Source organism: Carcharhinus amblyrhynchos, chromosome 7 (assembly GCF_965287045.1).
Source record: "Carcharhinus amblyrhynchos chromosome 7, sCarAmb.v2.hapA, whole genome shotgun sequence".
NCBI lineage: Eukaryota > Metazoa > Chordata > Chondrichthyes > Carcharhiniformes > Carcharhinidae > Carcharhinus > Carcharhinus amblyrhynchos.
In genome coordinates, this window is record NC_137330.1 from 64,171,070 (window position 1) to 64,315,248 (window position 144,179).

General features: G+C 41.1%; 1 protein-coding gene across 1 annotated transcript; it reads right to left on the reverse strand.

Annotated features, from left to right (window-relative positions):
* Positions 1–5,204: 5,204 nt before the first annotated feature.
* rspo3 (R-spondin 3) lies at positions 5,205–84,225 on the reverse strand. Its single transcript, XM_080193303.1, has 5 exons — positions 84,077–84,225; positions 64,309–64,500; positions 60,883–61,032; positions 56,169–56,366; positions 5,205–6,423 (listed from the first exon to the last, which is right to left on the reverse strand). Exons 1-5 carry the CDS (start codon positions 84,171–84,173, stop codon positions 6,224–6,226), a joined length of 837 nt encoding a protein of 278 aa, XP_080049429.1. The 5' UTR covers positions 84,174–84,225; the 3' UTR covers positions 5,205–6,223.
* Positions 84,226–144,179: the final 59,954 nt, after the last annotated feature.

Genomic DNA, 144,179 nt, shown 5'->3' on the forward strand with positions numbered 1-144,179 from the left:
CAGTGGTGCTTAGTCCCAAATCCCTGATTTTTGTCCATAATCTTGTAAATTCCTTACCATCAGGTACCTTTTTAAAATTACCATCGAATAAGCTTCTACCAGTTTTCCAGGAATCACATTCCAGATCTCAAAGCTTTTGAGTCAAAGTATTTCTCCTCATCTGTCCTCTAAATACTTGGATGATAAGTTTGAATCCACTCATCAGAAGAAATAAGCTAGTTTATCAAAAACTTTTCGTCATGTAGAAAATCCATATTAGATCACCTCTTAATTTTCTCCATTTCAAGAAGGTAGTCCTATCTTACTCTAGCACTCCTCATAATTGAAGTTCCGGGTAATGTCAACATAAACTTCCTCAATATAATTTCTAAGGTCTTTTTATTTTTCCTGAAGTCTGATGCCCAGAATTGTCTAAAATACATCACCTAATGTTAACCATGATTTCTAATGCTTCAGAATAATTTCTTTTTATTTATATTTTAATCTTCTATTTATAAACCCAAGTACCAGTTTGCTTTTTTTCAAGCACTTTATCAACTTTGTCACCTTTGTCTATCTGGACATCAAGATATCTCTGCTCACCTACACTTTCCAAAACTGTGCCTTTTATAGATATTAACTTTCCAAAGCGTTTCACATCATCTTTATCTGCAGTGAACTCAATTGCTCCCTGACAGTTTTTGTTTCAATTTAGCTTTTATTTTGTATGCCATCTAGGATACATTAACTTTTTATGGTTGCTTTTCATATTTATTATACATTGCTTTCCCTACTTTTCTACATGTTCCGCAATTAGTTTTATATATTTTGTAATCTTACTGTATTTCTTAATAACTATTAAATACATTTGTGTTCATAGAATCCTTACAGTGCAGGAGAAGGCCTTTTGGCCCATCAACCGTGGACAGCAATTCCCACTGTATCCCCGTAACCTCACATATTTATCTGCTAATCCCCCTGACCTAAGGGGCAATTTAGCCTGGCCAATCAACCTAACCTGCACATCTGTGGAGTATGGGAAGGAAACCAGTGAATCTGGAGGAAACCCATGCAGACACAGGGAGAAGGTGCAAACTCTGCAAAGACAGTGACATTAGCTGGGAATCGAATCCTGGTCCCTAGCACTATGAGACAACAGTGCTAATCACTGTGCTGCCCACCATGTTAGCTTTATATATCTTATATGGCTGTGTTAGTGGCTCATATGTTAATATCAGTTAGATTTAATGTTTTTATATAGTCATTTAGTTTATTTTCCTTTCTCTATACCTTTTATTCTTACAAATCTACTTGCAAATATACTTGTTATAACCCAAAAGTAAACTTTCATCTTCTTCACTCCTATCCTTGTCATTTTGGAAGTAATTGAAAAAAAATGAGCTTTGATTAAATAAAATTCAGTCTCAGACGACGTTTTTAAACTAATTAAAAGAGAGAGTTGAGAAGACGTAACCGGGTAACTTCTGTTCTTGCACATCAAAGTTGATATACGAATTTGCCAAAAGAGAAAGTGCTGGAAAATCTCAGCGATTTGGCGGCATCTGTGAGGAGATAAAAGAGCTGACCTTTCGAGTCCAGACGATCCTTTTTCAAAGCTTTGACAAAGGATCATCTGGATTCGAAACGTCAGCTCTTTTCTCGCCTTACAAATGCTGCCAGAGCTGTTGAGATTTTCTAGCACTTTCTCTTTTGGTTTCAGATTTCAGCATCTATCTGCAGTAATTTGCTTTTATCCATATAAATTTGACTGTTGACTGTATACAGAGAGTGGTTGAACAAAAAAACTGATGAGCTGTGTGTTCAGGATAGAATCACTACAAGAAATGGTGGTAAATACCATCTGTGATCTGTGTAGAATCCAGACAAGGAAAATTTCATGCCTTTTTGTGGCTTTTTTCAAATATGCTTAGACTTAATACAGGGTGTCACTATGGGCTAATTTTTGCAGAGTTGGGGGAGGAAGATTAGACAGCTTTAAAATGGTGGCTGGACCTGTTTATAGAAGTCCTACCCACATTTCCAATAGATTCAATTTTTGCAGGTGGGTATGGGCATGATTCACATGAGGGGGAAATTTGAACTCAGCAGAGCTAACTGAACTCAGTGCTGAATTCAAGCAGACCAGTTTTGGCTGTTACAAGAGCCTTGCACTGTGGTGTAAGAGTTACAAATTGATGGGGTAAATGTAAATGCTCTTAAAGAGCAGATATGGTCTGTATAACCTTCATATCTGAAGTTATTTAAATACCCTACTCTTAAAAAAATAAATACAGCTGTTTGTAAAAAGCTAATACAAAAAAACCTCTGCTGGACTGCTGTGACTGATAGGCATAACTTCGAAAATGAATCCAAAGTAATCAAAGTAATCCAAATAAGACTTGACTCAGTGAAATGTGAAAGAAACATAGGTTCCATTTTGTCTTGTAATTTATACGCCTCATTGAATTAATCACTAAACTTTACAATAGAACAGGAAATGCAATGTTCAGTCAAACAGCCTGCCCCTTTAATCCTGGCCTCTTGAGCATCCCAGTTTTAATTGCTTCACCATTGCATTCACCATTGGTGGCTGGACCCCCAGCCGCCGAGGCCCTAAGTTCTAGAATTCCCTCTCAAAATCTCTCTGCTCTTTATCCGCCTTTAAGAAGCTTCATAAAATCTCCGTCTTTACCAAGGTTTAAAGGGTCATTTGCTCTAATGTCTCCACATAGGATCATAGAATCGTACAGTGCAGAATGATGCCATTCAGCCCATCAAGTCTGCACTGACCACAATCCCACCCAGGCCCTATCCCCGTAACCCCACATATTTACCCAGCTAATCTCCCTGACACTAAGGGGCAATTTACCATGGCCAATCAACCTAACCCGCACATCTTTGAACTGTGGGAGAAAACCAGAGCACCCGGAGGAAACCCACGCAGGGAGAACGTGAAGATTCCACATGGACAGTGACCCAAGGGGAATCAAACCCGGGTCCTAGGCATTGTGAGGCAGAAGTGCTAACAACTGTGCCACTGTGCCACCCTTAACATGTGGCCAAATGTTAGATTTTGAAGGGGCAAGTACATTTGTGAAATTATTGTAGGACTAAACATAAGGGGATTCAGAAGGAGACCCTAATTGAATTTGGTAGGTTGATAAGTTTTCAAAGTAGACTTATACATAATCAGAATTGGTGTCAATCATTGTATTGAATATTAAAGTCGATACAAATCACTGGGAACTTGAAGAACATGAGAAATTACACTAATATCAATCTGAGAACAGATTAGGGAAATTAGCAGTGGAGAAAAGATAAAACTTCCTTGAAAATCAAATGCTTTTAAAGCGATGTCTTGACAAAAATGTTTGGGAGCCTTTCCATTATTTATGAACAAATGTTGCAATAAGTAACACAAACCATGTCAAAACACAGTTGGATCATTTCATTTGACTTTAGAATGATGAAAATAATATACATTTTTCCTAACTCTTATCCTATTCCAAAATATTAAAAATGTTTAATGAAAATTATGCCACTTTAAACATATGAGAATTGTACAAAAAAGTCCCAAATAGAGGTTGGAAGGCTACTGTCAAAAACTAAACTTAAATAATTAAAAGAAGTTAAGTTTCAAATACTATAATGAAAAGGCACAAATATTTATTCATAGATTTAAGGAAACAAAACAGGAAAATAAAAGTGTAAATGAAATATAAGCTTAAACTTATTAGTATTATAATATGTAACAATATTGCTAGCCATTGTGTGGAAAGATGTGATGGCATATTAATCATGCCATTAATCAAGCAATTTTGATACCTGATAAACGAAATGCTCAGTGCAGAACTAAGCCTTGGGAAGATCTCAAATATAATCTGATCTAAAGACAGCATGGTGGCACAATAGTTAGCGCTGCTGTTATAGCGCATCAGAGACCTGGGTTTGATTCCTAGTTTGAAGGACTGCCTGTGTAGTCTGCATGTTCTGCTTGTGTCGCATGGGTTTCCTCCGGGTGCTCTGGTTTCCTCCCACAGTCCGAAAGATGTGCTAGTTAGGTGCATTGGCCATGCTAAATTTTCCCTCTGTGTACCCAAACAGGTGCCGGACTGTGGCAACTGGGGGATTTTCACTGGAGGATTTTCATTGCAGAGTTAATGCAAGCCAACTTGTGACACTAATAAATAAACTTTAAACTAGCTGAGTAGCTACATGGGTGTTAATTTTTACCTCAAAAACTTCAGGGAAGAGGAAAATTAGCTAGGAACTCAAAATTACAATTTGGTGCCCTTTGCTGGGAGATATAGATATATATATTTAAAATACATATTTATAGAAACATTTATATATTTTAGAAATATATATATTATGTTACATGTGAGTGTGTTAAATAATGATAAGCATTGTCTGATAGTTCTTGTAGAATTGCATAACTTGCTGTCACTCACTGCTCAGCCTTCGATATGGAAGGATGCGAGAGATTTACAGAAAGATTTTTGCCATTACAACCAAGTCAGTGCCACAAGGGGATTGGAGAATTAAATTTAAAAAAATCACAAAAACAAGAAGAAAACACAATAAGCTAGCTTTTATTAGTGAAGAAATTCATCGCTGAGCAATATGCCTCAGGAAAAGCCCCAGGATTTGGAGTAATTTCTTACAGCTTTGATCTCTTCACCAAGTCACAATGGTAAATACAGAACTGGCCCATTTAGTTCTGCCTAACATAGAAATGTACGGCTCCCCTCATCTCAGCAATGGTAATTCTTCCAGTGTTTCTTTCACTTCACTCATTTGCGTGACTCCACTACCATTTAAGTCTTTGTTCTCATTTTTAGTAAGTATACAGGCAAACTACAAGATTTTAAAAACATTCTTGGGCCTTTTTTTATAGTGTTTGTTTCTCAACCTATTCACCTTGCTGATTTCCCAGAATCTTGCCTTTTATAACATTCACAAAACATTTTTGACTGCACATGGTAAGATGCAATCTTTTCATTGCCTCTCCAGCACACCAGTAGAAAATGAGAATTATTTATATGGTAAGCATGAAATTATACTGTGGGATATTAGTGATAAATGTATTCATAGATTCATAAATAATGTTTCTGATGGCATTTAAAACATCTTCACTTAAAGGAGTTTACAAAAGAATTTCAATTTTTGGTTATATCACACAATGTGATTTCAACTCAAAAATAAATAATGACAAATATTTTTCTTCAGTGTTTCAGATTTTCCTCTGTCACCTTGATATTTGTAGTGGTTATTTTTTCTAATTAATTGTTCCATAAAAACTGTAAATCAAGAGAAAAATGAAACAAATCTACCAGTATTATGCCACTGACAAGTACACCTGTTCTATTTGGACATCACTGAGTTCTTGTAAGGAATGTTTTACAAAAGAAAGGGTCAGATTGTGTATTAGGCTTTTTTTTACCATTCCAGTCAATCAAAATATTTCCTAATGAACATGCAATAAAATACTACATAACTAACAATTCTCCAAACTACATACTGTAATGATACATATCAAAGGATAGTCATGTCATAAACATATACTCGTGAGAACTTAGTAAAGGAAATATATTTATTTATTTGAAATACAGGTGCTTTTAAGCAGTTTAGTGGCATCTGTTGACAACAATGACACTAGCTTGGGTGTGTGCACTGTTTCTTACAGAGGTCATAAACAGAAACTTAAAAACAATACTTTAAGAGAAAGGTAACAGTTGGTTCTCCAGGCTTTGAATGACATTTATTACATTCCTGTATATTACAAGGCAGCAATCTGTTAATAATTAAAAAGAAATAAAGGGAAAAAAAGATCCTATTGTCATTTTATACAGAAACCAGAACATGCACAAATGCATATCACATTTGATAAGGAATCTCCAGCATCGGCGCTAAAGACTTCCCTTAAAATGGAAGAGTTTTTCTCAGCGCAGTTGGCTCTTTTTGAACCTTTAAAGGGGCTAGCCACAATACTTGGGCTAACCATCTGGCATTCTAATTTATTCGGTGGGGCAGGGGTTAATTGTGCCTAATGTTGTATAAACTTAGGTATATCTACACTTTCCGCTTCAACTGCAGTCCTTGAAATGATTAGCAGTGTCCATGAAGATCAGGAATAAGGATTAGATGTAAGAACCCAGCACTGGATCCATTATACAGTGCACCTCTATAGGTTAGCTTGTTAATATATAGCAGCATCAGAAATCTCAGCAACCAAGTGAGGCTTTTAGTGAACAGTGCTCACTGTTGTGGGTATCAGTTTCTTATTCTGCCCTCTTCGTTTCTTGTTTTCAGGCTTTTCTTTCCTTATTCCTTCTCTGTTTTTATTTTCTTTGCCCCTGTTATTATTTTTAGCTTGTCTGCCTTGCTTTGCTTCTTTGTTGCCTTCTTTTCTTGATTTCTTATTCTTATCTTTGCCCTTGTTGCCTAAAATGAAAGTGCACAGATTAATTATCAATAAAATAATTAAATGTTGAAGACACAAAAAACATAATGAAAAAATATAATTTGTCGACGAATCTGCTCTAATGGGAACGCTGCATAACATATTTTTCTAACCTGAAGAAAGTAAATAAGTATGTAAATAAATGCAAATCAAGTAAAACTTCAGAATGCCTAGCAACTATTAAATCCTACACCACATATCCTCATGCAAAATACTGCTGATGCTGGAAATCTGAAACAAAATAAATAGAAAATTCTGGAAATACTCAACAGAGCAGGCAGTATCTGTGGAGAGAAACAAGTTAATTTTTCAGGTCAATGAACTTCCACCAGAACTGAAATAAAATATTGCAAATACTCAACATATCTGACAGCATCTGTGGAGAGAGAAACAAAAAAAAATGAGCAGAATCTTCCATTCTAAATTCAGTGGCAGGCATGAAGTGGGAGCTATTCCCACTTGTGATGGGGGAGGGGTGACGTTGTGATTTTGCACTTGTCAGCTTATTAATTGTGCACCTGTGCAGAGCACGTTAAATCTTGTTGTGAACACGGTCTTACTGCATTCAGACATTAACTACTTCAGCATCTGAGGAGTCACGAATTGTGCTGGATATTGTGCAGTCTTCAGCGAACATCCGCACTTTTGATCATATGGTGGAAGGAAGGTAATTGATGAAGCAGCTGAAAATGGTGGGCTTAGACCACTACCAGAGGAACTCCTACAATGATGTCATGGAGCTGAGATTATTGACCTCCAACCATCGCAATCATCTTTCTTTGTGCTAGGTACAACTAAGTGAGTCCGACCAGTGTAGAAATTTCCCCTGATTCTCATTGACTTCAGTTTTACTAGGGCTCCTTCATGCCACAATCAGTCAAATGCCACAGTAATGTCAAGTGCAGTCACTCTCACCTTATCTCAGGAGTTCAGTTCTTTTGTCCATGTTTGAACTAAGTCTTAATGAAGTCAGAAGCCCTGGCAGAACCCAAACTGAGCAAGTTATTTGCTAAGCAAGTGCTACATGTTAGCACTGTTAATGACCTCTTTTATCGCTTTACTAAGATCGAGAATAGCCTGATGGAGTAGTAATTGGCTGGGTTGGATTTTTTCCTGCTTTTTGTGTAAGGACATACCTGGGCAATTTTTCACATTACCTGGTAGATGCCAGTATTGTAACTGTACTGGGAGAGCTTGGTTAGGGTTGTTCTGGAGGATAAGTTTTAACCTCTCCCTGTCTTTCTTACTTCTCCCAGGCTTTGGTGCCCTTTATTCAGTTCCACTTTTTGTGGAGGCACATGGGACCTTTGTCTTCAGCACCAAATCCCATTGGTCATGTGCATGAGCCTGACCAGCACAAAAAATCTAAACCACATATGTATGGCTCTTTCTCAGCTGGCGCGTGCACAAGAAGGCCAAAATTCATTGGGTCTTGAAGATGCCAACCTCAGAGTTGAAGGCAAAAGTTAGTTTTAGTTTTGTCACATGAACTTTGAATCATTTTGAATCTATTTGCGGCACGCTTGGGAGGTCTTCACAATACACCGGTTGGGAACATTTGATGCACGGCATCTCTGGCATTGCCTTTCAGTCATTTCTAGATTACTAAGCTGCCTGCAATACACCCACAGTCAGGTCAATGTTCATCCTTGCAATGAATTTGTTTGCCAGCGTCCTGACCTTCTTGAGGCCACACTGCTTCTTGCTGCTCAAACTGTTGCTCTTCTTGGTCCTGTGCCAACCTGTGATATACCCTCTTTCTCATCTGGGTGAGAGCCAGAGTTGCCTGGAGCCTGCATCATTGACATGTCAGTGGATTTGTAAACTTATTACTTCAATCCATTCAGTGACCATTTCCTTTACTGGTTTCCCTCCACCACAAAGTCAGCAAGCCAGTGCTAAGTGGGTGCTTGGTCTCCATCAAGTCCCTCCAGGTGATGGATATCCTGGAGGACCATACATGACTGTGTTCATACATGTTGTTCATACATGACTGTGCATAGAGAAATTGTTCTTTGACTAGAGTCATGAGACCCATGTTCGAGAAGCCTCCATCTGAGAGATTCCCACTTTCTTTCACTACCATTGAGATCCTACACAGAAAAACTAACCATGAGTGTCAAGCATGACCACTCTGCTATGAAAATGGAGATTAGAGTCATGTGTTGGCTTGGCTCCACCAATTGTTCCACTTTGAGGCACTCAACTTCCTTCCTTCATCCTTGCCTTTGACAGCAACAAATAGCAAATCACACAGAATGAATGGCAGCTTTGTAGCTTGGTGGCATCTCGATATTATGAGACCCATGAGTTAGGATCAATCCTGCTGCCATGTGGGTTTCACCATGAAGAGGAGAGCAAAATGTTGCCTCATGATTATTAGGGTGTCCCTTAGTCCATCCTTGTGCTGACCTTCAACTCCCCCACTCAAAAAGACCTTCCTCCCTCTTTGAGGGATCGTACTCACTGACTAACTGTATTCTCCAGATCAGAATAAAAAATTGTGTGTAATTGCTTTCAAACTAACTCCACCACCTTCTACCTTTGATTGAGTCGCTGTGGGTGGAGTTGAGGAATAAAAAGGGAGAGATCACATTGCTAGAGGTGTACTATAGACCACCCAACAGCCTGAGGTCGGTGGAGGAAGGCATTTGCAGGGGCATTTTGGACAGGTGCAGGAAGAATAGAGTGGTTGTAGTGGGTGACTTTAATCTTCCAGGAGTGAATTGGAGGGGGCCTAGAGCGGGGTACGGAGGGAGAGGAGTTTGTGAAATGCATTTTGGAAGGGTCGCTGGAGCAGTATGTAACTAGCCCGACTAGGGGAGGGGCTATACTTGATTTAGTGTTGGGTAATGAGCCGGGGCAGGTGGGTGAGGTAGAGGTAGGCGAACATGTGGCTAACAGTGACCACAAGTCCGTCTACTTTAGGTTAAAAATGGAACGGGACGAGTGCCGGCCGAATGGGAGTGTGCTGAACTGGGGAAAGGCGAGCTATAGCAGGATTAGGAGGGAGCTGCAGGACACTGATTGGGAGGGACTGTTAGCTGGAAAGTCCACGGTTGGCAAGTGGGAAGCTTTTAAGGGCAAAACGAAATGGTTGCAGGGGAGGTATGTTCCGGTTAAGCGGAAGGATGGGAAAGGTAGGATTAGAGAGCCGTGGATTACAGGGGGTATTGAAGACTTGGTCAGGAAGAAGAGGGAGGCGTATGTTAGGTCGAAACGACTGGGTACAGAAAGTGCGCTGGAGGAATATAGAGAGAGTAGGAGGGAGCTAAAAAGGGGAATTAGAAGGGCGAAGAGAGGGCATGAAATGGCTTTGGCTGGTAGGATTAAGGAAAATCCAAAGGCATTTTATTCCTATATTAGAGGCAAGAGAGTAGTTAGAGGGAAAATTGGTCCTCTTAGGGACAAGAGTGGAGAGTTATGTATTGAGTCGGAGGGAATGGGGGAGCTCCTGAATGAATACTTTGCGTCGGTATTCACGAAGGAGAGGGGTTCGGAATCGTGCAGTCTCTTGGAGGGAGCGGAGGATCAGTTGCAGGAGATATCTATTACGAGGGAGGAAGTGCTAGGGCTTTTAGGTAGCGTAAGGACGGATAAAGCTCCGGGGCCTGATGGTATTTATCCCAGGCTGCTTAGGGAGGTGAAAGATGAAATTGCTGGGCCTCTGGCGCAAATCTTTGTCTCTTCTTTGGACACAGGTGAGGTCCCAGAGGACTGGAGGGTAGCTAATGTGGTACCGCTGTTCAAAAAAGGTAGTAGGGATAACCCTGGAAATTATAGACCGGTGAGTCTGACATCAGTGGTAGGGAAATTGATGGAAAAAATACTTAGGGGTAGGATGTATGAGCATTTGGAGCATTGCGATCTGATTAGGGATACGCAACATGGCTTTGTTAGAGGGAGGTCTTGCCTTACGAATCTGGAATTCTTTGAGGAGGTGACAAAAACGGTTGACAATGGGAGAGCCGTTGATGTCATCTATATGGATTTCAGTAAGGCGTTTGATAAAGTCCCTCATGGTAGGCTGGTAGAAAAGGTTAAGGCGCATGGGATACGAGGCCAAGTAGCTAGGTGGATTGAGAACTGGCTGGGTAATAGGAGACAGAGGGTAGTTGTGGAGGGGACCTTGTCGGGCTGGAGGACAGTGACCAGTGGTGTGCCGCAGGGCTCAGTACTGGGACCTCTCCTCTTTGTAGTATACATAAATGACTTGGAAGAGAGTGTAGGTGGTGTGATCAGCAAGTTTGCTGATGACACCAAGATGGCAGGGTTGGCGGGTACTGAACTGGATTGTCAGGTGATACAACAGGATATAGATAGGTTGGTGCATTGGGCAGATAGGTGGCAGATGGAATTTAATCCTGACAAATGCGAGGTGATGCATTTTGGAAGGAATAATGCAGAGAGGAGCTATGTGATAAAAGGTAGACAGATTAGGAGTATAGACATACAGAGGGACCTGGGAGTGCAGGTTCACAAATCCATGAAGGTTGCGTCACAAGTGGAGAAGGTTGTTAGGAAGGCGTATGGAATGTTAGCCTTTATAGGAAGGGGTATAGAGTATAAAAGCTGCCGTCTAATGCTTCAGTTGTACAGAACGTTGGTTAGACCGCATTTGGAGTACTGCGTCCAGTTCTGGTCACCTTACTACCGGAAGGACGTGGAGTCTCTGGAAAGGGTGCAGAGGAGGTTTACCAGGATGTTGCCTGGCATGGAGGGGCTGGGGTACGAGGAAAGGTTAGAGAAACTGGGACTTTTCTCCTTGGAAAGACGGAAATTGAGGGGGGACATGATAGAGGTATATAAGATACTGAAGGGAATAGATAGAGTTAATAGTGAGAGACTGCTCCCTAGACTGGGCACAAACACGAGAGGTCATGATTTAAGGGTGAGGGGGGAGAGGTATAATTTGGAAGTGAGAGGAAGGTTCTTTACGCAGAGAGTTGTGGGGGTGTGGAACGCGCTACCGAGTAGGGTGGTGGAGGCAGGAACATTGGACTCGTTTAAGGTACAGTTAGATAAACACATGAGTGAAACGAGGATGGAGGGTTATGGTAGGGGCTATTAAATAAGGTTAGAACCTCGGGAGACACTGGAAAAGCAGGCTTGTAAGATTAACGTTTTTGTCTTTTTATTCCGCAGGTGGAGGTCCACCTCGTGTCAAACGAGGGGCATGCACACGGTGGGTCGTGCGTGGGCTGCTCTTGGAGGTTCCGGGAGTGGCCTAGTACTTCGTGTCGGTGTGTGTGCTTGATCCTGGACCGGTAGACAGGCGCCGCAACAGCTCGGTGACTAGCACTGCTAGCTGTGCAGATACATGGATTTGGGCCTGTGTCTGTGGGAGTTTGCGCATTCTCCCTGTGGTTGAGTGGGTTTCCTCCGGGCGCTCCGGTTTCCTCCCACACCCCAAAGATGTGCTCTTAGGCTGATTGGTTTTACCAAATTGACACTATTCTCCCCTGAATCTGGCTAAGTTAGGGGTTCCATTCGTAGACATGCAGGGTAGAATAGGTGTAGGGTGATGCAGCGGCGCGGGCTCGTTGGGCTGAAGGGCCTGTTTCCCGTGCTGGGTTGTTCTTTGTTTTTTCTTTGTTTACCCCCCCCACCGTCACCCATCAACTTCTCCCCATCACGCTTGACCCTACCTATGCCACCATTCCTCACCCCTCTGCCCCCATTTTCCTGGGTCCTATTATTAGCCACTTTCAGATACCTTTCCTCCCCTCAGAGCCAACACCCGTTACCATCACAATGCCCATTCTAACCCCCCATTATCTTGATGCTCCTGTGATGAATCTTTACCTAGCAGACTATCACCTTGAATCTGCTAACTCACTGCATCCCACTCCCCATTCTGACTGTGATAGTTCCCTCCTCTGTTCAGTACCTGAGTTCAGTCCTCAGGATCCTATTATCTATAGCACCAAATTCGCCCTCCAGGGCGCACTCTCCCCGACCATACTTGCCCATTAAATCCCCTTCCTCCAGACCCAAGAAGAAAGATTCTTCCTTCCATCTAATGTCACTGCACCCTCACATCTTGCTGCATTCACCTTCACCTTGGATACTCTCTCCATCTCTCTCCATTCCTTCCCCAGAGACTCTCACCACTTCCCTGGACACTCGCCACACTTCTCTCTCGCTTCCATGGACAGTCTGGAAGTCTCCACCCCCCTCAACTTCCTCAGACAGTCTCCACCCACTTTCCCCAGACACTCTCCCCGCCCCTCCTCCCCCATCCCCACCTCCAACTATTGCCTATGACCAATCCATCCTCTGCTCCACTCTGACACCCTTCAACTGCCTCCCATTTCCAGCCTTCATGCAACCTTTTGCTTCTGGTACCCAAATATGAATCAAGTTACGGGAAGTTCCCGAAGAAGGTGAATGCAATGTCTACTGACCTCAAAGTCTTGAAAGAAGTGAAGTGCTCCAGCTGCAGGCCACTTATACAGAATGGTAAAATTTCTAATTTCTGATTAGGGAACTTAATCTGGTGGGGGAACTGCATTCTGGCGAGGTGATCTTTTAATCATTTGCTTATGGATGCTAAAGGGCTGCCTGACATAGTCCTTTGGGAAGCCTGACGTACTTTTAACCCGCTTTTAAAATCCTGAAAACAATGTTCCTAAAGTTCATTCTGACGTTGGGAAATAGAATTTTTGGCCTCACGCCAAATTAAGTTGCTCCTCCTGCCAAGCTTCCTGTTTCAGGTCATTAAATTTCAGAACTATTTTGATGGCAGCAGAATAATTAAGTTAACATATGAGCAGTATAACATTACTCCTGGCATCCCCCGGTTGGTAACCTATAATAATAGCCCCAGCAGCAGTTGTCACTATTTATAATATACTTGTCTTCTGCTGGCTGGATTAAGAGCTATACCAGAAGTGGTTTTGGGCTAGATTGCCTCGCCCTCATGTTCCTTCTAGCTGGGAAATGTGCATAGGCAGAGAATATGAGTAAAATGCCTCATTCCTGTGCTGAGTAAAATTGAAGGCACAAAAATGGCAGTTAATACTACTTGTAGCTTGAAACAATTGTTTGTAAATAAACCTTGAATCACGTAGTGCGGAACAACTTTGGTGAACAGCTGTCAGATCATTTTGAAAGAAAAGTTGAAAAAAGACCCACATCCATTGGAAAGAGAACCCAAATACCTTGATCAGTAATCAACACAAAACCTGAAACTTAGACATAGCCACTGAGTTATTGTTTGACATTTTCTTATAATGATGATATTACATTTCACAGCTGCACTACAGAAAAGGGAAAAAAAAGGATGTCAACACAATGAATGGCACATCCTGAGGCCCCCGGGTGCATTTCAGCATTTCTTAGTCATTGATGATAAAAGGACCCTGAGATCATTGCACTTCTAACTTTTAGTACGTTGCAAACTATTTAGAGCAGTCGAGATAAAGGAAGAGGGTTTTTGTCATAACCGATATGTCTTTGTCCTCCATCGGAATCTTATCAGCCAGGGAATGCTTGCTTCCTTCATCTTTCTTCTTTTCCATTTCCATTCTGACTACTCAAACTAACTCTATCTCTATTACAGTCATTGTGAAACAGCTTTGAACTCCTGTGTTGCTTCCATTTCATTTCTTACACATAAGGCTCAAAATTCATGGTAGCTGTGAACGGTGCTTTGCAAGCACGATTGACTCAAGACATTGACAGTGAAAGCATAATTTCAGCACATGTTATATCTAAGCATTCTTTTAGAAGTCAGGGTTCTATGCACGCCCAACCCAAATTTTCCCCTCTATTCTTGCTCTCTGTACCTCACACAAGGGGCCAATACCAATGTATGACTACTTCCTCATATGAGAAATTTGAAACTGCAATAGCATAGTATGGAAGGTATGGAAGCATACAGTCTGTGACAGTCTTAAGTTCAATCCTTGGGCTGGAACATAGCAACAGAGCAAACCACTTAACCCTTCAAGCCGTATCTGTCATTTTATTAGATCATGGCTAGAACATGCCCTATTCCATAACCCTTAACATTCTCCCCTAATAAAAACATATCAGTCTAAGTTTTGAACTTTTCAATTGACCTAGCTGCAGTAATTGTTTGGAAGAGGCGGTTCCAGATCTCCCCTTCCGTATTCTGTGCTGAGATAGGTACTAGGGCATTGGAATTGACCTCAATGCCTGTAGATTAGATAGAAGGAGAAACAAATCAGCCAAAGTTCAATGAAATAACATCATGCCCAATTCTCCTTCCCCACCTGGCTAAATTATGTTGCCTTGTTGATACAACCTTAGTGGAGATATCATATTTCTCTTTATAGAATAGCTTTGAGACACTCAGTTGTGACCAGAAACACCCCAGAGCTGCTGAGCCATCACATTTCACATTAATGATCACTGCTTTTTGCTACCTGATCCCACTGAATAGTGAGCATGGTACTGAATCTAGATTTCACAATTCCCTAATACGTGTTATGAGGATGTGCTTTTCAAAGATACAATTTTTGCTTTTTATTTTTCTGGCTGGATTTTAAAACAACTAGATACACTCTACAGGCCATAGCAAAACTGCCCAGACTAATACAACACACACAATTTTACGTTCAAGCCAAATGGGATGAAAACAGACACTCAATCCCCTTGGGAGCATGAAACACTCATCACCTGTCAATTCACATCATCCTCAGGCTTTTCCAGTGTTTCTTGAGATGGGACATCAAAATGCAATTATCTGTTCTGAAACAATGACTGCAGCAGACAGAAACTAATAACATTTCTCTGCAATATAGACCCAGAAAAGTACTTTCAGCACACATTGCCAAGCAGCAAGCAAAGAATAAGAAGCAATGTTATACTGAACATAGGAACATAATAACACAGACTGCTGATGTTGTGTGCTCTCTTCTATCTCTTGTTCCTGAAGTGCTGCATGGTTTACAAAAGTAACCACCCTGTGAAGAGAAACCAACTGTGAAACATGATATTTACCTCCTTCAGTGTTCTTTTCATCATTTCTATTATTCCTTCTGTACTCCCTATTCTAATTTCTTTCATCTCTTGTCCCACAGTCCTTGTATCTTCTAGCACTTCAATCTTCCTCATCCTGTCTTCAATTCTTTTAATTTCCTCGTTCTCCCTTTCAGTTTCCTATCCTGATCTCTCTTACTTGTTCTGCAATGCATGAGGGAGATGTTCTTCATCTCCCTCATGCCATTTGCAAACCCCTATCCTTCCTTGCTCTTGACAACAAAGCAGAATACAACTGAATGTAGAACCAAGGAACCCTAGTAAACCTGAGGGCAATTGGGATTAGGGGAAAATTCTCCATTTCTTGCAGTCATACCTAATACAAATGATGGTTGCGGTACCAGCCCTGGGACAGTGCTGCAGGCATTTCTCACAACCATGTCCAAGATCCAACTAACTTCAGCTGCTTCCCCAATCATTTTCCCTCTACCATAAAGTCAGAAGAAGCAGGCTGTTCAATGATTAATGGAGCTTCTAGCTTCATTAATAACCTTTCCGATACTGAAGCAGTTCATGCCCGAATATTTAAGACCTGAATAACATCCAGTTGGAAAACAATAATATTCATGCCACATAATAATGATCTTCAACAAGAGACAGTTTAATCAACTCTCCTTCACTTTCAATAGCAGTATCATTATGTAGTTCCCAGCATCTACATCCTGTGTTGTGTGTGTGCGTGTGTGTGTGTGTTTGTGTGGTTGGGGGAGGGGGGGGGTGGGGGTTGCCATTTATCAGAAATTCATCTCGATCGTCCATATGTTTGCCACAATCACTGGAGCAGGTTAGTGGTGCATGGCTCACTTCCTGACTTTACAATGCCTCTCCACCACCAGTCAGGAATGCGATGGAATGTCTGAACATGACATGGGTTTTAAAGCCCCAGAAGAATCAATGGGATAGGCAAAATGAAAACTCCTTAGAAAAACATAATGGCTGGAATTTTACTGCCCTGCCCATCACGGGAATCGGAGAGGTCAAGGGGTGGACAATGAGAAGGTCCATTGGTCTCGGGTGGGATTTTACAGTTTCAGGGCAAGCGAGGCCCTAAAATCCCACCCAAGATGTTGTTGCAGATAATTGGGTAATGTACACTTTCTGCTGAAGAATAGTGATTTAGTAAAAAATGTATTTGTTTGGGAAGCTATGAATTGCCTGCCGGTTGTCTTCACCTTTTCTTAAAATTTGTGTCATTTGCTAATCAGCAGTTCAGGTGCACCATAATCTTCCTTGGAGGGGGCTGGCAAGAGGGTGGCACTGTAGTACTAACATAGGGACATAGGAAATTGGAGCAGAAGTAGACAAATTCAGTCCTTTGAGCCTGCTCACCTTTCAATCAGATCACGGCTAGTGGAGAAACAGGGAGAATATTTGGGTATGAAAATAGATGTTGCTGGATGAGGAAAGTGGCACCATATTGACTTTAAGGTTTCACTTTTTATTCTAATCGACATGGAGCAAGAAGGATCTTAACTATGCAACAGATAAACAGATAGTTATGGCTCAGGAAAAGTTGACGGGAAGTACTGCAAAAAGCTGTAAAAAGGGATTTTGATTGTTTATCATCATTTGTCTTCAAATTAGCAATTGTCACAAAAGGCTGAGAGTTTGGGGAATGGTATAGTACCATTCCCCAAACTATACCACGGTATAGTATCATTGAGTGCAAAAGACAAACAGCATTCTGCAAAAAGGCAGAAGCACCAGAAACATATTTTGTTCAAAATATCAAAATTAAAGTGGCATGGTGGCATAATGGTTAGCATGGCTGCCTCACAGTGACTCGGGTTCGATTCCGGCATCGGGTCACTGGCTGTGTGGAGTTTGTACGTTCGCTCCTTGTCTGCGTGGGTTTCCTCCAGGTGCTCCGGTTTCTTCCCATAGTCAGAAGATGGGTGAGTCTGGTTGATTGGCCATGCTGAAATGCCCTTTAGTGTCAGGGGGACCAGCTAGGGTAAATACATGGGATTGTGGGGATAGAGTCTGAGTGGGATTGTGGTCGGTGCAGACTGGATATGCAAAATGGCCTCCTTCTGCACTGTAGAGTTCAATGGTTCTAAAGTCCTGACTTGGCAATATTGATCCATCCTTTAAGACAAATAGCACTAAAACAGTGTATCTAGAATCGGTCATGCCAGTTTTTTGTCCTTGAATTGCAGTTGGTGCTATTGTATGTGCAGAGGCCTCTGACATGCATTTACATTAATTTACATTTCAGGTGCAGTCAGATGGCAGACACCAGAAAACACCTTAAAGTTCATGTGTGATGCTATTTTGGAGCAAAATCAGAGAACATTCAAATGCATGCCAGCTACCTGATGCCCAAGAGAGCCCCACCTAAATCATCTGGCGGGCAGAGCACATGAATGCTGCCATTTTGCTCCAGGATAGTCCTACACATGAACTTCCTCCATAGTTTCTCTGGAATATACCATCTGACTGTACCTCCTGTAATGGCCTGTATTTCTCAATACAGATTATTATTATGCTCAGGTGGTTGGAAATTTGTCCCAAGAAGTCTCGATAAAAGAAATACATAGAACAGTTATTGACTGTAGAAAGTTTGAATCCTGTGCAGATCAGAAAGTGAAAAATAAGTAATCAATGATGCACATTCAATTGACATTATGAAGATTCAAATGCCTCTGATCTTCTTTGCAACTTCAGGCATACTAATGTTGGAAGAAAGGGGGAAGTAATCTTATTGATTACTTCATATTTAGACATTTGAGCTCAGTTGCACGCAAACTTGCTGACAAATACACTTTTGGACTGTTTGCACCAAGCTGCAATCAGTTTATCCCAGTTTCTCCCTGACTTTAGGTAATTGCGTCATGTTTAGAACTCCTTTCTCATTTTTGTGTCTGCACTTCTATCCATGCATTCTTGCATGTTAACATTTCTGCCAGGTTTTGAAGAACACACTAGTTTCAGCACGTTAAGATACCCGCACCAAATAACTTGGCTGTATTCCTCATTGCTTCAGCCATGAGTGACTCTAGTTTAATGGTTCACTTGCATCCATTTTGCAATTTGGAGCTGCCAATGCTCTTCATGGATTTTCAGCATTTGTGATCAGTATACTGCAGCTACAAGATCTTAAAATCATTCTCAAAATCAGGACACATTGGGGCTGATTTTCCTCCACCCTCATTTAAGATGTTAACAGGATGGAAGTGGTTGGGAAATCAGTTCCACTTGGCTACTGTAAAGTCTGGACTAAACAAGTCATAAAGTTCGTGTTTGAACATTAACAAATGAGCATTATTTGAAATTGGTGAGGGAAGGATGCTGCTCCATTTTTCAAACGGTAAACATGCTGGGTATTGAGTACCTGATATGCCAATAAAATCTTGTGGAAAGTATTCAGCTGGGACTCTGCTATCATATTCTCACTCATAATAAGGGGCGACACAGTGGTTGGCACTGCTGCTCCACAGTGCAAGGGACCCGGGTTCAATTCCAGCCTCGGGTCACTGTCTGTGTGGAGTTGGCACAATCGCCCTGTGTCTGCTTAGGTTTCCTCCGGGTGCTCCGGTTTCCTCCCATACTCCAAAGATGTGTGGGTTAGGTTGATTGGCCGTGTGGAATTGACCCTTAGCGTCAGGGGGAATTAGCAGGGTAAATGTGCAGGGATATAGGGATGGAGCCTGGACAGGATTGTGGTCGGTGCAGGCTTGATGAGCCATTGGCCTCCTTCTGTACAGTAAGCATTCTATGACATCTACATAACTGAATTTGAAATTATGCATATTAGTTACAATACATACCATGATGCATCGCAGATGCAGAGGCTGATATGAAGGATAAAAACATTTCAAAGCATTACAAATTTCCTATAGTGGAGAATTTAGTGTTCAGCCAATTCAATGCAGCAGGACGGGAGAATCCCAGCCAAGGGAATTCCAACCTTTGTGTCATCCACACCACTTGTCTTTCCACCTATTTTTGTGTCATTTGCAAACTTGGCAACATTACATTCACTTCCCTTCTCCAAGTTATTTTGTAAATAATTGTGGCCCCAGCACTGAGCATTATGGTACTCCACTAGTTATAGGCTGTTAACCTGAAAATGTCCCTCATCACAGCTCTTGTTTTCCATCAGTTAGCCAATACTGTGGGCTCTGACCTCATTAAGTAACCTTTTGTGCAGTACCTTATCAAATGCTTTTTGGAAATCAACGTATATTACACCTACTGGTTCTTCTTTATTTATATTGCTTGGTACCACCTCAAAGAATTTTAATAATTTGTCAGGCATGATTTCCCCTTCATGAAGCCATGTTGACTCTGCTTGATTATATTCTGTGTTTCTAAATGCTCTGTTATTATTACATCCTTTATAGTGGACTCTAACATTTTCCCAATGCCAGATGTTAAACTAACTGGTCTATAGTTACCCATTTTTTTTGTATCCCTCACAATAACCTTTCACTCCTACTCCACCTCCCAATTCTACCCAGCAAAGTGGAAGAGAAGTATCAGCCCATCTCCATTGCCAATTGAACTCACCCAGCAAGCTCCAAATAACCTCCCTGCTTCTACTAAGATTTTGACCAGAATTTTACCATCCCGCCCACCATGGGAATTGTGGTGGGCAGGACAGGGACCATGCAAAGATCGTTGACCTCGGGTGGAATCTTCTTAACTTGGGGCGAGCGCGGCCAGAAACTCTCACCCTTTGACTCTTTTTGCTGCAGCAGCCACTAAGTCACTTTAACTTTACTGCAAGATCTAAGTCTATGCAGTTATTTATACACCCTATCTCCAAAATTAACAATAGCAATCAGAAATTATTTGGGTATTGTTCAGATGTTTTGTGTTGATTTTTCCCAGCCTCTTGGAGCTGAGGTTGGACATGTTATGCTCCCCCACACCCTCCATGCCTGTGTCCCACCCCTCCACCACTACTAAATGTGAAGTTGAGGTGATTAAAGATTGTAGCCTTGTTTGTCACTGCCTTGGAAGGGTTTCCCCTCAACCTAAATGAGCTTTGGGCTTTATTAGTTAATTACTGTAATGCAGGCAACCAAGAGTTCCTCCAATTACAGCTCCCCAAGACAGCCCTTCCCCCTAACCCCAGAGTGCATGTAGATGACGTAAATGAACATAGGCCTAATATTGGGTCTTGCTAACGGGCAGAAAATCCAGCCCTTTCGTTCCTAGATAGCAATAGTAACACTATGTAAATTATTACCCCAGTTTCTGAGTGTTCCACTAGATAGCGCACTTGCAACACAAGAGACATTGTCCAGATCCACAGCCAGAATAAGATCAAACTCCGATCACTTAACCGTCTAGACAGACACCAGGTCTTGACATATTTTGTTTTATTCATTAATGGGATGAGGATGTTGCTGACAGGGCCAGAATTTATTTAACTGTCCCTAATTGCTCTTGAGAAGGTGCTGCTGAGCCACTTGTTGCACTGCTGCGGTCCATGTATTGTAGGAAGACCCACAGTGCTCTAGGGAAGGGAGGTCCATGATTTTGACCAGTGAAGTGAAGGAGTGGTGATATAATCTCAGGTCAGGATGGCGTGTGATTTGAAGGGAAACTTGCAGGTTTTGGTGTTCCCACGCATTTGATGCCTTTGTCCTTCTAAATGGTGGAGATTGCAGGTGTGGAAGGTGCTGTTGAAGGAGCCTTCATTAGTAGCTACAATGCATGTTGTAGATGGTACACACCGCTGTCACTGTGCATCAGTGGTGGAGGAAATGAATGTTTAATGTAGTAGAAGGGGTGCAACCAAGTCCATTACTTTGTTCTGGATGCTGTCAAGCTTCTTGAAATGTTGTTGGAATTGCACTCAGACAGGCAAGTAGGGAGTATTCCATCACACTCTTGTGACTTGTGCCTTGTATTTGGTAGACAGGCTTTGGGGTGTCAGGAGGTGAGTAATTCTTCACAGATTTCCTAGCCTCTGACCTGGTCTTGTAGCCACAGTATTTATATGGTAACCCCCAGGATGTTGATAATGGAGTCATTCAGCGATGAAAATGCAATTGAATATCAGGCAATGCAAATGACCATTGACTTTAGTATCTTTGGAAGATCCCACTGGAGGAAAATGCCAAATCATGGCCTCAGTCTCTTTTTAAGTATGATGAATGGATGGCTGCCAACTCAGTTCTTCGACTATCATTGTCTGGTAATACTCAAGCAACATTTGTTGTCTCAAAACAGTTAATCATCCTGTAGCTACTGTTCAGCTTAAGTGTTCACCCATTTATGCAGATCACTGCTGAATTGAAACTTTGAAATTATTATTCAGAAGTAGCTCTGTGCATTATTACAGTGTTTTACATTTTAATTAACCACAGTAGTAATTGCATGTTCTGGAAACGAAAGTTAAGCTTAGTTGATGCAATACTTCCCACAGCCTCAGCCTTTACAATATAACATTGATATTTTCATAACAGGAGTCCAGAAATAAAGAACTCAAGCTATTGTTACTAATGAAACTACTTGATTGTTGTAAAACCCCATCCAGTTCACTCATGTCCTTTAGTGAGGGAAATTGAAAATTTTTACCTGGTTTGGTCTACATATGACTTCTAATGCACATTATTGTGATTGACTCTTAAATAGTCCAGCAAGTTTCTCAGTCATATCAAACAGCTACAAGAAACTCAAAAAAGAATATAACAGATGGCCCAACCAGTATCAACCTCGACACCAAAAGCAGAAAGCATACTCTGCCGAGTCAACTTTGTGAAACCCCCCTCTTTAACATTTGCGGCTTGTGCCAAAATTGGGAGAGTTGGCTTAATAGACTGGTCAAACAACAACCTGACATGATTTTACTCTCCAAATCATACCTTACAGACAATAAATATTCCAAACTCCTCCATCACAATTCCAGGGTATATTTTATCCACTGGGAGGACAGATCCATAAAGGTGGCAACACAATAGATTACAATCAAGAAGGAGCTGCCCTGCGAGTCCTCAACATTGACTCTGGATCACATGAAGTCTCATGACATCAGGTCAAACATGGACAAGGAAGCCTCCTGCTGAGTAATACCAATTGCTCACCTTCAGATAATGAAGTTTTTCTCCTCCATTTTTAACAAAACTTGCAAGAAGCACTGGGAGTAGCAAGGATACAGAATGCACTGTGGTTTGGGAACTTCAATGTGCATCAACAAAAGTGGCTTGGTAGCACCACTACTGACCAAACTTGCTGAGACCTAAAGACTGATGAGAAAACCAATAAGAGGGAAAAACCTACTTATTTTCCTATCTGCCTGAGATGCTGTTATTGATGATAGTCAGAGTTTGAGTGGCCACCGCATAGTCCTTGTGGGGACAAAATCCCATGATCACACTGATCCCTCCATCATATTATATGGCATTACAACTATGCCAAATGGTATAGATTAAGGACAGTTCTAACGACACAATGCCCATAAGGCATTGTGAGTCACGACCACCAGCATCAGAATTGTATTCAACCAAAATCTGTAACCTCGTAGTCTTGGATATCGCTCACTCTACAATTACTTTCATGCCAAGGAATCAACCCTGGTGGACAGCATTGCCAGGAAAAGCACAAATACGCCTAATAACATAAGGAACCAACCTGAGGAAACTACAAAAGAGGCCGACACATATGCTCAACAGCAGATGCAGCATGCAATAGACAGAGCAAAGTGATCCCACACCAGCAGATCAGATCAAAGCTCTTTAGCCATGATACATTCAGTTGTGAATGGAGGGGTGGACAATTAAACAACTCATTGGAGGGGACTCCACAAACACCCATTCCCTTCACCACCGATGCTCAGTTGCAACAGTGTGTGCTATCTACAGTATTCGCTGCAGAAAATTCACCAAAGAGCCTTAGATAGCACCTTCCAAACCCATGACCACTTCCATTTAGAAGGACATAGGCAGCAGGTACATGGGGACACCACTACCTGCAAGTTCCCTTCCAAGCCACTCACCATCCTGACTTGGAAATATATTGCTGTTTCCACATAGTAGTTGGCTCAAAATCCTGGAATTTCATTGCATTGTGGGTTAACCCACAGCACATGGACTGCAGCATTTCAAGAAGACAGCTCACCACCACCTTCTCAAGGGCAACTAGGAATGGGCAATAAATGCTGTCCCATGAATAAAAAAAATCATTAATGGGGGAGGCCAATATGTGTGTGAATACAAGACACAAGACTGAAGCATTTGTAGCCATCTTCAGCCAGAAGTGCCGAATAGATGATCCATAATGGTCTTGTCCTGAGGTCCTCAGCATCACAAATTCCAGTCTTCAGTTAATTTGATACAGCAAATACAATTGGTCCTGACAAAATCCTGGCCATAGTACTCAACATTTGTCCTTTAAAACCAGCTTCTTCCCTAATAAATTGATCCAGTACAACACTGGCATCTAACCTGCAATGTGAAAAGTGCCCCAGGCATGTCCTGTCCACAAAAATGCAGGATAAATCCAATCCAGCCGATTCCAGCTCCTTTCAATCATCAGCAAAGTCACGAAAGGTGTCATCAGCAGTGTTATCAAATGGCACTTCATTCAAGAAGTGTCAAGAGTGATTGCTTTGACATCAAGGCTGCATTTGACCGTATGTGACATCAAGGTACTCTAGCAAAACTGGAATCAGTGGGATCAAGGGGAAAACTCTCCGCTGGTTAGAGTCATGCCTAGCACAAGGAAGATGATTGTTGCTGAGGTTAATCATCTCAGTCCCAGATTTTAGAGAAATTTCAAATACAGTAAAAAGTCTGACAATACCAGTTTTCAGTCCAACCGATTTATTTGATAGTAAATTCACTAGCTTTTGGGTTAGCCCCTTCGTCAGGTGAATGGAGAGTTCTGGCCTCAGACAGAGTATATAAAGCACAGACAGTTCACAGATTACTGATTAGAATGTGAATCTTTACACCTAACCTGCTGTTCAAGTCTTAAAGTGGCTAACAATGTGTGTGGAAGGAGCACTGATCACAGGTTAAAGAGATGTGTATTGTCTCCAGACAGTATAGTGAGTGAGGTTTTGCAAACCCAGGCAAGTCACGGGGGTTACAGATAGTGCGACATGAACCCAAATTTCAAACAATCAGGGATTAAAGACACTGATAAAATTACTAGCACCAAGTGAAATGTTAGAATCCGTCATCAAGGAGGAAATAGCGAGGCAACTTGAGGGGAATTGCTTGATAAAGCAGACGCAGCACGGTTTCGTTAAAGGGAAGTCGTGTCTGACAAATTTACTGGAGTTCTATGAGGATGTGTCTAGGGCGGTGGATAAAGGAGAGCCGGTGGATGTGGTCTTTCTTGATTTTCAGAAGGCGTTTGACAAGGTACCTCACAAGAGGTTATTGCAGAAGGTAAGGGGACATGGAGTTAGGGGTAGGGTGTTAGCGTGGATAGAGGATTGGTTGTCAAATAGGAGGCAGAGAGTGGGGGTCAATGGGTGCTATTCGGATTGGCAGTTGGTGACTAGTGGAGTGCCCCAGGGGTCGGTGCTGGGGCCTCAGCTATTTACCATTTATATAGATGATCTGGAGGAGGGAACCGAGTGTATGGTGTCAAAATTTGCTGATGACACCAAGATTGGTGGAACGGCAAATTGTGCGGAGGGTGTGGAGAGTCTGCAGAAGGATCTAGATAGGCTGGGCGAATGGGCCAGGAACTGGCAAATGGAATTTAATGTTGGCAAGTGTGAGGTGGTCCACTTTGGTAGGAATAATGGTAGGAAGGATTATTACTTACGTGGTGAAAAACTGCAGCAGGCGATGGTGCAGAGGGACCTCGGGGTCCTTGTGCATGAGTTGCAAAAACCCAGCCTGCAGGTGCAGCAGGTGGTCAGGGAGGCAGATGGGATGGTGGCCTTCATAGCGAGGGGGATTGAATATAAAAGTAGGGAGGTCTTGCTGCGGCTGTATAGGGCATTGGTGAGGCCACAGCTGGAGTACTGTGTGCCGTTTTGGGCGCCGTACTTACACAAGGATATTTTGGCCTTGGAGGGAGTGCAGAGGAGGTTTACTAGGCTGATGCCGGAGTTGAGGGGGTTGAGCTATGAGGAGAGGCTGAATAAACTAGGCTTGTACTCATTAGAGTTTAGAAGAATGAGGGGAGATCTCATTGAGACGTATAAGATAATGAATGGGATGGATAGGATAGAGGTGGAGAGACTCTTCCCGCTCAGAAAGGACAGTAGGACTAGGGGGCACAGCCTCAAGATAAAGGGGGGGCGGTTTAGAACGGAGTTGAGGAAGAACTTCTTCACTCAAAGGGTGGTGAATCTCTGGAATTCTCTGCCCGTTGAAGTGGTGGAGGCTACCTCGCTAAATATTTTTAAGATGCGGGTTGATGGGTTTTTGATAAGAGAGGGGATTAAGGGTTATGGGGAGAGGGTGGGAATGTGGAACTGAGCCACGACAGATCAGCCATGATCTTATTGAATGGCGGGGCAGGCTTGAAGGGCTAGATGGCCTACTCCTGCTCCTATTTCTTATGTTCTTATGTTCTTATGAAATGACTCCAGATCAGACTTACAGACTAATGGGCTACTGTCTGCATAAAGACACATACAATCACAGTAAAAGATTTAAACAAATAAGAGGGTTGCACAAGTATTCCTGATTTAAACATATATTTTGGATTTTAAAATATATTTTTAAAGTAATCTGTACACTTTAGTCAAAGGCAGGCTGCTCCAGAGCATGATGGGATGAAGACTGAGTGAGACGAACTAAATTCTGTGGAACAATGGAACCACAGAATGTGTACATCCTTATCAGCATAAGTTATGGACAATATGGGTTCCCAAAAGAGTTGTTCAATTATACTAATAAGACAGTGCTTCTCAGACATGGGAATATCAACAGTCTGACTCAACCATTGACATAATTGAGAGTTGGTGATACCAGTACCTTTGAACTCTGTAGCTAAGCATCAGGGATTGCTAAGCAACAGGGGAAGAAGCATCCTGATTCTATGGAACAATGAAATCCCATGATTCAGAGGTTAAAATGTAATTGGCTAAGGTGTATGACAATTGTTAACAATGATTGATTTGTACAAATGATGACTGATTCATAACTAACGGGAAGGCTGGAAAAGTGAACTTGAAAATGTATAATTGTCCTTTCTGATGTACTGTAACTTCAGAATGGTATTAGAATGCTCAGAGCTTTCTCTTCAAAGAGGTGTCAGACTGCCCAATGCCCAATCCATCATGCAAACCAGCCTTCCATCCATTGACTCTGACTACACTTCCCACTGCCTCGGCAAAGCAGCCAGCATAATTAAGGACCCCACGCACTCCGGACATTCTCTCTTCCACCTTCTCCCATCGGGAAAAAGATACAAAAGTCTGAGGTATTGTACCAACTGACTCAAGAACAGCTTCTTCCCTGCTGCCATCAGACTTTTGAATGGACCTGCCTTGCATTAAGTTGATCTTTCTCTACACCGTGGCTATGATTGTGACACTACATTCTGCACTCTCTCATTTCCTTCTCTATGAATGATATGCTCTGTCTGTATAGCATGCAAGAAACAATACTTTTCACTGTATACTAGTACATGTGACAATAATAAATCAAACATGAGGAAAACATTTTTTATACAGCAAGTGTACTGCCTGAGCTGAGAATCCAATGGACCTTTCAAAAAAAAAGGAGCTTTCAGAATAGAACTGAATAGTTGTCTGAAGAGAAAATATTTGCAGCACTTGGGAAAAGGTATGGGAATGGAACTAGCTGAGTTGCTCTTACAGAGAGCAGCCACAAACATGGTGGGCTGAATAGCTTTCTTCTATGCTGTAACCATTCAATGATTCTATATTGTAAACACTGTGACTATAAGAACAAGTCAAAGGTTGGAAAATTCTGTGGCAAGTAACTGATGTTGACCCTCACAAAACCAGTCCACCATCTACAAGGTGCAAGTCAGGAGTGTGATGGAATTTCTAAATGAATTCATCCCCAACAACACTGAAGGTCAATACTATCCAGGAAAATGTAGCCCATTTGATCATGAACCCCACCACTGCTTTAATCATTAATTTCCTCCACCACTGGTGCACAGTAGCAACAGTGTGTACCACTCACAAGATGCACTGCAGCAACTTTGCATGCCCCCTTCAACAGCAAGTTCCAAACCTGTGACCTCTACTGCCTCTAAAAGGACAGGGGCAGCTAACATAAATAGAGTCATAGAGGCTTACAGCATAGAAACAGGCCCTTTGGCCCAACTTGTCCATGCCACCCCTTTTCTTAACTACTAGTTTAGTCCCAATTGCCCGCTTTTGACCCACGTCCTCTCTACCCACCTTAACCATGTAACTGTCCATATGCTTTTTAAAAGACAAAATTGTACCTGCCTCTACTACTACCTCTGGCAGCTTGTTTCAGATACTTACGACCCTCTCTGTGAAAAAAACTGCCCCTTTGGACACTTTTGTATCTCTCTCCTCTCACCTTAAACTATGCCTCTAGTTTTAGGCTCTGCTACCTTTGGGAAAAGATATTGACTATCTAGATGATCTGTGCCCCTCATTATTTTATAGATCTCTGTAAGATCACTCCTCATCCTCCTACAGTCCAGGGGGAAAAAACCATCAAGTCTGGTAGCATCCTAGTAAATCTTTTCTGTACTTTTTTTAGTTTAATATCCTTTCTACAATAGGATGACCACCACGTGAGCACCACCACCTGCAAATTCCTTCCATTCACACACCATCCTGACTTAGAACTATCTTGTAATCTTGGAACTCCCTTCTTAATAAAAAAGTCCACAAGGAATATTGGGGTGATCTTAAGTGCCGGCTAGGCTCATACACATGAAAGAATATGAATGCAGTAAGGTCACAATTTTCCAGTTGTTCACTCCCCGCCACTACTGCCAGCAAGAACGGAAAATTTGGCAATCAGCCAAATCTCAACGGAAGGGGAGAATCCCGGCTGCAGGTGAGGTTGGAGAGTTTAGCCCTAAATCACAGTTATAAATTTCAATATAATGATGTGCCAAACATTTATTTTACTTGTAACAAATACATCTGCAACTTGTGAAATTTCTCTATGAACTACTTCAATGTATTTGTTAATTTCTTATTACAAATACCAGGGAGAAAAATTTCAATCTTTATATTACTAGAATGTGTTGTAAGGCACTAACGTATCCTGACAAATTATTAATTGTACACTTTCACGATTTATGGCAATGGGGCAGAGACTCAGGAATTTCACTACAGAAAGCTCTTCATGTGTCTTGAGCGTGGACAATTTTACCACAAGTGTTTACTGAAACTGTAACATCATTTGAAATGGAATTGGATACACGTAAGCAACAAAAGAATGGTAAACTTGTGTCAGGGTTTTGCATGGCTTGGCAACAAACTGACAAGTTCATGAACCTTACTTTAGGGCAAGTATACTTGAAAATTGCTGTGAAATACAAACTAGAGTACCTTACATTCTCAACTCAGGAAGCAGGCCTTCATTTCACTCATCAAAGTTCAGATTTTGTGCTGCTTCTTCACCTGTCTAAAGATTCCATTTCCCACCTCCACAATTCATTCAACAGCATTTACTTTTCCCAAAACCATTTATAGCATAAGCATAGGGTAGATTATCTATACATTATATATTATCTATATTAAGTATTATCTATATATTATATGTTGATTTGAGCTACACCAATATTTACGCTCTAAGTATTTTTATCCCTCTAACATCTAGCCCTTAAGGCCTGCTAACATATTACTATCTTCTCTTTTCTATGACTGATCACTATCACTAGTGCCCTACAGCTATGAGCTCACAATGAAAATTTTAAGTCCTGGGAGCTGGATCTGGCTGATAGTCAACTGTTGTCATGCTTTACAATTTTCTACTTTACCCAAGGTCAGAGACTGTCTGGTCTCCTCTCGGCATTTTCCTTGCTGATGGGAGCGACGCGCCGTTTACTGGTGGTGGGATCTTCTGTTCCTGCCATTGTCAATAGGAATTCCCACTGAAGCCATCCATCGCCACTGGGAAACCTGAGGCAAGGGATGCACCACCAGCATGACCTGAGAATCCTGCTGACGTGAACGGCTGGAGAATTCCAGCTATACTGTGCCTCAGATTGCAAAAATGCTCAGGTTTATGCAGGAGTGCAGCTTCTGCACAGAACTATACTTCTACCCAACAGTGGAAACAAAATAAATGAAGGCCCTAAATTTTACAGTGCACTCAACAATGGGAGAATCACAGGACCAAAGCAAAGCCCCAAAGTCCTACTTGTCAGAAGCCACATCATAAATCATTTCAGTCATCAACAATTCTGAAAATCGTTCTTTAGCTTTTCAGTTTTAGAATTATTCATTAAGAAAGAGATGCATTAAGCTTTACTTAAGATTTAAGAAAGAAATACATTAAGTTTTACTTTACACTGGGTGGCACAGTGGTTAGCACTGCTACTTCACAGCATCAGGGTCCCGTGCTCAATTCCAGCCTTGGGTGATAGTGTGGAATTTGCATGTTCTCCCCCTGTCTGTGTGGGTTCCCTCTGGATACTGCGGTTTCCTCTCAGTCCAAAAATGTGCAGGTTAGGTGGACTGGCAATTCTAACTTGCCCTTTAGTGTCCAGAGATGTGTAGCTTAGGTGGATTAGCTATGGTAGATGCACAGAGCTGTGGGTTTAGAGCTGTGTTACTCTCTCAGAGAGTTGGTGTAGACCCAATGGGTCGAATGGCCTCTTTGTGCACTGTACGGATTCTATGGATTCATCAATGTAAATCATTCCCAGTCCAGAGCATCATTAAAAAGTAACTGCACAGTATCTTTGTGACCCTCTACAAGGTATTTCAAATTAATTTAGACCCTCTTCAGTAAAAACTTCATCGTTTATTGTTTTGCCACCTTGGATTCCTGAGGATTGCTGTCCTTGGCAAGTATTTTGTACTATTATAAATAAGGGATCATTATGTCTTACACTGGAGATGGCATTATATCAAGAGCTTGATGCCTGTCATTATTTATTTGAAGTAAATGTCAATTGGGCTCTGCACAGCTGTTTCATGACATAAATAAAGTTTATGAATAATAATTTCTAAACGGGCAGCTATGATACTTCAGAATTTAAACTGTTTATATATTTTTAAGAGCACTGTACAGTTTTTAAGCAATTTATTCACTTATATTCAAAGGACTGCACTCTCGTGTATATGACACACCTGGACAATTTTCCACATTGTCGGGTGGATGACAGTGTTGTAACCATACTGGAACAGCTTGGTTAGGGATGCAGCACAAGTCTTCAGCACCATTGCCGCAATATTATCAGGGCCCATTGTTTTTTGAATTATCCAGAGCCTTCAGCTGTTGATTGGTACCTCGTGGAATGAATCAAATTGGCTGAAGACTGACATCTGTTGTACTGTGAACCACTGGAGGAGGCCGACATGAATCATCAGCACTACCGACTGAAGGTTGCTACGAATGCTTCAGCTGTATTTTTTGCATTGATGTGCTGGGCTCCTCCATATTGAGGATGGGGATGTGTGTGGAGCCTTCTCCTCCAGTGAGCTGTTTAATTGTCCACCACCATTCAAGGCTGAATGTGGCAGAATTGCACAGGTTAGATCTGATCTATTGGTTGTGGAATCGCTTAGCTCCACATTTATTTGCTGCTTATGCTGATTGGTCTGCAGGCAGTCCTGTGTTGTAGCTTCACCAGTTGACATCTAATTTTGGGTATGCCTGGTGTTGCTGCTGGCACACCCTCCACTCCACTCTGGCAAAGTGTAGAAAATGCAGACAACCTATTACCTGCGTCTGTGTCTAACCAAATATGTAATAATAGAGCTATCCTTTTCTATAGTTGATTTAATTTCTTTGCCTTTGGGAGCAGCATCTGTTCTCATTTGCTGGGACAAATAGTAAAGTGGTTATGTTGTTGGATGAGTAATCCAAAGGCCTGTTGTAATGAGCTGAAGACAAGAGTTCAAATCCCACGATAGTAGGTGGGGAATTTAAGTTGTTAATTAAATAAATCTGGAATTAAAAACTAGTGTGAGTATTCGTAATAATATGGTATCAGGATTATCATAAAAATACATCTGGTTTTTCAACGTACTTCAAAAGAAGGAAATCAGCTCCCATGTACGTTCAGACCAAACCCTCAGAAATGTGGTTGACCTTTATCTGTTTCCTGATGCAGCTTAGAAAGCCTTTCAGTTAGGCCTTTCATAGGCAGGAAGCTCCACCCTTGAGAGCTGCCAGCCAATTGGATTGGCAGTAGCCATTACTGTGCTCTGGAGCTGCTGGGGCTACCAAGGTACCAGGGGATTAATGCATCACATCCTGTCCAGGAGGTAATGACTGACAACAGTTTAAGATACAGCCCTGAAGGGACTTGTCATCATATCATAACATCCCCTTTTCTTTTCACTGAAGCTTTATTCTTAAAGAATCAAACTATTTATATGAAAGCAAAAGAAAATAACAATGCATCTGAATATATTTTAACAGAGAGCAATGAATTTACAAGTCTCTGAAATGTATTGGTGGTTTGTTTATTTATTCTGCGAGACACTTTGGGCTTTTGACTCTCCCATGCTTGTCGTTTGATTGATAATTTGAAGGTTACATCTCTCCACTAAAAATTGTTCTCCAGCATTGAACTAACCGGGCGGCACGGTAGCACAGTGGTTAGCACTGCTGCTTCACAGCTCCAGGGTCCTGGCTTTGATTCCCGGCTCGGGTCACTGTACCTCCGGGTACTCCGGTTTCCTCCCACAGTCCAAAGATGTGCGGGTTAGGTGGATTGGCCATGCTAAAAAATTGCCCCTTAGTGTCCAGGGATGCATAGGTTAGAGGGGATTAGTAGGTGTAATATGTAGGGATATGGGGGTGGGGCCTGGGTGGGATTGTGTTTGGTGCAGACTCGATAGGCCAAAGGGCCTCTTTCTGCATTGTAGGATTCTATGATTCTAATCTAGGTGGCCAGAGTGTGATATGTAAAATAGAGCTTCCTCCAATTGGGTTGAGCGAATTTCTCTCAAATTGATCAATTCACAGAGAAAATAATGAACGTTTTGGCATTCATGATGATTGCATAGCTGCACCACATCGACTGCAGCAGTTCAAGAAGGCAACTCACATATAACTTCTTAAGGGGAATGAGGGATGGGCAATGATAACTTCTTGGGCTCAGTAATTATTTTCAAATTATATTACAATTCAATTTAAATATTTTATTCAACCTCGTGCCAGAAATGGGCGCGAGACTGATCTCGCTGGATATCTGGTGCCGCTAAGATTGTGAGAGGCGAGAAATCAGGCATGAACCTGATTTCCCGACTCTCACGCGATATTACTGGCTCACCCTGCCCATCAGCCGGCAGGGCACAAAGGTGAGATCACCTCCAAGAGTCAGCTATTTAGGACTGAAATGAGGAGAAATTTCTTCAGCCCATGAATTGTAAAGCTTTGGAGGTATCTATCCCAAAGTGCTGCAGATGCTCAATCATTGAGTTCATTCAAGGCAGAGATCAATAAATCCCTTTGTATCCAAAGGTTAAGAGACTGAGGGATACTGTGGTATGGATGAGTTGAGGTGGATCATCTGTGATCTTATTAAATAGTGGAACAGGCTTGAAGGGCCAAATTGCACCTATTTCTTCTGGGGTGAAAGCAAATATGTCACAAAAACTAATATTGTACCTATATACGGAATGTAACCCCAATTCTTAAGGATGTTCAAGAACACTAGTAATCCTGTGTTTTATATATAAAATGAACTGGCTAATCCTCCTAAAGTATTTTTGCTTGCAAGTTAGAGTTGTGTTATGCACTTTTTTGCTGCCTTTTACCAAAATGTTCCCTTCAATATTGTTGGACAATTGCGAAAACGTTCCAAATTTAATTGGGGAGTCAGGTACATAGTTTAAAAATAACATCGACATGGAAGCCTGAGGAACTATTGTCATTGTTTAAATAATGAAAAATGGGAATGCTCATTGCCACAATAAAAATCGTTGGACTCAAGCAAATTATTGCCAATAGGCTATGTGGGATCATATACTTTTGTAAACCTCATCAGTAATTCTTCTTCCTACAGCTTCAAATATTTTAGTTTGAAACTTACAAAGGATAATGTATGTGGTTCAGTAGAAAACATTGTTTGCCAACCTTTTCTGAATCTTAGTCAAGTACATTCTAACTTCCATCCAGCTAAATTCGAATCAATCTTAATTGTAGTTACATCATGCACATGTGGAAATTATGCAAGTTTATTCAGAGCAGAAAGAGGGCATTTTGGACATAAGGAGTGTGTCAAACCTTCAGTTTTTTTCTCAGTATTTATTCAATGTTCAGTCTTGGACAGACAAGAGATTTGGAAATTGTACATGAAGAATAAGGGACTTGTCAACAACATCCATCTGCTCAATTATATGTAAGGCATTACAGCATTAACTGCCCTGCTGTTCAATGTAGAGGTGAGCTTAAACCAGTTTAAAGCCTGTGTTTCTTTAACTTGTCAACACAATAAGATTCTGTTGAGGAAACTGTTTTCCTGATGAATTAGATAATAATCCAGATGACACTTTATCAAAATACAAACATCCTGTTATGCACAAAGGGCCCTATCCTCCTAAAGTATTTCTGCTGGCAAGTTAGAGTTGTGTTATGCACTTTTTTGCTGCCTTTTACCAAAATGTTCCCTTCAATATTGTTGGACAATTGCAAAAAACGTCCCAAATTTAATTGGGGAATCAAGTACATACTTTAAAAATAATATTGATGTGGAAGCCTGAGGAAATATTGTCATAGTCTAAATTATGAAAAATGGGAATGCTCATTGCCACAATAAAAATAAATATTAATATATAAAAAACTGACTCCTTTTACATACATCTGTAGCATGAAATGATACTCCAGCTCCCTCTAAATTTCTCATAGCTTTTGCTTGCGGAGTTGAGCTTGAGTCTATTCCAACCTAAAGTGGTGCAATAAAGCAATGTGAACTGGCTCACCCAATGACTCAATGGGTAATCATTGCATGATATAGCACTGAGGAATTTGAATTGAAAGGATTTCAGGTTAGATTCTGATCAATGCTGTGTTAGTCATCTGGCAATAGCAGTTGTCTCCAATGTTTCTGGTCTGATGAGAGAAATAAATTCCATTTCTGACCACTATCAGGGGAATTCCATAGCAAAGTATTTGTGTTTGGAGTTCAGAAGATTAACTTTTCAGGTACAGGTTAGTTTAGCTGTGACCTCCTGGCTGGTTAATAGCCTTATTATGGCATTTACTCTTCACACATGAAGAATGACCGTGAGAGTAAATTAGCAACGAGCTGCTGGTAGCTTTGCGAGATGAAGGAGGACTATTTGTATAATGTTTGAGAAGAGGAAGAATTTTTAGTCCAAAGTCCTATAAAGTTGAAAAATTCCCCAGTGTAGAGCTTTTAATCTTTTTCACAACTTACCCGATGCTTCTCAAAACTAGTTAAACACATCAACTTCAGGAAGCATAGTGAAGGGAATGTCCCCATCCATGTCAAAGGTGAAGAAGTGCAGATGTTTGAGAGCTTCAAGTTTCTAGATGTTCAGATCACCAACAGTTGGTCCTAGTCCCTCCATGACAATGTTATAGTTAAGAAAGCCTACCAATGCCTCTATCTTCTCAGGGGGGGCTAAGGAAATTTGGCATGCCTAGTACAGATGCACCACAAAAGGCATCCTTTGCAGTTGCATCATGGCTTGGTATGTCTCCTGCTCTAAGACCGCAAGAAACTACAAAGGATTGTGAATGTAGCCCAGTCCATCATGCAAACCAGCCTTAGGGACTGGTAAGTATCCAGAAAAGTACAGAGGTTCCAGGGAAAGAGGGTTGGAGTGGGTCCAGGGAAGGGGCAAGTATATCTTAGAGAGCATCTGTGGGGTCCTAGAGAGAAAATTCAAGGTACTGGTCATAAGAGGGAACAGAGTCAGAGAAAGGAGTGGGATGTGATAGGGTTGCAGGCCCAGGGTGCAAATTTAGTAGTTGAAAGTCTCATCGGGGATATGGGGGTGGTCACAGAGGGGGCCAAGACAGATGGCTTGGATAATGAGAGGGGAAGGGCTAAGGTCAGGAAGGACATAGATATGGTAACAAGTTTGAAGGGAGGGAAGGCATGTGGAGATGGATTGTTTTAGAGTTCAGGGTAATGAGGAGGGACCCAAGGTTGATAGGGGAGAAACAAGTGTTGAAATATGGATATATGGTGTTGGGAGAAGTTGGTGGGTGACAAGGGAATGGTAGAAGGTGGTGGAGTGAGCTTGAAATGTGGCATACACTATTTTTCCAAACTGACTAGATGACACTATTAGTCAGTGAAATCCCTTGAGGTGGAAGAGAGTGTTTTTGGGTGGGCGGAGTTTTAAATTACAACAAGTGGCTGATGAAAAGAGCACCCCAATAATTATGAGGTAACTCAATGTCAAAGATGCTCATTTGTATTCTCCTCTTTCTGATGAACCCACCTCGGAACAGATTTGTTCCCGACTTATGGGTCACACGATAGCAAGAACCCAGAAAGGTGTGGAGCTGCCATTTATTTTGTACCATGTGGCACCTGCTGCGATCAGAAGTACAGATGAATGGAGAACAGGAGGTGGATTCCTCCCAAGAGTCAACTGATGGAGCCAACGCATGATGACAAACCTTCATCCTCCCGGTGAATGGTCATGGCTGACAAGGGCTCATGTGATTAGTCTTTCCATGTTGCAGCAGTAATGGCCTCTCTTACAGAGTCTCAAGGATAGTGGAAACAAACGGAAAAGTGTCCACTTGAATCTTCTTGCACGTGGCTCTAACTCTGGTCAAGTATGAATAGGAGGAACACCCATGTCTGATCTTCCAGGATGTCCTTTACCTGGAAGGAGTGAAGTGGGAATGCCATGCCTAGATGATGGCCAGGCAAAGGACTTAGCACTGACTTGCTGGCTTTGAGATGGAGGGAAACTTAGGAAGAGATTACTGGAGCATTGATGATGGAGGTTGCAGACAACCCTGCTCTCATCCAGATGAGAAGAAGGAGGGTCCATTGCTGGTTGGCACAAAGCCATGAGGGTTAAGGGCTGAAAAGCAAGAGGCAGGACTCAAGAGGCTGGTGAACATGGACCACTGGAATGATGAACCTTGGCTTGACCATAATGTAGCGCTGGTGGTGCTTTTTTCTAGAGATGAGTGAAAGGTTTCTCCAGTATAAGCTGCAGCCACAGAAGATTCTAGTGTAGTGCACTTGTCTACATTAACTGACCAGTGTCTGCTTACTGTTTAAATTTGGTGCCAGAACATTTGACTGCGTGGCCTAATGGCGGGAGTTTGCGCACAAATTCCCATCCACCGTAAAATTCACTGGGCAGCTCAGAATTAACCAGTTCAAAAGTGGAAGACTGCCCATGTTCACCAGCCCCTGCCACTTAATGGAAATCATAACAACTATCATGTCCGCACCAGACTAATCTCCACAATAGGAAATTTTGCCCATAATCTAGATTTTCAAATTGGTGTTATTTTAATGCCAGTGTTAATCAACTTAAATAAATGCTGTACTGCCAACTGGAAAATCTAGGCTCCACTGTGGATACAAGATTGAACAAATCAGCTCACAATCACAATTTATAAGAATAATGCAAAATCTTTAGAATCTTTGGAAATTAGAACAAGGTATCAATAGAACAGAATGACTTTGCTATTCATCCTGCTTCTTTGTAACTTAAGTACCACGTTAAGATATGTATAGAGTCCAGAGTCGTCAACACACATAGTAGAGCAATTTGAAGTTAAGTTCCTTCAATATCTGCAGAATCACAGTATGTACAATTAGAAGTGTTTCTGTTGAAACATCCTGTTTGTTTTTCACAGAGATCCTGCCACACTTTCAATTATGACCTCCAGGTCCCAAAGCCTTGCCTTTTAACCCCAATTGCATTCTTGGTTAGATTTTGATGATACACTGCAGCAAATGCTTCATGTCATATTAATTATAGTCTAGCAAAAAGATACTTTGATTCTAGTGTTTGCATCAAATGAAGGTAACAAGAAGTCTGGATAATTGCAGCCTTAACACATGCACACATTGACAGTGCATAATTCTCATTTTCTGGTGTCTTATATTGGTCTTTAACAGAATAAAATTCCAAACCAAAGAATAGATCAACAAATGCACATTCTCATGAATAGCTTATAAGGTTAGTAAATCACTAAAGACACTGTACAAGGAGCAGGGGCCCAGATTTTCACCATGACAGAGAACCTCTCCAAAATGATGGAAGTGCCTGAAAAAAAGTGTGGCCTACCGAACATGGCACTTCCCATTTTTGTGGAGTGAGAATAGGAGGTCTTTGCATCTCATGCATACATGGCTCATGGAGGCAGCTGACTATATAAATCATTGGTTGCCTCCACTGAAGTCAGATCTTTGTATCCAAGCAGCATGCAACACAAATGAGTGGAGAGTAGACTTGGGAAGCGCAGGACTTCATTTTGTGTATTTCTTTGGATAGCCAAGATACCCTTTGGATCCGGTCCTCGAACATCATTGCAGAAAGGTAAGGTGTCCTTTGGAGAAGGTCAAGTGGCCTTTATAATTGTTAAAAGTAGACATAAATGTATGCTAAGGATGTACGAACTCATGGGAGCTATCAACAGACCTATCAGTATCAGCTGACAAAACAATCAAGAGGACCTGGCAAAAAGTGTTAAGAAATCCTGTCAAGAGAGTCCCTCAAAAACGTCTGTCGGAAATTCTAAGCACACCTCATAGACAAGTGTAGGCTCAGTGAAGGAAACTTCTGGAATTTGGAAGTTACTCTGCGCATTTGCGAGCTCCCAAAGTAGTTGTAGATTTCAATGGAGGAGTGATGTTGAATACTCAAGGGGTTGCTATCATTATCACGACAAAATCTGGGCCCATATTTTCCACACAATTTATAGCCTGGCATTGAGCATAAAATATAACAGGCTTAGTTCAGATAGACTAAAAATGTTATTTAATGTATAAAGGAAAATTGGTTCATCATGAAGGACTGGAAATTACTCATTTATTATTTCATGCAAAAGAGACTTATTTTTCTGATCCATTATAATATGAAGAAACCTTGGGAGCAAATGTTTTTGAAACTTACAATGCAGCATCAGGCATACCTAAAATGAGGTATCAGCCTGGTGACACGACAACATAGGACTACTTGCATGCCAAACAGCACAAGAGCAAGTGTTGCAACAAAGCTAAGTGATTCCACATATCTAAGCTCTGCAGTCCTGCCACACCCAGCCGTTAACGGTGATGGACAGTTAAGCAACTTGCTGTAGTAGAAGACTCCATGAATATTCCCATTCTCAATGATGGGAGAAACCAAGCACATCAAAAGATAAGGCTGAAGCATTTGCAATGATCTTCAGCCTGAAATACCAAGTGGATGATCCATCTTGGCCTCCTCCCAAAATCCGTAGCATCACAGATGCCAGTCTTCTGCCAATTTGATTTATTCTCAATGATGTCAAGAAAGGGCTGAAGACACAGGAAAAGACAGAGGCTATGGGACCTGATTATATTTCAACAGTAGTACTGAAGACTTGTGTTCCAGAAATTAATCTACTTACTGAAGCTCAGTTTGGGCTAACCCATCTCCTGAATTCATTCCAGACTTGATTCAGACATGCACAAAATAGCTGGGCGCCAGGGATGATGTGGAAGTGATTATCCTTAACATCAAAACTGTATTTGATTGAGTGTGGCATCAAGGAGTCCTAGCATAACTGGAGAAAATGGGAATCAGGGAGGAAACTCTCCATTGGTTGGAATCATACCTTGAATAAGGGAAGATGGTTGTGGTGATTGGAGGTCAATCATCTCAGCTCCAGGACATCACTGCAGGAGTTCCCAAGGTGGTGTCCTAGATCCAACCACCATCAGTTACTTCACAAATGACCTTCCTTCCATCATAAGGGCAGAAATGGGGTTGGGGATGTTTGTTAATGATAACAATATTCAGCACTGGTCACAACTCCTCAGATGTTGAAGCAAATGCAATGAGACCCAGACAATATCCTGGCTTGGCTTACAGGTGACAAGTTACATTACACAAGTGCCAGGCAATGACCATCTCTGACAAGAGAAGATCTAACCATCAGCCTTTGATATTCATTGGCATTACCGTAGTTGAATCCCCCGTTATCAACATACTGGGTGTTACCATTGACCAGAAACTGAACTGGACTAGTCAGTTATAGCCAGCTATATAAATACTGTAACTACAGGAGCAAGTGAAAGGCTAGGAATACTGCAGTGAGTAACTCACTTTCTGACCCTCCATAGCCTGTCCACCCTCTAAAAGGCACAGGTGAGGTGAGGAATATAATGGAATACTCTCTCATTGCTTGAATGTGTGCAGTTCCAACAACACGCAAAAAGCTTGACACCACCGGGGCAAAGCAGCTTGCTTGATTATGACCCCATCCACAAACATTCACTTCCTCCACCACTGATGCACAGTGGCAGCACTGTGTACCATTTACAACATACACTGTGGGAACTCACCAATGCTCCTTAAACAGCACCTTCCAAACCCACAACTACTATTATCGAGGGCAAAGATAGCAGACACATGGGAACACCACCATTTGGAAGTTCTCCTCCAAGCCACTCACCATCTTGACTTGAAAATATCCTTCACTGTCACTGGGTCAAAATCTAGGAATTGGCTCCCTAACAGCACTGTAGGTGTACCTACAACATATGGACTGCAGTAGTTCAGGAAGGCAGCTCACCACCACCTTCAAAGGTAATTACAGATGGGCAATAAATTTGGGTTTAGTCAACAAAGCCCACATCCCATGAATGAATAAACAAATTAAAAATATATCTTTTGTGATATTATCAGGCAATTATGACACATCAACAACAATGAGCATTTAAAAACTTCAGAAAAATCGCCAAGTAACAATTTGATCAGTTACAAATTTCCCAAACTTAGTTATGGTAGCTATGGATTAGTGACTTTGATAGAATGGGCAAGTAAAAATATATCTGGGATGATGTACTCATAAAGCCAGAATTTTACCAGTGTTCATGCCGGTGGGATTTTTCCATCCTGTTGCAGTGAACGGAGATTTGGTTGGGCACCAACTTGTCCGACCTTGGTACAGCAGGATCGTGATGTGAACGGCTGGTAAGATCCTGCCCTAAGTCTTTTGACTGGTTTAACATACCAAATTATAAAGACTAGCATTTATGTAGCACCTTTCACAAATTTAAGGTGCTCTAAAACACTTTACAGCAAATGCAGTAGTTTGGAAGTATAATTACTGTTGTAATGTTCTAATGTAGCAAATGTGACAGTCAATTGACACTCACAGAAAAGTTACAAAATGTGATAATAATCAGATGATCTGGTTAAATGATGTTGATAGATAAATATTGGCAATGACACAAGGAGAATTTTCTTGCCTTTCTTTAAAGTAAGTGCAACAACCTGACAGGTTCAATATTTTATTCAAAGAGGCAAGATAGGATTACCTGTCATGAATGTCCATCCATGGCAATTTTCTTAGTTACCTAAGTTACCTCAGTTATCTTCACTATTTTCCTCCCTCATCCTCTGCACTGAATGGCTTCTCATCAGAAGTGCTTTCAACTCTGTTTCAATTCATCATGTTCTCTCTCCTCTTGAGCCCACTGCCATGCTATTCTCCCTTAATCTTATCCCCATGTAAACTTTCCAACTCATATGCACAGCTAACCTCTTGACCTTTTTGGATTTGATTTATTATTATCATGTTTATTATATCATTGGGATACAGTTTAAGTTTATAAGTTCATTTATTAGTGTCACAAGTAGGCTCACATTAACATTACAGTGAAGTTAAGGTGAAAGTCCACTAGTCGCCACACTCCGGCACCTGTTCAGGTACACTGAGGGAGAATTTAGCATGGCCAATCTACCTGACTAGCATGTCTTCCGAACTGTAGTAGGAAACCAGAGCACCTGGAGGAAACCCATGCAGACATGGGGAGAACATACAAACTCTGCACAGACGGTGACCCGAGCTGGGAATCGAAGCTAGCCCTTGGTGTTGTGAGGCAGCAATGCTAATCTCTGTGCCACCATGTCACCCACAAGTATTGTTTCTTGTCATCTCATGCGGTCTTGCTCCAAAGGCAGACTCACCACCCACATCTTATTTCTGCCTCCAAATCCTATTTTTCCTGTTGCCTGGAAGGAAAAAATCTCCCTACTGATTCACTTGCAACTGTATTCTCAAAAAACCAACTTTGGCCTTTCATTCACCACAGCATGTCTGGAACTATTTCTTTGCTCAGTTGCAGCCTCATTTCCACCTGTGAGGCCTGAGTCACCTAATGGAACCATTACTCTCTGTTATCCTAATCATGCTCCCCTAAGTCAACAGTATGCAGACTAGAACAAATATGATGGAAAACTGATTTAACAATTCACTACTAAAACTGGAGCACATAAAGCACTATTGGGTCTCCTCTTCTAAAACTGCTCATTATTCCAGGATCCTCAACTGCAAAAGTAACGCTCATTTCATTTCTCCATGGTCAGCATCTTCTTAAATCCCCTTTCTCCTGTGTCCTCCACATCCGCCTTCAACAGTAAGGAACAGCTTTATTTGCCAAAAGATTGAGGCCATCCAATCAGCAGCCGCTCCTATTTTCTTCGCTTCACCTCATCTTCTGCACTGAACTTTGTGGAAGGCCTCCCTCCTGCCCTAGCACTAAATTTGTCCTCTTCTATCTCCCCTCATGTCATTTTCACACTCATCTTGCTATTAGACTGCTGCTCTCTCAGTCCAATTTCAACTAAACTAGTGAACTACCAACTTCTCTCCTGAGCTACCATTTTAACTTAGATATTGTTAAAAGTTCTTTATTTCTCAGGTTCTGTCTCTCTACCTTCTTCACATCTGCCATCGTGATAACCCCCAGGGGGTCCATCGAGAATCACTGACTGATCTCCCTATGAGGACTATTGAAGTTGAGTTCGCCTGGCAACAGGCAATGGCCTGCCCAGCAAGAACTCATTATCTGAGTCTTTTCTAAGACAAGCCCAGGATTAGTGTGTGCACAAAGTTTTGCATTCTGCAATAAATTATGTTCCTTTCTGGTCGTGCTTCCTGAGTTATTGCAGCCATCATCAACCCACCTTTCCCTGAACTTCAAATTTGAATCCCTCCAATCAGGTTTCCTCCTCTGCCACAGAACAAAACAGCTTTTATCAAAGTCACAAATGGTATCGTATAAGACTGGGATAATGGTAAACTATTCCTTCTCATTCTTCTTGATTTATCTGCAGCTTTTGACATAGTTGAACACACTGTCATCCAACACTCTCCAATGTCATCCTACTGAATGGAACTGCATTTATCTGTTCCATCCTTATTTATTTAATCATTGCTAGAGAATTGCTATCTCTTCCCATTCCCACATAGTCATTTGTAGTATCAAGGGTTTATCCTATTTTGTCATTTACATGCTGCCCTCAGTAACATTACTGGAAAGCAGGTCATTTCACATGCATGTCGACAACACCCGGCTTTATCTCACAACACTTCTCTCAACACATTCACTGTGTTTGATGCATCAGGCTATTTGTCTGATCAGCAGAATTTCTTCCAATTAAATATCGAAAAGACTGAAGCTACTCATTTTGGTCCTCATTACAAACTCTGCTCCCATACCCTGAACTCTACTCCTCTCCTCTCCTCGGCAACTTTCTAGAGTTGAAGCAGATTGTTCACAACCTTTGAATCATATCTGATCCCAGGTTGAGCTTTTACATATCTTTGCCATTAGTAAGACTGCCTCTGTCTCAGCTCATCTGCTACTGAAACTCTATTCATGCATTTACCTTTAGACTTGATTGTTCCGAAGTAATCCTGGCTGGTCTCCCACATTCTTCACTCTGCAAACTTGATCATCCAAACGTCTGCTGTCTGTAACTTGCAGGAAGACTCATTCCCCTATCATCGTTGTGTTCACTGACCTACATTGTCTCCTGGTTAAGTAACAGTGTGATTTTAAATTCTCATCCTTGTTTTCAAATCCCTTCACGGTCTCGCCCCTATATTCCTATAATCTCATCCAGTTCTACAACCCTTTAAGAAATCTGAACTCCTTTAATTCTAGCCTTGTGAACATCCCTGATTTTAATTGCTTCACCACTGATAACCATTCCTTCAGATGCCATGGCCCTAAGCTCTGAAATTCTCTCTGTAAGGCTCTCTGCTTCTCTACCTCTCTCTATCCTTTTAAGACATTCTGTAAAACTTACTGCTTAAAATAAACTTTTGGACATCTAATCTAATAGTTTCTCCTGCAGCTCAGTGTCTTATTTTGTTTTGTAACGTCTCTGTAAAGTGCCTTTGGATATTTTATAACACTATGTAAAGGCAAGTTATTGTTCTCATCGATGCTAAGTTCTTCCAAGGGCTAAATGTCTTCCAATAATGTTACCCAATGTATTTGCATAACATTTCTTTGTGCACTATTTGAACAGTTATAAACACACAAAGTAAATGGTTCAAATCAACAAGACGTACTGCACAAAGGAATACTGTGTGTTAAGCAATACATTCCCAAAGGAAATTAAACTCAAATAAACAGGCACAGCCAGTTTAACTCTTTTAGAGAATGGTTACAATCTCAAAATGCACTATGTTATATATGCAATGAGATCAATAAGAAACTTGAAGTGAAGCTGCCTGGCAGCAGGATATGTAAAGTTACAAAGCAACAGCTGGCATGCACCCATGTTAGTTAGTGTTTTGTGCTAATACATACCCATTTACAAATGACAGCAAGTGCCGGTAGAAAGCCTTCAGTTTCACAAATTCCAGTAAAGACCAACCTTAGGTCCAGCAGAATTAGTTATGTGCTTCTTTTTGACTCCCTAGTCAGCTATAGACTCAGTCACCCATTCTACTTCCTCAAGTAGGGAAGTATCTAGTAGCAGAACCAACAAAAACCAGCTTGCAAATGTTCACATGCACAAGGGCTAAGTTCATGCACAGATCATATTAAGCACATACATAGAAAATAGAATAAAATAATTCACTCTTTATGTTTTGCAAGCTAACTTCCTTTTGTTAAAAATTAAATATAATCCTGTGATTATATGTAATAGAATGTAATGGTGACAATTTCATAGCTAATTGGAAGAATTGACTAAATAGACCTTCTCACCCCTATTTCTTTTGCCACAGTGATGTCTGTTTTTGAAAAACACAGCTGCAATAACGGCTTAGATTTTCCAACCCCTCATGGCAGGGTCTGCTGTGGGAGTTGGTGACCCTGACAAAAGTTTATGGAATGCCAACATTTGTTTCCCATACCCAACTGCCCTTGACCTGAACATTGCTATTGGTCTGGAGTCATATATAGGCCAGACTAACTAAGAATGGCAGATTTTCTTCCCTAAAGGACATTAGTGGACCAGATGGGCCTTTATAACAATCTATAATAGGTTCATGGTCATTATTGGAACAGCTTTATATTCCATTGGCCATGATGAGATTTGAACCCGTGTCCTCAGAGTATTAGTCTGGATATTACCAATCTAGTGGCATTGCCACTGTGTCACTGTCTCTTCTGTCAATATGAATAGCAAGAAGTCTTCAACATACGCTACGATAAGTTTGCTGATCTGCTATAATCATATTTTCAGTCTCTTGTTTGAGGTCAGTCCAAACATCTGAAATAGAATCTGAGCAGCAGAAATGCCTAATCAGTGAGGGGTTTGACTATCTATGTGCATTGTATCTATACTGGAGTATGGAAGATGTGCAGATGCATTATCAACCATATTGCTGTACAATACATATATCACTAATAGGCAAACTTCTCTCTCCTCAAAAAAGTTATAGCATGTTTTCCATTAAGAACATAAGAACATAAGAAATAGGAGCAGGAGTAGGCCATCTGGCCCTTCGAGCCTGCCCCGCCATTCAATAAGATCATGGCTGATCTGTCGTGGCTCAGTTCCACTTTCCCGCCCTCTCCCCATAACCCTTAATCCCCTCTCTTATCAAAAACCCATCAACCCGCTTCTTAAAAATATTTAGCGAGGCAGCCTCCACCACTTCAACGGGCAGAGAATTCCAGAGATTCACCACCCTTTGAGTGAAGAAGTTCCTCCTCAACTCCGTTCTGAACTGCCCCCCCTTAGCTAACTTAACTTACAGGATTTCATGGCCCCCAGCCAGGCGTGTTTTTACCGGATGGAGCACATAAAATATTTGGATGCCCAGCCCACCTCCTTCCCACTCACCCTGGATCTGTTCCCACAATACAGAGGATGTACCCTACTAGGTTGCCCAATCTTAGGCACATTTACTCTCATAACTGCCCAATTAATGCAACTAAGGGCTTCCACTCACTCCACTTACATAAAACACTCACTCCACTAACATAAAACTCTGGGCTGTGCCAGGCAGGTTAAAGTAAGTGCAAAGGCTACTTTTGAAATGGCTTCTTTGAAAAGGGAGGAAGGAAGTGGATGGGCTCATTAATTGATAAGTGCCTTGTATGCACTGGTGACACCCCAAACCCCGAAGATGTCACTGCCTCATCCCCCACCCTTTGTTCCTCCCCACCTATTCATAGTACTGTATTGAATTTTTGTTGTAGATTATACGCAGTGGCACTTGAACTCATTACCTCCTGACTGATTGTAAGAGGTCAGTCAGTGCTGATTAAGTTTTTATTGCTTATGCCCTAACCACACCCAGAAAAATCCAGCAATTGCTACTGCATACTGTACCAATGTGGTAGGACAGAAAGTTCTTCTGTACGGCAGTGTGAATGAAATGGCAATCTTCAGTTGTCTCAAAGACTATGTTAAATATGCACTTGTCAAAAACCTGCGATGCACCATAATTAAGCATCATTGACCTTAATAAGAACAAAAATGCTTGAATCCGTCATCAAAGAAGAAATAGCGAGGCACCAACAGAAGAATTGTTTGATAGAGCAGACGCAGCATGGATTCGTTAAGGGGAAGTCGTGTTTGATAAATTTATTGGAATTCTATGAGGATGTGACTAGTGCGGTAGACAGAGGGGAACTGGTAGATGTGGTGTTTCTCGATTTTCAAAAGGCCTTTGATAAGATGCCGCACACAAGGTTGCTTCAGAAGGTTAGGGGGCATGGAGTTGGGGGTAAGGTGTTAGCGTGGATAGAGGATTGGTTGTCTAATAGGAGGCAGAGAGTTGGTATCAATGGGTGCCATTCTGATTGGCAGTTCGTAACTAGTGGAGTGCCGCAGGGATCAGTGCTGGGGCCTCAGCTATTTACCATTTATATAGACGATCTGGAGGAGGGGGCTGAGTGTAGGGTGTCGAAATTTGCTGATGACACGAAGATGAGTGGAAAAGCAAATTGTGCGGAGGGTGTGGAAAGTCTGCAGATGAATCTAGATAGGCTGAGCAAGTGGGCGAGGACCTGGCAGATGGAGTACAACGTTAGCAAGTGTGAGGTTATCCACTTTGGCAGGAATAATAGTAGGAGGGATTACTATTTAAAGGGCAAAAAGCTGCAGCATGCTACGGTGCAGAGGGACCTGGGGGTCCTTGTGCATGTGTCGCAAAAACCCAGTCTGCAGGTGCAGCAGGTGATCAAGAAGGCGAATGGGATGCTGGCCTTTATAGCGAGGGGGATAGAATATAAAAGCAGGGAGGTCTTGCTGCAACTGTACAGGGTACTGGTGAGGCCGCAGCTGGAGTACTGTGTGCAGTTTTGGTTGCCGCACTTGCGCAAGGATATTTTGGCCTTGGAGGGAGTGCAGAGGAGGTTTACTAGGCTGATACCGGAGATGAAGGGGTTGGACTATGAAGAGAGACTAAATAGACTGGGTCTGTACTTGGGAGTTTAGAAGGATGAGCGGGGATTTTATAGAGGCGTATAAGATAATGAAGGGAATGGATAGGGTAGAGGTAGAGAGATTCTTCCTGCTCAGAAAGGACAACAGGACTAGAGGGCACAGCCTCAAGATAAGAGGGGGGCAGTTTAGAACGGAGTTGAGGAGGAACTTCTTCACTCAAAGGGTGGTGAATCTCTGGAATTCCCTGCCCATTGAAGTGGTGGAGGCTACCTTGCTAAATATATCTAAGACACGGGTAGATAGGTTTTTGGTAGGCAAGGGAATTAAGGGTTATGGGGAGAAAGCGGGAATGTGGAACTGATCCACTTCAGATCAGCCATGATCCTACTGAATGGCGGGGCAGGCTTGAAGGGCTAGCTGGCCAACTCCTGCACCTACTTCTTATGTTCTTATAATGTTCTAACAACATTTTTTTTTGTTCCATTTCATTAACATTTCCTCAGTTGGGAATTCATAGGCAAACTCTGAACATGGTCAAAATGCTTTCTTTGAAAATTCTATTACCTTTTACCCATCTCTCCTTTTTCACTAAATTTAATGAAGGCAAAAACTTTGGTTCTGGTTCTGTACATGACCTTGTTATCCAGAGATTCCTAGGGTACAAGTATTCTGACTGCTGGTAGTATGGTTTAAATACGTATAAAAAAAAGTGATTTTTCCAATACAGAATGTTTTTCATGGTTTTGCACCACCCTTCTCAAGAAAACAAAATGTTAAACATCCTGCCATGTTTGTGACCTCGGCCCTTGCAATCTTAACACTATGAAAGAAATGTTTTACAAGCGTTAGGTCTCAACTTCCTTTCTGCCTGGTTTGCCAAGACGGAGAACACCAAAACTCATCATGTAGTGGATAACTTTATGGACCTTGGACATGTTCAACAGCGAAGGATTAAGAAGCACCCTGCATGATTATGGTTTGGAATATATATTGTGAAGGAAATGTAATTAGTACACTGACCTCTTCCTATTCCCCCCATCCAAACCCCACCATAAGAAGTACTCCAGTAAGATCTGTTCTGATCTAGTGGCTATTCAGATAATTAAATTCAATACTTAAAACAAAATGTTCCAGACCAAAATTAATAAAGCATATTCCTGACAAAAATAAGAGGTAAACAGCAGAACCCCGAGGACATGCTGAGTTGAAATTGTATGCAGTTCACTTTTGGTGAGTTCAGGCTTTGACCCCTCAGCGTATGTGAAATATAAACACTACAGCTCAAAGGATACAGTAATTAGTTTTGAGTTAATTTTAAAAGGCTGCAGCCTGCTGGATAATCATGAGAGAAAGGTCATTAACTACATTGGTGTCCATTACCTATACTTACAGCTGCGATACTGCACAGCGTTACCAACATACCCCAGCTCCAGCCTGCAAGCACTCTGACCTAGTCATAATTTGACTGGACGAGGGTCCCGCCTGGGAATTCAGATGTTTTTCTTTTATACTGAAGGGAAATTTAAGACAAGAACTGCACCACAGAAAGGTTAAATTACAGACATAAAACACCCTTTAGTATTTTTACAATTCATTGCCAATTATGCCATATAAAGTTAAACACTGGGCATTGCAGCTGCAAAATTTATTAACTTTCATTTGCACCTTTGGGAAATAACTCAACTGAACTCTGCCAGTGACTGTTTTTATTTGATTCATAATACTTCAAACCTGCACAATGAAATTGTAACTTCTTACCATTTTGATTTTATAGACTGCTATGTTGTATATTGCACACTTCTTTAATTGAATAAGATCTATTTTTATGTTTGACTTTTGAGGTTTGAGACCTCTTGGCTGCCTTCCCTGCCTTTTCCAGCAGTATTTGACACAATACTAGGAATATAAGCCAGGGACCTATTTGTCAAATCTTATTGTGGCAACAAATAATCTACAATCTTTATCAGAAAGTATTGGATTACTAAGCAGCAACTTGGCTCTGACCAGGCAAGCCCTTGTTTCTTTAGTTTCTTTGATAAGTTAGAACAAGGTCTGCAGTTTAAAAAAAAGGCATCATTAGTTCTGCTAGCCATGTTTACATCAAGTCATTTGATTATAGATCATTCTAACTTTGGAACCCACCACAATTAAAAGTGCTTGATGTGAAGTAGATTTAATGCACGCACCTTCACTTATTAACAGATTGTTAAAATGATTCCTGTCAAAACTTCTCTCTTCCAATAAGACTGTGAACTGGCAGCTTTATGAGTGTGCACATACTGGGGGTTACCAGAGTGTCTCTCCATGTACTAGACTTGAAACCATTTCAACTGGTTTTGGTTCAAAATCTCAGAGAAGGTCTCAAATGAACCACATAAATTATGCTGAGATTGCACGGAACTAGATTTATTGCAGATTAGCAACATTAGAATTCCAGGAAATAAAATGACTACAGCTTCCTATGTCAGCTCATCTTATACATAGCATTTTAAAAACATTCAGGCTCCAAAGGGGAAGATGCAATGAATGTTTTTTTTTAAATAAAGATCTTTAAGATTTATATCCTACACTACTGCCAAATAGATTCACTTGCTTAGGCTGGGATTCAGACAGTTTACTTCAGCAAAGATTCTCAATTCATTATCATGTTTACCAGCTTTTCTAGCAGTATCTCTTAAATGGCAGTAGTCATTACTGTGGATTGTGCTTGCGTAAATTGAATGGGAATTTATGAAATAAAGTTGGTTTACATGGTTGTACCATTACACTTTGAAAATTCAGGTCTCAATGTGGCTTTGTCGCCTTAGTTTGTTTTTGCTTTTGTTGCCTTCCACATAAAACAGTGCTAGCATCCATCTAACACTAATCCTTCTCAGCAATTAAGAACTTATTTGCAGATGTATCATACATAGTCTAGTTGTTGAATGGAATGATATGGTAAAACAGAAGATCTTTATGCCCAGATCCTAACTGGATTTTATTCCAGATATCAATAGGATCTATGAGATTAGAAGTATATTCCTCGCTGCCTATAGTAGAAAAGAAGAAAGCCTATCACTTAGACATACTAGATGGGTTTTTCTGGCCACAATCACCCAAAATCAGAAAATCTCACCCGAGGTCAATGGATCTTTGCATGATGCGCCCCTCTCCCTATGATTCTTGTGGCAGGCGGGATGAGAACATTCCCCCAACCTTTCAAAATCTCATGACCTCCCAAAGTGCTTTGCTTTCAATGAAGTACTTTTGAAGTGTATTGATTGTTGTAATGTAAGAAACACAGCAGTCATCAAGCCCTCACAGTATAAAGACCAGACTTCCTCTGTCTTTTTAATGCAGGTTAATGAAGATGAAAATTGGGCAGGTTAGAAGAAATAACTCTCAATTTCTTCTTTGAAGTAGTGTTTTGGGATATTTTCCATTCACCTGAGAGACCAGATTTAACATCTTGGTCTTGGTTTAACGTTTCATGCCAATTATATTTTTTCATTAATGCAGCACTTCCTCAGCACTGCATTGAAACCCTAAAATATATGAATGACAAGAACCGTTGGCCCCAAAATTCCTCAATAGTTACAGTAGTCTGAGGATATTATGGACCCACATATCAATCATGCACAAGGATTTGTGAATTAATAATGTGGGTTCTTTATTTGAAGACAAAGCTATGTACAGAAAATGTTCACTGTGGGGGGACGCTAATCTCTATCCTATTGCTTGCGGACTTCCTACAAATAATGGGGCTAACAAACCACATATTGTTGAGGTAATAATGATTGACAATACTTTAAGATTCACCTCTTCAAATATGCATGCATCTCATATAACATCCCTTTTTCTCCTAACTGAAGATTCACCCTTAAAGAATCAAACTATTTATATAAAAGCAAAAGATGATAACAGGTTGACTGCAATAAAGTCACAATTATGCCTTACCTCTATATCTACTTATACATTAGTCAATGGTTTTATTGGTTGTTGTCTAAAGGCAAGAATTCTAGATGATGTTTTCTGTGAAGCTTCAATCATAATTGATCTTTTGAGTGTTGACCATATTATCTAGATGTTACAGCTGCTCATTGGACAACCTGATGTGTTCAGTTTCTGGAAACTTTTATTGCTATAATTTTAATTTTAATAGCTTGTCTGGTTTGAAAATATTGATGTCCAGAAAACACAGCTTGATTTGTTGTTGAAACATTGTAAATGAAGATGGGAGATCTGTTGTTTTCCAACTAAGCATTGGAAATTTAGTGGTGATCTTTTGGACAAGTCAGATCCCAGGTTGGAACCTGGCTTGATTGATCCTAACTCACAAGTCTGCTATTGAACTCTTTAACAGAAGAATAAATCATTTACTAAACTAAGATAAAATTTTACAGTGCTCCTTCACCCACAATTATAGCTTTACAGATATACAGATTTGTAAGGATAATACAGGTTATAAATTATACCTTATGTACTAATGTTCACAGTAAATTCAGGTACTGTTAGGTAAACTATGGTCAGTCACACCACACTCTGAAATCAAGTGTCAGATGCCAACAAAGCAACTTCTGCGGCTCTCGCAACAACTGCCCTCAGGCACTCGTCACACTATGCCTATTGGTTTCATTGAAACTAATGTCTTTAACTCACTTTGAAATTTTCTCCCAAATAATGCTTTCGCTTGGACATATTCAAAAAGGACCCACCTCCAGAGTTTCAAACTCTCCTGCTGGTGTTCCTTTCCCCTGAATTGTCATGTGCATTCAAGCTTTGCCTTCCACACAATTTCTCAGATATCAGTTGTGCCAATAGAACACCGCTGCCTCATAAGCCCGTAGTAAGGAGTCATTGGTCTTTGGCTGTTTCCTTAGGTCTTCTGGCATCTTGTAAGCCTATTTTTGTTTTACATTGACTTCCTGCAGCTTTGTCTTTTTTAATTTGGAATCTTCTCTTCTCCGACTCTTGTCTCTTTAATTTAGAGTGTTTTCTTCTACGACCTTCTTCTGTCCCAATTTTTGGCCTTATAAGATACTTTTCCTTTTGCAAAATCTCCTCCCTTAACTCCCTCTCCTCTGTTTAGCTTCTTCAGCGCCCCTTGATATAATGGCACTTTCTTCTACCTCATCTGATCCTTCTTTTTACACTGTTTCACTTTATATTTTAGGGTTCCTGGCTGTGCAAGTGCAGGGCTCCCTTTAAACTGAAAAAAATGGAGAAGAACAATCTACACATGTGTGTTGGGCCATTTAACCTTTTTAAACGAGGATCATGACCAACTATGGATGTGCAACCAGGTTCCAGCCAGAACATGAACAGAACCATTGAATATCAGAAAAAAAAACAATTTGTGCATATGTGATTATTCCAGGGTAGGCGCACACACAGAAACCACTGATGTCTACTGGGAACTGTGGTCCCAGAAGGCCTAAACTTAATTTTTGTTTTAAATAGACAATTGTTCCTCTTCTTCTGGGGTCCATAATACTGGTTTAACTTTAAGTTCGACCCACAAAGCAATAATTTGGGTAGGAAAATGGCCGCAGGATCCCAGAAATGAAAACAAACAGTAAAAAGGTATGTTTTACTGGCTTCTTCGAGCTGTTAAAAGCTGTTACTGGATAGATTATTCTTTCCAGCCCAGTCGCCAATATTTAGCTTCAGCACTGATAAATGTCTTGGAGCTCTACTCAAAATGATGCCACCTGCAGTCAGCTGTATAATTTCTGTTCCCGTTTAAATTTCACAACAATTAGGCTTTTACTAATTAAGCTCTTCCAGATTTAAACGATCACAAACTGGTGCCTGCTACCTGGAGCAAGATGCAATCCCAGAACAAAAGTATGGTGTGTTAGAATATCCACAAAGCTGGAAAAACTTTATAAACAATGGGGGCAATCTTATTGGCTCATTAAGTATGTTGATCAGCATGGCGAGCCAGTAAGATCGGGCGAAAGGTAAAAAACCAGCATTGTGCTGGTTTCTTGCCTCTCATGATACTAGCGGCCACATTCTGCTGGCGTAGGGTGAGAGGCTGATTTAAATATTCACTACTTCACTTTAATATTATTAGTGAGCCCGGGACACAATTACCCAGACTCACTTGCCTTAACGACCTTGCCAGTGGAAATCCTCACCGGCAAGGATCACGTATGGTCTGCAGCAATGGGGACCTAATATGCTGGCCTTGCTGGTGGGACCAGAGGCCATTCAAGCCCATCCCCCCCATGCCTGAGGGTCCAGGGAAAGGCTGGACAGTGCCCTTGAGTGATCAGCCATGGGACAGAGGGAGAGGAATCGGGTCCAACATTGGAGCGAAGATGTGGTAAACAGGCAGAGGCGATGGTAATCGGATCCGGCAATCGGAGTCAGCAATCAGGTGGAGGCGCTGTGTTTGGGGGGGTGGAGATTGGGGCCAGCGATTGGGGTGGTGGCGGGGCGATGTCCAGGGGTCGATGTCCGAGGTGATCCGGGGGTTCATACAATATGCAGGGGAGTGGGTGAGTGAGAGATCTCTCAGTGTAGTGTGTACACTTGGGAGATTGGGCTGCATGTGCAAAAGCACCTCCACACTCAACAACCGCCTTCCTGAAGTCCACTCGTCCTACTGGTGAGAATCACATTTTGCCTCTTTTTTTCCTAAGTGCCATACAATTGCATCTGGAAGCTCATCCAAAAAACTGGTGGGATTCCTTGTTCAGCACTTAGGATTATTTTGGTAAGATTGTCCTCAGTGAGTCTTAATAGTTGTTTCATATTCATACTTTTTCCCTGATCAATGCTTAGGGTCAAAGATTGTGCATTTTGCAGTCAAATTTTCAAAACCATGCTGCCACTAACTGCCACCATTTTACATTTCTTTTTCTTCAATGTAACTGTACCAATCATACTCAAGGTTTGGTGAAATAATAATGTGGGTTCTTTATTTGATGATAAGACTGCATATAGATAATGTTCACTGAGAGCTAAGTATAGTGTACTTAATCTCTACTCTGCTGCTTGCAGACTGCCTACAAGTCATGGGACTAATATATCACACCGTGTTGAGGGAGTAATGGTTGATAGAAGCCTTAAGATATGCCTCCCTAAAGGTGCATGCAGGTCATATCACAAAACCTCCCTGTGATACTACAAATTCAGCAGTGCCAACAGTGAAAGTCACCATTATTATACCCATTAGGATCACCACCTGATCAATTTCAAATCCTATGGTTATCAGTCATTCACTTTGCAGTAATAAGGGAAAAACAATAATTTTAATAGCATCCTGATATTTTCAGGAAAACATAAGAGATATTCAAAGGACTTTCCTTTACAAGTAGAATTCACACAGGCAGGTATTGTAGTTTTCTACAATAATCTGAGCAGAAGAATTAAATTTGTCACCAAATCATGGAGTAATTGAATGATTACAGCACAGAAGGAGGCCATTCAGCCAGTCATGTTTGCGCCACTCTTTGCAGTAGCAATTCACTTTCAGCCACCCCATCTTTTTTTTCTGCAGCAAAAGCAATTTTTCTTCTTCAGATAATGATGCAAATTTCTTTTGTAAACCACAATTAAACCTGCCTCCACCACACTCTCAGGTAATACATTCCAGATCCAAACCACTCATTGTATAACAATGCTTTTCTTCATATTACCATTGTTTCTTTTGCTCGTAAATGTAAATTGGTACCCTCTGGTTCCTGGTCCTTCCACTAATAGGAACAATTTCTCCAGACTCCTCTATTCTACGCAGACCCCTCATGATTTTGAATATTGTTGTCAAGCTTCTCCTCAATCTTCTCAGAGGAGAACAGCCCCATAAAAAATATTTCTGGTGTTGTACAAGCAATCAATTGTGCTGGATATTTCATCTCCTCAAACACCGCCAACGCTGCACCTATTATATGTATTTAGCACTGTGTAAAAAAGGTATGAGTAAACTGTTTTAAATCAATTCCATGAGTTTCAATGAATTCCATTTTCAATGAGTTAGAAAAATAGGATTTACTGACTGATTTGTGTATTGTAGTACTATAAAATATGGGGATGAATACTTAGAATGGTGGAATCTCAACCTGCATCATCTGAAGATGCAGCAGGAAACACATCCCTGTTGATTCCGACAGGCCTGCTGTCATTTTACACTCTAATGAGTGTTGATTGGCAGCAGGTGGTCCTCACTTGGACAGAAGTCTCACCTTGTAGAGTGCTGACCAATCAGATTGGTTCTTGAAGAGAGAAGGGGGCTACCGATGGAGGTAACACCCACACTGTCCTACCCTAGTTTGAGGATTCAAACAGCCACTCCCACCCCCACTCCCTCTCTCGATCTATCCAGCACCTGATTGATAGTACATTTGTCATTGATCCCCAGATTATCTAAATAAAGCTAACAAAGTACATTCTGGTCATTCAAAGAAACATTATGCGATTAGACTGCTTTAACGAAACATATAACTTGTGTTACTGACTGCTAATAGCTAATAATTTATTGATTACTGCAGCTTTTTAGTCACTTCAGATCTTGTTCAGGATACTTGAACAGGATTCCTATCTTTTGTAACATTACTCACATGTTAGCCATTAACTTGAGATTGTATGGCATTTCACCAGCAAAAGTACAGAAAACATTGCAATTAAATATTAAAAGTGTAACAATTAACAAGTTATTCAAATGAAAATCTGACAGTTACTTTCCTAATTAACTATTACTAAATGCAACAAATAGTCCTGACAAAAATAACTGGTAACGGCATTGATAATGATGCATGTTTGACTCAGTTATTTGAGGCATTTATTGTTTTAATGTTCTAAGATTATGGAGTTATTTTGTTTAGGTAGCGCTCTATCCTTCCTGCAAAGCCAGGCTGACCCTTGTAGAAATCCTCTTACCTTTTTCTCCTGCTGGGCATCGTTTTTTCTGCACAGTACATTTTCTTGTCTCAGTGGTTTTTGGACAGGGGTTTCCATGTGCTGAAGGAACCTGCACAATGTCTCGTTTCCTGGACTCACTGCCTCTCCGGAATCCGCATGTCTTCCCTCGCTTTGTACAGGGACTCCATGCATTCCACTCGCTTACTTCACAGTGTACTGTAAAAGAACAAGCAAAATTGTTGAAGATTTTTTTCTTTCACATTTCTCAATTTAACTTTCCAACTCCCTCCTGTCTAGCAGATACTGATTTGCTGATTGATTTTTTGGGGCTTCATATACAGGTAAACTCAGGACAGCAGAGTTAGGAATATAGATTAGGATTCGCAGGACTTTACAGTTTCGTCCCGAAACCGTAAAATCTTGCACGAGGTCAATGGGTCTTCTCATTGTCTGCCCCTCATCCACTCCAATTCCTGTGGCAACTGGGGTGGAAAAATTCCAGCTAAGTCTGAAATCGTATGCTACAGACAATGAAAGGCAGTTTGATATTCCAGTGATAGTTGCAGTGTATGTAATGCTATTGCTCTGCCTTGCCATGAGTGGACCAACAATTTCATTATGGACAAAAACAGATCAGTTCTATTGTCAACCTCCATCTTGTGGGATAAAAATAAGTGTTACCCTCCATATTACATTGATGCAAATGATTTAAGAAATTTTAGAAAATTCTAAGGGATAAAGACCAAAGTTAATGCATTTGTTCAGAATTATAAATTCTTTTTATGGTAAGAAGTAGTATTTTAGTTGTAAAACATTTAGTCCTACTATATTTTATAATTGAAACATTGGGGACAATTCTCCTATCACGACCCATAACTTTTCTGGTGGGTCGGGCTGGGAGATGTACATCGTTGGCCTTTTTCCGGGATTTGCACATGCACCAGAGATGCATGTGCATTTCCCAGAGCCAGAGAACAGTCAGAGTCCAGACAACGCTGGAAACTAGTGGGAAGACAGGTATGAGATTTGAATTTTTTTTTAATATGTTTTGCATGTCACTATCAGGAAGTTGCCCAGGCCTGATTCTCCCACCAAATCGTTACACTTTAATATCAATAGAATACCAAACTTCATTATGGCAGAGTTTTGAGTAGTTCCCCATGTTCGGGGAACAAACGGGAGACCCCACTGGAATGAAGGGGGACAATCTGGGCCCCCAAGGGGGTTGGGTGGTGGGGGTATGGTGCCCCCAGGCATGAGTACTCGGGCAGTGCCAGCCTGTGCCCCCTGGACTAACCAATGGGCAAAGTGCCTGTGCCTAGGAGGCACCTGGGCACTGCCCATTGGGCAGTGCCAAGGGGCCAGGGCTTATTATGGGGGTGGGCAAATTTGAATGCAGATTACAGGGTCAACAGCAGGGTTCTGAGGAATGTTGAGGAACAGAGAGATCTTGGGGTTCATATCCGCAGATCTCTGAAGGTTGCTACTCAAGTGGATAAAGCCGTGAAGAAGGCTTATAGTGTGTTAGCGTTTATTAACAGAGGGTTTGAGTTTAAGAGCTGTGGGGTTATGCTGCAACTGTACAGAACTTTGGTGAGACCAAATTTGGAATACTGTGTGCAGCTCTGGTCACCTCACTATAAGAAGGACGTGGAAGCATTGGAGAGAATGCAAAGGAGATTTACCAGGATGCTGCCTGGTTTGGAGGGTAGGTCTTATAAGAAAAAGTTGAGGGAGCTAGGGCTTTTCTCTTTGGAGCGGAGAAGGATGAGGTGACTTAATAGAGGTTTATAAGATGATGAGGGGGATAGATAGTCTCTGCACATCCACTCTATCTCCTCGGATGGATGTAGCTGTTACTAGGGGGCATAATTATAAGGTTCATGGTGGGAGATATAGGATGGATGTCCGAGGTAGGTTCTTTATGCAGAGAGTGGTTGGGGTGTGGAATGGACTGCCTGCTGTGATAGTGGAGTTAGATACTTTAAGAACTTTCAAGCGGTTATTGGATAGGCACATGGAGCACACCAGAATGATAGGGAGTGGGATAGCTTGATCTTGGTTTCGGACAAAGCTCGGCACAACATCAAGGGCCGAAGGGCCTGTACTGTGCTGTACTGTTCTATGTACTGGAGGAGGGAACCGAGTGTATGGTGTCGAAATTTGCTGATGACACCAAGATTGGTGGAACGGCAAATTGCGCGGAGGGTGTGGAGAGTCTGCAGAAGGATCTAGATAGGCTGGGTGAATGGGCCAGGAACTGGCAAATGGAATTTAATGTTGGCAAGTGCGAGGTGGTCCACTTTGGTAGGAATAATGGTAGGAAGGACTATTACTTACGTGGAGAAAAACTGCAGCAGGCGACGGTGCAGAGGGACCTCGGGATCCTTGTGCATGAGTCGCAAAAACCCAGCCTGCAGGTGCAGCAGGTGGTCAGGAAGGCTAATGGGATGCTGGCCTTCATAGCGAGGGGGATTGAATATAAAAGTAGGGAGGTCTTGCTGCAGCTATATAGGGCATTGGTGAGGCCGCAGCTGGAGTACTGTGTGCAGTTTTGGTCGCCGCACTTACGCAAGGATATTTTGGCCTTGGAGGGAGTGCAGAGGAGGTTTACTAGGCTGATGCCGGAGTTGAGGGGGTTGAGCTATGAGGAGAGGCTGAATAAACTAGGCTTGTACTCGTTAGAGTTTAGAAGAATGAGGGGAGATCTCATTGAGACATATAAGATGATGAATGGGATGGACAGGATAGAGGTGGAGAGACTCTTCCCGCTCAGAAAGGACAGTAGGACTAGGGGGCACAGCCTCAAGATAAAGGGGGGGCGGTTTAGAATGGAGTTGAGGAAGAACTTCTTCACTCAAAGGGTGGTGAATCTCTGGAATTCTCTGCCCGTTGAAGTGGTGGAGGCTGCCTCGCTAAATATTTTTAAGACGCGGGTTGATGGGTTTTTGATAAGAGAGGGGATTAAGGGTTATGGGGAGAGGGCAGGAATGTGGAACTGAGCCATGACAGATCAGCCATGATCTTATTGAATGGTGGGGCAGGCTCGAAGGGCTAGATGGCCTACTCCTGCTCCTATTTCTTATGTTCTTATGTTCTAACAGTTTTCCCACCAATCTAGCACTTTTGGGCGAATCGCCCCCCCCCCCGCCCACCCACCACCACCACCACCACCACTGTGTGGTCTTTCAATTATGTAACTTTTTCCTTCATGAATCTTTTTGGACAGTTGCTGTATTGTGTACCAAGGTTAAGATGTGTCACTATATTCCTCTTCCAAAGCTTAAGTAGAAAATATTTCAACTGAGAAAAATAATACTTTAGAATATTCAGCATTAAAAACTTACATATGTCCAAATAGTCCAGGAAGAAAAGTGGTTCCTATTTTTAAAAGTATGTGTTTTGGCACACAAGTAATTTAATAGAATTACTTAATTCCCGCTGGAGTTACTTAATTCTCCGTTGACTTTGGGCAGAAATTCCCGCCCAAAGTCAATGGAGATTTCTGTTGTTGGACCCTCGACTGCAACAATTCCGTGGTAGACAAGATGGTAGAGTATTGGCCTCAGTCTTTTTATTCTAATGGCACCAGCTTCAGATGTAATGCATGCTTGGAAGGTCAAAGGTGACTTTGGACCTCTCGTTCCCAAAGCTTTCCACCACTAGGATTTTGGGATGGTGTCATTTCTGGGTGCACTGTAGACTAACCTGATAGAGATTGATTGCTATGATTACCAAGCAATTCTAATTTTCATTGCATTATCCAATTCCAAGATACTAGGAGGTTAACTCATTGGACACTGGCCTATTGTCATCTCACAGTTCATATGTTCCATCACCCCTTACACTGATCTTTGTTCCTGGTTCATTTTCTAGTTGATTTTAACCTTACATTTCTGTGACTTTCTCATTCCCTTCTTCAATTTGGATGTATTTATCCCTTCTTGTTCCTTACGCGTTACGAACTTTGGTATTTCATCATTATTTTGTTTTGCTACCCTTTACTCATTTATTTTCTCTTTTCCATTCACTAATAGACTAAAAGATATGCCACAATTTGCAATGCTCAATGTTGAAGGAAACTGTATAATATCTTACTTATTTCACTGGAAATCATCAGCCCAACAGCCATCGGTTTCTGATGAGACTGCTTATTCTTCGGATATTTTAAAATCTGAATATTTCTATCAATCTTTCATCAACAATTCTGTACTCTTTGGGAGTGTAGCACAATTTGAGATGCTGTCTTTCAGATTAAGTATAAAACTGAGGTCCCATCTACCCTCTCAGATGGATGTAAGAGATACCATAGCACAATTTTGGAGAAGACAGGGAAGTTAGTCAATGTTCTGGCCAATATTTATTCTATATCATCCATACTAAAACAAGTTATCAGGTCATTATTGCACTGCTGTCTGTGGAATAATGCTGTATGCAAATTGGCTGCTGCATTTCCTATATTACAATGGTGATTGCGCTTCGAAGTATTTAATTGGTTGTAAGACATTTGAAGACCTCTTGGGGGTGTGAGAATCATGATATGAAGATCAGTCATTTTCCTTTGGCTGGATTTTCTGGTTCCTCCCATCAGACCAGGCACCAGAGGTCCCCTCATGAGTTCAACAGACCTTGGGTTTTTCCATCACATTTACTGGCCCACGCATGATGATTCCCATGGCGAATGAGACAAAAAGATATAGGCCTTTGTGTTTAAGTTGAAGATGTTTCTTACCAGCAGTGGTACACTCCATTGTCTGATTATTTGGGATAAATTCTTCAGGGCAGGTATCAAAACATTTTCCTTTATGCAAGTGGAATCCTGGTTTGCATTTTGTACAGAAATTTTTGTCGAAGCAGGTATCACAGTTGTCAGCTCTGCATCCTGAAACAGATTAAAAAGCAACAGTTCAAACTTGAGATGTGATAAGTAGGCTTTCCTCACTGAGAAATTCATTTGGTGCAAAATTAAACACAGTAATGCACAATCTAAACTTAATAAACAGGACAGGTAAGGGGGATATCCATTGAATTAGATATAAACTGAACCTGGCAAGTTGCTTTAATGATGGTTAGAGTGAAACCAGTGCATGACCTGAAGGAATTTAATAGCATGTAAATGTGTAAAGATGGAATTTTATCGTGACCACTGTGACAGAGCCTGCAGTTGTAATGTGTGGTCTCTGTTTTCTTTACTGTGGGAAGCATATTTACTGGCGGCACATTCTAAGAGATTATTTTGTTCCAGCGTTTCACAAAGCCTGCAGATAATAAATAGTACAACTGGCAATGCACTTTAATCATAAAAATTTGTAAATATACAAAATGACCACAAAGTACACAGTTTTAAATGGACATCCAGCAAGTTCCATTTTTTGAAATGTGCTGTTGTATGTAAGTGATGTCTTGCCATCAACACCTTGAAATAGATGAGTCTGGGCTTCAAATATAAATTAATGGAATACAGAGGTGATGAACAGTGCTCAGGTCACATAAACTCTGTAGTTTACTTTTTATGATAAAGTGGTGTGCTTTTCATAGAAGTGATTCTACGTTATAGCTCAATTTAAATTTTTTGTCTTTCTGTTCAGATCTCTCCCTCTATGTCTTTGCCCCTCCTGACACATGTAACCTCCTATAGCCCTCCATTTTGTATCTCTCCAGAATCTCTAGCTCCTCCAATTCTGCCATTGTGCACACGCCTAATTTTCCTTGCTTTGTCATTGGTGGCAGGGCCTTCTGCTGCCTAGGCCCTAAGTTTCGGAATTCCCTCCCTACATCTCTTTGCCTTTCTAATTTTTTCCTCCTTTAAGTTACTGCTTAAAATCTATCTCCTTGACCAAGCTTTTGGTCATCTGTCTGAATATCATTTAGCATGGCTCAGTGTCAAATTTTGTCTGATAATACTCCTGTGAAGTGCTTTGGATGTTTTTACTATGTCAAAGGTCAACTATAAATGCGAGTTATTGTTTTTGTACATAAAATTATAATATAATTGTGGCTAGACTTTAGAAAAAAGTATCTAATTGGTTGTAGAGTGCTTGGGGTACCCTGAAGTCATGAATGGTGTTATATAACCCATTGTGTTCATCTATGACAAATTGATGACTAATATATGCTTATAGAATTTCACAGAAAGAAAATTGGAATATTTTCTGGAATTAGATAATAAATTCATGAAATAACATCTGTGCCACTTGCAGAAGTTTCAAGCCTTGAGACACATTGGGGCAGAAATTGAAGACAGGAAGCAGAATTCAATACTTAGACTAAATGATTGAAAAAGGGTAAAGTTAGTGTTTGGAATTATTTGTGTTCAGCGATGAACATTTTTCCTATTTGTGTGGAGCTGACCACATAAGTATTTGGTTTTGTTTGAAACAAACTGTTTACGTTCCCAGTCTTAACAGCACTATATAATATGTACAGATTATAGAAAATCCTGATGATTAATTACATATTATTTCTTGTTAATTTTATTAATCTTCCTGTGTAACCATAAAAATTATTTAATGTCCTAACAGTTGCCACTTACAACAAAAAAAGTCACATAATCTTTTTATTGAAAAAATACTGAGATTTGATTACAAAGTTTAATTTTGGAGTTCACAATCTAATTTTAAATTAGTTAGGTTTTTCTCTCACTATTAAACCTGCTACTTCAACTCCAGATTACTCTGTTGCAGCTGTTGTCAGATATTCTTAGTGTTATCTTGCACCACCTATAATGTGAACCCTAACATCTCAAAACTGGCAAAAATACTTTAAGATGGACAACATTCACCTTAATCAAAGAAATACATTTATGAATTTAATTAATATAAAGGACAAAGTGTGAAATCACATACAGGACCGTTGCATTGTGGAACAAAAACATTTGTGAAAGTAAAAGTCATGGTTCTTTCAATGGCTCAAAAAGTCATACAGTCTGGTAAACATAGGTCCCCAGCTTCAGTTTAAAGCACTACAGCAACACTTTTAATCAATTATGAGGGTATGTCATCATGCAGTGCAATGAGATTGAAATTGTGATATAGCAAATATGAGAGTGGGTAGCAGCGAGTATATCAGTTACTCATAATGTTCCAGAGCTCGGGAGAGGAAAATTAAAACAGGTTTCTTTGTTCAGATTGATGTCTATTAACCACTGCGAGAAAGAGTGCAAGTGTATGAATATCAACTGAAGACAAGGTCAGACTGCTAGTGTTCACTGCCTTGGGTGACACAAATTGTCCTTCAGCAAAGTGTAGGAGAGTGAATATGAAACCAATGGTCAGAAATGTCCAGTAGTTTCAGTAGACTTTAGGCTGTTGGTTGGCAAATGTGCTACTTGAAATCAGCCGTACCAACCAAGAAACTTCCTGGATGGATCCCTAGCTTGTTTGCCAATATCTCAGCCAGGTTAAATTAGTATCGTTATGCTAAGTAGGGAAATGCAGTTTTCAATCCTGATCACTATTGAATGTTTCTGTTGGAAAATGAATGTATGAACTTTGGATGAGAATATGAGTGAGCATGCCTGTGATTTGTTCAATGTAGTGTTGCCTGCCAGTATTCGTTTTGCTGGTTGCCTTATCAAAAATATTGGTGAGTTATGGAAATCTGCTGGTACCTGTTGCCAGTACTTTTAGTAGAAGATGAGAGAAAATTAAGAAAATTAAACTAAAAATTATTAAAATTAATAAAGTTGAATGCGTTGCTAACTAATTAAACTTCTTTGGTTTTAAAGTAATCTCCTTTAAGGGGATATTTTTGCTTTCACCAAGGTGACAAGTGACAGTGTTGGACATGGACAATTTAGAAATTTTTCAAGTGCTCATAATGTGGCGAGTGTGGCTTAGTGTCATTTTCTTATAAAACCTTTTCGCTTTCTGTATCTTCAACTTAAGATGCTTCTGCCGAGATTTTTTCAAGTATTTGTGTTGAGGGATGCTTATGGGAACCAAACTAAAATAATGTTAAAAATCCTGTTCAGTCATAGCATTTAATAAACTTCAGTGGTAGATAAGCCTTCTGCAGTTCCCTTAGGTTCAAACGTAAGTATAAAACCAGCATGTTTTCCTGTTTCCTTTAAAAAGGTTTTGCCTCTGGGAAATGAGCCGTTAAGATAACCAACACAACATTAACCTCCAGGTGGCACCCATATGTTTTGGACACTTACGTGTACATTTGTTCATTTCTGGTGTTCGGACTCCATAAAATCCACTCGGACAGGAGGAGAGACAGACACCGGTCTGTCTCATCCCATTTCTCTCCAGAGAGAAAAAGAGTCTGGGTTTACATGACAGGCATCCATTATACTCAGAACATCGATCACACCCTTTTGGGCAACTTTGGCTCACACTTGCGTTGGCTGGTAGGAAACAACAATAGTTATTATCTAACTGGCTATTAACAATATACAAAATTTAAAACACAATATTCATAATCAAAATTAATCTGAAACAAATTATATCAGGATAATAATAATTTTGGTAATGTGATGGACGGCTATGGTAAACATTTAATACTGCTACTTTGGCAGCAGTATTAAAATCTGTGGCTCTAGACTTCTGGTTAGGTTACACAATCACAAAAGAACTATAGATGAAGGAGGTCACTGGGGCCATTTTAATGCAGCCAACCAGAAGCACTTTATTGTCCCCCAGTGTAACATCCACTCATAACTTAATTTATTTTGTGGTTATCACGTCCTCTACATTCTTTGTTTTTATTCAAACATGGGATTTTGGCATCACTGGCAGTGCCAGCATTTAATTGTCCTTGAAAAGGTTTGAAAAATAGGGTGAGATTCTCTAGCTTCCCAGCTGCGTGCTTCCCATTGGCGGGAGGTGGCATGATGTTTGCTTGCGATGGGATTCTCTGGTCCCGCAGCTGTCAATGGAAATTCCCACTGGCATGAATGCTGGAGAATTCCAGCCATATATCAGCCTGAAATTTAGAATTTATTGGTTTGAATATTCTTCATGACATTTAACATAGGAGCATAGGAGTAGGAGTAGGCCATTCAGCCCCTTGAGACTGCCTTGCCATACATATAGATCATGGTTTCTCATCTACTTCAACATTTTTCCATGCTATCCTCATATCCCTTAATGTCACTTATATCTAGAAATATATCAATCCCTTTTTGAACACACTCAATGAGCTTCCACAGTCTCTGGGGTAGAGAATTCACCTTCAGAATTTTATGGGTTTCAATGAGATTGCTTCTTCTTGAAACTCTACAGAATAAAAACCCTGTGTCTACATAAGAAATAGGAGCAGGAGTAGGCCATCTAGCCCTTCAAGCCTGCCCCGCCATTCAATAAGATCATGGCTGATCTCAAGTGGATCAGTTCCACTTTCCCGCTTTCTCCCCATAACCCTTAATTCCCCTGTCTATCAGAAACCTATCTACCTTTGACGTAAATATATTCAGCGAGGTAACCTCCACCACTTCAACGGGCAGAGAATTCCAGAGATTCACCACCCTTTGAGTGAAGAAGTTCCTCCTCAACTCTGATCTAAACTATCCCCCGCCTTATCTTGAGGCTGTGCCCTCTAGTTCTGCTATCCTTTCTAAGCAGGAAGAAGCTCTCTACCTCTACCCTATCCATCCCCTTCATTATCTTATACGTCTCTATAAGATCCTCCTCATCCTTCTAAACTCCAACGAGTACAGACCCAGTCTATTTAGTCTCTCTTCATAGTCCAACCCCCTCATCTCCGTATCAGCCTAGTAAACTTCCTCTGCACTCCCTCCAAGGCCAATATATCCTTCCGCAAGTGCGGCGACCAAAACTGAACACAGTACTCCAGCTGCGGCCTCACCAGTACCCTGTACAGTTGCAGCAAGACCTCCCTACTTTTATATTCTATCCCCCTCGCTATAAAGGCCAACATTCCATTTGCCTTCTTGATCACCTGCTGCACCTGCAGACTGGGTTTTTGCGACTCGTGCACAAGGATCCCCAGGTCCCTTTGCACCGTAGCATACCGCAACTTTTCGCCTTTTAAATAATAATCCCTCCTACTATTATTTCTGCCAAAGTGGATAACCTCACACTTGCTAACATTATACTCTACCTGCTAGGTCTTCGCCCACTCACTCAGCCTATCCAGATCCCTCTGCAGACTTTCCACACCCTCCATGCAATTTACTTTTCCACTCATCTTCGTGTCATCAGCAAATTTTGTCACCCTACACTCAGCCCCCTCCTCCAGATCATCTATATAAATGGTAAATAGTTGAAGCCCCAGCACCGATTCCTGCGGCACTCCACTAGTTACCAACCACCAACCAGAATAGTACCCATTGATACCAACTCTCTGCCTCCTATTAGACAGCCAATCCTCTATCCACGCTAACACTTTACCTCCAACTCCGTGCACCCTAACCTTCTGTAGCAACCTTTTATGAGGCACCTTATCAAACGCCTTTTGGAAATCTAAAAGCACCACATCCACCGGTTCCCCTCTGTCTACCGCACTAGTCACATCCTCATAGAAATCCAATAAATTCGTCAAACACAACTTCCCCTTAACGAATCTGTGTTGCGTCTGCTCGATCAAACCATTCTTTTCTAGGTGCCTCGCTATTTCTTCTTTGATGAAGGATTCTAGCATTTTTCCAACTACAGATATTAATCTAACTGGCCTATAATTCCCTGCCTTTTGTCTGCTACCTTTTTTAAACAGCAGCATAACATTAGCCGTTTTCCAATCTTTTGGCACTTCCCCGGAATCCAGCGAATTTTGGTAAATAATTACTAAGGCACCCACTATCACCTCTGCCATTTCTTTCAGAACCCTGGGATGCATTCCATTCAGTCCTGGGGACTTGTCCACCTTCAGTCCCATTAGTCTATCAAGCACTACCTCTCTACTGACAGTAATCGCATTCAGGCCCTCAACTCCTACCATCCTTCTATCTTTAAGATCCGGCAAACTATCTGTATCCTCCTCCATGAAGACCGAGGCAAAAAACTTATTTAAGGCCTTAGCTATTTCCTCATCTCCCACCGCTAAGACCCCCTTCTCATCCTCTAAGGGTCCAACATTCACTCTAGCCAACCTTCTCCTCTTCACATATTTGTAAAAACTTTTACTGTTTTTTTTATATTTTGTGCTAGTTTAGCTTCATAGTCCATCTTTCCTTTCTTTATCACCTTCTTAGTCATTCTTTGTTGATTTTTAAATTTTTCCCAATCTTCTAACTGCCCACTACTTTTAGCCACTCTGAACGCATCAGCTTTTAACTTAATACTCTCCTTTATTTCCTTAGATAACCACGGCTGGTTATCCCTTCTCCTACATTCCTTCAGTACCATCGGAATATATTTCTGCTGATTACTGAAAAAGATCTCCTTAAAAATCCTCCACTGTTCCTCAGCTGTCCTACCAACCAATCTGCTCCCCCAATCTACATTCGCCAATTCTGCTCTCATCCTATCGTACTCCCCTCTGTTCAAACAGAGGACATGGGTTCGGGACCCTACTTTCTCATCCTCCATCTGCATCAAAAATTCAGCCATAACTCTCCTCATAGGACAATTCTGTCATCCCTGGAATTAGTCTGATGAATCTCCGCTGTGCTCTCTCCATGGCAAGGAGGTAATGGGACCAAACCATACACAATACTCTAGGTCCAGACTAACCAAGGTTCTACAAATTTAAAGCGAGGCATCTTTACTCCTGTCTTCAAGTCACCTTGCGATACAAGCCCAACATACCATTTGCCTTCCTAATTGTTTGCTGCACTTTCATGTTAGCTTTCTGTGACTTATGAACAGAACACCCAGATGCCTGTAGACTTCCCAATCTCTCATCATTTATCATCACCTTCATTCCTCCGACCAAAGTGGATAATCTCACTCTAATCCACATTCTATCCCACTTGCCCCATTCTTGCCCAGTCATTCAGCCTGTCCAATATGCCCTTTGAAGTCTCTTTGCATCATCCTCACAACATACATTCCCACCTAGCTTTGTGTCATCTGCAGACTTGGAAATATTACATTTGGTCTCCACATTCAAATCATTGATATGCATTGTGAAAAGTTAGGGCTCAAGTGCTGACTGTAAGGTACCTCACTACTCACAACCTGCCAACCTAAGAATAACTGTTTATTCCTACTCTGTTTTCTGTCTGTTAAACAATCCTCAATTCATGCCAGCATATTACACCCTATCCCATATGCTCTAATTTTGTTTACTAATCTCCCATCTGGGACCTTATCAAAAGCCTCCTGAAAATTCAAATACATGGTATCCACTGGTTCCCCCTTATCTATTCTGCTAGTAATATCACCAATAAGCTTCAACAGGTTTGTCAAATGTGATTTCCACTTCATATATTCATGGTGACTGCCCAATCAGATCATTATTTTCTAAGTCTCCAATTATCACATCCTTTATAATAGATTCTAGTATTTTCCCTAATACTGAAATCAAGTTAACAGATCTGTAGTCCTCTGTTTTCACTCTCAACTTCTTTCTTGAACGGTGAGGTTACATTTGCAATGTTCTAATCTGCAGGCACAATTCTGGCATGGTGGCGCAATGGTCAGCACTGCTGCTTCACAGACCTTCTTCAGGGACCTGGGATCGATTTCAGCCTTGTCTGTATGGTGTTTGCACATTCTCCCCGTGGTGGGGAGGACCTGGGTGGGGTGCATTTTTAGAGATTTGGTGCAGACTTTATAGACCAGACGGTGTCTTTCTGCATCTACAATGATCCCAGAATCTATAGAACTCTGAAAGGTGACCACCAATGTATCCACTATCTATATAGTCACCTCTTTCACCCCTCTGTGATGCTGATCATCAGGCTCTGGGAATGTATCACATTTCAGTCCTATTCATTTCTCCAGTGCTGCTGTACTAATTTCTTTCAGTTTCTCATTCCCATTAGCCCCTTGGTTCTTTTTTAAATTTGGAAGGGTATTTTTTGCATCTTTCACAATGAAGACACATGCACAAAATAATTATTTAGCATCTCTGCCATCTCCCTATTCCCATTACAAATTCTCCTGTCCTGTTGGTCCACCTTGTTGTCAAATGAGGGGCATGCACACAGAGGATCATGCGCGGGCTGCTCTTGGAGGTTTCGAGAGTGGCCTAGTACTTCGTATCGTTGTGTGTGCTTAATCCTGAACCAGCAGACGGGCACCACAACAGCTCAGTGACTATCACTGCTAGCTGTGCAGATACATGGATTTGGGCCTGTGTCTGTGGGAGTTTGCGCATTCTCCCTCTGCGTGGGTTTCCTCTGGGTGCTCCGGTTTCCTCCCACACCCCAAAGATGTGCTCTTAGGCTGATTGGTGTACCAAATTGACCCTACACTATTCTCCCCTGGATCTGGCTACATTAGGGGTACCATTCACATATACACGGAGCAGGGTAGGTGTAGGAAAATGCTTTGTTGAAGTGGTGGTGCGGGCTCATTGGGCCGAAGGGCCTGTTTCCCGTGCTGGGTTGTTCTTTGTTCTTGTTCCTGTAATAGACCCACATTTGTATTTGGTCAGCCTTTCCGTTTTGCATATCTCTGGCAACTTTTACAGTCTGTTTTTATGTGTCTTATTAGTTTATATTCATATACTATTCTCCCTTTCTTCATCAGTTTCTTAGTCCTTCTTTGTTGGTTTCTGAAGTGTTCCCACTCCTCAGGCTTACTACATCTGTTGGGCAACTTTGTAAGCCTCTCCCTTTGATCTAATATAATCTTTAACTTACTTTATTAGTTACAGTTCACACATTTTTCCTGATGTGGTTTTCTACTTTAAAGGAATGTATATTTGTTGTAAACCATGTATTAATTTCTTAAATGTTACTCACTGCCTGTCTAGCGTTATTCCCAATCTATATTAACTATATTTCCCAATCTATACTAACTATTGTATAGTTCCATTTGTTTGAATTAAAAACTCCAGTTTCAGAGTGAACTATATTATGTCAAACTTAGTGGAAAATTCTATCATATTATGGTCACCTTTTCCTAAAGGTTCTTTTACTAATTAGCCCTTTCTCATTGCATAATACATGATCTAAAGTAGTCTACTTGCTAGATGGTTCCTCAACCTGTTGCTCAAGAAAATAATTTTGTACACATTCCAGGAATTCATCCTCCATTGCATTAGTATTCAGATTTACTCAGGCTTTATGTAGATAGAAGCCACACATGATTACCCTTGTTGTATACTCCAATTTCCTGATCTACGCCATATCTACATCACCACTTTTGTTTAGTGACCTATAAACAACTCATGCTCCTTGCTGTTCCTTAGCTCCATCCAAGCTTATTTTACATCTTGTATTTTTCAATCTAATGTCCTCTCTCACTAACGTACTGACCTCATCCCTTATTATCATTGTATCCTTTTCTTTTTTGCTTGCTCTTCCTAAAAGTCAAATATTCTTAAATATTCAGTTCCCAGCCTTGGTCACCCCACACCCCAATCTTTGCAATGGCAATTAGATCATAATTATTTCTATTGTGGCATCAATTCATCTACTTTGCTGTGAATGCTATGTGCATTAGAGTGCCTTTAATTCTACCTATTTTAAATTGTCTCATAACTTGACTTTATTTGATGATTGCACTTGTTTCTCTTTCTGTCCACTTTTCTTGAATACTTTTCTACTTCCCATTGCCAGCTTTGTTTTTCTCCTATCTGAATTTCCTCTCAGGTTCCTATCCACCTGACAAGCTAGTTTAAACCCTCCCTAACAGCACGTGATAAGGTGTAACCCGCCCTCCAGGTCCCACAAACCCCAGAACCAGTCCCAATGCACCAAAAATCAAAAGCTCTCCCACCTCTACCATTTCTCCAGCCATGTGTTAATTTGTTCAATTCTCCTATTTCTATATTCACTAGGAAGTGAGACTGGGAGCAACCCTGAGATTACTACCTTAGAGATCGTGCTTTTCAATTGCTTTCCTAGCTCACCAAAATTTACTTTCAGGACCTCTTCTCTGTTTCTACCCTTGTCATTGGTACCTACCAATGTGAACCACAAACACTGGTTATTCATTCTCCCCCAGAAGAATATCATGCAGGCACTCAGTGACATCCTTGACCCTGGCACTGGGAGGCAACACACCGTTGTGGAGTCACTCCTACCTGTTCTCTTAATTATTGAATCTCTGACTACTATCGTTCTTCCACTCCTCTTTCTCCCCCACATGTGCAGCTAAGGTACTGATGGTACCATGAACTTGGCTCTTGCTATGGTATCCAAAGTGGAAAATTGGTTGGTGAATGAGAGAGACACAGGGGCTCCTGCAATACCTTCCTGATACTTCTAGACTACTGTGGTAGTCACCCACTCCCTCTTTGTCTGCGTGGTCCCAATCTGCCATATGGTCACCTCTTTAAATGTGCTATCCAAGTAATTCTCAGCTCTGCTGATGTATTACAGTGACTTCAGTCATTGCTTGAGTTTTGAAACCTAGAGCTCACGTTTCTGCACCTGATAATACTTCCTGTAAATGTGCTTGTCTAGAAGCTTCCACAGCTCCTCATATGCCATTGGAGGTGCATGCACTTTCCACATGGCTGAGCTGCCCTGCCAAATCTTAAGCTTACCTTTGGACTATTTACTATAAATTCCGGCTAGAAATTAGAAATACTCACCCTTACTCACCTGTCAGCTCCTCCTCCTTACCTATAAGTTATGTAGCTGAGGGTTATAAAAAAATTTTATGCTTTTCAAGAATCCAACCTTTCCTAAAATTGGTGAATTAACCTAGCTATTTGCCAGAGACATCCACTGTAAATACTCACTGACCACTTATGAGTTTGTTGTTATGTCACTCTTTTTTTACTCTCAGTACATGTTGATCCAAGCAGTTGACTGGTCCATTTTTTTGACTCCCAGGTACGTATAGGGCTTCAGCCTTGGCTCAATTTATATCCTCCTGCCCTGGACTAGTTCCTTGCAGGTCTGTCACTTCTCCTACTCCCAGATAAATCCCTCCTTTCGTCCATACATGCTTCAAGAACCCTGAATCAATCAACCACTTGTTTTCCTGTGATATCGCACTCTATTCTTCTCAGAATGTGGTTGGTCCACACACTGGACTGAACTGGACTGACTGCCTTTCTCAGGATCTTCCTCTTACCCAATCTCTAACATGCCTGTAAAATCTTGCATTTTAGGGCAGCACGGTGGCACAGTGGTTAGCACTGCTGCCTCACAGTGCCAGGAACCTGGGTTGGATTGCTGGCTTGGGTCACTGTCTGTGTGGAGTCTGCACGTTTTCCATGTGTCTGTGTAGGTTTCTTTCGGGTGCTCTGGTTTCGTCTCACAGTCCAAAGATGTGCCGGTTAGGTGCATTGGCCATGCTAAATTCTCCCTCAGTGTACCCGAAAAGGCATCAGAGTGTGACAACAAGGGGATTTTCACAGTGACTTAATTGCAGCGTTAATGTAAGCCTACTGATGACTAATAAATAAAACTTTTTTTAGAAAAGCTTTATTGAATAATCCTTCTGATGCTTCTTTGCCTGCTGAAAAGTCCAAATGACTCAGTTTTTTCTCATAACTCAAGCATCTAACACTGGATATCAGCATCACTGCTCTTTTCTACATTCCCTCCTGTACTTGAAAATTTTCCTTTGTCTTTTTGAACAGAATTGATTTTTTAAAGAAATAATTAACGGGATTTGGCAGTGCTGGCAAGGTCAGTGTTTACTGTCTATCTTTAAATTGCCCTTGAGATAATAATGGTGAACCACCTTCTTGAACTTCTGAAATCTATCTGTTGAAGTATAGCCTGAGTGCTGTTAGCAAAGGAGTTCCAAGATTTTGACACAGCAATGTTGAAAAAACGGTCCTGTAGTTCCAAGCCAAGATGGTGTGTGAGCTTCCAGGTGCTAATATTCTCATGAGTTGCTGTCCTTCTTCAGCTAGGTGGTCGATGTTGCAGTTTGCAGATAGTTCTGTTGAAAAACCCTTGCTGAGCTGCTGCAGTGCTTCTTAAGGTTATACACACTGCAATCAAGATGTGATGATGGTGAAAGGAATGAATGTTTAAGAGGTGAATGGGGCATCAATCACAGAGCTCCTTTTTCCTATATGGTGTCTTAAGTGTTGTTGGATTTGCAATTCAAGCAAGTGGAGAGTAATCAATCAACACCTAACCCGAACCTTGATAGATGGTGGAAAAACACTGGGGATTAGGAAGTGAGTTACTTAATAATGAATTTCCAGCATCTTGATTGCTCTCGTAGCCAAAATATTTACATGGCATGCTCAGTTAAGTTTCTAGTTCACACTGACATACAGGATGTTCATAGTGGGGGATTAAGTGATGGCAATTCCATAAAATGTCAAGGAAAGGTGGTTAGGCACTCTCTTGTTGGAGATGGTCATTGTGTGACACTTATCAGCCCAAGCCAGGTTGTCCGGGTTTTGTTGCATGTGGACATAGACTGCTACATTATCTGAGGAGTTGCAATCAAACTCAATAATGTTCCAATGAACATTTCAATTTCTGACCTTACAATGGAGGGAAGGTTCATGATGAAAATGTCTGGGATTCCTGCAGTGATATCTTAAGGCTGTGAAAAATTGTCTCCAATAACAACAACCAGGTTTCTTGTGCCAAGTATGACTTCAGCCATTGGAGAATTTCACCCTTCCCTTCTGCACACCACACCCTCAAATACACCCTCTGCCCCCTACCAAACTCCCTCATTCCCATTGATTAATTTAAATTTCACTGGGGCCTCCTTGAAGCCACATGCTGGCCTGATGTCAAAGGGAGTTACTCTTACCTCTGGAAATCAGCCTTTTTGTCTATGTTTGGAGGAAAATGATCTTGGCAAAACATATACTGAGCATTGTTAAGAAATTGGTAAGTGCTACCTGTTAACACAGTTGACTTTATTCAAGATTCAGAGTATTGATGGGACTGTATTTCACCAGGTTGACTCTTTGTGAACAGGTCATACCTGGGCAATTCTTCACTTTATCAGACTGATGCCAGTGTTGTAGTTGTGGTGGAACAGCTTAGCTCAAGGTGCAGCTAGTCTGGAGGACATATCTTTCGCACTATGACTGGGATGTTGTTAGGGCCCATAGCCTTTGTTGCAGCCAATACATTCTGCCACTTCAAGATGTTCTGTGCAACCAACTGAATTGGCAGAGAATGTCATTTATGATAGTGGAAATCCCAGGAACAGGCTGCGATAGAGCATCCAAATTTGCATTCTGGCTGAAGATGGTTTGCAAGCAGTTTAGCCTTGTCTTTTGCAAGCATATGCTGGATTCTATTATCATTAAGAATGAAGACGCTCACTGAGCCTGCTCCTCCTGTTAGCTGTTTAACTGCCACTACCGTTCACAACTAGATGTAGCAAGACGGCAGCTCTTTAACATGTTGCATTGGTTGTGGGATCACTAAACTCTGTTCAAAAAGTACAATCTGACCAAAGGTCTGTACAATATGATCCTGGCTTTAATTCTGCTGAATTGACTACAAAGTTTAACATTCCGTTGGTGTTGTTACTTACTGCTCAGCATTAAGGTTTGGCCCTGTTTACCACTGCATCTAAGATTTCCAGATCTCTTCCAAAACTTTTCCTTTGCAATTTCAACACCTTTAATTAAGTACTACACTCTCCTTCCAAGATGCAGTCTCGCTTTTGTAACAAATCATAATTTCCAAGTATCCAATCAGTGACATCAACAGCAACAGCAAGTTGAATTTACATAACACCTTTAATGTAGTAAAATGCACCAAAGTGCCTCAGAAGCGCAGTATTGAACAAATATCGACCCCCAATCACATAAGATATTAGGAGAAGTAACTAAAAATTTTGTCAAAAAATAAGTTTTAGAGGATATCCTAAAGGAGAGAGACATTAAAGAGGAGGAAAGCACTTCCAGACCTTAGCACTGTAGCAGCTGAAAACCCAGCCGTTGTTATCCCAGAGGGTTGTAGCAGGAGATTTAGAGAAGGGAGGCTATGGAGTAATTTGGAAATAAGAATTTTAAGATCAAAGCAAACACCAGGCTGATAGGCAAATAGGATTTGGGCAGCAGATTTTTTGATGAAGTCAAGTTTATAGAGGGTGCAAGGTGAGGGGCTTGCCAGGTCAGTATTAGAACAGTCCAGTCTCAGGGTAACAACAAATGGATGAAGGGTTGAGTAACAGATGAGAGCTGAGACAGGGAGAGATGGGTAATATTATGGAGGTAGAAGTAGGCACTCTTGGCGATGGGGAGGCATCAGAAGTTCACATGTCAGTGAAAAGAGTCAAGTTGCCAAATCAATATAGCGTTGATGATTAGTTCACTATTGACATAAGTCACTTGCTAAATACTAAATATTTATTTCCTGGAGAAAATTATTTATCTGTGTTGAGAAATATTGCCCCATTTAGGCCTCTAGATAACTAACATTTAGTACAGCAATCCTAATCCAAAACAAAAAGCTTTCAGTAAAAAGTTTGAAAATATGAGATGTCAACCATGATGGTTTATAGGAATCTCAGTGGCAACACCATCAACCATCTTTAACTATCTAAATGTTTCAGACCAGTTTGTGGTTGTAGGTGCCGTGTAAGATATTCCATCTCTTTTATATGGTGATAAAATTGATTTAGTTTATTGAAGATGCCAAAATATTGTATTTTGTGTTTTAGAGTTTTAATAAATATTTTTAAGATAACTACCTAGAATTTTACTTCAAATTGAATGAAAAAAATATAGAGATGCCCCAAACGTGACATGGAAGTTAAAACCAAAATAAATTTTTCTCCCCAGAAACTTATAAACAGATGAGTATCACAATGGCTTGATGGTTCTTTTGATAATGCCTTAGGAACATCAACTTTCTAATATGGTATAGCTAACTCTCAACTTGATTTGCAAATGATTCAATATTCCAATTTTAACATAAATCATGGCAATGCACAGTTTAATGATCAAATTAGAACAAAAATCACAGTAATTGGATATTTAATATCACTGTAGCACATGACTGCATACACCATAAATCAGATCATTAGCAGTGTACACTGACTGACATTTTAGGGTTGAATTCACCCAGCGAGGCCCCATTGTTGGTGGCCTTGGAAGCCAGGGCACTAGATAAGACTTCATGGCCTCGCCAGCGTGCTCAATGTAGGTCGTCCTCCCAGTGGCAAGCTGGAGGCTTATTTCAGAATTCAAATTTAACCATCTACTGTGCTGAGATTCAAACCTGTAACCACATAACATTGCTCCAGCTTAGTGTTTATCAGTTCAGTAACCTATAAATCTAGGCCTTCCGAGGAAGGCCTAGAGGAAGGAAGTCAAATCAAATGAGATTTCCGATCTGTGTTCCAGTCAGTAATCACCCTGGGGAACTGATTAAGAAGAATAAACAGCTCCACAGGTCATTGGAACTGGAGGATTCATCCCCTCCATCCAGGCACCACCTTGGATGTTGTTTATTGCTGCAAAGTCCAGTAGTCTAGTGAGGCTCTCTCCAATATGAGGCTCGCTTTGTGGGTCACTCAGCAGTGCCCACCTGTAGGCTGCCGAGGCTCCAGAGCTGCTGCTCTGTGAATAGTCATGATGTGGATGTGCCGGCGTTGGACTGGGGTAAACACAGTAAAAAGTCTGACAACACCAGGTTTTAGTCCAGCCGATTTATTTGATAGTAAACTCACAAGCTTTCGAGGGGACTCCCTCTTCGTCAGGTGAGGGAGTCCCCTCGAAAGCTTGTGAGTTTACTATCAAATAAATCGGTTGGACTAAAACCTGGTGTTGTCAGACTTTTTGCTCTGTGAATAGACCAGCAAGCGTGGAGGCAGCCACTCAGAGGAGATTGCGAAGCCGGTCTCAGCTAATGGGGGGTGGTGTAACGAAACATGCGCCAAAATCCAGTCCTTAACTTCCCTGTGTCAATCTCAGTTAAGTGGTGACGGGGCAACAAGGAGTGAGGGCAAGATAACTAGCAATGGGAATGGAAGGCAAATTAAGAAAAGTTTCATTTCAGATCTAGTTGGAATGGCTGGGCATAACATTCCACTGTGAAGAGGTTAATGGATATCCAATGTGCTGTATTCTGAAGAGCAGTGTAGATAGCTGAGGACTGTGAAAGAGATAAAACTGGCAAGAAGATCAAGTCTTACACTATGCCTGTCAGGAGTTATCTACCACACAAAACTTTGCTCTCCGGGCTGCTTTTTAATGTGAAGAAGCCATCACAGATATCTGCTACCTCGAGCACTAAAGAGACTCGAGCCATTTAACTATGTGAGTGCGAATCTTTCCACTGACTAGGTTATCCAGCTAAGTTTACACAACATTGGAGTTCGACTCCGTCAGTGCTGAACTCGAGCAATATGCACAAGCCTCCTGCAGAGGTCTCACGCTGCTTAGCTCCCCTGAGCTCCAGAATCAGTTCTGAATCCGACTTCAGTTACGAAAGGATATTCTGTTCCGGCGTGTAAAATGACAATTAGACGACAGTTTAGCTGAACATAGCGAAAGATAGGTACTGAATTGCGCTCGGTCTATATTCCCGGGATTTAAACAGATCTCGGGAGCAGCAGAGAGTTTTTGCTTTTGCTAGAATGTAATAATGCAGAATGTACTTCCGACAAATGGAAAGAAGCTTGCCTGGTGCAGACAGCAGTCCCTGCTCCCCGGATCTGTATTATTCCAGATATAACACTGTGACTGTACCCATCACAAGACATTGCCCTGCAATATATAGCAGAATGTGGTCCTGCCATGTTCATCTTTTCCATTGGTGTGAGTGAGAGTGCAGAGGTGGTATTATTCTCAGTGCAGGTATTCAGATGGTGCCGACTGTTCGGGAGATCTCATTGAGTCGCGATATCAGACAATTTTGTGGCTATCCAGACACATTAAATACATACCGCCGAGTTCCATCCGTTTAAAAAGCAGCAGCACTGTTAACACCATACAAAGCGCATGTATTTATTACCGGGACCAAACGTTAGCATAAAAGCCGCATTTTTAAATAGCACGCTTACAGCCGCAATTTCGAGCCGTCCGTAAACTTGAAACGACTGGTGGGAACTCTGAACAATTGACTTTTCCACTGTGGTGCTATCGGAGAATGACGCTGGATTGAAGGCAATGCAAATACCTTTCGCACACCGGAGCTATAAGAGAATATCTGCAGATGCCTGGGGTTCACCTTTCGCCTTGGCTAGAAGCACGAACACGATTCAAGTAATCCGATAACAATATAAAAGGCGAGGAGGTGGGTGGCGGGGCGGGGTGGGGGGGAGGAATCGAGATTGGTGCAGTAAGGACGCCCTTTTTTAATCTGTGAGGGCCTGATCCCCACATCCCAATTCTCAGTGCTGTTGGTGAAGCGAGTTGCAGATTTTTTTTAAACAGGGTTCAGACTGACTCCAACCCAAACCCATCAAGTATGAATCCTAAAGCGTCCGGAGTCACTAAACATAATTGGATCATTAATGAATGCAAATATTTATCCAGCATCAAGATTAATGGTGTCACAAAGAATTCGTAAGTACGAAAATGGAACTTGTATGCGTCTCTCGCACTCTCAAAACTCAAATATTGATTCCTGAAGGTTAAAGCCATTTTTAATCAAGGGAGTTTTGATATTTCACCCTCCATGTCAATGTAAACTCTAGACTCGTCGCCCGCAAAAGGACCGACACAGGCTGTCCTGATTGTGTGAAAAAAGTCAATGTTGTTTTTGTAACAGGAACTGTTGTTGTGTTTGGAGCCGGCCATTCCTGGGGCTCAAAGAGGAACGCAATGAATCACTTTTATCGTTCAGACTGTCAGTGGAAGCAATAAGCGGATCATAACGCTGTACAAACAAGAAATACCACAATGTGATACAACTGTTGGATTTTGAAACAGCCAATATTTCCCACGCGGAAATATCTTCGGGGGTGTCAGCATCTTTACCTCAATCCACCTAAAACAATCCGGATTGTAATGATATTTTAATTTTAATAAAAGCATTCAAACTGTTGAAGATTGATACGAATATCAGCTATTTTCACTGCGTGCTGACATTGGGAAATAGAAGCAGCAGGCCTTTAAATGTATAGGTCAAACTGTCTTCAAAAATTCTAATGCTTCGCTAAAATAACCAAACCAGATGTGCGCGAATTCTGAAGTGCACGTCTGTGGGGCAGCGACCTGGGCTCTCGACATTGTCAGCATGCGACTTGTTTATGAAGTCACAAATTCATTGGATGCTGAGGTCAAACAAAGCTCTTCTCAGTTTGGGCTGATTATTGCTGAATAACTGTTGATTGAAGCTTGCAGAATCAAATAACAATGATTCCGTATATTTTTGTTACACATTTCCAAGTCTCTTGTGCCAAAAGCACTTCCAATGCCACGAACTTTTCTTTTATATATTGGGACTGATTCCCGAGCATTGAGCTGTTCGTCAACTGGCACTAGACAGCACTGCTGTCACTGTGGAGATGGATTCGGTAGGCGCAGAAACTATCGCGTGCTCTGCAGAAATGTATTTTTAAAAGAAATTTCTATCGTCCTGAGTTTAGCCAATGGGGCGTTTACATTAGAGGCAATATGAGCTGTTTAAATTGAGCCTCTCATACGCTGCCGTACAACACTCAGCGAAAGAACGCCAGTATTGCCGTACCAGGCATCTTTACCTATCCATCTCACCGGCTGTACCACATATCCTGACAATGTTCTAGTTTCAAGTGCAGAAAACTGAACTGAAAGGTTTTATTCCCGCTCGGACTGACTTCCATTCTCACTTTTTAGTTAAAAGATACGTCATGTTTCACTTCCTCAACATTTACCGTCAGACAGTCCACACACATTATAAATCTGTGTATACTAATCTGGTAGTTAGACAAATCTCCGTTTTTTACCAAGATTTTTTTAACTGGTGGAGCAAGCTTTCACGGTATAAGATCCCACTGTAATTCCAATGCTTTGCAGACAATTGAATCTCAGCTGTGGCGTTAATGTCTCCTCATCATCTCAGTGTCAGACAAATCCAGAGGGACTGGAGGCGATTTCCTCTCATCCAGATTTTCAGTCTCTAGGGAATTCTTTTAACTCACAAGCTAATCTCTTTCTGCTAAGTGCCGTAATTCAAACGCCGGCACCTTCATTATATTCACAATGATCAAATCTTCGGCCAAAACGTAGCTATCAAATTCATTGTTACTTTTTATTGCTAAGAACTGATGGCCCAATTCAGTGTTGCTCGAGTCATTAATTAGCCACGTTAACATCAAAATTGGGAGTCACAGACCTGGTCCGTTTAGCGGAAGTTTTGGGGGATTGATTTCAAAATTAATTGCTTTCTCAAAGAAATCTACAAACGCCCTGGCTCTCCAGCAGAAACATCCTGCGTGCAGACCTGTTTCTGGGTCTCTCTCGCGGTAAACAGACACATGATTAGATAGAGATTTGGAGGCACAGATTGTAATGGGGGTAGTCCTCGCCCGCCCGCCCTCTCCGGCTGCAGGTACAACAAAGGGGGGTAAATGCCTGGAGCTGACTGCAGTAAAATAATTACCCACGGCTTTTCAAATTCTATTTTGATTTGGTTTAGAAAACGAACCCAATTTTAAGCAGGCTGCGCCCTCTCCTGTAATGTTAACCCGAACAGATGAAGAAGTCGGGCTTTGAAAAAAAAACTTTATATTAACTTGTTTTACTACATTATATTACACCGCCGCGTATAAAACCAGCGAATCTAACAACAGGGAAACAAGGGACACGGATAGGTCAATCGGATTGAATCCATCACCTGACCTCCAAATCTTATGGTTTAACCATACATTTATATTCGATTTCTAAAGTGATCTGTCTACGCGTCACATTGGGAAAGCAGCAGAATGAGTGGTCACTGATTTGTTACCCAGTTGCCTTTACACGTTAAAATTACTTTAAAATGTTGGCATTGCGGCTAAACACTTAATACGATCGATATTAACTGTGTGAGAGTGACAGGTATTTTTGTTTTCTCTCGCATCCGCGGTATGTTGACCGTCTCTAGAATTATAATGCTCTGTGAGATACGATTATACTAATATCGAGTGATTATAGAGTGATTTAAGCAAAATTCGGTAGTTGTCACACCGACTTTCACAATATTTACACATTTAGGTATAAACCAGTTATTTTGTGGCTGAAGTAAGTGTTGTTAAAATAGCACATGCACCAGACAAAAGGTTTAGAAATAATATTTTACAACACAAGATGTCGCAGTAGGTGTTCGTTTGAAAGGATATGGGAAAAAAGGAGAATCGACTTTGATCAAAAGGGGGAGGTCTTCAAGCGGTGTTTTAGCGCAACTAATCTAGGGGGCTGGCATGCTGTAACAGGAGAGGCTGATCTTCCCCTCGGAATTTCCCCGGAGACTCGCCACTATAAGCAGTAGTATCGGAACACATGTGGGCGGGAAAAACCTCTAACTCAGTAATGAATGTTAAATGGGACGCGAGAGACTGGCCCGATACCACCAGTTGCAGCTATGGTTGTGACAATGACTGCACAAAAGGAAAGAGTTAAGCGTTTCACGTGCATGATATTTCAGAGCCGGCTAAAGGAAACAAAACGTGTCATTTCTCCATGACACGTCCCAACTAAAAGTTTTATTTGGGTTTCGTAAAATGTGAAAAGAAGTCCAAAAAACAGAAAAGCAAGATAAGTTTCCAGACGCGTGGAAGCTAGAAGCTTTCTTGGCCCTGCTGTTATCTGTAGTAACCGGAGAACTGCTGTTCGCTGAGTCCAATCTCATCCTTTTTAACTCATTCTAGTCACAACTTTTTTCTCTCTCGCTTTTCAGAGCTCCAACTACCGCTCTGGGAGGCACTGTCACTTTCCCCTACACAACCCCATCCGTCCAGATCAAAGTTGACTTCAGTCTTTCCTGTTTTCGCGCGAATCCTTTCCCCCAGACTCGCGAACTGTAGAGTGACCTTTTTTTTCCCTCCTGCTTTTAAACTCCAAGGTTGGAACGGTGTCACCAATTGTATCTCCCTCTCCTCTCCGCGGGCTCCTGTACAAATGGGGCGATTTGGTTTCTCTGTATCGGAACTCCAAGTGACAAGGGGGTCACCCCCTCAAATACAGAGAAAAGTCCGGGGGAATCACTTAGAAGCAAAGATTCCGCTTGAGCGCCTGTCTCTAAGAACAGGCACATTTACCTGGTTGCTAAGATTTGGTTTCCTTTGCGACACAGCTTATAGTTTCTGTGATATTCAAAGCACAGATGTGTAAAGAAACAAAAAAAACTTTATATGGAATTCAATCATAGGGGATGTAGCAGACGGATTGTCTTTCTGTAAACTATGGGGGAGGGGGAGGAGGGAGGGCTGAAAGTCACGAGGGAGCCGCATCCTTTGAGCTCCGCTCCTTTTACAAGTGTTTTTCCTTGAGATTTAACATGAGAAGGTCGCTCAGGGTTTTTTCCCCCCCCAAAGTGAATGGGGGAGTGGGGTTTGGGAGGTATTGGGAGATATAATCACAGATGATCACAAGAATATATGAATAAGGAAGATTTCAGACAGGCTTTGACGACTTGAATTGTGAAGCTTCTCCTTGCTTGCGCGTTGATAAGATCCTAACTGAGATCCTAACACTTGGACGCTTCATGGACATTGCAGAGATCAAGGACCCGTAAAAACAAACCGTACACACCCATTATTTATAGAGTTGCTATTAAAGAAGCTTTTTCAATAATAATTCAGGAAATCCACCTCCAAAAACTGTCCGTTTACTATGTTTTACTTTGGGACGCTCCACAAATACATTTATCTTGTATTCAGCCAGCATGTTGCGGGAGTGAAATACTGACGTTAAAAGGTCGTGTGTGATGGTTATTTTATCCAAAGAAAATAAACATACCGAGCACTTCCTAATACCCGAACTCTACAGCAATAAATATGAGATAGTCTATTTCAGTCCCCACAAAGCGCTAAGGAGAAGGAGCTGCGAGTAGTGGCTGCCAGTAAGTTTCATGTTACATGTAGTTGACCAAAGAAGCGAAGTACTGAAATACTTCTGCAGTCAAACAGAAGAAGCACATTAGCTCCGCGATCTCAGGGCGATAAGCTAAGTGTCAAGTACAAAAGCACTCTCAGCCGCAGAGCTCTATCCGATGAAGGAATATGCACTTATTGACCTCGCTTCGGTGACCTGATTACCCGTACCCTTGACCTACAAGTTTTTCTAAACACTCACGGGCGAGATTGAATGCTGAACGCTTGCTGGTAATGCGTACTGCCCTATCCAACCGGGAACGCTACCCCTCCACAGAGCTATTCAAGCCGGCCCACAGCAACACACTCTCACAGAGGGGAGGGGATCCATAAGATCCTGTTATCTTTATTTAATAAAATGCTCCTCGTAAACAAAAAAACACACAGCACACCGCCCCCTTCAGTGGCTCAATTTCTGCCATTCTGAGCGCAATATTTTTTTAAATCTAAATCATTAAAAAGCAGCAAATAACTGATTCTGACCCTGTTTCACACCGACCCCGACTGATTGGTTCGCTGACTCTCTCCAGCGTGGAGACAGTGTTGGAATTGTCAAGCTGCTCATTGCAAAAGGGATAGATGCCGTTTTTTGGACTGCCCCCCGCCCCTCCGTGCCAAAGTTTCTCATCATCCTAACTTTCTAATAACCCAGTGAATTGCAGATTAGAGAACGACACCCGGAAACTGATTGCATCCCGAAAAGATTAATACTGCTTCAACACTCTTCCAATCAACGGATTGAGGTGCTCATTGGCAGTAAAGTTATCTGAAGCCCACTCGCCCACCCACCAAACCACCTCCCCAACTTACCCAACCAAATGTCTCTGCCAGAACGCCGTTCTGAATTTAGATGGCAAAACGTGAATGGGATATTAAAATGCAAAGGAGGGAAAAAGTACCAGTGTTTTGGAAATTTAAACAGGTGTAATTGTAATTCAAAAAAATCAAACTTACTTCGTCTGTGTCGCCTTCCTCTGGAGGCGTTTTGGCTGCCAATGTATTCCATACAGTTTAATAAAATTAGAACCACAGAAAGCAGTCGAAATTGCATAGTAACCTGCGGGTGATGTCTCCTAATAGCAGCTACTGCAGTGACTCGAAGCTCACTTTGTGGGGGGGGTGGGGAGAGGTGGGGGGAATCTCCGGGATATCCTCGGTCGTAAAATTAAGTTCTAGCTATCGACGCAAATGCAGCCAGCGGAAAGTAGTGAAGGCAGCCTCCCCAGATCTATAGTGCTACAGCGTGCCGACAGATCTGATGTAGGGCCCCGGAATCACTGGCCCGAGCTGTGAGTAACATCTTGCAGCCAAGTATTTTGGAAGCTTCCTCATAGAAGTCGGAGTGCTGGGGTCTCACCTCCTTAAAAAGAAACGCCTTGGACAGCCCCAGACCAGGTCCCGTCAACATCTGCTCTGCCGACTCCACTCAAAAACTGTCACATTTAACACCTTCACAGTCATCCACTCCTCAACAATCTGAACAAACGCCAATTTTTTTTCCCCTCAGAAAATTTGGGTAAGCCTTTCTAGAATAATTTCCTAGCTATCTGATTGCAGTTCATCCAGATCCTTAAATCACAGGGGGGAAATCAGCAGTCTAACTGAAAGAATATTTTTTAAAACTAAATAGGCCTTTCATTTATATCAGATTTGGTTTTGTGCCATTTCCCTTTACACTTTTAAGCGGAAAAAAGGCAAAATGAAATATCTTCAGACTTTTCCCCCTCGGTGCTTATTGCAATCCAAAAACTCTCTCCAGTATTATGACTGCGGATTGCTGGCCAATATCTCCCTTCTGCTGGCGATTCCCAGTCGTGGCAGCTTCACGATGTTGTGTTAAACATCCTCGGTGCTTCGCAAGTCATTGTTCCCGAGCTGTGTGATATCTGCAGGTTATTGACCAGAGTTGCAGGCTCGCTCGTGGTGGAGGTGTGATGTGTCTGAGGGCGGTGTAAAGCAGTTGAACGCTGAGATTTCTCCCAGTTCCAGCGCTGATGTCGTTCTCACTCTTGAGGGCGATATGACTGAAGCAGATCATATGACGTGAGCTGCCGCAGAGAATCTCGACAAGGCAGCGAAAGGCTCTGTCTAATATACTTGTCTTTTTCCCAATAAATATGGCTTGGCCTCGCCCCTTCTGCGGGGAAGGCGTTCCTGTGCGGATTTATTCAAGTTTTTCCAACAGAGCAAAAACCCCAAATTTCCCGGAGACAGTTAACGGAGCACGCTGCCTCACAGAGGTTATTGTACATGTTTTTTTTTCCGTTCGATTCCAATTGCATTTAAGTCGGTTTAACCCGTATTCCATGCGTGCGATACGACCAACAGAGCTGCTTCATTCACACTACTGGAGTGTTCCAATTCACAAGCTTTCATTGCAACAGATAGGAGCAATAATTGAAGTAAACATAGCACTCCGGTTAAGGTCACTGTAAAGAGAAGCCGTCCCATTTTGAGGAAAGATGTTTTACCCAGTGCAAAGGATTTTCTTTTTTAGTGAAATAGCAGTACTGATCAGGGATATCCAGTTGATCATTCAGCAGTGAGGAAGCTGGAGTAATCCCATTCAAATCGGCAATACTGTGGGTGGTGCTTTCAATGCTAATTACCGCCCCCCCCCGCCCCCGCCCCCGCCGCACCCCTCCCCCGGGCTTTGAAGGTCGTAATTTCAAAGAAGACCTTCATTTGGGGTCCTTTTCCTAAATCTGAGTGTCTGCTAGCTAAAGGGGTAAAGCGGGATTCATGAAATCAGCACTTGGTAACAGTAACTGCAAAACAGTACAAAACAGCGGAATCACTCAAAGTGTCTGAAAATTTGCAATGGGTAATGAGTTTGTGCAGCTTGCAGAATGCAAATCAAACCTGCTTGAGAAGTGGTTTTTGGAGAGAGCCTTGCATGCAGTAAGATAATTTACTCCAGCGTTGTCCCTTTTGAAGTAAATGCAGCCTGGGGTGTGATTGTCGTTATTGAGGAAAGGCCATTAGACTGAAGATGTTAGCTCGATTTCTCTGTCCACAGATATTGCCAGGTCTGTTTTTATTTCAGATTTCCAGCACCTGCAGTATTTTGTGGTTGGTCATTATTGCTCATTGCCGGTGGCTGCACAACTCCAACTAGTCATAAAGGAGAACGCTTTTAATACAGCGGTACTGTGGCACAGTGGTTAACACTGCTGTCTCACAGTGCCAGGAACCTGATTCAATTTCTTTCTTGGGTGGTTGTCTAGAATTTGCATGTTCTCCCCATGTCTGCATGGGTTTCCTCCAAGGTGCTCCGGTTTACTCTCACAGTCCAAGGATGTGCAGTTTAAGTGGATTGGCCACGCGAAATTGTCCCTTAAAAGATAGGTAGGTTGGGTGTCTTGCCATGGGACGGGGGGAGGGGGGTGGGCCTGGGTAAGATACTCCGTCAGAGAGCCGGTGAAGACTGGATGGGCTGCACTGTAGGGATTCTATGTAAAAGCACCAGTGTAACTAAATTTATTCAGATTATGTTAGAACCTAATATATTTAATGTGGTATAAAACTGGAAATTTTTAGCAGGCCAAGCAGCATCTACAGAGAGAGGTACAAAGTTAACATTTCATCTTGATAGCTAAGTGTTTACTGGTTTTCTCTTCACAGATGCTGCATTTTCAGTATTTTTCCCTCTGTTTCCATTTTCCAGTTACTTGAGGTTTTGTTTTTGGTTTTAATATTTACGTGGTAACTTGACTTGTCTATTCCACTTTTACATAGATAGACATAAAGTCCTACAGTGCAGAAAGAGGCCATTCGACCCATCAAGTCTGCACTAACCACAATTCAACCCAGGCCCTATCCCATAACCTCATGCATTTACCCTAGCTAGTCCCCCGACACTAAGGAGCAATTTAGCGTGGCCATTCCATGTAATCCGCACATCTTTGGACTGTGGAAGGAAACCGGAGCACCCAGAATAAACCCGTGCAGACACAGGGAGAATGTGCAAACTCCACACACACACTGTGATCCAAGCTGGGAATTGAACTCGGGTCCCGGCATTGTGAAGCAGCAATGCTTATCACTGTGCCATTCAATCAGCCCCAAAGCTTAAAATCCAAAAAGGTGGGAAGATGACTATCATTATTCTACAAAACATCGATTGCTCCAAAGGAATAATGTAGATATTGGGTGCGATTGTTCCAGCCGTTCATGCCTCGCTGCAGCAAGGATGAAGAGCTTGGCGTCTAGCCAAAGCTCAGTTCACTGCAGCGGGACCAGAAATTCCCACTGGTTTGAATGCCAGTAAGATTCTGGCCATTAATTCTTTTCACATGCACAACCAATTGGATAAGATTCCCAGTGGTGAAGCCTACAGTTTAGGAAAATTGGGAAAACAGTAGGCCATTCAGCCCCTTGAACAGAGTCACCATTCAATTAGATCATGGCTGATCTCTATCTTAACTTCCTTCTTGTTTCTAAGCTCTGTGACCCTTAATATTCTTGCTCAATTAAAATCTATCAATCTTAGTTTGAAGTTTTCAGTTCACAGACCTCAACTACTTTTGGGAGCAGACAGTTTCAGATTTCCACTACTCTTTGTCTGAAGTTCTAATTTAAGGTTATCCCCCTTGTTCTGGACTCACCCACCAGAGGAAACAATTTGCACTCTAAACACAATAATTCAGGTCAACGTTTCTTTTAAGATTTTAGTCAAAAAGGAGTCTTTATCTAGGTGTGGATGTATGTTATGAATTTGGACAAAAGATGGTTTAAATTATTTGTCCATATTCATTGTCGGTGCACTGGCCATGATACAATTTTCCCTCAGTGTATCTGTACTGGTGCTAGAGTGTGGCGACTAGGAGATTTTCACAGTAACTTCATTGCAGTGCCTACTTGTGACACTTGTAAATAAACTTTTAACTTTTCTTTTTTGTATTTTTGCCATTGAGCTACATTGTAATAATAATTACAAATCAGTTTCTGCATTAATGTAACTACCTCTCATATTTTTGGCTTTGCTATACAGAATTCTTATTAATCAGAATGGTATATTTTGTATTTTACAACTAATATTGCACTGTCTGGACAGTAGTGTTTAACTGATGTATTGTAATAAACTATAGCTGTAAAATTGGGTTAACTTTCAGAAATATTTTAAAATGTTTAATAAACAATTCAATTGTAGGATATTGAAATATCAGATTTTCTTTTTAACCCTGCTCCAGTGTCTTCAAAGATGCTCTACACATCATACTTTCAGTTCTACTCAAGCAACCTTTCCTCATGATGCTTCAGTTTGTTGTATGCTATTATTAACTACTTGTCTTGATCTCAGGTTTGCCATCAAAAATATTTATTTGTATTTTAACTTTAAGTTAAGTAATCAATTTTGTTTAATGCTAGATCATCATAACCAATGCTACTAATCTCTAATTGCTTATAAAAAGTCAACAATAAAGTATATTTATTCATATCACAAGAAAGCTTACACTAACACTGCATTTAAGTTACTGGGAAAATCCCCTAGTTGCCACATTTGGCATCTTTTTGGGTACATGGAGGGAGAATTTAGCACCTAACCAGCAGGTCTTTTGGACTGTGGGAGGAAACCAGAGCACCCGGAGGAAACCCATGCAGACACAGGGAGAATGTGCAGACTCTGCACAGACAGTGACCAAAGCTGGGAATTGAACCCAGGTTCCTGGCGGTGTGAGGCAGCAATGCTAACTACTGTGTCACCATGCTGCCCAATACAATACAGATTAGCTTTCAGTCTTTAGCCAAGTGTCCATTATCCGATCCATAATATGCATCTTTTTATAATCCTTATGTGGCATTTAATATTATTAATATTATTGTGATCTTACCATTTTTGTTCATTAGCTTTCCTTCTTTATTTCTTAACACCTCACATGTTGACTCATTGATTGGAACTTTTCCTAATTTCAACTTCATGCTTCTCTAAGAAATCTTTTTCCTGGTATCTAATTAAACTTGTCTAAATGAGAATAAATTGGAGTAGTTCTCATCATTATGTACATTCAGGTTTGGCTTACCTCTCCTAAAAATTACAAACTCTCATCAAATTGGGCAGCATGGTGGCACAGTAGTTAGCATTGCTGCCTCATAGCACCAGGGGCCCAGGTTCAATGCCAGCCTTGGGTCACTGTCTGTGTGGAGTCTGCACATTCTCCTCTTGCCTGCGTAGGTTTCCTCTGGGTGCTCTAGTTTCCTCCCAAAGGCCAAAGTTATGAGGGTTAGATTGATTGGCCATGCTAAATTGACTCTAGTATCAGGGGATTAACAGGGTAGATATGTGGGGTTACAGGAATAGGGCCTGGGTGGGATTATGGTCGTGCAGACTCAATGGGCTGAATGGCCCCTTCTACACTGTAGGGATTCTATGATTCTAAATCCATTCAATCTTAACCCTAAACAATTTTTCATATCAACAGATTTGTACATGCCAATAGGAATATTGGAATATCGGAAAAGAAGAGCATGAAGTGACCATTCTCCGAGCCTCAACCGCCCCCAGAATCAGGGCGGACGTGCCAGTAAAATTAAACATGGGTCCCTGGTGCTATGTGGCAGCAGTGCTAACTCTGTGCCACCATGACGCCCGTATCACCACACCCTTCTCAAAAATCCCTATTAATTAATTGTTTCTTCCCCATCCAATTCTGAGGTTACTGTTAGGAACCTACAAACCATTCCCACAAGTGACTTACATCATATGACTGTAAGTTAATTATAGATAATCAATAAATGCATGTTGTTGTTCAGATCAGGTCAACTCCTTGTCTATCCAGAATAACCCTAAAGTCCCATCATTGAACTAATCAGCTGGTTATTATTAATTCCAGGCTTTCCATATCTGCTACATGATCTGGGATTCCATTTCAAGTGTTGATTACTCTTTGAGTAAAAACTTCATCATGTCTTGGCTAAATTTTCCTTTTACAAGATTGAGTGTGTTACCTTTTGTTCTACTCCTTCTGCTTATGTTAAATCATTTTCCAGATGGATCTTTTCCATACCATTTACATTGTACATGTCTCCCTGATATCACCTCTCAGTTTCCTGAGTTTCTCCAGTCTTTACTCATAATTGAGGCTTGTGATTAGGGATCATCCTTGTTCCTTATCTTTATGCAGCTTTCAACAACTAAATATTTCTCCGCATCTCAGTGACTAGGAATGGGCACAGTGTTCAAGGTGTTGTCTGAACACAGTACTGTTTGAACACAATACCCTCTGATTTGTATTCTGATATTTCAAATATATAGTTCAATATTCAATCAACTTTATTGATTGCTGCTTTGCTTTGGGTCTATATTTTGAGGGTTCAGTTTATTAAGGCTCTTACGATCTTTAGCTACTTCAATACCATTCATTGAGAACCCAATTCATATTTTGTCCAGCTCATCTATCATTTCAGAGTCCATTCCTATGAGTTATTGCTCCTCCTAGTTTGGTATCATTTGAAAATAAGAATAGTTTACTCTAATTTTGTGCATTTAAGTTATTGATGCAAATTAGATACATTACTGGTCCCAACAACAATATTTAAGAGGTCCCACTTAATACTTCCTTCCACCTCTAGAAACTCTTCTAGCAGGCATCAGTTGCTTTCTACCATTCAGCCAGTTCCTGAATCCCAGTAACTTCAAGATTACCCAGTGACTTCAAAGAGTCATATAATTTTGCAGCACAACAAGAGGCCCTTCCGTCCATTGACTCTGATTTTACTGACACGCCTACCCTGATTTTGGGGCAGGTGAAGATCAGAGAATGGGATTCACTGTTGGCCTCGGGTGCAATCTTACGAGCCTCGATGGGCGTGCTGGTAAAATTCCATTGTGTCTGCGCTGACCATCACCACATATCTATTCTAATCCCATTTTCCAGCACTTGGTCTGTAGCCTTGTATGATATGGCATTTCAAGTGCTCATCTAAATGCTTCTTAAATGTTGTGAGGGTTCCAGCCTCTACCACTCTTTCAGACAGTGAGTTCCAAATTCTCACCACCCTCTGGGTGAAAACATTTTACCTTAAGTTCCCTCTAAATCTTCTGTCTCTTACCTTAAATCTTTGCCTCTGGGTTATTGACCCCTCTACTAAGGGGAACAAATTTCTTTCTTTCTATCTTTTCTATGTCCCACATAATTGTGTACACATGAATGAAGTCCCTCCTCAGCTTTCTCTGCTCAGAGAAATATAATCCCAGCCTAACCAACCTCTTTATATAGTTGAAATGTTCCAGTCCAGGCAACACCCTGGTGAATCTACTCTGCACCTTTTCCAGGAGGACATTATCAAATGCGTTCTGGAAAATCTAATACAACGTGTTGTGTGGGGTGCCTGAAGGTTTATCTCCATTTGTATTCAGAAGGCATATATCCTGAATACAAGCAATTATTTTGGCTTAAAAAAATCGCAGAAATTTGCATGTGAGTTACAAAATGCCCAACTCGACTAAGAACAATTGAACCAAATATGGTTGAATATTATCTTCAAATGACATTAATTGTAACTGAAGTATTTACAATAGTTAAGGAGAACAGGAAGACCTGAGATCCTGACAGCTGAAGAAATAACAAAGCAATAAGTGTCGGATCATGATGATCAACAAGTCAATTTCAGATTTCCAATATTCACAGTTTTTATCTTTATTTCCGTCATATGATATTATCTTATTTGAAGCCATGTTTCTTCTAAGTCTGCGAGTATTATTGTCTTCATTTTATATTGAACAGAAAAGTAATCTGAGCAATTGTTTTTACAATTTCCCTATTCCACAATGTGTTCTTTCCTGGTTGTGTTCCAATACTTTACAAACAAAATACATTTTGTTGGTTTTCTAGGTGTCTAGGTTCTAGGTTTTCTATCCTTATAATCAGATAGTAATAATTCAGAAATAGTACATTATCTTGGAAGTGTTCCATTGATATTCAATATGTATTTAGAAAACATAAATTAGTGGGTAAATTAATTCATCCCTCGGATTGTGAACTAAAACTGTAATAATTTCTTCAAAAATCTGTTCCTGCTTTCCTTATTTCCTATCTATTGGACTAATTAAATGGGACACATTATGAAACTTGAAGAAGCTTTAAAAATGTAGTAGTAATTAATACTGAATATTTTGAAGTTTAGGGCGAAGTGGTTTGATCAAGGCTTTATTATTTTCAACTAACTTTATTGTCCATCTTTTATCAACTTTATTGGCCTTTTGAATAATCTTTTTACAAATACCTCTAAAAACCAATATTGCAATTTAGCTCTATAGATGTAGTTTTTACCATTTCATAAACTAAGGAATGATAGCTATTGGTATAGGGACTCTGCATCAATATTGTGAGATCCAATATAAATATAGGGATCTGATATCAGTATAGAAATCCTGTACCAATATTGAGATCAATATCCTTATTGGGATTTCAGTGGTCTTTGGTGCAGAATTAAGGGAATTGCAAAGAATGGAGCATAAACACAACACAGAGGGGTTTTGTGTAATTTTTCAGGACAGAAGAATAAATAGGGATTGAAACTGCTGAGAAATTAACTCATCTCACTCAAAGGGTGGTGAATCTCTGGAATTCTCTGCCCGTTGAAGTGGTGGAGGCTACCTCGCTAAATATTTTTAAGATGCGGGTTGATGGATTTTTGATATGAGAGGGGATTAAAGGTTATGGGGAGAGGGCAGGAATGTGGAACTGAGCCACGTCAGATCAGCCATGATCTTATTGAATGGCGGGGCAGGCTCGAAGGGCTAGATGGCCTACTCCTGCTCCTATTTCTTATGTTCTTATTATGTTCTTATATCTTGCTGCAGGTTTTGGAGTGACCTCCCTTCACTTGTGTTTGTTGTCTGCTAATGAACTTCCACATCCAATGAGAATCACTGCTAGTTTTCTGCCCCTCCCAAAGAGAAATGGCTCTGCATGGCAAGCTTGTGCAGGGTGCTATGAGGCAGAAGACTCTTTATGGGGCATATTGTAGGGAGGCCATTTCCCCCCAGTCCTCCACCACCCCTTCCTGCAAGCTGTTCCAGATTCTCAGACTTTGCTTTGACAACTCAATAATCATCTGGGTGTTCCCATAGCATGGATTATATGTGTATAACTCAGTTGTAATTGTCGCACAGAGATGTCACAGATCATATAGAATGAATATCCCATATCTCCCAGCAGCCAATCTGTCGAATTGTTGAAGAGTTGAATACTAGACAGGTCGTTGGGTTTACAAGATACATGCACAAAAACAGCTACCTGAGTACATTGCACAAACTTGAGTGATTCTGTCTCTGTGATCAGAGATGTTAATGCCCCTGGTTCTCCACTGCCAATGCAGCTCAAATGGATAATTCTCAGGGAAAGAAACTAATCCCATGATGCTTTTCTAGACCTCAATAAATACCCTTGAAATCTACACTTTTCCAAAGTACAAAGCCTTAGCCTGATGATGAAACATCCTTAAATGTAAGTTACCCCCTTCTGAACCTTCAGCAGTCTCTAGCCCCCAAGATGTGAAAGATCCAAATGGGAATCATATTTGAGATTGGCTGGCCAAAGACTTACACCAGGAAAGAGTTGTACTCATTCTATATTTAACTGTCCATATCCTAATAATCTATTCACCATTGCAAACTGCCTTGTGCCATTGGTCATAGTCCTTCAATAATTCATGAATTATAATCACAAGTGCTTCCCCACTCGGCAGCTTTGAGTTCACAAGATGACTGGAAGTGTGCTTGCCTAAGTGTATCGTGCTGCGCTTATCTATAATAAAAGACATCTGCTAGACACTGACCCATTCACCCATGGTGTCTAGATCCACCTGCAAACTATTTTTTTTTATCAACGTTTCTAACTCCCACACATATGTTTGTGTCATTAGAAAAGATGGGGATTGTTCATGTGAATGCCTTGGTCCAGATCATTAATAAAGATAGAGAAGAGCAACCTCAATACAGATCTCTGTGGAGCTCCACTAATGACCCAGAGAGGATTGATTACCTCATGCCTGAGGCAAAAGGACTCCATTTAGACTTGCAAAATTAATTTTTCTTTTCCTCCCTGGGGCACTGAAGATTCAGCATTTGCTGCTCTGTTTTAAAAAATGAGGATAGGATGGGCTCCAGTGAAGTGCCCTTGTTTGCCACGTCCATGTAAATGACCCAGCTCCCCAGCATCTGACAAGTTTAGGATCAAACATGTAGGTAGCTAAAGTTCTGCTTCTTTCACCAGCAGAGTAGCCCCTGAAAAATCCAGAACCCTCTGTTCATATTAAGGCATTTGTGTAATGATCATTTTAATGCTACCTTTTTGAATGATTTAGAACATAGAACAGTACAGCACAGTATAGGCCCTTCGGCCCTCCATGTTGTGCTGAGCTTTGTCCGAAACCAAGATCAAGCTATCCCACTCTCTATCATTCTGGTGTGTTCCATGTGCCTATCCAATAACTGCTTGAAAGTTCCTAAAGTGTCTAACTCCACTATCACAGCAGACAGTCCATTCCACACCCCAACCACTCTGGGTAAAGAACCTACCTTGGACATCCCTCCTATATCTCCCACCATGAAACTTATAGTTATGCCCCCTAGTAACAGTTACATCCACCCAAGGAAATAGTCTCTGAATGTCCTCTCTATCTATCCCCCTCATCATCTTATAAGCCTCTGTTAAGTCGACTCTCATCCTCCTCCGCTCTAAAGAGAAAAGCCCTAGCTCCCTCAACCTTTCCTCATAAGACCTACCTTCCAAACCAGACAGCATCCTGGTAAAGCTCCTCTGCACTCTCTCCAGTGCTTCCACATCCTTCTTATAGTGAGGTGACCAGAACTGCACACAACATTCCAAATGTGATCTCACCAAGGTCCAGTAATAGTTGCAGCATAACCCCATGGCTCTTAATCTCTCAGCCCTTGTTAATAAACAGACACATCTTCATTGTTATTTCCTTTTATTTGTGTATTACAATATATTGTTTGAACCATGAATTCCACTCCATAATTTCTACTACTATCACTAGAATCTGTAGTGAAAGCATTGATTGCATCATGTTAAAGCAAAATCCAAGTAGATGATATCATCATTTCTACCTGGAGTGCTAATTGACAAATTTCATCCGCCTAAAAGGCTTTCTCCTTGCTTGCTGTATTATGCATTAAGTTGTATTATCATTGAGCTTTGCGCAAAGGCAGAACCTTGGTTTGTCATCTACTGATGTTTCATCCTGAGCTGTTTCCTTAGCTATTTTCTGTGGGTAGTGGTTTGCCATTGTTTTTCACTCAGGGGCATTGTGAGGAGGCAGGTCCCATGTCTATCTCAGTAAGAGCGGGAATCAAATTAACACTGTTGATGTTATTTTGTACTGCACACTAGCCATCTAACTAATGGAGCTAATTGAGTCGCCATCATACCCTTATAAAAACCTGCTGAACCAAATTAGTGCCTTCTCATTAACATGGGACAAAGTGTATGCTCTAATATCTATTTCTGATCCATCAACTGCTAAAATGAAACAAAGCACAGAAACAGCAACTAAATTCTAATCTGTAGTTATAATTTCCTTGGTGTGTAAAACTTTGTGGAAAGATGGATATGCGGAAACAGTTAGGCAAGATTAGGATGGGTCAAAGAGAATTTATTTCATACTACTCTGAAATTTGATGACATGTATATCAGGGGAATTTCACAGTAACTTCATTGCAGTGTTAATATAACCCTTACTTGTGACTAAAAATAAACTTTAACTTTAATTTTAACAATAGACAAAAAAATTGTTGTTTAGGACTGATTAATCTTTCAAATCCAAGTGATAGAATTTCCAACTGAACGATATGGAAACAAAAATTCTGGAGCATCAGGCAGAGCAAGCTGGAGGAAAGTTCTGTTTTGCCAGTTCTCAGCCCCGATGTGCTTTTCCAGAAGCAATTCCGGCATTAGTGAGAAGCTGTACTTGAAATGCATGGGATGTTCAAATAAATTACTAAAGTCGCAGAGTTGACATCAAAACACCTTTACATCAACTTTCTGTGTTACATATGGTAGAAGGCTAAAAAGTGAGATCGCCCAGAGAAATGTGGCATTATATTCCAGCTCCTTTAGACTTCTATATACCTCTGTAAGATATTTGTTCACATTTTCTAGGAAAGCAAAGAGAAGTAATAGGCTCCAAGGATACTGAGGGAAGTAAGGGTGGGAATTTTTCAGTTTCCTTGTTCAAAAAAGGTGTAAAAATATGCATAGCAACTATAGGCCAGTCAGTTTAACTTCTGTGGTGGGGAATCTCCAAAAACAATAATTTGGGACTAAATTAAATTGACATGAATAAATGCAGATTAATTAAGGAAAGCCAGCATGGATTTGTTTCGGGAAAATTGTGTCCAAGTAACTTCCTTGAGCTTTTCGATGAGGGTAATGTTGTTGATGTGGTGTACATGGACTTCGAAAAAGACATTTGATACAGTGCCGCACAACAAACTTGTGAGTAAAGCTATAGCTCATGGAATAAAAGGGAAGGCAGCAACATGTATACTAAATTGGCTCAATGACAGGAAACAGAGCAGTGGTTAATGGATATTTTTCACACTGGGAAAGGTATGTAGTGAAGTTTTCCAGGGTCAGTGTTAGGATTCTTGCTCTTCCTGATATATACTAATGACTGAGACTTTGATGTAAAGGCTGCAATTTTAAAAATTGTGGGTGATTCTAAATTTGGGAGCATTGTGAACTGTGAGAAGGATAGTGTAGAACTTCAAGAGGACATAGAAAGTTAATAGAATTGGCGGATACTTGGCAGATGAAGTTCAATGCAGAAACGTGAAGTTATTCATTTTGATAGAAGAACATGGAGAGGCAATGTAAAACACAAAATGCAACTTAGATGGGGGGGCAGGAACAGTGAAACTTGTGCGTATAGTGCGCAGGCTTTTTTAGCGGGGCCATGAATACAAGAGTAATGAGATTACGTTAAACTTGTATAAGACATTTATTCATCCCCAGCTGGAGTATTGTGTCCAGTTTGGGTGCCACACTTTAGGATGGATGTGAAGGCATTGGAGAGAATGTAGAAAATCTTAAGATTCATGAGAATGGTTGAAAGGAGATTTGATCGAAGTAATCAAAGTCATGAGAGGTCTGGACAGAATAGACTGTTCTGACTCATGACCTTTGATCCCATTCATCCCAAGTGCTATATCTAGCCACTGCAAGAAAGGTTTGAGAATGAGAGGGCACAGATTTAAATTAATTAACAAAAGAAGCAAAAGTCACACGAAGAAAATCTTTTTCATGCATCAATTGGATGGGGACTGTATGACCTGCCTGAACGTGTGGTGGAGGCAGGTTCAATTGAAACATTCAAAAGGGAAGTTAGATGCTTATCTGAAAATGAGGAATGTGCAGAATTATGGGAAAAAGGCAGGGAAATGGAACTAGATGAATTGCTCATTCAGTGCAGACATAATGGGCCAAATGGCCTCCTTCTCTGCTATAATAATTTTGTGATTCTGTGAACATTTGACCAATAATACAGTTGATTAAAGAAACAGATGCAGAAGCAAAAACATATCAAAAACTTTAAGATGTTTTGCCATGAATATACAATTAAAACCATTATTAATAAATTGCAAAAGTTTCTAAATTACCAAAATTTCTAGGTTTTTACTTTATGTGCATTTAAAATATCGTAAGCATTCCTTCTCCATTTTGGAAATATTCATAAGTAAAGACCCTGTGGTTCAAGTTTTACCACCCCACTCTCCGCAGGAATTAGAACGGGTGAGGGGTAGACTATGGAAAGGTCCATTGACCTCGAGCGGGATTTTACACATTACTGTGAAAAGCAATAGACAGCTAAGGAAACATTTTCGTTATAGGTACAAAGTTTTGCAAACTGTCACTTTTACTTCTCAGGCTTGTGACTTCAATATTTTGGCTATTAAAGACACTGACATTCCAGCAGAAATGCAGATTATTTGGAAAATTACCTCCTCTCCATGCGGGCGCACAACGAAAATGAGATGTTTCAGGAAATTATTTCTCGGCTTGCACTTTTCTGAGTAAAAAGACCTGCCACCCCTTGATGCCAGCTAATATGAAGGGGGGATTTCTCCTTTCTATGATGTACATTGAAATCCTAATGTCATTCTCTTTAAATGTGTGTACAATATATGCACAAGAGGAAATCTTCCCCTTGATAGAACATAAATAATTAGAGCAGGAGTAAGTAAACTAAAGTGTTATGCCTCTATTCTGAATATGTGTAACTATAAACTCTTAGAAATCACTCTACCTAATTAACACTGTAGAACATGGCCACACCAGTTTAGATGGAAATAAGAGGGCCTCATTTACTTGGATCATATTCCTTTTAGCTTAATCTGAATTTTCAGTTAAACAAAGAGAAAATAATGGTGTGGAAATACACACTACATGAATTTCTATGTATGAATTCCTTTTATAAACCTCTCTCCCCATTTTGCTTTGCTCTTTGTTCTACCTAAGCAGAAAAACTGAAAATAAGTTGCGTTAGCCCCTCTTGTGGGTTTACTGAGCTGGAAACATTAGAAAATAATTTAGTAGGAATGGCACCGACAATATCAATTCAATTACGAGACTGGCAAGAAGTTGTTGTCCATAGAAATATAGGACTGGATTCTCCAACCTCGCCCACAGCTGGATTCTCCAGTCCCCCTGCAAAAATGGAGACTTGGCTGAGCTCCAAATTCTCTGTTTTCACTGGCAACAGCACCGGGATGTGAACAGCTGGAAAATTCGGTCATAATGACTGCTAATTCCACTGTATTTCTGGTGCTAAATAGAAATCAAACTGTTTTGCTGGAATTTTATAGCCTCACCCGCCTGAGGCTTATAAGATCCCACCTGAGGACAAGGGAGAATGTTGTTCTGCGAACGTCACCTGCCCTGATTCCAGGGTGGGAACACTGATAAAATTCCGACCTTTATGTTTTTTTTTCTGTTGTGGGACCTCTTTGTCATTATGGATAGGTTCTGTGACAGGAACATAAGAACATAGGAAATAGGAGCAGAAGTAGGCCTTCGAGCCTGCTCCGCCATTCAATCAGATCATTGTTCATCTCTCACCAGTCTCAAATCCACCTCCCCACCTGTTCCCCATATCCCTCTTTCCCTTTATTTGTTAGAAATATGTCTATCTCCCTCTTGAAACCATTCAACAATTCAGACTCCACCATGCTATAGGGTAGTGAGTTCCACAAATTCATTATTACATGCTACACCTGCATACTGACTTTCTGCGTTTCATCACTGAGATCACAGCTAAAAAACTTATATATTTACTGTTTCCATTATTTTTATGGTGGAATCGGTAATTGACCCCAGCAATTAAATTGAGTGCATTGCAATGGAGCCTAGATATTTGCACTCAAGTATCTGGAAAAGGACTTGCACCCATCACCTTCTCACTCAAAAGCTAGAGTCTGAGCTGTGGCTGAATCACAGCTCGGCAGAAGTGGATTTCGGTCCAGCACCTAGCAAAACGTTTGGGTGAAGCTGCAAAACCAATATGCATTGAAGTAGAGTCCTGAGGAAGGAGGTGTTAAGCAATTTAAACCAAAAGGTAATGGTGATAATACAAATAATCACACTAACTATTTGGCTCTAAAGGGATTTTTTTCTAAAGGAAATGATGGGCTAGCTGGGACCCATTGCCTACAATTTCTGTGCAATGTAGCTCATTGTTTCTATAATCAAAAGAGAAAATGCTGGAAAATCTCAGCAGGTCTGGCAACATCTGTAAGGAGAGAAAAGAGATGACATTTCGAGCCCAGATGACCCTTTGTCATAGCTGGGTCTTTGAGCTTTGACAAAGGATCATCTGGACTTGAAACTTCAGTCTTTTCACTCCTTACGGATGCTGCCAGTCCTGCTGAGGTTTTCCAGCATTTTCTCTTTTGGTTTCAGATTCCAGCATCCACAGTAATTTGCTTTTACTCAGTGTTTCTATGATTAAATTTTAAAATGTATAACAAAATCATGTATAATATATCTATGTAATAACGTCCAAGATAATCTAATCTGGCACTTTTTCCAACAGCATAGCAAAAAAAAATGAAAATAACTTTGTTTAGAAATCATAAAATTTCTGTAACGTCTCCTCTGAAGAAAAGCAGTAGAAACACAGAATCATACAGTGTAGAAGGAGGCCATTTGGCCCACCGAGTCTACACCAACCACAGTCCCACCCAGGCCCTAACCCTGTAACCCCACATATTTACCCTGTTAACCCCCTGACACGAGAGGCAACTTAGCATGGCCAATCCACCTAACCCACACATCTTTGGACTGTGGGAGGAAACTGGAGGAAACCCATGCAGACACAGGGAGAATGTGCAAATTCCACACAGACAGTGACCCAAACCAGGAATCGAATCTGGGTCCCTGCCGCTGTGAGGCGGCAGTGCTAACCACTGTGCCGCCCAATCATTTCTATTTGGAGGATATACATTGGCTCAAGTTCATTTTTGAGCAGCAAAATATGGGAAAAAAATTGAAGAGACATGGTAGATTTTTCAGGTGACTACATCCAAGTTAGGGGAACAGGTGAGGCATCTTCCTCAGTTCTCCGAATATATCTGAATACAGGTTCTTGGTGATTGGTGTTTCTTTGACATCACTCCAGTCAAGGTGCAATCCAACACCTGAAACAAAAAGTAGTTTTGTTCCTCAAATGGCTAGGTAAAGGCCAGCCCAAATTCTCTATGTCCTAATAAATTTTATATAGGGTTATGTTACTTTGCTGCTCTGGAAGACTTCTTTCTCTCTCCCTCTTGTTCCCAAAAATGTGTCTAATTACATGTCAACAATAAAAGCAAAAGACTGCCGATGTTGGAAATCTGAAATAAAAACAAAAGAAAGCTAGAAAAATGCAGCAGGGTTGGCAGCATCTTTGGAGAGAGAAACAGAGTAAGCATTTTGAGTCCAATATACTTCTTCTTCAGAACTGATAAAGAAAAGCCACTCTCTCCACAAAAGCTGCCAGATCTTCTGAAGATTTCTGGCATTTTCTGTTTTCATTTCTTATTATATGCTTCTTGTAGATCTGGTTTCTGTCACGTGACCATAGTATCTTCTTTATTCACTGTCCTCACAAATGGCCTCTGATAACTGGCCTTTGACACACAATATAATTTTTGAGTTTCACCACAATTGGCATACCTTTGTGCTTGAATATAGTTTCTTCATTTTAATTCTTTGGAATTCCACTCTGAAGACAAAGAGTTTCAAGTCCATTGTGAACTAGTTTCAGCAATTACTTGGGCAATGGAGGTTATTAATGCATGGGAAGGATTTGTTGCATTTTCTGACATGTCCTGAAAGATCATTTGCATTTTAATGTCTTGTCCAGACATGCAGGCTATCTTTCAGGGCCTTATGTCGTTTCATGTATTTTGAGAGCCTCTCAACTCCATTTTGTTTCAAAAGCAGTGTGTCCTTTCTCTACTTTGGTTTTAAAACTGAAATGTCTATTTTGAATTTATTCTCCACGGATCTCTGAGTCTAATTGCAAGAGTGTACACTGCAGCAGAAAGTTATGGGTTCATCAATGACTGAGGATGGCTATGCTATTGCAAGTGCTATCGTTTGGATGAGACTTTAAACTGTGGCCCAATAATGCTTGCTCAAAATGATGTAAAGTGCAGCATACTACTATTCTGAAAAAACAACAGGAGTGCTGATTAATCTTTAGCTCTCAACCAACATCGCTGAAACAGATTATCTGATCATTACAATTTTGCTGTTTGTAGGATCTTGTTATGCATAATTAGGCTGCCGCATTTCCAACATCGCAATGGTGACTATATTTCAGAAGTACTTGATTGAGAAGTACTTGGACCATCCTTGTACAAATACAAGTTTTTAATTATACAAGAACTAAAATATATCAATTAGACAATCATGTAATTTCAGTGGATACGTGTTAAAAGTATAACCTAAATCAGGTGTCCATACTAGCTCAGATTCTTTCTGTATGCAGAATTGCATTTAAAGAAGACTCTTGGAAAGGAAGTAATGATTTATTTTAAAGCTTTTATGTTGCCCATCCCCTCCCCCTTCACTTCAGTGAGCTCTGCAGGCCATGTGCCAAATGTTATTTTTAAGCACTCCAATTTTTTGACAGTGCCTAATATGTTAGTACAATATATTGCCCCATGGTAGACTATTCTCCCAGGAGCACCTTCATACTCACTATTACTGTCAGAGACACATCGATCAGAACATAAGAGAGCATAAGCAGGAATAGTCTGGTCTAGTCAAGCCTTCTTTGCCATTCAACTTGATCATGGCTGATCATTGGCTTCAACTCTATTTTTCCACCTGCTTCCCTTGTCCCTTAATTTGCTGAAATACCAAGAATCTGTCTTTACCAGCCTTAAATGTATTCAATGATGGAGCATCCACAATCCTTTGGGATAGAGAATTCCAAAGATTCATAATCTTTTGAGTGAAGCAATTCATTCCTCTTCTTAAATAATTCCGAAACTGTGTCCCCGTGTTTTAGATTCCCTAACCAATTGAAACAATCTCTCAGCATCCACCCAATAAAGTCCCTTCACAATTTAGTAGGTTTCAATGAGATCACCTCTCTTTCTGCTAAACTCCAAGGAATATAAGCTTACTTTACTCAGCCTCTAATCAGAGGACAACCTCTTCATCCCAGGGACAAATTTAGTGAGCCTTCGCTGTTTTGCCTCCAATGCAAATGTATCCTTTCTTTAATGTAGAGACCAAAACTGCATATGGTATTGCAAATGTGGAAAACCCTGCACAATTGTGGCAAGACTCCTTTATTTCTGTGCTCCAATCCTTTTGCAATAAAAGCCAACATGCCACTTGTTTTCATAATTGCTTGTTGTACCTGCATGCTAACTTTCTGCATTTCATGTACAAGCACACCCAAGTCTCTTTGAACATCAACACTTACAAGTTTCCCACCTTTTAAAAAATATTCTGCTGTTTTGTTCTGATGACCCAAAGTTAATAGCTTCACATTTCCTGATATCATATTCCAACTGCAATTTTGTTATCCACGACCTAATCTGTTTTCATCTCTTTGCAGCCTCTCTGTGTTCTTCCCAGTTTCCCTTTTCACCTAGTTTAGTATCATCAGCAAAGTTTGATACATTCAGTTTCTTCATCCAAATCAGTAACATAAATTGTAAATAGCTGAGGCCCCACCTTTGATCCTTATGGCACACCACTATTCACTGCTGACCAATTTACTCCACTTGCAGTTCTCACACATGAGGATGGCCTCAACCAGGATCTTGGATTCATGTCACACTATCTGTAGCCCCCACCCCCCAGGCTTGCAAAATCTTACTATTTGCCCTAACTGGAGACAATACACATCTCTCGTCCTGGGTGGAGACAATACACATCTCTTTAACCTGTGCGTAACCCCCTCTCCACTCACATTCTCTGCACCTTTAAGACTTGATTACCTGTAAAGACTCGCATTCCAACCATTATTTTGTAAATTGAGTATGTGTCTTTATATGCTCTGTTTGTGAACAGAACTCCCACTTAACTGATGAAGGAACAGCACCCCCAAAGCTAATGGTTTTGCTACCAAATAAACCTGTTGGACTTTAACCTGGTATTGTAAAACTTCTTACTGTGTTTACCAATTTACTCCTGTTCCCTGTTTTCTATTTGTTAATCAATCCTCTACCAATGTTGATGTAAATTTCTCTAATGTCCTCACTTTTTAGCCCTTACATTGTTATCTATTTATACTACAGAATTTATGTATTCAACTGCGAAGATATTTGTTCAATGTCTCTGCTACTTCCTCATTCTCCATAATAATTGAGCCTATCTTTGATTCCAAAGAACCATCACTTTCTTTAGATACTCTAATTTTATATATCTATAAAAGATCTCAACAATCTGTTTTTATATTTCAAACTGGTTTACTCTCATTTTACCTTTTATTAACTTTTTGCTGTCCCTTGGCTGGTTTCTAAATGCTTCCAATCCTTAGACTTGCTTTTTTTTTTGCAATTTTGAAAGCCTCTTAATCTAATACTATCCTTGACTACCTTAGTGAGCTAGGGTTGGGCCCTTCTTGCTAAGTTTCATTTTTCAATAGACTGTATTTTGTTGAAGATTTTGAATTGTTTCTTTAAATGTTTTCCACAATACATTTATCTCCATACCTTTCAATCAATTAATCTTAGTCAATTCTCCCTTCATACCTACACAATTGGCTTTGTTTAAGATTAAGACTTCTGTTTGTGATTGAAATATATCACCTTCAAACTTAACATGCAATTGAAAGATTTTATGGTTACCATTACCTAGCTAATATTTTACCATTACATTACTATTAATCCTGCTTCATTATGCAATACCAAATCTAAGAATGATTCCAACTTGTCTGGTTCCAATAAACTGTTACATAAACATTCTATAAATTCATCTTCAGTACTATTCTTGCTAGTTTGATCATCCCAGTCTATGTGAAGTACGTCCCCTGTAATTATTACTTTCCTTTGTTAAAGGCTCCAATACTACTATGATCATATGCATTGATGAACAGCTAGATGTCAAATTTGAAATTCTTCAGCCAGTTAGCAGGCTCTGTTCAATAGTATAACTATTGTTAGGGGGTCTATAAAATACTCCTATCAGTGTTTTCTAAATCTGGCTATTTTAAATTTTCACCCATCCTGATTCTACTTCATGACCTTTGGAGGCCAGGTCCTTTCTCACTAATGTCTTTCTTTCCTCTCCAGCTGCAAGGAGATGTCCTTAACCTTGGAACCAGGCAGGCAACATGACCTTCAGTGCTCCCAGTCATGGCTGCAATGAACAGTATCTATCCCGCTGACTATACTGTTTTCTACCACTACCACACTCCTATGCACACTCCCTAACTGAAAGTCATCAGTCACCATGGTAACATGGCCAGACTACCCATCAGTCTTGAAGCCCTTCTCCATTTCCACACCTTGTACCTTTCGGACAAAGGCAGGAAATGAGGGTCCTCGGTTGCTACATGCTGGGTTCCCATTACCTGCCTACCTGCAGTCATACCCTCCTGTCCCTGACCATTGACCAACACTAAAGTTCTGCCTATCTGAAGGGGTGTGACTGCCTCCTGGGATAAAGTATCCATGTAATTCTGCCCCTCCCTCATATGTCACAGTGTCTGCAGCTCAGCCTCTAGGTCAATACCTCTGAGTCAAATCTCTTCAAGATGTTAACACTTACTAAAGGCATATTTGCCTTGAATCACATGAGTGATCCCACACTTCACATACCCAATGCACCACCTGCTCTGTCATCTTCATTATGTGTTAGTTAATTAATTACTTTCCTTAATTAATTTATAATTAAGAAATCTGACTATTCCTTATAACCTACTACTGTGAAAGTAGTACTGCAAGACCTTAACATTGCCAATAAAACCTTATAAATATTCATAAATTACACAGTTTTAAAAGACAAAGGAGAAAATATTCGCCAACCAATCACTTACTTGTTTCATTGTAACCTGACACTTTGATAATGTCCCAAATATGATTGGTGTACAGACTGAGTTGGTTCTGTTTTTTAATGGATTCTCTCTTTTCTCTTCACGTTCTTTAATAGACTCTCGCCTCTTTGTGCACTTTTATGGACTTTTGCGTCTCTCTCCGCCATCGTTAATGGATTGGATTGGATTGGACATGATTTGGATTGAACAGAGAGGTTCTGTTTGTAGGTGCTCTGAATTATCAGAGAAACAGTGAGAGACTGTGCCAATGACACTTACAGCTAACATGCAGCATCATACGGGCAATGGGAGCAATATTAAGAAGCAGCTGAATGCTTAAGTACTCTGACACCCTTTCAGAATGCTGAATGCTATCTTATTGGGAAAGTAGTTGCTCTGGAATGGCAAACAGGGCCCTTATCTCCAATTCACCAGACAACAGAGCTGGGTTCTAATGTTTTCCTGCCTCCAAATTTGTTGGTTCAGCATTTGAGTTTTGTTGGAATTATTATTTCACTCTAGAAAATATTTTCAAGTGCAAAAATATTTAAAAACATCTGTTTGCACTTTTTAATCAAGTTTTTACAACTATAAGTTGCTATGCGTACATTAATATAGTATTTTCCGTGTAAACTTGTCACACTGTAATTACACAATCTGACCATAAGGTGGGGTGAATTTTCCCTTACAGCTCCAACACCATCTGAGTTTCTGTCAAACTAAATTTTCAACTAATTTCTCTCTTTAGACAGCTAACTTTTCACTTTTAAATTCAACATTGTGTGTTTATTATCACTTAGATATTAATCATGATTTTGTGTAAGATTTTGTTTTTAAATTATTTGCTTAAAGCTAGGTTCTAATTCAGTTTCTGCAGCATGCTGCTTGGCCCAATTGCCTTCACACCCACTTTCATTACAGCTTCTGACCTAGGGCTAACTTCTTTGTTGTTAAACCCTCAGGCTATTGCTAACCATGCTACCAGCCTTGGTGGGCCCCCTGTCCCACTATTTTTAAAAAAATGTGGCTCCCAGCTGTTGGCAAGCCATAACGCCCCTCCTGTTTGTGTGGCGTCAGGCCTGCTGGGAAAATCAGCATTGCTGTCACTGTTAATTGGCTTCAATCATAGCCAACTTCTAGCTTCCCCATTATCCCCTACTATCAGTTATCATCTATTCTGTGGGAGCAAGGCCAAGGGTGGAATGGGGTGGGTGCGGGGGGGGAGGGGAAACAGGGGGGAGATAGTAGGGGGCGCTTGCCAGACAATGGAAGCCCCGTGGCATGTCCAGACTGTGGCAGCAGGACACGGGAAGGATCAGAAATACAGGACGAAGACTGTCCTGGCAGCAAACAACCTGGGACAGGGGACAATATTCTCTAATATGAGACTGTCCTGGGACCGCCACCTTGGACGAATGTAACATTGAGGGCAGCAGAATCAAATTTTCTGAGGATTGTGGTTAATGATGCCATCCCACCAATTCCACACCTTTCATTGACATCAGAACTAAAGGTGCCAGAAGCAACCCTCCCCCCCCACCCCCCCACCCCCTTCCCCTTATCAGCAAAACTGCTGGCAGATGGTAAATGGAATAGGAACCTGGAGGAAAATAGTTCCATATCAATTGCCAACCATGAGTCCCCTTGCCTACCATAAACACCATTGCAATGCAATTCACACAGACTTTCAGGAAGATCTGTTTTGATGCTTGCAAATTGACATTGTAGGGATATTCTATGTAGCTTTCCCCAGCTTGAATGTTTCAATTTTCATGCCTAAATAGATATGGTAGACCTTTACATGCAGATTTTCATAAAGCCCAACCGTATCAGTTATAATTATGAATGGATCCAACAGATCACCTAAAACAAGCTGCCAGAGCAGCATGGGACTGCTGATGCTGGCTGAGCTACAATACAGAACAATACAGAACTGTTAAAAATAGAGGTGTATCATTGCCAACTCTTGTGTTCATGTCAGAAGGAACCATTCTGACAATATAAATACATTGGCATTCGGCAATACCTTTTGGGTTCTAAATTTCAATGTGCGCATCCTGTGCCAAAATGCAATGTAACCACGCATGATTAAAGCAGATTGAATATCAACAGATTTAATAAATTTCATCATCTTGTTAGTAACATGCTGACTCTTTGTATATAATCACCCTCAACACCATAGTAGCATGTTTATTGATTTATGCAGCCCTCTCCTTCAAATCTGCATTCTCGTATCAAACTGTGGTTGTATCATACACATATCTGATGGGTTTGATATTAATGATAAAATATGTCTGTGGTGTTTCTGGTACATGGAACATTTCCTATTGAGGAAATCATTAGAGTTCTTCCATTCTTTGGGCCATGGAACATACTTGTCCCTCCTTTCACGCTGTCCCAAAACATTGATCAACTCATCTTCCATACCTTTCCATTCTGATAGTCTATCATGGTTCTGATTGAATGGGATCAATGTGGAGTGAATAATTTTCTTTGGGGCTGTCAGGCTCTTCAGTTTTTGACAGTGCTTCCAGTGCTCTTCTGTTGAAGTTACACCGGATAAAGGAGGGAACCTTAGGATGTCTGAATTTAGTAGACAGCCGCAAAGATGTCTGAGGAGAGTTAGCTATTTCTTGGCGTGCATTTTCCTTTCCCAATATCAATTTAAATGTGGTGTGTCAATTCAAGGGGATTTTCAGCAGCAATGATGAAAGGACTGTTAGTAAAAAAACCTTGGTTCACTGAATCGGAAATCTGCCATCCTACATGTGACAGCAATGTGGGTGATTGTGAAATGGCCTAGCAAGCCACTGTTCAAGGGCATTTAGGGATGGGCTGGTCCAGCCAGCAGCCCCACATCCGCTGAATGGATAAAAATAAACAGAAAACAAATTAGTAAGTAAATGCATTTTTACTATTCATTAAAATCAAACAGCAAACATTAAGGTGGAAACTGATATATAAAAAAAAACTTTAAAAATGTGTCTTTTGTCACAATGGAGGAATTTTACATTCCATTGTATAAAATAGTTTATTTAGAATTAGTGAGGCTCTCCAGCAGTAATTATGGAATTAGCTTACTCTTAAAAACCTAACTACACTTTAGTAGTGGTTGAATATCATCTTTTCAATGATTTTTATAGCAAGAATAATAGTGTAATGGGGCACGCTTTCATTAGTTCAATGATTTCTATTTGATGGCAGTCTGTAGGAACTCAAGCAACTGGGCCCTATTTTACCATTTTGATTCTAAGTGCTGGGCAGACTTGAAACTGGGCGTGTTTCAGATCCGACTTTTAGATCTGTTCTGAGGTGCCCCTATAGGCATACTGCCTGCAAAAATATCAGTGAATCTGAATCACACGGCACAAGTCTGTGGATGGGGCTTAACACGCCCGGAATCCTGCTGCTCTGATTGGTGCCTCCAACTGCGCATGCACAGAGAAAAAGATGTACCCCTGCCGCATCCCTCCCAGGCTGGATAATACCTCCCCCTGGCCTCCACAGACATTGCCCAATTCCCACAACATTACTGACTCTTTTATTCCTCCAGCCCCCTCCGTCACCCAGACTAATCGGGGTCTCCTCCCCCCCTTCCCCCCCATCAATCTCAGGCAGAGTGATCCACCCTTCCCCTCCACTGACCTCAGGCAGAATGGCAGCGAATGCACCAAACCACCTCCCTCCCCCAGCGATCTCAAGTAGAGAACGATTCGATACCCGCCCCCCTCCCTCCCCCACCCCACCGATTTCAAGTGCCGTTGGACGCTCGGCACTTACTTCCTCCTTAACTGTAGCGCCAAATTGGACTTATATGGAGCATGTCAGTTTTGCACCGATTCTGGATGGCTAAACGCGGTGCTGAAAGATGCCGATAAAGTTGAGCATGCAGCCCATTAAATCAATTTAAATGCATGCCCAATCGTAGCAATTTTTGGGCCTTAGTATAGGAGAAACCGTTACAACAACGGATGAATGAACACCGCTCGACAATCACCAGGCAAGGCTGTTCTCTTCCTGTTGGAGAACACTTCAACGGTCACGGGCATTCAGCCTCATCTTTGGGTAAATGTTCTCCAAGGCGACCTTCATGACACATGACAGCTCAGAGTCGCTGAGCAGAAACTGATAGCCAAGTTCCGCACACATGAGGATGGCCTCAACTGGGATCTTGGGTGCATGTCACACTATCTGTAACCCCTACGACTTGCCTGGGCTTGCAAAATCTCACTAACTGTCCTGTCTGGAAACAATACACATCTCTTTAACCTATGCTTAAAGCTCTCTCCACTCACATTGTCTGTATCTTTAAGAATTGATTAGCTGTAATCGTTATGCATGTAAATTGAGTTTGTGTCTTTATGCCCTGTTTGTGATCAGAACTCCCAGCCACCTGGCGAAGGAACAACGTGTTCCGAAAGCTTGGGGCGTTTGCTACAAATAAACTTGTTGGACTTTAAGCTGGTGTTGGGAGATTTTTTTCTGTTTTTGGGATTCAGGCCCGAGTTTTAGGTGGCTCCCACTCACTTGTTGTTAGCAAGGTATGCTTGATGAGACTAGGCACATCTATATTGATCACTTGCTGGCTCCTGACTGAGGACTTAAGAACGGGAACTTAATTTACACAAGATGATCCTTTGAAATCCCACCTGAAGCTGACTGGCACAGTAATAGATGGATGAAGGAAAATTCTTGCGGTGAGGCCTTTACAAGTGTAGTCACGATAGTAATGTAGACAACTCCTAGCTAGTTTCCACTAACAACAATAAAATAATGACCAAGCAAGCATTTGAAGGAAAGACTTTGGCCAGGACATGAAAGTAGCTCCCTGTTCTCTGTCAAATAGTATAATGGGATGTCTTAATCTGAGACAGCCGTTTAATATTTCATCTGAATAATGGTGCTTCCGACAGTGCTGCACTCCCTCAATACTGACGTATTAGCATGGATTATTTGATTAGAATTCAGTCTGGGAGATTGTATGGCATGTGTTTATTTAATCAAGTGGATCTTGCTGAAAGGTGAACATTAATTAACTTTGTTACAAAGCCTCATCATCAAAATTCACTCACTTTTTGTTTAAGATTTAAACATGACTTTTCAGAAGTGAGTCCAAGATAATACATTAAATCTTTGCAAACTTGTATTTGAACATTTCTCTTAAAAGTGACTCAGAAACACATCTATCAACAACTAAAGTTCCTTTTTTTCAATGAATCTCAAAATCACTAGCAGACATTTGTGTTTAATTTATTGCAGCCTAATTTATTCTTTAAAGAAGATAACAGGGATGATCATCTGCTGTGAGGAAGGATTCATTGGCAAAAGTTGTGTTCAGCAAACATTGATAAAGTGAGATAAAGACTGCTTTGAATTCAGTGACAAGAAGGGGAAAATGTCTGCCTAAGTTTTTTAAGCACACTGCCGATTGTGTTTGTTAAAGCCCTGTGTCTCCATGTTGACTAACTCCATCTAATTTATCTTGAAAGTTTTTGTAGTCCGATGCCTAACTTCTTTAGAAGACAATTGCAATGCTCACATACAGCCAGATCATGAGCCAGCAGCAACACTGAAAATTATGGAAATTTGTCTCATGCTTTTCATTCTATCAGCATTTTTATATCAGGATGATGGTTTTCATTGCTATCTTGTGTAAACAATGATGTAATTTAATTGGACCGTATTTAAGGCCATCTAGGCATGTATTGTTAATTGTGTGTCCCTTGCAGGTTTAGAGAACACAAATCTGCGTTTTTCTTGTTTTATATATAAAAGACTATAAACATTTGTTTGAGTAATTAGAAAACAACTCATACTCTAGAAATGTTAGTATTTTTAATGCAGTTACGCCACTGTTAAATAATTTTCTTTAGAAAGAACGAGGGTATTTTCCTGGTGTCCTGGGCAATATGTATCCTTCAATCAATACCATTAAAAAGAGTTAATCTAGCCATTATTATATTACTGTTTGTGGAAATTTACTGTACATAAATTAGTTGCACTATTTCCTATATTTTAAAACGTCTTATTGGCTGCAATACACTTTGGGATATCCTGAAGTCATGGAAGGTACTATATAAAAGCAAGTTTTATTCTAAAAGAAACACTAAATTAACTACCAAAATCTAATGTAGAACTCTGACATTTGGAGGTTAAAGCCTTTCAACTGAAACTTCCTTTGCAGTGGCTATTATTTTCTGACCATAACTTTCCCAGAAAAATGTCATTGTGATCTCCTCCAAACTTCTGGTACAGCTCTCGCATTGCTGCTCTGAGGGAATTTGTTTACTTCTCAGGCAGATGCTGCTTTTTCCGAAACATACAGTAGGTTGGCTTACTGCCAATTCCTCAAATGCATTTTTACAGACATTATATATATATATATATATAGAATAATGCACAGTCTCTCTATCATTGTGCAAATCCCAGAACTGGGTTCATGCATACATAGTTTGTACAGCCAAGCTGCCTCCAGTGAGCTAAGATTTTGTTCAGTAGGGAGTGTGAAACCTGGAGTGTGTGGATTAGTCCAAGCGGGAGGATATCTATACTTGGTGAATTCATTTGGATAGCCAGGCCTTTTGGAGAGATAAACCACCCTTTTGGATCGTGTGTCAAGAAATCTCTGGGAGAGGTAAGACACACTTTGAGAAAGCCATCCTATGTCATTCAATAACTGTGACCCATGACAGTGTGGGGAAATTCTCCTCCAACTCGGTTTTCAAGTTTTCTGATGACATCACTGTAGTGGGGTCAGATCTCAAACAATGACCAGACAGAGTACAGGAATGGATAGAGAATCTGGTGAACTGGTGTGGCAACAATAATCTCTCCCTCAATGTCAACAAAATGAAGGAGATTGTCATTGACTTCAGGAAGTGTAAAGGAGAACATGCCCCTGTCTACATCAATGGGGACGAAGTGGAAAGGGTCGAGAACTTCAAATTTTTAGGTGTCCAAATTACCAAAAACCTGTCTTGGTCCTCCCATGCTGACACTATAGTTAAGAAAGCCATCAACACCTCTACTTTCTTAGAAGAGTAAGGAAATTTGGCATGTCAGCTAGACTCACCAACTTTTACAGATGCATCATAGAAAGCATTCTTTCTGGTTGTATCACAGCTTGGTATGGCTCCTGCTCTGCCCAAGACCACAAGAAACTACAAGGTCGTGAATGTAGCCCAATCCATCATGCAAACCAGCCTCCCATTCATTGACTCTGTCTATACTTCCTGCTGCCTTGGCAAAGCAGCCAGCATAATTAAGGACTCCGCACACCCAGGCATTTTTTCTTCCACCTTCTTCCATCAGGAAAAAGATATGAAAGCCTGAGGTCGCTTACTCAAGAACAGCTTCTTTTCTGCTGCTGTCAGACTTTTGAATGGATCTACCTTGCATTAAGTTGATCTTTCTCTACACTCTAGCTATACTACATCCTGCACTCTCTTGTTTCCTTCTCTATGAATGGTATGCTTTGTCTGTATAGCATGTAAGAAACAATACTTTTCATGGTATGCTAATACATGTGACAATAATAAATCAGATCAAAATCAATAGAATTGCCAGCCTCTGAATTGGTGAGCAGCTTTCTGGGGATGGGTGGGAACTTCTGCCCAAGCGTATTTGACCCCTGGGGGAAGGCCCACCACTGAATAGTTAAGTACTTGATGGCAATTAATCATAAGCTTTCCCTAAATTGTTTACGCAGGGCTCTCACTGGTTCTCCAGCTGATGAGTGAAACTGTCATCTCCAGTAAGTATCATTGATAGAGTGTAAAGGTTTGATAACATGAAGAGAAGTATCCAATTTAATTCATCTGCTCATCACAAAGACCAGCTGCAAGAGAATCACAGGCAAAAAATATGGCCAAGCTGTTTTCTGCCAAAATGTGTTTACACCCTTTGTCTTCTCCATCATGTCCTCTCAACTCCACCCAAGATTTACTTGCTTGAAGTCAGAGTTAGCCAGATTTTGGCAGGTTCCCAACTGGCGAGCTGCATCAAAACACCCATTGGCTGCTGGCAGTTCACCAATTACATTCAAATGACACTCTAGAAAATTTGCCTGAACATAGACCGGCGCAAAGCAATTTTGCCGTTTCACTGACTTGCTGGATATTTTGGATACAGGTTAAGTTTCCTGTCCTTTCCCTTTCTTCAGATATTCTCTCAAAATGTTTGAAATGATTTTCAGCAGTCAATGAAAAGATATCTTGAATTGAATTTAAATTTTCCTCTTGGGTCCCATGCATTGTCAGCAGCTCAAAGGAGACAAGAACTCAGCAGCAAGTGCATTATGACTCAGTGTGATGGCCATTGAGTACAGCTGTGTTGTCAAACTGACAGGAGGTTCAGTTAAGCCAAGGATTGAGAAAATGGAGGGATTGCACGTGGAAGCCTGTATTGGAAGGGTCCTTCACAGGCACTTCACTGAGTGCAGGCAGCATTAGAGTGGGGAAAGGCCTTTGGCTGTTGAGAGCTTCAATTCTCAATGGGAAGTTTGTGACTTCTCCAATGAGGAGGAGAGTGTGAGCAAAGGACCACAGGAATGCAGTTGCAGCAGCTGGAGGAACAGAACATTTATGATGATATTAGGAGTTGCAAACAAGGAATGTGATTTAATTTATTATTGTCACATGTATTGGTATACAGTGAAAAGTATTTTTTCTTGCACATAATATAGACAAAGCATCATTGTGAAGGAAAGAAGATGGTGCAGAATGTAATGTTATAGTTATAGTTTGGGTGTACAGAAAGATCATCTTATTATAAGGTAGGTCCATTTAAAAGTCTGATGGCAGCAGGGAAGAAGCTGTTTTGAGTCGGTTGATGTGTGATCTCACACTTTTGTATCTTATTCCCAATGGAAAAAGGTGGAACAACAAATGTCTAGGATGTGTGGGGTCCTTGACTATGCTGGCTGCTTTTCCGAGGCAGTGGTAAGCGTAGAGTCAATGGATGAGAAATTGGTTTGTGTGATGGACTGAGCTATGTTCACTACCCTTTATAGTTTCTTGCAGTTTGGACAGAGCAGAAGCCATTCCAAGTTGTGATACAACCCAGAAAGAATGCTTTCTATGTGCACTTGTAAAGATTGGTGAGAGTCGTAACTGACAAGCTGAATTTCTTTAGCCTCATTAGAAAGTAGAGTCGTGGGTGGGATCTCTGAACTATGGCATCAGCGTAGTGGGACCAGGACAGGTTGTTGGTGATGTGGACACCTAGAAACTTGAAGTTCTCAACCATTTCAGGTGAAAGTGTCTAGGGCCAAGAATAGAGTTCAGTACCATTGAATAAATCAATATTTTAGGACTATTAAAGCAAACAAAAATTGAAGTGAAAAATATCAGCAGTTCAAGAAGGCACTCACCACCACTTTCTCAAGGACAACTACAGATGCACAATAAATACCAGCCTAACCAGCAATGCCCACAATCCTGTAAATTATTTCTGACAAATATAATTACAATTGAGTTACTTGGAAAGATAACAAAATTACAGTGCATATATGAAAAAGAACAAAATTAAAATTTGATAGCATACTACACTTCAGTTGAAGCAAATTACAAGCTACTTCCTGCTATAACCCCCATGGGCATCTTAACCCAAATTTACCAAATGATCTCCAAGTGAAAACAATTATTGAAGAAGATTTTATTTTTTCTAACTATTTTCTTTAACATGAATCAGAGTTAACATAACTTAAACACAACTTAACAACAAATCACAGTCAGTCCCGAATGATCATATGGAATAGGCAATTATAGCAACAAAGTTAGGTCTCACAGAGTTCCTGGGCAGTCCACTGTACAGCGGTTTCAGCCACATAATTCTTCAAAACTTGGAAATTCCTCAGACAGAATTTCAGACCCTTTCCTTCAAAGACTTAGCTGATTGCAGGTATCAGCATTTGCAGGATTCTGCTGTGCAATTTTCCACACTACACTGCATTTCTTTCCAGATGCTCCTCAACTCTGTCTTCCCATTGGTCATGGTAACTTAGATCTATCAGAACTGCCTTTACTTTGGCACAGTGTGGGTGATTCTGGTCATTCAATTGCTCAGAAGTGAATGAAACAGTGACAAAAGTCTGCTCAAGAATTCAACTACAGCTCAGCTTGTAATAGCCTCTTCTGTCCAGCTCTTTGCTTTCTTTGTTTGTTGGTCATGTGACCCTCATATTTTAACTGCTCCCTGTTGGTACTGTGTTTTTGAGGTATAGATACTGTTCACTGCCATCGAACGTTGTATTATGGGTTTTATAAATATCTTAATCAGGAGATTGAGAGATTTGTATTTTTAAATATGAACACTTTATTGGTAGTTTTTAACTATTTACAGTTGCCATGTTACAGTCGTGCATGGCACTGTTTATCCCTATACTGTTCTGTCAGATTCTTCTACCATGTGACTCTGTACATCCTACCAGTGCGTTTCTCCAATACCATGTTAACCTTTGCTCTGCCAAGCAACTTCACGATACAATGCAAGTAGGCACATATCACAACACCCGTTTCTTCTTTAAAGAAAACTTCCTTCCCTTCTAGTGGAGTATTACAATGCAATTTTTTACTTGTTGTCGCTGCTCTCCCAACTCAAGTCTCTGACTTTATAAATTCAGATAGTCTTGAGTTTTGACAGTTCTTCCACATCTCCACCTGTCATGTTTGGAGGAATGGTATTAGTACTCTGTATGTCTGGTACTTGGCTATCTCCATTTGGTTCACTTTTTGCACTCCTTCAAATTGCATTTCTCTTTCTTAACACTCATCTCCCTTTTTCAGACACTGGATTTGTCCCGTTTCTTCTGAGGGGAATGTGAACTTTGTTCATTCCAAGAGTAGACTCAAACTTTATTTTCTCATCGTGTCTACCATACTCTTGCTGGATGTTTACGTTTCACAAAAGGAATCTTCATTTCCACTTGCTTGACAATCTCAGTCAAACCTTTGTTTATTGTTTTGCCTTCAAAACATTTTGCAAACTTATCAGTCTTATCATTCAGCTTAATGCCTTTCAGTATGTCTGAGACATCCATGTGTTTTTCATTCTTTTACTGCCTTGTGCTTCAATGTAGGAGTAACATTTTCCAATCTCATTTCTGACTCCTCTTTGTCTCTCTGCAACAGAACTTTGTCTTTGACCTTCATTATGGATTCACTGTCAGCCAGGTCTGTCTCATGGTGAAGTCTTAACTTGTTTCAGCTCTATAATTGTGCTGCCCATGGTTTAACTCTTTGATTGCACTTTGGAAACTTCTACAGTGCCTCCTCTTTTTTATTCAATTGTTTTTAAAGCTCCTTAAAATGTTTCTTGAAGCTTTCAGCTTTCTCCTGGAATATGGAACAGCACTCGGTCTTCTCTGCCGACTGGTTCATCTTTTATTCAGAGTGACATTAAAGGCATTTTGTTTCTCACTGTAATCTTCCAGAGGACTAAATTTTGAAGGTCTTTCATGAAGTTTTCCTTTTCTTTGCAAATCTCACTTGCTTCACCTTGAGTTTTCCTGTAACTCAGTAGAATCACCTTGAGACTCTTCAGTTATGTCTCCATCTGGGTGTTTAAGACAGTCTTCATTTCTTCATGTGTTGAATGGTCACACATTCCTTTTGCATTTGACCTTGAGGGACAGTCAACTGTTGGTTCAACTAATTATTCTCTCATTGCCCTCCCTTTGCCGTCACTTGTCCTTTCTCACAGGTTTTTTGCCCTCTGTCTGGGGGGTCTCCTCTTTTTTTATATCTGTAGCCATTTTATTTTCTTGTAGTTATCACTTTAAATTTCACTACCTCTTTAAGACTGAATATAGTAACTTTTTTTGCATAAAATTAATCTCACCGTCTTTTTTGAGGTCTTCTTGCCAGGCAGATTTTGGAAAAAACGTCACAATTGTTGTACTTTACAACCAATTTATCAATGAGGTTCCAGAGTGTTCTAACTCTTTTTACGACACTAGGAATGGCATTTGGTTGTGCATCTGCTGTACTTTGGGACAAAATGTGCTTTCCATATTTTGAAATGCATGTTTAGAACAACATCTCTTCAGTTTAGCGTGCTTTTCAAAACTAAGATTCCAGCATTTCCAAAACACTTGCAAGGGTTGTATTATGAATGTGTTGTAATTCTGCATGAACATTTCCATATTTTTAAATGTGCTGCTGTAGATTTCTGTCTTTAGCTCTGCCAGCATTTCATTTGCAAGTTTGTTTTTGCTTGCAGCTCTATTTCAGCTGCTGCCTGCTATAAGCCCGTGGGACTGCTATCTATCCTACAGTGTAAGTACAGTTTTTTCACCGTGTTGTGGGCTATGTCACTTAGGGTCTTGCATTTTTTTCTGCAGTGTTGCCCAGTCATTCTGTGCTGTAAGCAGTTTACTAGCTCTGTGTCACATGGGGTTTTGCAATATTTCGTCTGGTGTGCATGTCTCTCTAGCCCAGCTTCAGTTTTTCATAACTTGGAATACTCTTTTGCATTCATGTCTTCAACTGCAAACTTTCATATCATCACAGATTATCATGTTAGATTATGGTACCATCTCTGATGTGATATCTTTGAGGCGATCCCACCACTGTCACGATGTTGTAGTGTATTATTGTATTGTTATGCACGGTGATGTCTCAGTGATGACATTCTGCAGAATTGTGTGTGTTAAAAATGAACTCTTTGTTGGCATCCTTTAATTAGTTACAGTTCCCAAGTAATTACCGCGTATATTGCTGTTTTCCATGTAGGCTGGCTGCTTACAAAAAAAGTTTATCACTTGACTGTTCTGTCAGAGTCTAGTGACATGTGACTGTGCATCATAACGTCGGTGGTGCTATTCTCCAGTCCCACTTTAACCCTTGCTCTGCCAATCACCTTTGCACCACAATGTATGCAGACACGTATCACAATACCGCTTCAATTCCAAGGTCACGGTATTTCTTATTATCCAATAAAATAGAATTGATCCCTTACAAATGATACAAACTCTTAAAAGTTCTCATCAAACATTTTTTGAAAACAATTACAGGTTCCCCAAACATTTTAAAGTAATTACAATTGTTTCTTACTCAGGCCATCATATTCACAGTAAAGCGTAAGATGACATAATCCATTAATTTCAGGATGGGAATTCCTTTGGAAGTTTTAGTGACACTGTGAAGTTTGGAGGAAAAAGATGAGGTTCATGCAGGTGACAGAAGTGTTAGTGAGAGATCACTGTGGGACCAGTGACCATAATTCTACTAGTTTTAAGATAGTTATGGAGAATGATAGGTCTGTCCCAAAAGTTAAATTTCTAAATTGAGACAAGGCCAATTTTGATGGTATCAGGAAGGAACTTTCAAAAGTTAATTGGGGGTGGGGGTCTGTGGGAAGGCAAAGGGATGTCTAATAAGTGGGAGTAAAAGCATGTTAACCAGTGTTCAGGATAAACACACTCCTCTTAAAGTGAAGAGCAAGGCTGGCAGAAATCAGGAACCCTGGATGACTCGGGATATTGAGGCGCTGGTCAAGAAGAAGAAAGAGGCACATGACATGCATAGGCAGCTGGGATCAAGTGAATCTCTTGAGGAGTATAGGGGGTATAGAAGTAGAGTTAAGAGAGAAATCAGGAGGGCAAAAAGGGGACATAATATTGTTTTGGCAGATAAGGCAAAGGAGAATCCAAAGAGTTTCTACAAATACATAAAGGGCAAAAGAATAACAAGGGGGAGAGTAGGGCCTCTTAAGGATCAACAAGGTCATCTATGTGCGGATCCACAAGAGATGGGCGAGATCCTAAATGAATATTTCTCGTAAGTATTTACTGTTGGGAAAAACATGAATGCTAGGGAACTTGGGGAAATAAATAGTGATGGCTTGAGGAGTGTACATATTACAGAGAAGGAGGTGCTGGAAGTCTTAAAGTGCATCAAGGTAGATGAATCCCCGGGACCTGATGAAGTATATCCCAGGACGTTGTGGAAAGCTAGAGAGGAAATTGCGGGTCCCCTAGCCGATTTGAATCAATGATAGTCACAGGTGAGGTGCCTGAAGATGGGAGAGTGGCAAATGTTGTGCCCTTGTTTAAAAAGGGCTGCAGGGGAAAACCTGGGAACTAAAGGCTAGTGAGCCTCACATCTGTGGTGGGTAAATTGTTGGAAGGTATTTTGGGAGATAGGATCTACAGGCATTTAAAGACGCAAGGACTGATTAGGGACAGTCAGCATGGCTTTGTGAGTGGAAAATCATGTCTCACAAATTTAATTGAGTTTTTTGAAGGGGTAACCAAGAAGATAGACAAGGGCAATTCAGTTGATGTTATTGACAAGGTGCCAGAGGCAGTAGTAGAGGCAAATACAATTTTATCTTTTAAAAAGTATTTAGATAGTTACATGGGTATGATGGGTATAGAGGTATATGGGCCAAATGGGGGCAACTGGGATTAGATTAGGGGTTTTAAAAAAAAGGGCAGCATGGACAAGTTGGGCCAAAGAGCCTGTTTCCATTCTATAAATCTCTATGACTCTATAAGGAAATAAATAAGACACATTATCATACCTCCAGTATAATTCTGGTTGAGTGATGTACCTCATTGTATTTCCATTCAGCTGCTGTTTCTGGGATTTCTCAGAAGTATCAGTGAAGATGAGGAATCTCTGATCTCCTAATAACCTTCTGTCTTGTCTTCCTGATCCTTCAAATAATTCTGACATTGTGCACTGCTACAAGATAAAATCATTTGAACTTCTTTCAGGACATTGGGCTTTATATAGTTTTGTGCCCTGTGCAGCAGTTAGGAATGGTGCATAGTGGAATATTATACTGGACTAAAGGACTGGAATGGCACTCCTCAGACATAAGTTCAAATCCCACAACAGCAGTTGTGGGAATTTAAATTCAATGAATTAGTTAAATAAATCAGGAATAAAAAAAAACTCAATAACAGTGACCATAAAACTACTGGATTGTCATAAAAATCCATACCAGAGTGAACTGCGCCAGACCATCAGATGGCCTAGTGTTTATTACCAGAAAAACTCATCTAGTTCACTAATGTCCCTTAGGGAAGGAAATCTGCCATCTTTACCTGGTTTGGCCTACATGTGACTCCAGAGTCACGGCAATGTGGTTAACCGTCCACTGCCCTTAGGCAGCTAAGGATGGACAATAAATGCTGTAAAAAGTCTGACAACACCGGGTTTTAGTCCAACTGATTTATTTGATAACAGACTCACAAGCTTTCGGGGTTAGTCCCTTCGTCAGGTGAATTGAGAGTTCTGGCCTCAGACAGAGCATATAAAGCACAAACTGTCTGTGCTTTATATGCTCTGTCTGAGGCCAGAACTCTCAATTCACCTGACGAAGGGACTAACCCCGAAAGCTTGTGAGTCTATTATCAAATAAATCGGTTGGACTAAAACCTGGTGTTGTCAGACTTTTTACTGTGTTTACGCCAGTCCAACGCTGGCATACCCACATCAATAAATGCTGGCCAGCTAACGACGACCATGTCCTATGAATAAAAAACAAATGGAGGGACTGAGATCAGGAAAGCATGGACCCGTTGGCAGCCAGCCTCTACCATTTCTGTCAACTCTCATACCCCATGATCCACCACGCTGCAAAATCCTTCCCTTCACGACCTGTCTGGGTCACTCCTTGATCCTGGGCCTCTGACAGCTCTTGTTCAGGCAGCGGGCATCACCTCCCGAGTGACGATGGTGAGCAAAAGAAATGCCAGCCTCTGATTGGTTAACAGCTATTGGGGGATGGAATTTCCAAGGTCCCTAGGTAAGTCCTGCTAGTGGCCACTTAAATGCCTGAGAGGCAATTAATATCAATGGGCCTTTCTGGAGGAGGCAACATGGTTCTCTTATTAACTCTCCAGCCAGCAGACGTGACCCTGACACTTCCCCCTAGTGTGGACTTACGATATAGCAGAATGTAGGCAGTTTCTTGTGAGATGTTAGTTCTGGACAGATTCACAACATTAATGAGGCTGTGGGACAGGCAGCGAGCTGGATGGTCATTAGGGTAGATAGCAGAAGATTCAAAGACAAACAGAGAGAAAACTGAACACTACCTGCATATTTTTTCTCATATTTTTAATAGCTTGTCCTTCCAAATAAACAGTACAGACCTTGCCAATTGTTCATCCATATAAATGTTTCAAAACTCTCATGTTGCTCCTGAGCATTTTCTAATGTTACCATTTCAATTTGTTGATTTTGATTGCCCATTAAGAAGTGATTGCCAAGCACCAAAAATGCTGCCAATGTAAGCTACCTAAATGCTACGTGTTCACAAACTTCCAGAAGGTGACCTAGACAGTTTTTCGACACATATCTTCTCTCACATTCCACTTTCCAAATATGCCCCTTCAGTGATGGTGACCTATGTCAGGAAGGGATGGGGGAACATGCCACTGATGGGGTGTGGGGGGGTGGCATGGGGGGAGGCAGTCCTCTTGTCCATGGGGAGAAAAAGAGGATCTCCCAGTGCAGTGTGAGATTCGGGCATTCCTGTGAGAAATGGTGCCCAAGTACTCTGCAATCAGACTCACAGCACCCCACCCTACCCCCGCCCCCCCATCAAGTATTGGTGCACAACTCATTATTCCCCCAAAAAATGACTGAGTGTGGGGCAATTGTGGTATTCTCTAACCCATGTGCATGTATATTGTATTTTATTATTTTCTTCTTGTGTTTTAGAAGCTAATAAACTCACTCTTTCTTTATCTTAAGAAAGCCTGGTTAAATCGGCTTCTTTAAAATCATAGACACGTTTGAACTAGGAAAAAAGTATTCTCAAGTAATGGAATCCTTTTTAGATTAACGATTTTGTGACCATCCGAAGGAGTTGAATAAGGATGGGGGACCAGTTCATCCCTCCTCACTCAGAAGCACAACACTTTTGGGGCATCATATCTGGAATCATAACAAGTTGTGAGTCCTCACCCAATGACATGTGTAAAAGTACAGGTTCTTGTCAGATCATTCTAATTGATTGCATTCTGGCAGGACTTCAGCACTGGAAAAAACTAGAATCACTGACAGCAATTATTGAATCACTGACAGCAATTTTTTGTTTTCTCCTTTTAACTGGTCATATATGGACTCCAGAAGTTTCTCTCAGTTTTAGAAGATCAATGATCATAGAATCCCTATCGTGCAGAAGGAGGCCAATCAGCCCATCAAGCCTGCACCAATAACAATTCCACCCCACCCCCCCACCACCCCCACCCTATCTCTGTAACCTCATGGATGTACTGTGCTAATCTCCCTGACACTAAAGGGAAATTTAGCATGACCAATTAACCTAACCTGCACATTTTTGGAGAGATGAATCCTGGCAGTTTCACCACCATTACCAGAATGTGGGTCAAGGTTTAAAGGATTACCTCTTGCATCAGTTAATTTTTAATCCTAAAAGTACTCAGGTTGAAAATAATTAAATTTAACTTTCTGTGGTGAATTTTGTTCATAACGATGGTGCAAATGCACCCCATACACCATTCAATGCTGAGTTAAACAGCAAAATATTATATTCATAAAGTTATTCCCTTTTTTCCTCGTGGTATAAATTGTTGTGATTGTTTGAAATTTGGCATTCTTGCATTTGTTCTTTATGGAGCAGCGTAAATTGGACAGAAACCTTTAGATAGTTTAGTTTAACTGTGCATCTGTTCCTGAAGTTTGTGCATAAATAATAAGAAGTGCCATTAGCTCACTAATACCTTGACAGCAAATTAGGACCCAATATTTTTGACTAATTAAGCTTGATTGAGGGTTTTACTCCACTGATTGTTGTAAAGACTTATTTAGACTAGTATCAAAGGTTTATTTTTGACATTATGGCTCAGGTGGAGTGAACACTGGCATGGACTGATTGGGCTAATTCGCCTACTTTTGTGCCCTATATCCTATGTAATTTCTGTTCTGCTTTGGCACTGCAAATGTTGTTCCACATGACACTGCAGTGTTTTTTATTATGGGACACAATGCTGAACTTGGGAACATCTGCTAATCATATGTAACATATCAATCTAATGAATGATAATGATGTGTGGCTGAGAGTTTGGGAGGATGCATGTGCGGAGCAACTGAACTTACTGATCTCTTGGTTAGCTGCATGCCATCCGACTATAGGAAAAATATGCTTTAATTGCTCAAAATGCCTTTGATATAAGAAGTTGCAGCAAACCACAGGGAAACTGAAAACGGATACTGTTAAGAGGAGTAGACTTTATGATTTTGTCCATTTGTTAATCCATATGTCAAGGAGATTAGCCAAGTACCTGAACTGTCAGCAGCTGAAGGGCAGAGCGATGTTAATCAGTATGAGTGTGAGTGAGTCCAGCGAGAGTAAGTAATGGCAAGGGCTGGTGGAGTTCAACCTAATAAAGAGTCTACTGCGAGTGACAATGTTTTAATATTAATGATTCCAATGCCCACAATTTCTTTAGGCTTTCTGTTGTTGTGTCACTGAATGGATCCCTTGTACTTTCACTATGCAATGGCAGTGTAGTGGCAGAAGGTCCATGGGATTTTAGATTCTTATGTTTGTTTTTTGTATTTCAGCAAATTAAATTAAAGTGAATGTGATCGGACTGGTTTTAAAAAAATGATACCTGCACCCTTATACAAAAAGAACAAAGAACAAAGAACAAAAACAGCCCAGGAAACAGGCCCTTTGGCCCAACGAGCCCGCGCCGCCATTTTAACACTACCAGTCCCCCCCTCCACCCATGACCCTTATCTATTGTTTTATGGCCATCCACATTGAGGGAAACTAATTTAGGGACAATTTATTACTGCCAATCAGCCTAATAGCACATCTTTGGGGTGTGGGAGGAAACCGGAGCACCCGGAGAAAACCCATGCAAGCATGGGGAGAATGTACAAACTCCTGCAGACACCGGCCCAAATCCATGTGTCTGCACAGCAATCAGTGATAGTCACTGAGCTGTCGTCTTGCCCAGCATCTGGTCCAGTTTAAGCACACACTAACGACATGAAGCACTAGGCCAATCTCGAACAACCAAGAGCAGCCCAAGTATGACCCATTGCGTGTATACCTCTCATTGGACAACAAGGCGGACCAACTTAAAACCTGTGAATGAAAAGGGAAAAAATATTATCATACCATATCCATTTACCTTACCAGGGGCGCCCCAATGCTAATGACCCTTATTTAAAACAATATCCTATATCCACCCATCTCCAACCCACTCATATGCCTGTCTAAGTTACTCTTAAACAACTCTAGCGTGCTTGCCTCCACCACCTTACTTGGCAGAGCATTCCATACCCCCACTACCCTCTGTGTGAAAAACCTCCCTCTAATATCTGTGTTATACCTCTCCCCCCTCACCTTAAGCCCATGGCCCCTTGTACTGTGTGTCTCTATCATAGGAAATAGCTTACCTCTATTTACTCTATCTATACCCTTCATAATCTTATATACCTCTATTAGATCCCCCCTCAGTCGGTGTCTTTCAAGGGAAAAGAGCCCCAATTTGTTCAATCTTTCCTCATAACCCAGTCCTTCCATACCAGGCAACATCCTGGTAAACCTCCTGTGCACTCTCTGGTCTCCACGTCCTTCTGGTAGTAAGGCGACCAGAACTGGACACAGTACTCTAAATGCAGCCTAACCAACGTTCTGTACAACTGCAACATTACACTCCAGCTCCTATATTCTATACCCCTTCCTATAAAGGCTAACATACCATACGCTTTCTTCACAACCTTCTCCACTTGTACTGCCACCTTCAAAGACTTGTGCACTTGCACCCCCAGGTCTCACTGCGATTCCATACTCCTTATGGGCTTACCCTTTATCATATAACTCCCCCCTACATTATTCCGGCCAAAATACATCACCTCACATTTATCCGGATTAAACTCCATTTGCCATGTATCTGCCCAATATACCATCCTATCAATATCCCGTGGTATTGCCAGACACTGCTCCTCACTGCCTGCCAATCCAGCCATCTTGGTGTCATCAGCAAATTTGCTGATCACACCACTTACTCCCTCTTCCAAGTCATTTATATACACTACAAAGAGAAGAGGTCCCAGTACTGAGCCCTGCGGCACACCACTAGTGACAGACCTCCAGCAAGAAAAGGACCCCTCCACTACTACTGTCTGTCTCCTCTTTGCAAGCCAGTTCTCAACCCATCTAGATACCTGGCCACGTATCCCATGAGCCTTAATCTTTTCTCCCAACCTACTATGAGGGACTTTGTCAAACGTCTTACTGAAATCCATATAGACGACATCAACAGCTCATCCTTCGTCGACTGTTTCTGTCACCTCCTCAAAAAATTCTACCAGATTTGTAAGGCAAGACTTCCCCTTTACAAAGCCATGCTGTGTATCCTTAATCAGATCGCAACGCTCTAAGTGCTCATACATCCTATCCCTAAGAATCCTCTCCATCAACTTGCCTACCACTGATGTTAAACTCACCGGCCTATAGTTACCCGGGTTATCCCTCCTACCCTTTTTAAACAACGGTACCACGTTCGCTCGCCTCCAGTCCTCTGGGACCTCACCTGTGTCCAAAGAAGAGACAAAGGTTTGCGTCAGAGGCCCAGCAACCTCATCTCTTGCCTCCCTGAGCAGCCTAGGATAAATGCCATCGGGCCCCGGAGATTTATCAGTTTTAATGCTACCTAAAAGCCCTAACACTTCTTCCCTCGTAATCGATAGATCCTTCAATTGGTCTACAGCTCCCTCGATGACCGTACCAGACATCAAGCCCCTCTCCTTCGTGAATACCGACGCAAAGCATTCGTTCAGGATCTCCCCCATTCCCTCAGACTCTAAGCACAATTCCCCTCGTCTGACCCTGAGAGGACCGATTTTACCCCTAGCCACCCTTTTGCTCCTAACATAGGAGTAAAACGCCTTTGGATTTTCCTTAATCCTACCTGCCAAAGCCATTTCATGCCCCCTTTTTGCCCTCCTTACTCCCCTTTTGAGATCCCTCCTACTCTCTCTGTACTCCTCCAACGCTGTCTCCGTTCCCAGCTGCTTAGACCTGACATACGCCTCTCGTTTCTTCCTAACCAGGTCTTCTATATCTCTATTAATCCACAGCTCTCTAATCCTATCTTTCCCATCCTTCCTCCTAACCGGCACATGCCTTTCCTGCACCCATTACAGTTTTCCCTTGAAAGACTCCCACATGCCTAACGTGGACTTGCCCTCCAACAGCCTATCCCAGTCTGTATCCCACTAAATGAAATTTAGTGGGGAGGGGGGACTGAGAATGAGGGTGAGAATCCCAAAATCTAGTTCCACCCATCGTTCGTAAATGGTTCTGTCATCCTTTTGATTCCATGGAAATCTGGGCCGAAATGTCACTGAAAGCAGACTTAGCATTTGGACTACAGACAATGTCATGTCTCTGGGGACTATCTAATTTAATATGGATATAGGTGAGGATACCTGACAGCCATTTATGAAACTCACATTTAAAATCACATTTAAGAATGGGTTAACACCGAAAGACTACAGTTTTCAGGCTGCCACCCATATATTTGGATGAGAATGTTCTTCCTGATAACCACTTGTAATATCAGCGTGGCTGCCATCACATCAGAGAACCTTAGTGCAGTTCTAAATGCCATGCTGCCTGCTGTTGTCCAGTTCTTTTGGTCTATGTTCAGACTTAGCAGCTGCCGGCCTCTGTGAAGCAGCCATCCATTAACTGGTGAGCTGGGAATGTGTTTCATTCTGGTAGTTTGCCAGTTGAATTTAAGTCAGGGGAAAATTCTTGGAGCCCAAACCAGTTCCTCTGACTGCCCATTCAATTTTATCTGCAAACTGGAAGTTAGTCCATGGTCTGTGAAGAAATAGAAGTGGATTAAAAGTTCTTGAAATTAGACAAGTGCAAGTACTTAACATGCTCTTATGAATATCTTGTGTCCACTATTTTAACTTGGTTGTTAAACTAATTAAAAAGTTAAAATAAATAAAGAAAGAATAGCTCTTTCAATACTAGTCTTAAATCATGGCCATACTTGAATTTGTTTCCAAATTCAGTTCTTCATACAAAACATGGAGTCAACATTTTTTACTTCTGCACAGAGATATCTAAAATATTACTCATCAAATAGACATCATATTAGAATTTACACTGCTAACATGTTCAGTTACAAAATGTGTCCATTTCTTATTATGTAACCCATCCAGGATCTGCCTCCTAATTTACTATTTCTACTTTTGTTTTTTTTAACTGTCCACAGCTGGCAGACAGTCATCAAAACCACACAATATTATCACCATCTGCTGTCCAGGTCTTCCTCTTTGTGGTTGCATTATATAGCCATGTACGGAGGATGCAGGAGGTGCAGGAGGTCCAATATGAAATCTTCCTTGATCTTCCTACAACTTGTCAACAGATGGTGTGATTCCTGAGGCCAATTTTATTTGGAGTAGATGGCAGTTTGATTATGACTACTGCTGCCACTTCATCTCAGAAACACCAACATTAATAATATCTCTATTGACTAACACAGCTCCAGCTGAGGCTGTTTTTCAAACTGATCAACAAATTGAAAGGACGTGATTTTAAGATCCTTCCCATTCAAATTCCCAAGGGGTTGACATGTTTGTTTGACGTGTGTCATTTGAGATATTATTGAGGCATTAGAAGTCTCGCCTGCTGGCTGGAGGGCCAGCAAGACACCCGTGCTGCCTCTTTTCAGGGAGATCTGCCAAATCACAAGCCAGTCAGACAGTGGTGAAGCCAGCAGGAAAGATGGGGCGGGGGGTGGTGGGGGCGGCTTCTCCTGGAATCAAGACCCGAGGGCTGGAAGTACTACCTAGCGAGAACTGCCAACCTATCAGAAGCTGGCAGCTCTTGTGCTAAGCAGCACCACTGGGGAGGCGGTGGCTGCTGGCAGCAGTACAATCCCCGGAGTCCCAAGAGGACCCAGATTATAGATAGGTAATGTGGGATGGGAGGCATTTTACCATGTGGGAATCACAAGGAGAAGGGGCAGGTGTGTTGGAAGCAAAGGCAAGCAGGGTGTGACTTTGAATGGGCATCTTCCCCCCCAACCCCAATGTCCAGTTCTTCAGTCAGGCACTGAACGTCTTTGATCAAGAAATCACATCCACCGACTCTTATCCCAAGTTGACAACTGCCACACAGTTTCATCTGTTGTCCACTGCATGGTGACATGACTGCATGCAGCTGGGTTACCCTCAGCTGCAGTGGAATGATACACTTAAGTTATCATTAATTGGCCAATTAAAAGCCTCATTGGTGGCGGGGCAGAAAGGTCAACGATGGGCTTTCCTGCCCAGAATTTAGTTCTGGTGGAGGTGATAAGGTGACAGGATTCCAATATGCCACCTTCCTGTCTAACTACCAGCCTTTCCCACCTCCAAGTTCGCCACCAGCTAGAACAGAAGATTCTGCGCTTCAGAATGAATTAATTACTCCAGGGCAACATGAACAAAGAATATTCATTCCTCTTAATACTGCCTTGTTGAAAATTTGTAATGCTTTTAGATTTGCAGTATTCTCATTACAAATCACTTTGCAGTTTGTCTTTCTTTTTGTATATTCACAAGTAAAATTCAACTGAAATAATGAAATCCCCATAAAAATATTATACACCAAGAGGCTGTCAATTCCTCTGTCAGTATTCAGCTGTATACCTGCAGCTGTTGTCCAACAAGTGCATACTATCCAACATTTATTATTCCACAATTAAAACATTACAAACTAGGTATTCACAGCATTCAAACTTGAATTTCTAGCCAATTTCTTCCCATATACCTCCATGAGATAATTTTACAAGCAATTTGGTTGCAATATAAAATATTATTTAGTTGTCCTTCCTATGTGGAAATATTGGCTGGAGTTCTCTGGTCTCATACACCCCACCACCATTGCTAGCGAGACCAGAGAATCGCAGCCACGGGTGAGAATGGCTATTATATTCTCTTTTCAGTTGGTGGAAGATGAAGGAGAAAGATAATGATTTGATTTGATTTATTTTGACACATGTATTGGTATACAGTGAAAACTATTGTTTCTTGCACTGTATACAGACAAAGCATAGCGTTCATAGAGTACATAGGAGTGAAGGAAAGGAAAGGGTTCAGAATGTAGTGTTACAATCATAGCTAGGGTGTAGAGAAAGATCAACTTAATGCAGGGTAGGTCATTTAAAAGTCTGACAGCAGTAGGGAAGAAGCTGTTCTTGAGTCGGTTGGCGTATGATCTCAAACTTTTGTATATTTTTCCTGATAGAAGAAGGTGCAGGAGAGAATGTCCAGGCCATGTGGGGTCCTTGATTACGCTGGTTGCTTTTCCAAGGCAGTGGGAAGTGCAGACAGAGTCAATGGATACCTCCCTTGTGTTATGTGACATTACCACAGTGTTGAATGGGATAGATCTAATAACTCAAGACTGAGCACCCATGAGATAATGAGGATTATTAGCGGCAGAATAATTGTACACGACCACAAACTGTAACGTCATAGCTTGGCAAATCTCCCACTTTATCATTACCATCAAGCTGGGGATCAATCCTGATTCATTACAGAGTGCAGCAGAGCATGCCAGAAGCAGCTTCAGGTATACCTAAAGATGGGGTGTCAATTGGTGAACCTACATCACAGAACTACTTGTGTATCAAACAGTGGAAATATTGTGCAACAGACAGAGCTAAGCAATTTCACAACAAAAAAAAGATCAGATCTAAGCTCTGCAGTCATGTCACATCCAGTCACGAATGGTGGTGGACAATTAAACAATTCACTGGCAGAGGAGGCTGCACGAAGATCTCCAGCAAATCAGTTCAAAAGACAAGGTAGTAGCATTTCAATCAGAAGTGCAGAGTGGATGATTTATATCAGCCTCTTCTCAGTGTCCCCACTATTACAGATGCCAGTCTTTAGCTATCTCAATTCATTTCCTGTGATATTAAGAAATGACTCAAAACTCTGGATACTGTAAAATCTAATAGCCTGACCATATTTCAGGAATAGAACTGAAAAACTAGTCACTTCCCTAGCCCAGCCGTTCCAGTACAAATACAACGACATTTACTCAGCAGTGTAAAAAATTGCTGAGGTATGTCCTGCTCACAAAAAGCAGGACAAATCCAAAGTCTCAGTCATCAGCAGAATGATGTAAAGGGCTGTTGACAGCGCTATCAAGTGGCACTTATTCAGAAATAACTTACTTTCTGATGCTCAATCTGGGTTCTGCTCCTGACCTCATTACACCCTTGATCCAAACATAGGAAAAGGAGTTTAACTCAAGCGGTGAGAGTAACTTCCCTTGACATCAAGGAAGCCTAGTAAAACTGAAGTCAATGGGAATCAGCAAAATAAAGGAAAATATTTGTGCTGGTTGGAGGTCAATCAACTCAGCCCCAGCACATCGCTGCAGGGGTTCCTCAGGATAATGTCCTAGACCCAACCATCTTCAGTTGCTTCATCAATGACCTTCCCTCCACTATACGGCCTGAAGTGGGGATGTTCACCAAAGATTACACAATGTTCAGCACAATTTGTGACTCGGCAGACATCGAAGCAGTCTATGTGAATATGCAAAGAGGCCTGGACAATATTCAGATTTGGGCTGGTAAGTGGCAAATAGCATTCATGATACACGAGTGTCAGGCAATGATCATCTCCAACAAGAGAGAATCTAATCATCTTCCCTTGACATTCAATGGCATTACCATCACTTAAGTCTCCCACTGATAACATCCAAGGGGTTACCATTGCCCAGGAACTGAATTGGATCAGCCATTTAAATACTTTGACTGCAAGATCTGGTCAGAGGATGGGAATTTGGTGGCAAATTACTTATCTCCTGGCTCCCCAAAGCATCCCACAGTCCAAAAGGCACAAGTCAAGAGCATGGTGGAATACTCTCCATTTGCCAGATGAGTGCAGCTCTAACAAACATTCAAGAAGCTTGACACCATGCAGGACAAATCAATCCATTTTGAGTGTCACTCCATCCAACACCTTAAACATTCCCCCCTTGTAATGTCCTAACTCCTTTTTTATTAATGTCACAAGTAGTCTTACATTAACACGGCAAGTTATTGTGAAAATCCCCTGGAGGGATAAATCCCCCTTAATCCCCTGCCTCGCTAAATATTTTTAAGATGCGGGTTGATGGGTTTTTGATAAGAGAGGGGATTAAGGGTTATGGGGAGAGGGCGGGAATATGGAACTGAGCCAAGACAGATCAGCCATGATCTTATTGAATGGCGGGGCAGGCTCGAAGGGCTAGATGGCCTACTCCTGCTCCTATTTCTTATGTTCTTATGTTCTTAAAAATTTTGAGCGAGGCAGCCTCCACCACTTCAACGGGCAGAGAATTCCAGAGATTCACCACCCTTTGAGTGAAGAAGTTCCTCCTCAGCTCCGTTCTAAACCGCTCCCCCTTTATCCTGAGGCTGTGTCCTCTAGTCCTACTGTCCTTTCTGAGCGGGAAGAGTCTCTCCACCTCTATCCTATCCATCCCATTCAACACCTTATACGTCTCAATGAGATCTCCCCTCATTCTTCTAAACTCTAACGAGTACAAGCCTAGTTTATTCAGCCTCTCCTCATAGCTCAACCCCCTCAACTCCGGAATCAGCCTAGTAAACCTCCTCTGCACTCCCTCCAAGGCCAAAATACCCTTGCGTAAGTGTGGCGACCAAAACTGCACACAGTACTCCAGCTGCGGCCTCACCAGTGCCCTGTACAGCTGCAGCAAGACCTCCCTACTTTTATATTCAATGCCCCTTGCTATGAGGGCCAGCATCCCATTAGCCTTCCCGACCATCTGCTGCGCCTGCAGGCTGCGTTTTTGCGACTCATGCACAAGGACTCCGAGATCCCTCTGCACCGTCGCATGCTGCAGTTTTTCGCCATGTAAGTAATAGTCCTTCCTACCATTATTCCTACCAAAGTGGGCAACCTCACACTTGCCAACATTACATTCCATTTGCCAGTTCCTGGCCCATTCGCCCAGCCTATCTAGATCCTTCTGCAGACTCTCCACACCCTCCGCACAATTTGCCATTCCACCAATCTTGGTGTCATCAGCAAATTTCGACACCATACACTCGGTTCCCTCCTCCAGATCATCTATATAAATGGTGAATAGCTGAGGCCCCAGCACTGACCCCTGGGGCACTCCACTAGTCACCAACCGCCAATCTGAATAGCACCCATTGACCCCCACTCTCTGCCTCCTATTTGACAGCCAATCCTCTATCCACGCTAACACCCTACCCCCAACTCCATTCCCCCTGACCTTCTGCAATAACCTCTTGTGAGGCACCTTGTCAAACGCCTTCTGAAAATCAAGAAAGACCACATCCACCGGCTCTCCTCTATCCACCGCCCTAGACACATCCTTATAGAACTCCAATAAATTCGTCAGACACGACTTCCAAACTGAGGCAAACGACATGTTAGCTTTTATTATGAAGGTATTTCAGTATTAGAATAAGAGAGCCTTACTGCAATTATATAGGTACTTTGTTGAGAGTGTCATACATGTTTTGACCTCCTTATGTGAAGGGTATGTTCCCTTACATGGGGTGCAACAGAGGCTTATCAGATTTATTCATAGGATGAAAATGTTGTTGAATAAAATGGGCTTATATTCTCTTAAGTTTGGAAGAATAAGAGGTGAATTGTTTGAAACATAATGAGCGAGATTCTCCAGCGATGCCGGTGCCTGTTTCCTGGTGGTAGAAGGCAGCGTACTTTTCTTTTCACTACTGATGGAATTCTCTGGTGCCGCCACCGTCACTAGGATTTCCCACTGATCGCACCCCATGCCACCCTAAAACCCCGGCAGGGGAGCGCTGTTGGCATGAAAAGCCGGAAGATTTCACCCAAAATGTTGAGGACTTGACAGCATACATGTTGAGTGGCTGTTTCTCCTTACAAAAGAGTTTTGATCTTGGGGTCATTGACTCAGTATAAGAACATTTAAAACTGAGATTTCTTCATTCAGAGTGTTTTCTTTGGAATCCTCTAATCCTGAGTGTTGTGGATGCTGAGTCATTGAGCAAATTCAAGATTGAAATGTTTAAATTTTTGGACACTAAGGGAATCAAGGAATATGGAGCTAAGATGGGAAAGTGGAGTTGATGTAGAAGGTCAGCCACAATCTTATTGAATGACAGGTCAGATTTGAGGGGCTGCATGGCCTATTCCCACTCCTACTGTTTTAAGCTCTTTTGGTCTAATGTGCACCCAGCATGAACATTGTGACTGGAAGCCTGCCAGTACAGAACATACAAACATGTGAATTTCAGATCAATGTATTATCTATAGTCCTGAACTAAATTTAAGGATTTTACAATGGAATTTGATTTTTTTTTGTATTTACATTTATGTTCAGTAAGATCTGAGTATAATTGTTGGCTTGCCTTATGGTGAATAATGGCTGCGACATTTAAGAATGAGTCAGATCTAACCACAGCTGAAAAAAATAGCTAAACTATCCAAAAGAAGGAAATTATCCTTATGAGGCAGTGAAAGAAGACCTCACCCTCAGACCTCCCTTAAATATTTAAACATCCAAATAATTTTATGACTAATTAGAAATGAATAGCAAAAGTGATTTATGAACTTATTTACAATTTTTCCCCATTCAGTGTATACAGGCCATCTTTCCTCCTTGAGTACAATGGTTAAGGCGAGGCAATGATCAATCTGAAGTGTCATATTGGGGCACAAATAAAAGGTTGTATTCAATCTGAGAATGTGTGTATGACTTGATATACTTGCAGGATGATTAGGATATGTGGCGTTATCATTGTGCTTAAGGATTAGTTTGACATTGCTCTTGTAAAAGCGTGGTGCAAACTAAGCAGATCAAGTGTCCTTCTCTGTGCTGTAAACTTCAATGATTCTATGCTGCTTAAAGCCAAGGTCATGTTATTACTAAATGAGGAAAAAGATGTGCACTGTAACTATCAAAAGATTATGGTATATCATGCATACGGTTACCATAAGATTGTCAGGTATGTTATTTTTCTGCTTCCTCTTCTGACAGTCACATCTATGAAAAATACTGCGTAGATTGCAACATTCCATTCAAAAATGTATCTAAATTCCTACATCAGACTTTGTCCACAAAAGCAAAATTCTAAATTGAAGTGTTGTGTCTGCAGTTTCAACTACACCTGTAGGTGGTACTGCAAATAGCCAAGTTCAATTTTAAGTATGTCATAGCAGCATTAAATAGAAATCCAATATTTTAAATCATTATCTATAGATTAACCTTAAGTTCCATATGCCTGTGCAGCAGCCCTTTTACTCCAGAATTTTGTATCAATCTGGCAAATAATATCATACCTTCTAGTCTGATGGTGCTATTGGCATTTTCCTGTAAAGTTGAAGATCCACTTTAATCATTAACATGCACTGAAATCCTTACTTTGCTATCTTTGCTATCAAACTAACAGTGGTGGGATTTGATAATAAGAGTCCTTCAACTTGGTGTGAGACTATCAACTGTGAAAGTTAAAAAATCCATTAAAAATACATCAGTTTTCTAATTGTGGCTCCAGTTTTACATGTCATTAATTGCCCTTAAGGTACCATTTTCCTAATGGAAAATGTCACAGGACTATACAGGGAGGTTGGTGATAACAAATTTATAATATAGCCAAATTCCAAAAATATCCTTTGTGCTTGCATAGGACAATACAATGGGCTGGTTCAGCATGGCTGGCCCATTCAGCTAGGTTGCAATTAAGGATCGCAATCTACATCACTTCTCTTTCACAAGCAACAACCTAATCCCTTGAAAGGGGGGGAAAAAAATCTGATAAAAGCAAAACCAGGCCAATTCAGACAATTCTGGGAAATTCCACTTGGATAATTTCCAAGCGATGACAACAGTAATAACTTATATTTATATGGCAACTTAAATGTAGCAAGGCATCCCAATGTGCTTCGTAGGAATGTTATCAAGTTTGACACTGAACCATATAAGGTGACATTAGATCAGGTGACCAAAAGCTTGGTCAAAGAGGTAGGATTTAAGGCATGTTTTAAAACAGACAAGTGAGAAAAAGAGATGGAAAAATTTAGGGAGAGAATTCTGGAGATTAATTCCTGGAAGGCAAAGCCATTAACTAAAATCACGAGTATTTAGGAGGCCAGAATTGGAGGAGTGCAGCAGTCTCAGAGAGTTGTAGAACTGGAGTAGATTGCAGAGATAGGAAGAGGCAATGCCACACAGAGATTGGAAAACAAGGCTGACAATTTTTAAATTGAGGCAGTGATTGACCGAGAATTAATATAGGTCAGAGGTGATGGGTGAATGCGACTTGGTGTGAGTTAGGATACAGGCAGCAGAGTTTTAGATGACCTCAAGTTTACAGAGAATAGAGTGTGGGAGGCCAACCAGAATTGTGTTGGGGTATTCAAACCTAGAGTTAACAAAGGAATGGATAAGGGTTTCAGCAGCAGATGAGCTGAATGCAGACTTAATGCATGGGTGGAGTCAAACAATACAGGTGGTCTTAGTAATGGTGTGGATATGCAGTCAAAAGTTCATTTCAGGGTCAAATATGATATCAAAGTTGCACAGAGTCTAAGTCAGCCTCCAACAGTTGCTGTGGAGAGGGACAGAGTTAGCAGCTCGGGAGCAAAGTTTGTGGCAAAGGCAATGAGTTCCCAATATTTAGTCAGAGCAAATATCTATTCAAGTATGTGATGTCAGGCAAGCAGTTGATCGTTTAGACAGTGGTTGAAAGAGGTGATGGGGAGGTCATTGTGGGTATGTTTTTGTGCAGCATATTTGTGGAAACTGATACTAAGTTTTCAGATGAACATAACATTCCCTGAAGCATTTCCTAAAGAAATATTGAGTTACTGTCCCCCAGGCACAGCTTGCCATTTTGCTATCCAAGGATTTTACAGCTCTAGACTGGGCACATGCTACCAGACTACCACCCACACCCACCTCCCACTCACTGATAACTGTGGCCACGATGTACGTCTCGCCTAGCTCTTGCATGCAGTGACATCAGCTTCTGACAGGAACTTCGCAGATCCCTTTTGCATGTTTGCAGCCAATCTACATCCATTGCACAAGCTGACAACTTAATCCAATGATCAATGATCCTCTCTGAAAAGAAAAAGCTGTTGACATCTAACCTAGTTTTATGCTTATGCAGTTTGTATTCATGCTTCTTGATTCTTCTCAACTCATTTAACTCATTATCTGTCCACAAGTACACAGAGTGCTCCAATAGTCCACGCTTTTCTACAGTAAAAGAAACTGCCTGCACCTATTGTGATAGTGAAAACTTTAAAACCATGTTAATCTAAAAAGAAACCTAGGATTTGCGTTAATAATGTACCTTTCATGATATCAGGATGTACTTTACAACTAAAAGTACTTTTGAAGTACAGTTAGGCATGTAATGTTGGAATCTAGTTGCTTCCTCCTGAACCTTTTCAATGACACTTTGTGAGGAGAATTTTAACTGCCAGAAACAGGTGGGTTTAGGTCATGTGGTGTGTAACAATGTTACGTTTCTGAAACTTGCACTTCTGGTTTTAATGGAGGCGGGGTTGGGGACAGCTAAATAACTTGCTGACAAGAGATGGGCTCAACATTTATAGATTATAGTGAGGCTACATGCCTCAGAATAAACCACTATTTTAAATTTAACCTGGACTGGATAAGTTTGCAAAGCCTCAGGAAACCAGTTACCTTTACACTTACCTGTTGGATCTAATTTTCCTGTATCACCCATTGTGGAAATTGAACGTCTCACCAATCCTTATGATCTTTCCATGATTCTTCCAAACTCAGAACAGCCCTTCTGATTTCTCATTTATTCTTCAATGTCTCCTTGTCCCTTCTGTTTCCCCACCCCAATGCCGATTCTTCTGGTCTCTCCACCACGTCCCCTAATCTCTTCTTACGCTCGAGGCTTCTTCCTCACTACTGGCCTTCCAGTCTGCTCCTGAGGCTACTGTCTCTTTCTCTGCTTTCTGGCTGTGGTCGGGTGCTGACTGATTACCTGCCTGACAGCCAGGCTTTCAACTTCACTGATTGCAACCAGGAAGCAGAGACAATAAATGTTAATCTGGTCACGACATTTAATTTGGGCTTGATGGAAAGTCACTCTTCTTCTTTTCCTGGTCTCAATGTAACAGCACCAACTCTCTCCCTACCTCTGAACTAACATTATGACATATATTCCCATTTGTGAGGGGAAAAGAACTAGGTACACAGTGGGGATGAAATTTGGCCTTGGTGGTAGCAGAAAAACAAGCAATAATAAGTAACCAGTTATTTTCCATGAAGACTCAGTGCCCATGAAGGGAGTTCTGGATCTAAATTGGGTTTCAGAATGGCCCTATACATTGTCACTGCTGTGTCATTGGTTTTATATTTGACCTACCTATTTGCTTTCGCTATAGCCTTTCAGCACTGGTTGTGGACCTTAGAGGCTCTCACTGCAACACCCAGATCTCTTTCCATTTCAACAATTTATTCAATCAGGTTGGTAAAACATGGCCTACATTGGCACAATCCATATTTTGTATCCCTAATAACCCTTCCTCTGTCAAGGTATTTGTGAAGAGCATCCCAACAGCAATTGACGCTAGATCAAACTTTGAATCTGAGATTGATGCATTTTTGTTATCCAAGGATATTATGGAATATGAACAAAGAACAAAGAACAAAATCAGCCCGGGAAACAGGCCCTTCGGCCCAACAAGCCCGCGCCGCCACCTCAACACCACCAGTCCACCTCTCTACCCACGACCCCTGTCTAATGTTTTATGGCCATCCAGATTGAGGGAAACTGATTTAGGGACAACTTATTCCTGCCAATCAGCCTAACAGCACACCTTTGGGGTGTGGGAGGAAACCGGAGCATCCGGAGAAAACCCACGCAAGCACGGGGAGAATGCACAAACTCCCACAGACACCGGCCCAAATCCATGTGTCTGCACAGCAATCAGCGATAGTCACTGAGCTGTCGTCTTGCCCAGCATCTGGTCCAGTTTAGGCACACACTAACGACATGAAGCACTAGGCCAATCTCGAACAACCAAGAGCAGCCCCAGTACGACCCATCGCGTGTATGCCCCTCATTGGACACGAGGTGGACCGACTTAAAACCTGTGAATGAAAAGAGAAAAAACATTATCATCATACTATACCCATTTACCTTACCAGGGACGCCCCAATGCTAATGACCCTTATTTAAAAGGTTCTCCTATATCCACCCATCTCCAACTCAGTTATGTGCCTGTCTAAGTTACTCTTAAAGGACTCTAGCGTGTTTGCCTCCACCACCTTACTTGGCAGAGCATTCCATACCCCCACTACCCTCTGTGTGAAAAACCTCCCTCTAATATCTGTGTTGTACCTCTACCCCCTCACCTTAAGTCCATGGCCCCTTGTCCTACGTGTCTCTATTATAGGAAATAGCTTACCTCTGTTTACTCTATCTATACCCTTCATAATCTTATATACCTCTATTAGATCCCCCCTCGGTCGGCGTCTTTCGAGGGAAAAGAGCCCCAATTTCTTCAATCTTTCCTCATACCCCAGTCCTTCCATACCAGGCAACATCCTGGTAAACCTCCTCTGCACTCTCTCCAGAGTCTCCACGTCCTTCTGGTAGTAAAGCGACCAGAACTGGACGCGGTACTCCAAATGCGGCCTAACCAACGTTCTGTACAACTGCAACATTAGACTCCAGCTCTTATATTCTATACCCCTTCCTATAAAGGCTAACATACCATAGGCTTTCTTCACCACGCTCTCCACTTGCACTGCCACCTTCAAAGACTTGTGCACTTGCACCCCCAGGTCTCGCTGCGATTCTATACTCCTTACAGGCTTACCCTTTACCATATAACTCCCCCCTACATTATTCCGGCCAAAATGCATCACCTCACATTTATCCGGATTAAACTCCATTTGCCACGTATCTGCCCAATCAACCAGCCTATCAATATCCCGCTGTATTGCCAGACACTGCTCCTCACTGCCCGCCAATCCAGCCATCTTGGTGTCATCAGCAAATTTGCTGATCACACCACCTACTCCCTCTTCCAAATCATTTATATACACTACAAAGAGAAGAGGTCCCAGTACCAAGCCCTGCAGCACACCACTAGTGACAGATCTCCAGCTAGAAAAAGACCCCTCCACTACTACTCTCTGACTCCTCTTTGCAAGCCAGTTCTCTACCCATCTAGATACCTGACCACATATCCCTTGAGCTTTAATCTTCTGTACCAACCTACCATATGGGGCAAAGGTGGGGAGGAAATCAGCCACAGATCATTCATGAACTCTTTTAATGGTGGAACAGGCATGAGGGTTAAGTGTCCTTTACATTCATTATCCTACAACTGACCATAAGGCCTTAAGACATAGGAACATTTGGCTCATTGAGCCTGCTCCACTATTCAATGAGATCATGGGTGATGTGATATAATCCTCAACTTCACTTTTCAACCTAATTCCCATAACTCTTACAGATTAAAAATCTGTCTATTTTAATCTTGAACGTACCTACTGATCCAGTCTCCACAACTCGCTGTGGTAAAGAATGGGAGATCAGGACTGCTGAGGGCGGGGTGGGGGGAGATTAAGGTGGGCTGGGGTGAGGGTAGGGCAGGGTTGAGACGGACCCAGACACATCTAAAAAAGGGGGGGGGGTTGTGTGCTGCAGCGCGGGCTACTGTACATATGTCGAACTCGGCACCGGCAGATCGACACATGTGCAATGGCCAGCTCAACGCTATGCTACTGGCCAGTGGGAATAGGCACACTGATTTTTCATGAACTTCATGCAAGTGCACTTTAGAATGCACAGAGTGTGGAAGATCCATTTTGAAAATCCTGCTGAAAAAAAAGGGGGATTTACTCCTGTTTTTATGTGAATTCGACACTTTGAATTTTTTTGGGAGAATCCCACCCGACATTGCCCAAATTAGGTTTCCAATTCAATTTGAATCCTGAATGAAAGTAAGCTTTAAGTGTATTATTAATGCAATGGGGATATTGTTATAATTTTATTTAGATTGAAAAATAGAAGAAATTAAGCTAAATTACTAAATCTGTTCCAAGTTTTCATTAAAATATCAACTGCAGATTTCAAAATGTTTTCTATACCTGTTACACCTGGGTCTCAAATTGCATTTCATCTGTAAGAGCCAAACTTTGAATTTACATTCTGAAACATTCATCAAATGCATTATGAATATCATTAAGTTCCACCTGTATTCAACCTGCAGGGCTAAATCTAATGAAATAAGCACCAGGGCCCAGATTTTCGTTCCTGGATCGGATGCACAGAGACAAGAGAATTCTGGGCCCCGTGTTCCCAACCTTTAAAAATGGCCGCCTGCAATTGAGATCTTTGTTCTGGGAAGCAGGCTGTAGCAGAAGCGTTCATTGTTTTATTTTAAAGTCATTAAGGTCCTCATGAAAATAACGAGAGAAATGGTCTATAAAAACTTCAGTGTTTGTGTAATAACATTAACATAAATAATTTAATCGTTTGCTGCAAGGCAAATCATAGAAACATGAAATTGTACAGCACAGAAGGTGGCCATTAAGCCATTGAGACTGCCAGCAATTTGAAGGAACTATCCAATTGGTCCCATTTTCCTGCCCTTTTATCACAGCCCTTTCATTTTCAAATTCATATGGTTGCCCACATGACATCAAAGCATCTGATTTTTTAGGAGCAGGCCTAATACTAGGTTTTCATTTCACTGTAGTACTGAAGGAATGCTACATAATCAGAGGTACCATTTTTTGGATGTTATGCTAAACTGTGATGCCAGCATTGGACTGGGGTCAACACAGTAAGAAGTCTCACAACACCAGGTTAAAGCCCAACCAATTTATTTGTTAGTAAACTCACAAGCTTTCGGGGTTTGCCCCTTCATCAGGTGAATGGAGAATTCTGGCCTCAGGCAGAGCGTATAACTCAGACAGATCATATATGCATATATAAAAAAAGGGCAATGCCTCAGCTTAGCATAGTAAGAAGTCTCACAACACCAGGTTAAAGTGCAGCCAATTTATTTGTTAGTAAACTCACAAGCTTTTGGGGTTTGCCCCTTCATCAGGTGACTGGAGAGTTCTGGCCTCAGACAGAGCATATATGCATTTTTTTAGGTAGCTATCCCACAATACTACATTAACACTATATTAAATAAGTGAGCACAATTTAAAGTAGTCTATCGACTAAGAAGTGGTATGGGACATGCTAAGGATATATATGAAAGCAATTTTTTTTCTCTCTATTTCTTGCTCTGCCTGTTTCATTTGTTCCCTCAGATTCTGGAATAATATAAGTAATTAAAAATAGTTCCTTGTCAAAATGTTCTTCCAAAGAAGTTCTGATGTTCATTTTAAAATTGTGTTTAAGAAAACAAGCTATAAACAATTGAATTCCCCGAGGAAAAGCATGTTGTGTGTTGTTTCAATGATTAGCTGAAATGTGCTGATCTCGGTTGAGAGGATTTCCAACTGTACATGTTCATTCTGCACTGTCTTGCCAAGTCCAGGCACATGTATACTCATTACCATCTTCAGCAGACCTAATACTACTCTGGGAGAGGGAAATTGTGCAGGGTATATAATAGGCATTTGATCCAATATAATCAGTTTTATGCTTTCTTAGAAGATCGGAATTATCCACTACTTCCATGGTACTTGAAAAGGTTTTGAAACTTTTAAAGAATTTGATTTTCATATCTATATTCACTGACTACTCAAAGCTGAAGAGTTCTAATTGATTACATTTTTATGATTGTAATATTGAAAGCAAATGTTTATTTATCAGTGTCACAAGTAGGCTTACATAAACACTGCAATGAAGTTACTGTGAAAGTCATCTAGTTGCCACACTCCTGTGGCACCTGTTTGAGTACACTGAAGGGGAATTTAGCATGCCCAATGCACCTAATCAGTGCATCTTTTGGACTGTGGGAGGAAACTGGAGCACCTGAAGAAAACCCACGCAGACTCAAAAATAACTTGCAGATTCCACACGCACAGTGACCCAAGCCAAGAATCGAACCCAGGCCCCTGACACTGTGAGGCAGCAGTGCTAACCAATGTGCCACTGTGCTGCCTGTGTGGCACAAACTATGCATATCGGATGTGTGATGTACTGAATATACAGTTATTAGTTCACTTTAATTATCACCTTGATACTTTATCACAAGCTGTTCAACGGATAATGACCTGCAGATTGATGATATTGTATTTTGCTTCCTTACAAGGATCTTTCCATGATTCATTGGACACCTCAATGTGAGAAGGAATACTACAGTTTTGTTCGATGTGTTTGTAATTGTCAAACTCCTCTACTGACATGAGCCAGAGCTGTTAACAAGGTTAGAGGTTAAACATAGCAAGAACTTTCATACAGCTCTTGCATATCAAGTTCAAATTTCAAATAAATGGAAATAAAACTGTACTAAATGAAACTAAGAGAAAGGCTGTTATTAATTAGCAGAAGTAATGCCAAAAAACATATTCACTTAGCAACAAAGAGCTTGCACTCTTGTTATGATTTCATAACTTTATCCAAATTTTATCACTTTATAATTTCTGGAATGAATAAGATTTGTGACCTTTGATTAAGGGTGGGGGAATGTTGTATCTGTTTACTTCATGATTATACCATATTATTTTAATATTTTCTTTTCATATATTTTTTAATTTCATCAGTTAATATTCAACAGTTTAATCTATTGCAAATTTTCTAACCATTATTGTCATTTTGTTTTATAACTTATATAAACTTAATACTTTTATAACAAGTTTTAAATTATTTATTTTTTCAGTGATATTCTGTTGTTTCAATTTTGTATTTGTGATTGCCTCTTCCTATAGGCTTTTAGATCGTGAATCCTCTCTGAGTCTTCAGTCCAAAATTGAGCAGAATAGCAGGAGACAGTGAGAAGAAATTTGTGCAGCAAGGCTTACCACTGTCTGGCCACACAACCTTGACTTTGACCCCATGCGTGTCTCATCCACCCCCGCTATGTCTGCTGTTTTCCCTCCTGCAGAATGCAAATGGTAGAAGGAGAAAAATTAGTTTCGATAGATTTCCTTCCCTTCCACCCGGGCTACTACCACTTCCTGAAACCATCATGTGGAAGCTTGTAGGAGGCCTGAGAAGTAACAGAAGTGTTTTCTTTTCCACCCCTTCATTTTACCTTAGACACTTACCTACTGAAGGCCCCAATTTTGATTGAGACCTCCTTTGGAACTCTTTTTTTTAGAATCCTGCCATGAATGAAACTGAGTAAAATGGTTTGTGGTTGGGGTGCAATGAGGGTATAAGGAAAGTCAAGGACCTCTTTCAGTGCTGAATCATATTCCAATTTATACTTTTAATCATTATTTCAATTTTAGATTTTTTTTACCATTTTTCATTTTTTGTCACTTTTCCTGTTTGACATTTCTTTATTTCTATTTTTCTTCATTTTATGAATTTGTTTCTCAATGGCACTGGCAATCTAGTCAATCCAGCTGAGGAGGAACAAATTTTCATTCTTTTTCT

Bases quoted from the DNA above. Each gene is read 5' to 3' on its own strand.
- rspo3 (XM_080193303.1), bottom strand. From the start codon at position 84,173: ATGCAATTTCGACTGCTTTCTGTGGTTCTAATTTTATTAAACTGTATG. The intron at 56,367-60,882 runs GTAAGAAACATC...GTTCTTTTACAG, and splicing joins AATGGAGTGTACCACTGCTG to TACACTGTGAAGTAAGCGAG. The intron at 6,424-56,168 runs GTAAGAGGATTT...CTTTCATTTTAG, and splicing joins ATGCCCAGCAGGAGAAAAAG to GCAACAAGGGCAAAGATAAG.